The sequence below is a fragment of the Coloeus monedula genome (genome assembly GCF_965178545.1).
Source record: "Coloeus monedula genome assembly, chromosome: 1".
NCBI lineage: Eukaryota > Metazoa > Chordata > Aves > Passeriformes > Corvidae > Coloeus > Coloeus monedula.
This window is the reverse complement of record NC_138781.1, coordinates 112,930,936-113,050,074: the sequence shown is the minus strand read 5'-3', so window position 1 is coordinate 113,050,074 and position 119,139 is coordinate 112,930,936. Positions and strand designations below refer to the sequence as shown.

Genomic DNA, 119,139 nt, shown 5'->3' with positions numbered 1-119,139 from the left:
ACGCAAGAGTGAGCATCCTCTGTACCTTTTACAGGTCGGCCAAGTCTGACCAAATTACATCACTTCTTACTCATATGAAATTGTGGTACAGACACAAAGTAACAACCAGAGTACAGTGAGTTACCTCCTACATGCCAAAGGATGCACAGAGACCAGGAGACCGGGATGCTTCAGTTTCAGCGAAGACCAGCAGTGACTGATGGCAGAAGGAAAGACGATGCAAAGCAAGGCATCATGTCTATTGTTCTTGGACTTCAGGAAGAGTGGAGTTGGCTTCTTACTTAAAGCCAAGCTTTTATCTTCTTGCAGCCATTGAACTTTTGAGGGAATCTCTGAGACCCCCATGCAAATGTTCAGGAGTGAAAGCGGATCTGAAAGAGGCAAAAAGAAACAGCTGAAGACAACAGAAATGTATGCACTAAAGCTGCAAAGCACAGCAGTGTGTGAAAATAGGAAGTAAAAAATACAGCATAGTGAGAGAAAGAAATACATGAATCAAGGAGCAAAGGAAGCCATATGAAATGCACCACAAGAAAAGGCATAGCACAATGTCCCGGTTTTGAAAGACAGGTGTCTGCTAAGGAAGGCAGAAGCCCCCTTGAAGTGGCAGATATAACCCCTTTTCCCTCCAAGTTATTATATTTTGAAATCAAGGACCTTTAGGCAAAGATGTGGGAAGTAGGAATAACAGTTCTTTACTATATATATATATATATATATATATGTATATGTATATAACCAGTCAAACCAAACAACAACAACTATGACAGTAACAGCACACACAAACCCAGTGCCAGCCTTCTCGGCTGTCGGGCCCTTTCCCCTCGGGTGCAGTTCCGCTCGCAGCCGGCAGGGGCGCTGGCGGCTCCCGGTGAGCAGGGCAGGTGCGATGGTTCCCCCGCGGCTGCAGGGGGCGCTCCGGAGCGAGCTCGGGAAACACGCGGGCAATGGCGCCCTGGGATCCCGGGAAGGGATGGGACAAAGGCTTCACAAACCCCTGGGCAGCCGATCCCGGACTCTCAGGAACAGCAGGCTGGAAAACGGCAGGCAGGAGCGGCAGGCTAGAGCGGCAGGCTAGAGCGGCAGGGACGAACGCAAATCCCGGGTGGCAGGCGAGATGTATCCAGATGGGAGAACCCCCACGGATGCCCAGGCAGGCAGGGCGAGCAGGGCTACAGCGTAGCGAAAGCTCGAAGCAGCAGCGGGGCAGGGCAGCCACAGCTCGGCCTCCAGCAGGGCAGGGAAAGCGGCTTTTGGGGTCCCGGCGTTGTTTCCAGCAGGAAGAGAAGAACGGCCAAAAAGAAAGAAACAGCAGCTCCTTTCTCTGCAGCTTCTCTCTCCGGACGCTCAGAGCGAACTGCCCCCACACCCAGGTGTAGACAAGAAAGTAGCCAGGCCCGCCCCACTCCCTTTTTGTCTTTCTTAAGTACAGCTATTTGTCCCCTAGCAACATGCATATGGGAGAAAATTCCTTTAACAGAAAAAAAAAAAACCTAAGACTAAACTAAAACCCCAACATTATCCACCCCGAATTTTTTCCCATACTAACATGTTACATGAAACTTAACTTTTTTCTTAACCATATAAATCTATGCATTACCCAAATTATATACAAATATACATGCTGATAGTGATACAAGTACAGAGCCATGGGTAGTTCACCCTAAAACAAGGTCCCCTTGAGGTAAGCATCGGGTCTCTCCATCCTTTTGCATCACCCACCAGGTGCAACCTGGTCCCTGAGCAAAAACGACCCCACGGATGGGTTTGTCTTTGCTCAAGGCAGACTTTACCCAAACAGTTTTTCCAAGCATACCTCTCATGTGCACCACTGGAACCTTATCCCCGTCTGTTGTTTGTAGGGGTTCGGATTGGGCAGGGCCTGCTCGGCTGGTGGAGCCTCGGGTGTTAACTAACCAGGTGGCTCTTGCTAAATGCATCTCCCAGTTTTTGAAAGTCCCCCCACCCAGTGCCTTCAAGGTGGTTTTAAGCAGTCCATTACACCGCTCAACCTTCCCAGCTGCTGGTGCATGGTAGGGGATGTGGTACACCCACTCAATGCCATGTTCTCTAGCCCAGGTGTTTATAAGGCTGTTCTTGAAATGAGTCTCATTGTCAGACTCGATTCTCTCAGGGGTGCCATGCCTCCAAAGGACTTGCTTTTCAAGGCCCAGGATGGTGTTCTGGGCAGTAGCATGAGGCACAGGGTAGGTCTCCAGCCATCCTGTGGTGGCTTCTACCATTGTGAGCACATAGCGCTTGCCTTGGCGGGTTTGAGGCAGTGTGATGTAATCAATCTGCCAGGCCTCCCCATACTTGTATTTGGACCATCGCCCACCGTACCACAGAGGCTTCACCCGCTTGGCCTGCTTGATCGCAGCGCATGTCTCACAATCATGGATAACCTGGGAGATACTGTCCATGGTTAGATCCACCCCTCGGTCTCGTGCCCACTTATAGGTGGCATCTCTGCCCTGATGACCTGAGGCATCATGGGCCCATCGAGCTAGGAACAGCTCTCCTTTATGTTGCCAATCTAAGTCTATCTGGGACACCTCTATTTTCGCAGCCTGATCTACCTGTTTGTTGTTACGATGTTCTTCATTAGCCCGGCTCTTGGGAATGTGAGCATCTACATGACGGACCTTCACGGATAGCTTCTCTACCCAAGTGGCAATGTCTTTCCACTCTTCAGCAGCCCAGATTGGTTTTCCTCTGCGCTGCCAGTTTGCCTTATTCCACCTTTCCAGCCAACCCCACAGAGCATTGGCTACCATCCATGAATCAGTGTAGAGGTAGAGCTTTGGCCACTTCTCTCTTTCAGCTATGTCCAGAGCTAATTGGACAGCTTTGAGCTCAGCAAATTGGCTCGATCCACCTTCTCCTTCAGTAGCCTGTGCAACTTGTCGTGTGGGGCTCCATACAGCGGCTTTCCATTTCCGGCTAGCGCCTACAATTCGGCAGGAACCATCAGTGAAGAGGGCGTATTGTCTTTCACTCTCTGGTAGCTCGTTATATGGTGGGGCTTCTTCAGCACGTGTCACCTGCTCCTCTTCTTCTTCAGAAGATAACCCAAAAGTCTCACCTTCCGGCCAGTTCATAATTATTTCCAAGATCCCAGGGTGACTTGGGTTTCCAATTCGGGCGCGCTGCGTGATGAGGGCAATCCATTTGCTCCAAGTAGCGTCGGTGGCGTGATGCGTGGAGGGAACCTTTCCTTTGAACATCCACCCCAGCACCGGTAGTCGGGGTGCCAGGAGGAGTTGTGCCTCTGTGCTGATTACTTCTGAGGCAGCCTGGACTCCTTCATAAGCTGCCAGGATTTCCTTCTCTGTGGGAGTGTAGTTGGCTTCAGACCCTCTGTAGCTTCGGCTCCAGAATCCCAGTGGTCGGCCCCGAGTCTCACCAGGCACCTTCTGCCAGAGGCTCCAGGACAGACCATTGTTCCCGGCTGCAGAGTAGAGCACGTTCTTCACCTCCGGTCCTGTCCTGACTGGGCCAAGGGCTACGGCGTGAGCAATTTCCTGTTTGATCTGGGCGAAGGCTTGCTGCTGTTCAGGGCCCCAGTGGAAATCATTCTTCTTGTGGGTAACCAGGTAGAGAGGACTCACGATCTGGCTGTACTCGGGAATGTGCATCCTCCAGAAACCTATAGCGCCTAGGAAAGCTTGTGTTTCCTTCTTGTTGGTCGGTGGAGACATTGCTGTGATCTTATTGATGACCTCAGTGGGAATCTGACGCCGTCCATCTTGCCACTTTACTCCCAGGAACTGGATCTCTCGGGCAGGTCCCTTGACCTTGCTCTTCTTGATGGCAAAACCAGCTCGCAGGAGAATTTGAATTATTCTCTCTCCTTTCTCAAACACTTCGGTCGCGGTGTTCCCCCACACAATGATGTCATCAATGTACTGCAGATGTTCTGGAGCCTCACCCTTTTCTAGTGCAGTCTGGATTAGTCCATGACAGATGGTGGGACTGTGCTTCCACCCCTGGGGCAGTCGGTTCCAGGTGTACTGCACGCCCCTCCATGTGAAGGCAAACTGAGGCCTGCACTCTGCTGCCAAAGGAATGGAGAAGAAGGCATTGGCAATGTCAATAGTGGCGTACCACTTCGCTGCTTTGGACTCCAGCTCGTACTGGAGCTCCAACATGTCCGGCACGGCAGCGCTCAGCGGTGGAGTCACTTCATTCAGGGCACGATAGTCCACAGTCAGTCTCCATTCCCCATCAGACTTGCACACAGGCCAGATGGGGCTGTTGAAGGGTGAGTGGGTCTTGCTGACCACCCCTTGGCTCTCCAGCTCGCGGATCATCTTGTGGATGGGGATCACAGCATCTCGATTTGTCCGATACTGCCGGCGGTGCACTGTCGAGGTGGCAATTGGCACTCGTTGCTCTTCCACTTTCAGGAGCCCAACTGCAGAAGGATTCTCAGATAGACCAGACAGGGTGTTCAATTGCCTAATGCCCTCTGCCTCCACAGCAGCAATACCAAATGCCCACCTGAGTCCTTTTGGGTCTTTGTAATAGCCATTCCGGAGGAAGTCTATGCCCAGAATACACGGGGCCTCTGGGCCGGTCACAATCGGATGCTTTTGCCACTCCTTCCCAGTCAGGCTCACCTCAGCTTCCAAAAGGGTCAACTGCTGTGATCCCCTGGTCACCCCAGCGATGGATACAGGTTCTGCCCCCACATGTCCCGATGGCATTAAAGTACACTGTGCCCCAGTATCAACCAATGCATCATATTTTTGTGGCTCTGATGTGCCAGGCCATCGGATCCACACCATCCAGAAAACTCGGTTCTCCCGTGCCTCTTCCTGGCTAGAGGCAGGGCCCCTCTAGCCCTGGTTATCATTCTTTCCCTGGGTGTACATGCTCGAGGTACCTTCAAGGGGATCCGACATATCATCCTCCCTTCTGTAATATCTGGCAGCTCGGTCACGGGAGGCTGAGGCTACCTTCACCTTAGCGGAACCCCCTCGGTTAGTGCCTCCCTCCTTGAGTTCACGCACCCGCGCTGCCAGGACAGAGGTGGGTTTCCCATCCCACCTTCTCATGTCTTCCCCATGCTCACACAGGAAAAACCACAGCTCAGCTCGTGGGGTGTACCCTCTCTCTCTAGCAGGGGGACGACGGGCTCTGACTTGGGGGCCTGTGACTCGCACTGGTGCCACACTGACCCTCCTCATCTCCTCCCTCATCTCCTCCCTCATTTCCTTCCTCATCTCCTTCATCTCCTCTTTGAGGTCCTGGACCACAGCAGAGACATGAGCTTTCAGCGGACCATTGATCATGCTGTCATAATGCCTGAGCTTGCTGGCAACAGAGCCCACGGTTTCTCGGGTATTGTCAGCATCAATCGTTGCAATGAAGGTGGTGTATTGCGATGGCCCTAGCCTTGCCAGGTTCCACATCATCTGTCCTGTGCACCTGACCTTATCGGGGTCATTATCATGCTGTCCATCCCTCCCAAAGAGTACCTCTAATATTGCCACCTCTCTTAGCTGTTGGATCCCTTGCTCGAGTGTCTTCCACTGCATTCTATGATGATACTCCTGCATTCTTTCTTTGTGAATGAACCTTTCTCTCACACTCATTAAGAGCCGCTCCCAGAGAGAAAGGGGCCCTGGCTCCCTCACAAATACCTGGTCCACACCTGGGTCCTGGGTCAATGATCCCAGATACCTTGCCTCACCACTATCCAGTTGCACACTTGTGCCCATAAGGTCCCAAACCCAAAGCAGCCAGGTGGTATAAGGCTCACGTCCCCTTCGCACAATGTCGTTTCGCATAGCACGGAGACTGTCGTGCGACAGGGACTCAGTGATGATTTCTGGCTCTGGCTCTCCTGCTGGTTGTGAGGGCCCTGGTTGCCCATCATCATTAACTGGTCGTACTGATTTGGTCTTACACTTCCTCCTTTGCACAGGGGCGACTGCTGCTGGCTGTGGTTGTCCTTGTGGTTCAGCTGAAGCCTGGACGGTTGTAACATCCGTGGGTTCTACTGCTGCACCATCGGACTCACCCTCTTTGGGGCAGGGAGAGGGCTTTTCACTAGCTGAGGAGGTGTATTCCCTTAGCAATTGGCATATTTCCTGGCGCATCTGGCCCATCTCCTGGCACATCTCCTTGCGCACCTGGCCCATCTCTTGGCACATCTCCTGGCGCACCTGGCCCATCTCCTGGCACATCTCCTGGTGCACCTGGCCCATCTCCTGGCACATCTCCTGGTGCACCTGGCCCATCTCCTGGCATATCCCCTGGCGCACCTGACCCATCTCTTGGCACATCTCTTGCATCCCTTTTGCCAGTACCCCCACCCAGTTTGGGTAGTCCATTTCTGAGGTGGACTGTTGGACGGTATCAGTCTGTGGGGCGGGGTCTCTAGTGTCTGGGGCTGCGTCAGGCTCTGGGGTAGGATCTCTTGTGTCTGGGGCCATGTCAGGTTCTGGGGCAGGATCAGGCTCCGGAGTAGGAACTCTACTCTCTGGGGCCATGTCAGGTTCTGGGGCAGGATCTCTAGTCTCTGGGGCTGGTGTCCGGGTAGATATCCAAGCCAATCTCAACTTATCCTTGAGTGCTAAATAGAGTAGGCCTATCAGCAGCAGATGGTTAATATTCAGAGGGAATTTAAACCCTTTGAAAATTGATGGGGTGGGCCCGAAGAACTGGTTGAGGGGTTGGGGGAAAACTTCCCCTGGTGTCATTTCCTCACAGAAGGTACCATTGTTAACATAACCCCAAAAACATGTGCTCAGTGTGTGATAGCCGTTTATCCATGTGCCCACATTCCGGAGGAAGCTAAAAACCCATGAATTCCTCACCTTCTCGACCCATAACGCAAGCTGGATAACAGCAGTGGTAGCCTTAGTCAGAGGACCCATATTCAAGTAAGGAGCTGCAAAGGGGAAGAATATAGCTACGGCCACATGCCACCCGAACCAGGGTAAACTAGACCACATAGTGCAGCCTAACAAGGTTCCTATATCTGGCACACAAAATAAAGTTATCCAAGAACTGTTATTCCTTTTTTTTCACCTCTCTCTCTTAATGCCCTCATGCCCCACGTTGGGCGCCAAGATCTGTCCCGGTTTTGAAAGACAGGTGTCTGCTAAGGAAGGCAGAAGCCCCCTTGAAGTGGCAGATATAACCCCTTTTCCCTCCAAGTTATTATATTTTGAAATCAAGGGCCTTTAGGCAAAGATGTGGGAAGTAGGAATAACAGTTCTTTACTATATATATATATATATATATGTATATGTATATAACCAGTCAAACCAAACAACAACAACTATGGCAGTACCAGCAAACAATCCCAAACCCAGTGCCAGCCTTCTCGGCTGTCAGGCCCTTTCCCCTCGGGTGCAGTTCCGCTCGCAGCCGGCAGGGGCGCTGGCGGCTCCCGGTGAGCAGGGCAGGTGCGATGGTTCCCCCGCGGCTGCAGGGGGCGCTCCGGAGCGAGCTCGGGGAGCACGCGGCACCCGTGCCCTGGGATCCCGGGAAGGGAAGGAACAAAGGCTTCACAAACCCCTGGGCAGCCGATCCCGGACTCTCAGGAACAGCAGGCTGGAAACGGCAGGCGGGAACAGCAGGCTAAAGCGGCAGGCTAGAGCGGCAGGGACGAACGCAAATCCCGGGTGGCAGGCGAGATGTATCCAGATGGGAGAACCCCACGGATGCCCAGGCAGGCAGGGCGAGCAGGGCTACAGCGTAGCGAAAACTCGAAGCAGCAGCAGCGGGGCAGGGCAGCCACAGCTCGGCCTCCAGCAGGGCAGGGAAAGCGGCTTTTGGGGTCCCGGCGTTGTTTCCAGCAGGAAGAGAAGAACGGCCCAAAAAGAAAGAAACAGCAGCTCCTTTCTCTGCAGCTTCTCTCTCCGGACGCTCAGAGCGAACTGACTCCACACCCAGGTGTAGACAAAAGGAGTAGCCAGGCCCGCCCCACTCCCTTTTTTTTGTCTTTCTTAAGTACAGCTATTTGTCCCCTAGCAACATGCATATGGGAGAAAATTCCTTTAACAGAAAAAAAAAACCCTAAGACTAAACTAAAACCCCAACACACAATTATAATAAAGAGGAAAAAAAATCTATAGCCCAGTGAACAAAGCCCAGAAGATTTAGAAACATGCATATCTTTAAAAAAAAAAAAAGCTAAAGTGTCCTCTCCAAACAAAGCAGAGGCACCCATCATTCTAGGAAACTGCACAGGAAATAACAGGAGTCCTGGAAGAGTCCTTTTTCCACACTGGAAAATGTGTTATCATAGCAACCCAGTATGCAGTCTTTATTAACAAAGTTAAGAAAAATGCAAAAAGTCATTCAGAATAAAAAGGAAAAAATAATCTGGAACTTGAAAGCTATTTTTCATAACTGAACAGGTTTCAGCATGTAAGGAAAATTACTTTTGTCATTACCTGGAGTTTTGGGCTTTTTAAAAACCTCTATTCTCTTGGGTAAATACGAACATCAAAAAAAACCCCATGCACTGAAAGACTCTGAATTAAGTCATCATTCTTGTCTACACGCTTTTTTACCCCAAGACCTTGTCCAGGGAACAGTGCTAAGTGTGGTAACTACTTTTCAAAGCCAGCTGAAGATACATCTAACTGTTCCTTCCATGACCACCGGGCCTTGGCAAACTGACCTGTTCCACTACTTCAAATAACCCATGAATGGGCTCATCTGACGTTCGTATAGAAGTACCTTCTTTACCTTCCAGGCATAGGAAAGCATTACAGCAAACAGCAGCTCAGATTTCCTTCCCAGGAGCTATTAGGTTATATAGGTACTGCTTGCTCTGCATAACCTGTGTCCAACAGCTGAGACCTGCACAGTGTGCACTGAATCAGTCTGTGCTGTTCTAAGCTTTCTGGAGGCTTTCAAATAGCATATTTAAAACACAAACCACCCTCCATAAAGCTACCCACCCTCCAAAATTTTTGTCCACACAGCAGGCCTTAACTCTTCTGGAGACAGATCTTTTTAAGTCCATACATCTTAAGTCAGTTTCACACACAACAATGGTTTCAGCTTCCTATAACTCTATAAAATCTATCTAATATGCTTTAAGTGTTTTTAATGTGTCCATGATCCTTTGTTTCCTCTTAGTTGGAAATGCAGGAATACAATACATGACCAAAAAGACTAAGTAAGTGAATAAGAGTTGTAACTGTGTATTTATTTACTAATGAAAACAACCAAGTGAAATTACAGATAACTATTTAATATCAGCAGTAACCACACCTGCATTTTGGTTGCAATTTGAGTAGAGTTTTTAGTTTGTTTGTTTATAGTCAGAGTTACAGTCTGCCCTGTTTTTTCTGTCTTGATTGATGATTTTTTTAGGGAGGTGCCTCTTTCTTTCAGATATTCAGATCACAATGTATATACAGATTTTCTTAAGTCAAAGTCTTTGTTCCATGAGGTACAGTACCCTGCAGCTTTAAAACCTTATAAAACATTCAAAGTACAACAGGAAGGTATAATAAAAGAATTGGGCATATATGTTTATCCTGTTATAAGACATAAGGCTTTGTTGACTATACTGAGCTACTAATAGCAAGAGAGCTAACACTGAGACATGTGAAAGTCCCAGCAGAGGAATTCCTGTCTGGCTGTATACCTGCAGTGCCAGCTGATTTGAGGAACCCCAACCTACATCACAGAATCATAGAAACATTTATGTTGGAAAAGACCACCAAGATCATCAGGTCCAACCATTAACCCTGCACTGACTGCCAAGTCAATCACTAAACTGTATCCCTCATACCACACATACAGGTTGTTTCAGTACCTCCAGAGATTGTGACTTAACCACTTCCCTGGGCAGCCTGTTCCAATGCTCAACAGCCCTTTCAGTGAAGAAATTTTTCCTTATCTCCAATCTAAACCTCCCCTGGCACAATCTGAGGCCATTTCCTCTTGTCCTATCGCTTGTTACTTGGGAGAAGAGATCAACTTTCACTTGGCTACACCCTCCTTTCAGGTAGTTGTAGAGAGAGATAATGGCATCCCTCACCCTCCTCTTCTCTAAACTAAACACTCCCAACTCCCATAGCCGTTCCCCAAACAACTTGTGCTCCAGATCCTTCCCCAGCTCCGTTGCCCTTCTCTGGACATGCTCCAGCACCTCAATGTCCTTCTTGTTGTGAGGGGTCCAGAACTGGACACAGGATACGAGGTGTGGCCTCACCAGTGCTGAGTACAGAGGGATAATCCCTGCCCTGGTCCTGCTGGCCGCGGTATTGCTGATACAGGCCAGGGTGCCACTGGCCTTCTTGGCCACCTGGGCACGGCTGGCTCATGTTCAGCTGGAAGTGATCTGATGAGGTGAGAAGGTCTGGAAAGCACACACACCACACAAGCTTGGCTCTAAATGAGAAAGGTAGATCAGAAAAACTAAGTGAACAAAGGAAAAAAGAAGGGAGGAATGGGCATGAGCAATAGACATTAATAGAAAGTATACAGTAACAGCAAACAGGTACAGTAAAAATGCCTCTACAAAAGAGAGCCACAGTTTTAAAGCTTAGCCATTGGGCACAAATATATTCTCAACAGAACACAAGAGAGTAAAACCAATTGATCTCAGACTCAACATTTTAAGAATTACAGAACTATACTATGAAGTTATACTGGATACCACTTGCTATCCAGTAAAACTCGCTAAAAGAAAGGAGTTTTATCACTGAAGCTGCAGTGGCCTATAATAATACAGCATTATGTAAAGTGACGTTGCTATTTTATTTATTTATTAATATTGTTCATGAATAATGTACAGCGTTGCAACACTTAGTAAATGAAACAGAACACAAATAAGATCTTTACTGGACTCATAGTACCACTGAGCAGTAATTATCCTATTTGCAAAAATTACAATAAAAAAAGGAGAAAAAACAATTCTGACAGATTTTACATATCCTGTACCACTAACCCAGACCAATCATCAGCTTCTGGAAAACGTCAGTAATTTTTTTGTGGCAAATATATGTGCAAGGAAAAAAATAGATAAATACATGCCTCTTTACATAGCACAAACATTGGGAGTAGCACAACTCCAGCTCCATCATGTTTCAGGAAAACTACAAAACTCAGCTTAGAGAGAAACAAGTTCATTCAGCAACTCTGTGCACTCTGGACCATTACTGCGTCTTAGAGCTTCAAAAACATTATGCTGTCATAATTTTTCTGTGACTTTAAATCTTTTTCCCTTATCTGCTTCTGTAACTTATATTTCAATATCTTTTGCATTAAAAAACAAAATGCTTAGTGCCACGGATTTCCAGTTGTGACACTCCAATCTATTTAGTTACATTCCACAGCAAAAACAGTGCAGCTAAATATTGTAAAGCATTTCAAAACAATGCAAACAGGCATAATCAGATTTATAAATCAGACAAAGGCCTATTAAAAGACCCCTGGCAACCAAGAGTGGAGTTACTAAAGGGGCTAAATGGAGCTGCACCCCCTTCCCATCACTTAACACCGGCCACAGTAAGGCTGAGCAAAAGCTGTAACACAGGCTACACCAGTAAAATCTAAAATGCAACTGCAGACAAATTAAAACTGGTGTTGGTGGTCCCCGACCTCCTTAAAACAGAGACTGGAATTTTGTTGAGGCATATAGGATATCTTCCTGTTCTTTCACACTGTGCCCTCATATAAAACAAACTCAGGTGTCAGCCAGAACTATATTCCATCAGGGACTTTTCAAAATGTAAGAATATGTACTGTATTTAATTGTATTTTTCAGCATTTAATAAACTCATGCAGCTATTAGAAATTTTTCTTTCTAGAAGAAAACAGAACACTCAAGAATTAACACTCTGGTGATTATTCCAAATTTGTTGAGAAAATAAACCTACAACGCAGTTACTTTTTTTCTGGGGGGAAAAAAAGAAAAGAAAGAAAAGAAACATAAACCCAAACCAAAACCCCAGTGCTGACTAGAAAAAGGACATAGCAAATCAGTTTCACCAGGGCAAATGATGTACTTCCCTTCCAATGGCAAGGTTGTGTCCTTGTTTTCCTTTATCCTCACAAGTATCAGACTGTAGAAAACTATTGTTGGAGTGGTGTGTTTAATTTCCACCTCCCTATGCTCGCATATCATCTTGGATTAAGCAGGTGCATGTTTTTTAGCTGAACTGCTGGTCTTCCATGGGGAATTCATAATTTGATTCACCCTTCATACACAAAGAGCATAAAAGCATAGAAAGATAATGATTTTTGAGCCTGAAACTGCAATGTTGTTTCCTTTTTTTGCTTGCATGGATATTTCAAAGAAAGTGGTTTACTTGATCAAAGATTTAAAAATGTCTGCAAAGAATACCTGGGTTTATTTTTTTTCTTTTGGTCATTAATAAAAATATTAAGATTTTTTTCTGTTCTTGTTCCCTCCCTCACACTGTTCTCATATTTGAAGGGGGAAAGAGGGGTATTTTAAACTTTGAACAAATGTTAAAACTGAAAAGTAGTCTAATTTCAAAAGCATTAATGTAACCCAAATGAATTATTTGCCCTCTTGAAACATTTGGGAAAATGCATTTATATGTTGTTCCCTTCCCTACTTTTTCTGTACTGTTTCCAAAACATGCAGCTCACAGTCACTTGCTGGACTACTGTAGTGGGAGAGAGAAAATGCACACTGAATTTCAAAGTACACACTTGTTAAAATTTGTTACTCAAGCGGAAGACCTAGAGACAGGCAATATCCTCTGGTGCTCCATCACCCTCAGAGTAAAAAAAAAAAAAAAAAAAAAAAAAACAAGAAAAATCCTGATGTTCAACATAACTTCCAGCATTTCAGTTTGAGCCCCTTACCTCCAGTCTTGTCACTGAGCACCACTGGCCCTGTCCTCTTTGCACCCCCCCATCAGGTTATTTATAGATATTGACTTTATCTCCCTGAGCCTTCTCTTCTCCAGGCTGAGCAGTCCCAACCCTATCAACCTTTCCTCATAGGTGAGATGCTCCAGTCCTTTCACCATCCTTGGGGCCCTTTGCTGGACTCTCCGGTACATCTGTGTCTCTCTTGTACAGGGGAGCCTAGAACTGAACACAGCACTCCAGGTGTGGCCTCAGCAGTGCCGAGCAGAGAGGAAAGAGTGCCCTCCTTTAACCTGCTGGCAAGACTTTGTAGAGGTAGTACTACAGTAACTGTTACAAAAATGAGAATACTGCATTCTGATATTTTAAATGCAAATTTTTGTATATACTGTAAAGCCTGTATCTTCCACTTATGATAGAAGCTATTAAGCTACAAAGGGACCACAACATGTCAGAAACACTGTGATAAGGATCACTACAGGATAAAACACTGCTATAATTTTCATCATTTTCAAAGACAATGATAATGCCTTATACAACCCACACAAGTAGCATGTTGCCATACACCTTCCTACACTGCTTCCTGCATGAAATGTTCCCAACAGTGTCTTACACTATTATAATCAGCAGCAACCATTATAGCTCCCAGCACTATCAATCTACAGAGACACTACAGAAGTCACCGAACATTGTACCACCAGATGTTAGGGGAGATCTCATACATCACGTTGAATGCACAGGTGTCACCTGGAATAATTTTTGTGAGAAGATTTTGCATACCATTTATATAATTGTTTCCTATAAAGTCATTAATACATACCTGGGATGGCTATTTTTTCCTTACTATAGCAAGTTCAGTGTTTATTCCACTAGATTTCACAGTGTAGCATACAATGAAATCATTAAAATGAGTATATTTACAAAGTATTTTGCATTTTCATGAAGGAAAGAGGCCCTGTTGGCCAGGTCAACAATTTCCCCTCACAGCTCCTAGTTAGACTCTGCTGATGTTTTAGGACTTCATCTTAGGGTATCTAGGAACATAAATGCATGAGAACAGAAGTTCTCAATGATTTTCATGCCATACAGGTCTTTTTCTTCACATAAATTATTCTGGCAACTCTTGTTTGCCAAAACCTCTTCTGATTGACAACTATGGAAAGGACAAAAATTTCAATACTTTTAACACACTCCTGTGAGCAATAGTTGAAGGAACTTAAATTCTGTCCATGGTAGAAGCATTCTGAGTAAGCTGGGATGTAGACTATTTCACTAACCCACGTAGGTCTATATTCAGCACTTTAGGAATGCCATGGCTGAGTTTGGCGGGGTTTTGTGCAAAAACAGCCAAGAAGCTCTGTTTGAAAGAACTGCCAAAGTTTGGTGCATATTTCTTTACATCAGAGAAGAAAAAAAAGGCATGCACAGGGTTTCTCTCAAATGGAATTCCAAACTTTTTCCAGTTTTTAGCATCTAAATCGCTGTCAGCTTCCCAGTGAATTGATGAGTATCCCCATGGTCTGGTGTGCAAGGCTAGCTTCTAGTGCTGTGTTTTCTCTTCTTGCATTATCTAGAGAATAAATATTTTTAGTGGTTCAATGATTATCTTTCCCTCTCCAAAGTTTAATACTAAAAAAATATTCTAATACAGTAACATTAAAGAAACCCGATCAGTAGCATTTATTCATTTAGAAGAAACACAGAAGGTAGGCAGAAGCTTCACCAGGGTTTACTGAGGAGCTGATGGTGACCATTTTCACCTGAGCCATGACTTTGTTAACTGACGGTATCCCTGGTGGTCCAACTGCCAACACACCTCCACCAATCCTGCAGACAAGGTTCCATCAGCATTTTCTCGAAATTAAAATGAGAATGGCAAGAAAGGCGTCCTGCACTGTTTACAGTGGAAAAAAAAAAATATTCAGAGGATGGGAAAAGCAGATGGGAGCTAGGGCTTCCCTGCTTTCTGTCTTCTGGGAATCAAGCAGAGAACATGAACAGTAATCCAATTAACTACACTCTTGAGGCGAAAACTAGGGAATAAGAGGCAAGTACAGGCAGGTCCCAGCAGGACAGGAAACCAAGAAGGTGTGATGGGGACATCACAGTATAGAAGAGTAGAAGACTGCAAAGTTAAACACCACCACTTGTGTTGGTAAGTAACTCTGCCACCACCCAGTAGCACACACTAATGTGAGAGTTTAGACTGATCTAAGTCGGTGCTGTGGCTTTGCTCTTTGAATTGCTTCCCCTTCTTCTGAGTCTCTGCTGGCTTTCACCTGGCCTGGGTGAGATACTGCAAGAAACCTTCTCTGGTTTTCCTGGCTTATGTCTCTGCCCTGCAGGGCTTCCAGCCTGGCTTACCACACCCCAGCCAGGCAGTAAGGCCAGCACAAAAGTGTCAGTGGGAGAGCACAGCCTGGGGTAAGACCTTTGCTTTGTGGTGGGCAGATAGCAATGACCAGTTGGCTTAGTGGTCATATGGAACTGTACAGTGAGATGACATGTATGCTCTAGGCATTTTTGCTAACAATGTGGTGAGCTTTCATGCAGTTTTGCTTTCATTCAGTCCTCATCTGAAGGAAAGTATTCCTTGTAGAGGCAAGTGTTCAAAAGAGTTGGCTTATACATGTTTGGAAGAGGGGTGTCTTTTATAAGATTGACATGTCAAGAGGTAGCATCTAGGGCAGGGAAGGAGGATGGCAGCAGAGATTTAAGCCCAAAGTTGTCTTCCAAGTCTCCAGAAATATTTCCAATATCATCCTTATTTGTTTTGATGAATTTGATCTGTAGGTAAGTCTTTCTTGTCCCTTTCAGTCTGCCTATTGCCATTGGAGTTAGTAAAGAGCAGCTTGTGCTATCCAAGTGGCTTGTTCCTAATGACAAGATGCAAACAGACACCTAAAAGATGATTTAAAAAAAAAAAAAAAGGACCACTAATTTTGAAAAATCAAAATGATTCCCACTGTCCCCATAAGAATTCCTTAGCTATATTCAAAACAGTTGTGTAGAAGCCTTCATGTCCTAGTACTGATCTCCCAAACTATAGTGCTATCTTCACAATATTCTTCATAAATTTATAGTTATTCAGTCATCTTCATAAATTAAATTTTAAAGGTGTCCTATGTACCATATACTTGCAAAGCAACGTATAGTGCTGCAATAACTGGTAACACTAGCTGCAAAAGCCAAACAGATGTGATCAACCAGTGCATACACTCTCCTCAGAGTTCTTTCCTCTTGAAGCTTGGCGGCATTTTTGTTTCTGTGTACCCAGCACAGCTGTGTCCAGCCCTCAAATTCCATCCGGTTAAATTAAGGATAAATTTTTCTTATCTCCAGTATTTATTTATGTTATGCAGAGGAGATGTTGTAATAATAAGTCTTTTCACAAGGACATTGGCAAACAGTTATGTGGAGGCTGTATCATCCTCCTCAAATTAGAAATAATAATGTCTGACACCTGTTAAGAAGGAAAAATTCTAAGATACGGTAAACATCACAGCAAAAAGTTTTGAAGTTGCAAAAGTTATGGTTAACAAATACAGTACAGATAGGAAGTCCCTGGACAAAAGGCTTACAACCAAGTAGAAAAGAAAGGAAATGAGGTGGTTACAGACATGAGAGCCCAGGCAGATAGCAAGTCAGCACAGATCAATGTGGCAAGGAGTATTCTCGGTATATTCACCGTTTATAGGTGCAGTCATGGCTAAGATGATCTAAAAGTTAACTGCTGACAAAGAAGGGTAAAGCTGCTCCACTCTTCTGTCCCGTGAATCATCTTCCCTTGCTGTGACATTGAAACTCATTTGTTCCCAATCTGTGAAACTGAACAGGCAAAAAAGCGCTTTTAAAGAAAGGCAATTGTTTTTCTGCCAATTTAGCTTCCTTAAACATCTTAAACTACATGATCAGACAAGTAAAAGTGATGGCACAGGAGACAGAGTGGGAAGTGAGTGTAGAGAGGACTGAAGGAAAAACATGGATTTTGGTAACAGCTAGTTGTGAGGTTTACTCAGCTGTAAGATAATGCCAGACTGCAACTTAAACACTGTCACTGGTTTTGTAGGTATTTTGGTGGGGATGAGTTTTGAAGGCAGATGTACTACAGACATTTATGAGAAGCTCCTTTTATAGTCACAGGTAGAAAAAAGAAAGGTCAAGATGGCTGCTTTGACAACTTCTAAGAGACTAATTGAACAAATAGCAGAGTCAACGTCTCAAGAGCAGATAATAATTTTGTTGCTTTCTCAGTTGTTTGAAACTCGGCACTTCCCCTCATAAAACCTTTTTCTTAGAAGACACAAATAAATGAAAAAAGAAAAGAAAGAAAACTGACTAGCACTGTGTCAGATCTGACAATGGACTGAAGAAATTAATAATAGGGTCAGTGATAAATAAACAAGGATTTTGAGCTGAACACCTCAGGCATGACTGAAGTACAACATAAGTAACCCCTCCTTCCCTGCTTAGTCAGTCTTCCTCAAAGATGCTCTCCTACCAACGCTAATAAATTGATGTAAAAGAGGGCTTACAGAAACACATGTAGTTCTTTCCTGGCAGAAATGTATCTTCTTATCCAGCACTCAAGAAAAAAAAGCTCTTTTAGTACACTAGTACAAAACTCATACCTTTTTTACACAACCTTCTTATGATAATAATTCTCCTTATCATTAACCTGTAACCAGAGTTTTGGCACATCACAATCAACATCAAACTACAGTTTTTGTGACTATTTTATGTAAACTACACACAGGGTAAATTATTACATGTGTAAATACAGAAAACTATGTATTATTTTAGAAGACAAAACCTGGTATCTTTGGTCATTTAGGAAGAATAACAGACTATGATCTCATATTTGTAATGTAAAATGTTTGCACTTCTCAAAAGTCCAAACTAATAGGTACATACAATCTAGCCATCAATTCTACATTTCAGAGCTCATAAAACTTCCATTTTAAATTACGCAAACTAAAGTTTTCATAGACAATTTCATGTTACATTGTCAATCCATTAAAATTTTGTCCTCTGTTCTAGCCTTAAAATTCATTCTTTTGCTAACAAAAATTAGGTCTGAACCAATAAATATCAATAAACATAGGAGGTTTAATCTGCTTCTCTTCATCAGATTCCACTTTGCTCTCCTTGTCATAATTTCGGATGATTTTTTTGTTTGTTTCCATTCTCCAGAGAGCAAAGTTACCTCAATTCTTCATTCATGGGTTATAATTTCTTTTCCTTGCCAATATCTAATCAACTTTCCAAGCTGACGCTGACCAAATAGTATGAGGAATTCTGAGAAAGACAAACATAAAGAAAAATAAAGTCTATGCTTAGTATTTTCCATAAATACATAAACAATGAATTCTACAAAAGATAATTATTCCAAACTGAGTTTCTCTCAATAGTTAAATCAGCAGGGTAAAATGATGCATCATGTATGGCAGAATCAAAGGCCCACTTGGAATGACTAAGAAAGAATACAACATTTAGAAAATGGCATAATAAATTTATTTGAGCAATAGTACCTCATTCCTGCAAAAATATATACACACACTAATAGCTAGACTGTGAATGTATTTGGAAAATTACACAAAACCACATTTTGTCATTACTAGAAGACTAGTAGTATTTAATAATGAAGGTTATAGTCTAGAAAAAAACCCTCCATTTTTATTCCTATAGAATCAATATAAAAGAGGCACGAGTATTATTATGGCCCACATTCTCAGCAGCAAGGCTTCTAATTAGTCTTTTAACTTAGAATTTTTCTTACTGATACCAAGAGCAAACTCAACTTAATTTTCAGACTGACTTAATAGTAAGATATATTGCTATTTTACTTGCAAAACAATATATTGCAATTATGGGATAACACTTTTTAAAAGTTTTTTTTTTTTTTTTGTATGAGAGGCATGCTTTAAAATTTCATGCTGAATAAAAGGAAAAGAGAGTGATAAAAAACATTGCTACATCCTTAAAATAAATACTAGAAATCAACACAGTTACTATTTTTTCTATGTTGCTTATAGAAAATTGCAGTCAATTCTTATTTGTAGGGTAGTCCAGAGGCAGTTTACTTATTTCTAGGATACATCCCTTGTTGCCCTCATTTTAAGATACAGACCTACAGTTCCTGCCTTGCAAATACCAACTCTGGACACTGTAATTAAAGTAAATTTGTGCCTGCTCCCTGCTTCTCCTGAACCTTGACCTTCCCACCTTTGGTATGCCCACTCCTGTGAGTACAGAGGGAAGATCTTTCTGGGCAGGCAGGAGGACACCTCACATGCCAGGGGAATACTCCAATACTTTATCATCATTTTGCCTGCCTGGAACAGTGGCACATCTGCTTTCCTCAGTGGCACATCCAGCAGCCATGATCCCTACAGGCCAGATTTCTCCCCATGGATGTGGTCTCCTGTTTTTCACAGCAGACCTCCTCTGCCCTGGGGACACTCTTCTCACAGACTACTCACACAAAGCATTGTCCTTCTCCTCCTTTTTGCTCCTTCTTGAAAAGAAACACACATGCATAGATGCAAGGAGTCTGTATGGATGAGCATGAGCAAGGAGCTCCTGACAAAACCCAAACATAAAAATGCAGGGTACCAGAGGTGGAAGCAAGGACAGGCAATCTGGAGGAATAGAGACACTGCCTGAGCATGCAGAGAGGGAATATTTTACTTATCTCACTAATATTTACTAACTAACTAACTAACTAACTAACTAACTAACTAACTAACCTTAGTTAAGTCTTTAGACATTATCTCCTGTACAGTCTAACAGGCAAACTGATCCAGGTACAGACTACATGAGCGAGGTGTATGAATATTAGCTGAACCATCAGTCATACAGAGTTGTGATCAGCAGCATGGAGTCCAGCTGGGGGCCAGTCAACAGAGGTACATCCCAGGAGTCACTACTGGGGCCAAGGCTGTTCAACTTCTTCATTACTGACCTGGATGACAGCAGGGAACTGGACCCTCAGCAAGGTCACAGATGTTCCAAGAGTGGGAATTATTGATACACCATCACTCTTGGATGACCTAAGTGGGTGGAAAAAATAGTCAGACAGGAACCTTATGAAGTTCAACAAAGGGAAGAGCAAAGTCCTTTACTTGGGGAGGACCAACACCATGCATCAACTCATGCTGAGGGATGACTTTGCAAAAAAAGCACCTGGGAGTCCTGGTGGACAAGGTGGGTGTAAGCCAGCAACATGCCCTTGTCACAAAGGCCAAGAGCATCTTGGACAGCACTGGAAAGAGCACTGCCAGCAGAATGAGGGGGGGGTCTTCTTTACCTCACGGGATCAGACTCTCGGAAAGGATATTGCACTCCACATAATTTGTACTTTCTATAATCCATCAGGATGTTGACTGGGCTTGTGACAAGGTGGAAGTACTGCCCTCTAGTTGTTCAGCCATCTCCTCTGTCCTTCACGGTTATGAGTCTTCAGAAGGCAGATGCAGGAGAGAAGGCAGATGACGCAGAAGTGAGTCCCCAAAAGAACAGTATGACTTTCCACTGCAAATGTGTTGCCTTTTAACAGATATGAAAGTTCAGTGATCATCAAGATCATTGCTGCCTTTTCTTCAGCATGGCTTGGCAGTGCATTCTCATGTTTGTCTTTTCTGCTTTGCTTTCAACATTCAAAAAATGAAGAAGTTAGTGAACTGTAGCACTTTGCTCCTGTGCCTTAAAATAAAATATTAACCTCTAAGACTACTTGAGGAATTTTCAGCTCTAAGTAGGCTTAGATTAGATGTTCTGCTATTTTTTATTTATAGCATATGTTCCTAGTAGCTGGAGATTCCCTTTTGAAGAATAAAATCAGGACATGGAAAGATTTTCTCACCGCAGATATTGCACTTACTCCCATTAGTGCCAACTGCTGAACCTGCTGTGAGCTTATTTATTCTAAATATTTATATCTGCAGACTAAAATGACAGGTAGTAGAATAAAAGTTTAGCATCCCAATGATTTTTTTTTCTGCGTTTGTTATTGCCTCTCTGGAATATGGCAGAGCCACCAATATCCTTGTAGCATGCAGTGCTGTTTGAGTACTTTGTTTTATACAGGAACCTATAGGGTTGCATTTCAGGTGCTACTTTTTATTATTATTCCATACAATAGTCACTGCAGAATAGAAGTGACAAAATTGGGGAATAAAAACCCAGGCAAGAAGCTGGCAGAATAAATTCAAGACAAATGTATCCTGTTAGCGTTATCTCTTTCAGGTAGCAAAATGCACCATTTACGCTAAAAACCACTCTGATATTGTTGTGTATTTTGATAACAAATTACTGGGTTTTAAATAAACAGAATTTGAACATCAACCATTTACATAGGCAGACCTTCAGGTGCAAGCTTCATTTTGGCACAAGATGAATTGACACAGAGACTGGGCATGTACAAAATCCCAGAGAAGTTACGAGATCACCAAGTTCAGTTGGTAAAGGAATACTACACCAAAAATGGCATTTTTTCATTTTGCCATCTTCCTTTTTCATTTACCGAAAGACCCTTCTTCCTTGGGACCTGCTCTGTTACCTGATGGTATTGTTGATGTTACAAAACACCAGCATAAACACCCCCCATTTTTTTATTCCTTTGAAGATGAAAAAGTAGTCTGCCCTGAAAAAGAGGCTCAAATTCACCACTGTCCTATCTATCAGGAGTAGATCTTGAGCTATCATCCTTACTATAGCAAAGAAAGTGGGTGGGTTTCTGTCAGTTGAAGTGAGTGCACAAAATTAGGTGTTCTCACCAAAAAAGATGTTAAAAGCTTTGTCTAAGAAACACCTGGCTAATAGGAATAATTCTTATCTTTCATACCAAGACCTTTAGTCATGAACATTTTTAAGCAAGTGGTACTACCGTGAAATTCTTTGCTGTCCTCTTTCCTGTATATATAGCTTTTAAAATATTAGGTTTAATTTTTTTAAATTTTAAATGTACATTTGAAAATGTTGCTGAATCAGCATTCTGTACCTGCCTCCTTGTGGATGGAAATATCCATGACTCTATGGAAATTCAGATAATAAAAGTGGCAGAAAACAACTTGGTACTAAGAAATACAGGTTGGAAACACAGGAAATATTCTTTCAGAAAAGGACTGATCCTCCTCTGTCTGCATTCTTCTCTCTCCAAAAAATATGACATACTCAAAAGCACATCAACAAAAAAACAAAGACTACACTGACAGAAGTTGGAATAGAGGTGGAAGCAGATCTCATTGAAACATATTTGCATTTGAAACTCATGATGATGACTGAGATTTATGCATCTAAATTACAATTAAATAATGTTAAGGTTGTGAGTAACTCACAAGAGCAAAGAAATGTGCAATTAAAGGGAAAATATACCATATGTCCTTTGATATGTAGGCATATTGCAGTGCATTAAGGAAGTCATAAAAGACACCCTGTTGTGGTTATCTGTTCTGAGACATGTGGCACATTTCTATTGTAGCTATCTATTTCCCTGCTTGTATGCATCTGTGCCATTACTTAAATGTTGATTTTGAATGTGAATTTCCTTTTGCATGCTAAAAAAATAGAGCTGTAAGACTCGTTTTTTTTCAGTATTTCTTTAGATCTGTTGCTATTTATGAATCTGGAAGTCCAAAATGTTAAACATATGAATGAAAAAACATTGCAAATGGCAAAAAAAAATGGATTTAATTTAATCCTCAGACAAAATGAGGAAAAGAAATAGTTTTAGTGACTCTGAATGAATGATCTTATATCTTCCCTCTAAAAACTGACAGAGTTGAATTCCAAACACTGTTCTCCTGTATTTTGCATGGAAATAGGAATGTACTAAAAAAAATCATATATTTCATTTGGACCATTTGGGGAAATACAATGGGAAATTACTCCTTTCCTTTTAAGGTTCATCACCTGTGGCATCCCACAAACCTATTTTTTTTCTCAACTCAAAGCCAACCTGAAAGTGTGGAAGAACAAAATGGAACATTCAGATCCTAAGAGCAGTGTTTATGTGGCTGGCATCTAACCCACATCATCTCAAACACTGCTATCACCAAGACACTCCAGTGCTTTATACACGGTGGTCAGGTGACCAGAGCATGACATCTACATGTCATACTTGTGGAGAAAGAAAAACATTTTGTGGCATTCCCAGTGTATCTCATGGGAACACATTTGCTATGCCTGCAGCCTTGGGACACTTCCAGAGACCTCACCGGTTCTCCAGGGACAAGTATATGCTAAAAAAATAAGTCTTCGTAATTCTGTTACTATCTGGGTAGGAGATGGTTGTTCTGCACACTGATTTGGCCATGGCCATCATGCATTCTTCATTCGTAGGGTTCTTTGTTGCTGTCTGTAGTAACAAAAAAAGTACCAATTTGAACACACAGGTACTACAACAGTTACTCTCTGAGGTCACTCCAAGACCATGTAACAATAACCATGAATCACCATGAAGCCTATCAAATCTAGAAAAATACGGCTTCTTCAGATCTTCCTTTTTTATTTTTGGTTTCCTACAAGTATTATAGTGATGATGATGATGATGATGATGATAAAGTGCGTAGGAGACAGAAAAAAACGGACCAAAATAGACCAAAAAATGGACCACAGTGATGACTGAAATGGTTAGAAACACAAAGTAATGGACATGCTGGCATGGCTCCATCTTAGCATAACCTACAGAGCAAGGCGTTGAGCCACAGATATATCCCAGAGAAAAGCAAGCCAGATTAGCATCAACTCAGGGTCCTGTATAATCTGAAGAGACAAGGCAGAAGAAGTGCCATTGTGGTAACAGAGAGCATCAGGCCCAGGTGGTGAGCCCTTGGGGAGCGGGATGCTGTAGGAATGCAACAACAGCTTGGAGCCAGCAGCCTGGGAACTGGTTGTCAAGGGAAAAAAGCAGGGGGTGATGGGCAGTCGCAGCATGCCCTCGGACAGCAGAGCCAGCAAGAGCAGTCGTCATGGGGCTGGGGACAGGAGCCAGCCTAGACACGGTCCGAGGAGAGAGCATGCCAGTTGGGAAGCAGCTGCACAGCCACGGGGTGGCCATGGATGCCACTGACAATGTGCGCTGTAACCAAAAGGGCCGGCTAGGGCTGGAGGGTATAGCCAGGGCCTTCCGCCAGCAACAGCTGAGCAACAGAGCAAGCAGTGCAAGAGTAAGGACCAAGATTCACGTCTTGTGGCGTGGGCTGTGGTATCCTCCCCCGGGTAGTGAGTGTCCTGCCAGCCACGGCAGCGCACGCCTCTGCCAGCTGCAAGGGCAGGCATCAGCTGGCAAAGGGCAAGGAGTTCTGTACCCACAGTCTGCAGCGTGGCACTGGAATGCACACAGGCTGAGCAATGCATGTGCCCAGGAAAAAGCAGGTTTAAAATGCTTTGGATGGGGACTTTCAATGTCCCTGTACCAATTACCCGTTACAACTCTTCATTCTTCCAAAAATTGTCTTAGACTTTGCAAACTCGTTCACGAGACTCTTTGGTGACACCGAGATTCCCCCCATTGGCTGCACTGAAACAAATCAAGGCTGGTTTCAGCACTTCCAGCGTCTGTAATTTATATTTAATGTGGCAGCCTAATGTGGAGCTTTTTCTTGCTCTGTTTCACAGCAGGGAAGCTACAGCCGGCCAGCTCATCGGGGAAAACCGCCCCACGCCCCCAGGCAGCCTGTTCCAGTGCTTTGCCACCCCCCATGTAAAGAAGTCCTTCCTCATGTTGAAGTGGAAACTTCTTGTGTTTTAGTTTATGGCCATTGCTCCTTGTCCTGTCGCTGGGCACCACTCTTTTGGCACCCGCCCGCGAGATATTTGTATGCATTAGTGAATCGTCTCTTTCTACACTAACACGGCCAGCTCCTGCACTCTCCCCTCACGACAGATGCTCCAGACCCCAAACCAGTTCCCCCGCCCCTTCCCAGCGCTTCCCTTCAGCGTCTCCAGTCCCGTCCCGCCCCGCCGCGCGCCGCCGCCAGAGCGGACTGCCCGGGTGCAACCAACTGCGGCGCTGGGCAGAGGGGGGAGCAGAGACTGCCGCCCTGCACAGCCCGAGCGTCTCCCCTACAACGTGCGCACCACAGCACTATCACCACACCATCCCCCCTCCCCCCCCCCCCCCAGCCGGCCGTACCATTTCTCTGCTATGAGGCGCTTTGGGCAGGAATGTACCAAGGCTGCGGAGGGAAAGGGGGTAGCCAAGACAGGCGCGTGACAAGACTGCGTGTGGGGGTCACGTTCGAAGGGACTCAGCGTCGGCTCTCGGCCCCGTTGTTCTGCAGGGCCGTGCGGAGCGGCCACGGTCTCATCGAGGCGCCCCCTCGCCAGGGGGAAAAGCAGGCAGGAGGCGCCGGTCCTCCTTAAGCCCTTCCTCCGGCGGGATGGTTATGGGCCGTCCCACCGGGCGCGCGCCCCCGCCCCCCCGCGCGCCGCGTTCTTCCCGGATCGCCGCCACTGCTGGGTCCGCGGGGCGCGCGCGCGAACGGGCGGGAGCGGGGGCGGACGCGGAGCCTCCCGGCACCCGCCAGACATGTCGGTGGCGTTCGCGGCCCCGAGGCAGCGGGGCAAGGGGGAGATCACGCCGGCCGCCATCCAGAAGGTGAGGAGGGCGCGAGGAGGAGGGCCCGGCCCGGGCGGCCCCGGCCCGGGCGGCCCCGGGGGCTGCAGCTGCCGCTTCCTGCCGCGCGGGGAACGGGGGCGGCTGCGGCCCGGAGCGCCGAGGCCCCGGCGGGGAAGGGAGGCGGCCGGCGCTAGGGAGCACTGGCTGTGCCCGGGGCTCGGCCCCGGCGGGGCGCTGCCCCTCTTTCTGCGCTTGGACACTTGTTGGAGGGTCCCGGGGCCGGCGGGAGGCGCGGGGCGGGGGCGGGCGATGTCCCTGGGCTGCTCCAGCCCTCATCTTACTTCCTCCACTTGGGCTGCCCCGATTGCCCCCGCGGGCCTGAATTAACCCGAGAGGATTCGGCCTGGAAGCGGAGGAGTCGAGTAAGTCCTTCTTGCGGGGGGGCCTGGGAGTGGGACCGCAGCCGGCTTGTTCCAGACCCTGTGCCTGACTCCGAGCGCTGCGGGGTAGGCGGCGGCTCCAGTTCCCCAAAGTTGGTCGGCCTGGTAGTTAAGGCTGCCTCCCACTGAACCTTAGGTGTGATTGAAGAAGAATATTGCGGTCGGAGCCAATGACAGCGGCTCCGGACGACTCCATTTCAGCTTTTGTGGGAGGGAGCAAGTTAACTCGCTAAAGTGATGAAAGAAAAAGGACATACAGGATTTATAATAATCCACAGTGTTTTGTGTCAGCAGCAACAAAGGAGCATGTTCAAGTTGACTGCTAGCTGTGTGGTATTTGGAAACTTTACTGAAGACTCGCACCATCATTGGTGTGGATGGCCGTGGATCAAACAGATTTCAGATTGCTGCCAGCTCCTTGCGTAGGGGAGTCTTTTGGGTAGATAGAGCTAATGTCTGATTTAGTAAAGAATTAGAGCCTCAACAAAGTAGGTGTTGCAGCGATATGGACGTCAGAGAAGACCCCAGTTATAATGGGGACCTCCAGGCTACTGTTGAAGTTGGTGCTTGGGAATTGTAAATGAAAAATGCATATCCACTGGGTGGAAATCTGCACAAAGGTAGTCAGTAGAGACTTCAGGTCACATGGGGAATACAGACGATTTAAGTTTTTTATGTGCTGTAGTCAAACCATTAGTTCAGTGGTGGTGTGCCGGCAAAATCCTAGTGTTAAAGCTGAAAAATTTTTGTAATGTACCTGATCTGTCAGAAGCCCTGAAGGTATCTTCATGCAGCTGGAAACGAAATTGTATTTTGATGGTAGATGTTTATATCTGAATCTTCTATCAGCAAGCACTCAGTTAAACTTGTATAAAACAGTTGTTTGCAGTCCCATCTAGGATACAGTTATGTTCCTTCTTGTTCCCTTTCCTCTTAGTCCTAGCATTCCTGCCCTCCCATCCATCCCTTCCTCCCCGAGAGGTCCGGCTTACATGGCTGTAGTGAAGAGTGCAACCATCTAATGGGCAATCTCAAGGTCTACTTGTCTGATAAGCCTTAAGAATCTGCCGCTTTCCTCAGGATTGTGGGAGACATTCTGAGGCGAGCCTTGATTCACAGCTTCCTTTGCAAGTGCTCCATTAGACTTTGGTATCAAAGGTATTGTCTCCTTTTTCTCCTTTTTTTTTTTTTTTGTGAAAATGGCCATTGTGTTTCTTACAAAACTTAAAGTTAGTACATGTGTCATGTGCCAGTGTAGCAGTGGTCTGTGATCTTCCTCAGAGAGTGCAGTTGTAGCTTTGCTTGTTTTCTGAGGCTCACACAGTAGCTGAAAGTACTGCAGTTATGTCTGTGTTTAGTGCTTAACAAATGCATTTCCAGATCTAGCAGTTTCAGGCAAAATACTTGCACTGGGATAATTCTAGTCCATTCTGGTGAATTACTGGTTAGAGTTTAAGAAAACTTGTCTGGCTGGCTCATTCTTACATGGATAGAAGTCCTGAGTAGACTGCATAAGGTTTCTCGCTCCATACTCTTTTCACAGTAGAACTGGATTAGGTAGGAGAAAAAGTGTCAGTACTTCTTTTTTTTTTTTTCCCCTCTCAGAATTTGTTTGGGAAATAAAGGTTGTGTAATGATGTTGTGCTTTCCTTTTGGAAGGATGAGCCTAGTCATGGTTAGTTTCAACCATGTTTAGAAGGAGATGATCTTTGGGACGTTTAAGATTCTGTTAGTTTTGTGAAATTAAGCAGCTGGAAAGGATCTAAACTAGCTTTCCAGTGAGAGAAAGCAAAGGAGTAAATTGATAGAAGATTTTGTGTTTGGCAGTAAATTTTCTGTTGCACTCAGTTGACTTGGATGACTTGGCTGGTGGCTCAGATTAGCCATGATTCTGCTGAATCTTGCTTGATCAGAGTGCAGAGCATGAGCTAGAAAGATGAGTGTGGGCACATGCACTGTAGGAGACCAGGCTGTGCTTTTTTTTCCTGTTTACAGAGCTTGAAACACTCTTGACTTCATGAACTTCTTGTAGAAAGTTGTGAAATCAGCCATTTCCCATGATTTTTAGCACTACTCTTTTTTGGTCAGAAAATTAATTAACAGGTGTTCATTTTCATGGACAATTCTGAAGTATAATAGATTTATTGTGCCCATTTGTCCTGTTTCTGGCCACCACAGGATTAATTCTTGCAGTAGCCCGGAGGGATCACAGTATGGACCTGGAGATTATTCTGTAGGACCTCACTTCATTTGATGGGGGATGGGGGAAGGGGTCACGTAGTGTGTTGTTTTCAGATATTGTCAGGGGTTCCATGTGGTGAGCACCTGTATGGGAATCATTTGCCTCTCTTGTACCCTCCATTATTAGTATTTTTGCTATTCCCGTTTGCTTCTTATCTCACTGCTGTTTCCAGTAATTTTTTCCTATCTCGACTGGTGATCTTAACCTTTTGTATCTACATTTCTCCCCTCCACCCCACTAGAGGGGAGAAGGGTGCATGGTTTGGAGTGTTTCAGTGGGAACACTAAACTGGGGAATACCATTCCTAAACTGTAACACCATTATACCAAATATTTCTAAAATGCAGCTAGTTAGACATTCTCCATGTAAATATGACCTAGCTTTCCAGCACGTTGCTTTGAACAAATCTGGTCAGCTCAGTTTTCATCAATAACAATTTCAGTGCCTTTTTAAATTAAATTTATAAGCAGTTGCAGGCTTTAGAAGGAGAAGGGAAACTTGGGGCATAGACTTTTAAGTGAATTTATTGTTAGCAATCAAATGAAGGAATGCAGAAAACTTCTAAAACTTTTCTAAAGAATTTGGTGCAGAATCAGCATTGTTATTTGACCAGGATGCTTCACAAATGTAGCTGCTGATAGTAGTGCTATGAAACCCTTCAGCCAAAACCCCTGAAACTCATCAGACGGGGGGAATATGGGAGCAAAACAGTGTTCTATAAATAATTGGTGAAGCAGAATTTTCTGGATAACAACTTTTTTTTGTTGCTTTTAAAAACTAAGACAAGGAGCAAGACTCAAGACTCAAACTTACCTTCAGTTTCTTTCCAAAAAGAACGTGAAATTTACTCCAAACTTCTTCTTTATTGTTTCAGATGTTGGATGAAAACAACCATCTCATTCAGTGTATAATGGACTATCAGAACAAAGGAAAGACTTCTGAATGCTCTCAGTAAGACCTTAATCCATATCTACTGTGTACTGGGTGAATTTCCATCTAGATGACCATTCTTAATTTGTTTAGCTTACGTTTCAGGACACCTGTGCTGTGAAGAAAAGTATTGCTACACATACTATACTTAAAGTTTATGTGTGCGGGGGGGGTTTATTTGCTGTATGAGTATCACTTCTGTCACTGAAATGTTGCAGCTTGCCTACTGCAAGTCGATGTCACGATGATGGTGCTCATACAAACTAGGACAGTGTAACAGATCTTTTCCCTTTCTATTGTAATTACATTGTTGGAGAGAGGTAGTTTTGTTTGAGCTATTCTCAAAATCATGTAGGAAAGTGGGCCTTTCTGCTTCCTCATGGCATGTTTGAAAACTACCTGCTTTTCACTTGCCCAAGAACAAACTGGCTTGTTTTAAAAGTTTGACTTGCCAAAATATCCGATATGGACTTGCTTCTAGTGGGGCCTTCGGAGAGTGATCTGAGAGAACTATAGAAGGAGTGAATTGTTAAAGAGTGTTATTTTCCTATTACTCTTTTCTGGCATCAGGTGATCATGGCACCCATGTAATCAGAAAAATATGGACAGATAGGACATCTTAGTCCCTTGCCAAAAGAACTGGTAGTCTGGGAATAGGAGTGGGATCATAAATAATAGATGCTTTTGGTTTAAGGGACTACTTTTGTTCACAATCCTGTAGTTATGTACTTGTAATCTGCTCCAGCTTTCAAGGTTATTTTTGTGACTGTGGGCTAGATATTAAGAATCGGGACTGTGGTTCTCTAGCAGAAAAATTATTCCTTAGCAAACTTTGAAAGCTTGGCGTCCTGATAAAATGTGGTCACAATTGACATAAATCTATGATATCTTGAATATGAGGACATAATAAAAAGCTCTCTTTCTCTAGTGTTTGTGATGGAAATTACACCAGACACAAGCACACTCCCTATATGTCTTCTGGTGATTTAGTTTAAGGCAGGAAGTGAAACAGGTGAAACTAGTGTCACCCAGCTTTAGATTATTTTTATAGCAAGACAGTAGTAGAGATAGGCATAGATTTGATGGAGACATTGGGAAAGATTGGATAATAGGTAAGTGTGAGGGAGAGGCTTAAGATTCGTAGTAATGGTACTCTTGTAAGTATCTTAAGTCTTGTTTAGCATAGGTAGCTTTCTGTACATATGTGGAATTAGAGTAAATTCTGATGTTACTGTATTAGTGAATTAAGATTTGTTTTGCTTTATTTTGATAGATACCAGCAGATGCTGCATACAAACTTGGTTTACCTAGCCACTATAGCTGACTCCAACCAGAACATGCAGTCTCTACTACCAGCAGTAAGTACAAAACAGTGTAAAAGTAGGGAATACATTTCATCTGGATTCCTGAAGGGAAGAAAACGGCAAAACCAAACCAAAAACCAACCAACCAAATGTTTGAGATAATGACCAAACACTTGGCCTCTGATTTACTGTACAGTGCATACATGATGCTATCCCTTCATGCTATATTTGGAGTAATCTCACTGCTTAGGTCTTGCTTAAAATCTGACTTACTTAACTGAAGACTGTTAGTGTGAATAAGATATGCAATGCAGAGTTATTTGGCCTGCCTCAAAGATAGAATTTTTTTTCCTTGGTTTTTTTTCCCCCTCAGCTGAGAACTGTAGTGGTATGGCTCGTAGTCAACTCCTACAGCAGTGCTCTTTTTCCTCTTAGATTAGGGAAGGATGGGGAAGTGGGATTTTTTTACTATCTTTTTATTTTTCACTGGAATATCATCCATTCTCTTGCCTCAGTGGAATGAGGCTGGGTAAATTTTTTTCTGCTTTTCTCACTTCTAGGTGAGTCTCAAATTCTTTGCCTTTCTTCTGTATTGGAAAACAACCTTTTTTTTAAGGTGCATTATGATAATATGAAAGATAGAAGGGCTCCCAGGCTTAACTTGAAACACTACATCACTTTACATGTCTTGGATATTACTTGCTGTCTTTTCTAAGTCTGAATTTTTTCTGAGTCTGTATTTCTGAACTCTATTTCATACGATGCCTCAAATTTTTCCCCTTTTCCATTGTTTATGGAGCAGTAAGAAAAGAAACAGCAGCATTAAAATGGCTTGCTATCTGTTTGCTTTTTGTGCTAATCAGAAAGCTTGGGGAGCTCATTGTGAGTAACACAAGTAAGTTCTTTGTTCTTTGGTAATAAGACTTTTCTTGAATTAATATAGTCTTGATTCATTTCTGTAATATGAAGCTAAAAAGAATGTCTATAAAACAGCCATTCCTAGATACTAGTTTTCACCAACTGAAATTGAATTACTTTTTCTTTGGTCTCTGGAGAAGTGTTCTCCAATCATTGGTACTAGCGAAGCATCCTTTCAAGTTGGTACCTAGAGGACTATAGAAACAGTGCTTCATTATGTCCAACCTGTTGTGCCTGTAGAGGTTTCTCTTTTTATAAATCCATGCTTGTAGCTGAGGGGGAGGGAGAGAAACCTTTAAGAGGGCTGTATGTGTTCCTCAACTAATACGTTTCTGGAGGCTTAATTCATATCCTGGTTCTGATGACAACTGGAAATGAATTTGACCTTATCCTAGTCCCTGGTGGACAGCCCTGTTGTTAAAGTTGAGTGTGATAGCATTCTCTTCTTAAAAGAAAATGAAGATAGGAATGGGAAAGGCTTTTGCAGATCTGGACTGAAGTGTGTTTCTGATTTTCAGTGTCAGGAATATGCCATGGTACTGCGAAAAATAACATAGTGTGTGTTTGAGGGGGTAGAGAGAGTCTTTTTTGGACAGGTGAGGAAGGGAATAAAGGTAGCTTCTTGGGTTTTCTTTCAAAAATACTAAAAGAAATTTAGATCTTCAGTCTTGCCTAAATGTAGATGCTCTGACATACTAAGTAAAATTTTTGAAGATTGTCCTGAAATGTAGCATAATCAGACAAGATGATTTTTGTTGGAGTTTATAGAAAAGTATTCTTTAAATTCTTTCTGTCTTCCTAGTAGATTTTAGCTAATAGAATTTGGGAACATGTGAGTTATCATATTACCTTTCTTTTTTCAATGCAAGATAAAGTACTTCAGAGTTTTTTCTTCCACTGGCTTTCCACGTAGGAACTGATGAGGCTCATGTTGGTTTGGAAAGTAGTATGATTCTCATCACCATGCTTGTGTATCAGCAGTTGATCAGTCTTACTAAATTCAAGGTGTGGATGGTAACAGTTAAATATGGAGCAAGATAGTGTGTGTGTGTAGACATGTACTATTACTAATACTAAAATACATGAATTTTATTATACTACTATTGTAGTTTCTTCCCACAGAAGTTAGGAGACCTTGAGCCTGGATAGATTCAGAAGTTGAGTCGTGTCTCATCTATTCATTTCTGGAAGATTGTTCCCCCTAGTAAACTATATTTTGTTTTTCATTTAAATCTTATCTTGTTACTATCTTAATCAGATAAATAAACTCAAGAAATTTCACAACTTTTAAAGTGTTTCATAAAAAGTAATAGTTACGTGTTAAAGTGAGGTTGGAAAAAGAATGCTTCTGTTCAGATATCATTCACATTGATAAAAGCCATAAATGACCAGGTTCATTGAAATTTTTAATATGAGCAAAATTCCTCTAACCTTATGAGAACTTCATTGTGTCCTCTAGCAATATTCCTTAGACTTAATGCTTTATATTGTTAGGAAAAATGCATGTAGTTGGCTGCTGTGCCTCTTTCCTTGTCTTTCAGAATTCACTGTTCTAATGAAATGCCTGACTTTGTTTCTGAAACTCTGGTATTGCCGCAGAGAGCAGAAAGTGTAGTGACCTTTTGGTGCTGTGAGGAGAAATGTTTATATAACAGGGACCTGGAAGGGTGGAAAAGGTGAACCAGGTGAAGCAAGTACTGCAGGGTCTGGGTGAAGGGAGCTAGCCAAGCTTTGAAAATCCAGTGTCATAACAAAGCTCCTGTGGTCTTTGTATGCCTGCTAGACTATTAAATTATTACTTTTGGGGTAAGACACCTTCTTTCACATTAAAAGACCTAGTTATTGACTCAACCAGTCTTTTCTCAGCTGTGTGAACAGCAGCATTATTAAGGGCAGGGCTGTTATGGAGTGTCTTCCCTGCTGGATAAGAACAGTGACTAAGTTCACATATGAAGTTGATACAACTTTTTGCTGCCTCTTTTTGAGTTGTGGCAGATATTCTCTTTCTTGGATAACAGTCAAGAGTCTTTACCATCACCTTGTGAGATAAGCTGGCTTCCCAAAAAGGGCTTGCACCATGGGGAGCACAACACTTGCATTCTTGTGATTTTTCACTGGTGCTGCTTTTGAGGGAGGCTACAGCAACATATTGATGTCCTTGAACTGTAGAGAGCAAAGATGCAATTAAAGTGGTGGTGAGGTGTTGTGTGTGCATGTTTCTAAACACATGAAATTTCAAACTGCAGAACAAGAATCTTATCCTCCTTGACTTTTACTTTTTTTGTTTTCTGGAGTGTTTTAGTGGCCTTAAAAAGTCATTGCAGACTACTGAATAAAAAATTCCTAGCTTTTCTACTTGGACATTTTCCCCTCTCTTATATGTCTTCATTTTGCCAAATATTTTTAAGGAAACAAGCCATGACCATCACTTTATTTAGTATGTAGTGGGAAACTTCTCATTTTATAATGGGCAGATATTGAGGTCGGCAGGAATTATTTGGGCACATTTGTGTGGGGTTTTTGTGGTTTGTTTGGTTTTTTGGGGGGAGAGGTGTTTTCATTTTTGTTTGGTTTTTAATACAGGAAGTGATTTTTTTTCAGGTTTTTTTTACTTGCATTCTGTCAGCATGCAGAGCACGAGATTTTGGTGTGTATTTCAAGAAGGTGTTGAAAATGTGCTTCTGATTATGACTCACTTGTGTAACATAGAGCTTTCTTTTATGTTGAAAGTGCCAGTTTCTTCCAGTACTGAGTTACAGTCTGTATGTGTAATGACTTACAAGAAAAGTTACTGTGTCCAAGTTCAAGAAGAATCTGGATATTGCATTAAATACTTTTTCTAATTTTCATAATATTGGAAAGGTTATTAATAAACTTCATAATTACAAAAAAAAAATTTTCCTTGAGCTATTTCTCTCAAAAATCAAGCTTTTTGTAGGACTTGTGAAATCCCTTATTGTGTGCTGTTCCTGAACTTGTCACACAGGTTAGGGAGCAGTCCATGCCACTTTAGTTACAAAATACTTTTCTATAAAATAATGATTGCTTTTTATAAACACCTAATATCAATGAGCACTGCAATGCTGGTTATTTCCAAAAAAACTGCTTCAAGAGATAGGGAAAAAAACAAACCACAACAAACCAAACTAACACAAAAATAACCCCAAAACCAAAGACAACCACTGCCCATACACAAAATAGTAAAATGCTTCCAAAAATTAACTTGAAGACAAGCTTTCATGAAGTGCTAGTAATGATGTTTAATGGTTCTAAGTTGTGGAGCTCTGCAGGCTAGATAGGAATCTTCAGTATAAGCATGGCTTCACTCAAACAAGGAAAACTCTCATTTAATTTTAAACACTTAATTTTTAAAGGGGTAATGTTCAATCTATGGATTTTATGTACTAAATGTGTTTGTAGAAAAAAATTGGAGTCTTAAGAAATGAGCTGTGCACTCTGGTTTTTTAGTAGCCTTTATTTTGAACATAAAAGCTGTCTAAAATACATGTTGATTGAAGTACCTTGATGTGTTTTTTCCTGAAAAAAAGGAAGATGGCATTCTGAGAATAAAAATATGACTCAGTTTTAACACTTTAAAATAAAATTTTGAAATAAAATTTCTGTTACTGATGATGAGAGGAATCCTAAATTAATGAGATTCTTCTCCAGTTATGTACCAAATGCCTGGGAAAGTTTGTCACCTGTGGTAGTGTTGTGGTTTAACCCCAGCTGGCAGCTAAGTACCATTGCTCACCCCACACACCTTCCTTCCCCTTGCAGTGGGCTGGGCAGGAGAATCAGAAAAAAAGGTTGAGATAAGAACAGTTTAATAATTGAAATAAAATACTATAGTAAGATTATAATTAAAAACGAGACAGTAAAACCACAGACCAGTGCTCAGCCTGAGTCTGATGCTCTGTGGTGTGGATTTTCCCTTTCGCCAGTTTGGGTCCTCTGTCCTGGCCATGCTCTCTCCTGGCTTCTTGCAGGCCTTGCTGGCGGAGCCTGGGAAACCGAAAAATCTTTGACTTAGAGTAAACGCTGCTTAGCAGCAGCTAAAACATCAGTGTGTTATCAACATTATTCTACTGAATCCAAAGCACAGCACTGTACCAGCTACCGGGAAGAAAATCAACCCTATCCCAGCAGAAATCAGGACAGGTGGCATAGCAGAAGATCTGTTTGTGGTATGTGCAGCATGGTGCATAATTCTGCATTAGCCTTTCAGAACACAAGTCCATGCCCAATTCAAGTTCAGCTATTTGTAAACTCAGTAACAGAGAACAGAGCAAAAGGAAGGTTGAATATTTCCTGTCAAGAGGCAAGGGAGCTATTAGTCATTACTGGAGCTTGGATTTTGAAGAATAATTGCTCTGATTAAATGTTAAATAGTTTTTAAAAAATGATAATAATTTCTCAAGATGCTATAGAAGAGAAAAAAGTGGCTGTGTTGGCACAACTGAAAGGGTGCTGTTGGAATTGAAGAGTCACTCGAGGGAGCTTCTTAACCCAGAAACTACTGATGCCTTGAAGTGGCTCTGAAAACAGAAGGTAGACAAGATTAAGAGAGTAAAAGCAGGTATTTCTTTGAAGGGCCTTCAAAAGTCCAAAGGGGTTCCACCCAAGATGGACCCTGGGTCATGGGTTTTTTACACTTTTATAAGTTTGGTCCACTTGCATATCAGGGTTAATTCTCCAATTATAATTTCAGGTAGTAATGTAATTACCTCAAGTTTGCTACCCCCATCAGAGGCTTTAGTTTACATATTCTGGGGCCTTGGACAGCAAGGTGTCCTTGAGTTCAGACCCAGAGAGGGTTGGTTTGTTCTAGCAGGCATGAGAGGACACTAGCTAACAGGCTATCTGAAGTTTCAGAGTTACGTACTAAGCAGTACAGGATTTGAAAAATAAAAAAGTTAAAACCTAAGGCATCACTACCACAAGAAAAAAATAAACGAAATATGGGAATTAAGTTGTTAGGCTGTTAGGAGTGAATTCAGAGACCACTAGCTGCCACTTTAAACCAGAGGATTGCTCAAAGTTCTGTAAGCTACTTTGCATGTATTGTTAATCAGGTGTGTCCACATGGGGAGCTAGTGCACTGTACACAAAAAACTACTTCTATTGCCTGTGAATTTCTGTGGCTGATTTAGAAATCAGTAAAAATAGCTGGCAGCTTGAATGAGGAATATGCTCTAAAGTGTAATTCTTTCATACTTGAAGATGTGATTTGCCTCTCTGTAGTGCAGTATCTGCACAATAAATACCTATTTCAACTGTAGGCAGTTTCCTGAGAGCTGTACCAGCCAGTCTGGTAACGTAGGTACCGAGTCCTTCAGCCTCCATGGTTTTGCTGTTTCCCAAATGCCATGCTCTGAGGGTTCTGCAGGGTTCTTTCTGCTTTCGTTGAGTTTCCATAAGGTCTTTTGGCTAGAACAGAGGTGGATTTTTTTCCTCTTAGGTTACTAAAGGCAAGCAAAACTTACAAATATCAGACCAAACTTTAAACCGTCTTAAAAGCAAAAGATGCAAAGGCTGTGGAACACAAAGATTCTGAGAACAGATAGAAACTGCATTTTATGGGGGAGTTAGAGAGCATCTCTGAAGTTGTCTAGTTTCTATAATTCAGTGATCCCCGAGTTAACATTCACAGTTGACTTACTCATGGTCAATTATAATAAGGCCATATGAATTCATACAGTTTTAAAAATCTCTGATTTAAATGATTTTTAGTTTTTTTAAGAGTTAAGAACTTTTGGGAGTTATTTTTTTAATTATCAGAGTAGCTATTGCTAGATATTTTAGGGTTAAATTTTGTTTGTTAAAAAGTTAAAGAATATTGGGACAGTGAAATATTTTTATGCAGTGACATATGCAAATTGAAGCAATTAAAGATTCCAATTTCATCTTTAAACAGAGTGTTTAAGTATTACATTATGCACTGCCTTAACATTTGTGCAAATATTAAGTCAGAATTTCTGATTTTTGAAGATACTGATGTAAATCAAGATGTGTAAACTGGTTGTCATTCTAAATTTAGAATTCCATACTCTCAGCATTACAACTGGTAATCCAACAGTGAGAGCACAAATTACATTTATAATTCACTATTTAAACATGATTGTAAATGCTTTTCCTTCAGAAATCTTCCCTACCCTCAAATATTACACTAGCTGGGAATTGATACAGGCTCTTCATTTTTTCATTTTAGACAGTCAGTACTAGAATATCCTGTACCTTGAAGAAGAAGAGTCATAACCCAATTACATCCCTGCTTTTTCAAATCTCAAAACTGTATTCCTTTACAATCGTATTTCCCAGTCTGACACCTCAGTAAGTATTCCACAGGTGCCATCATCACCTATCAACAGAGTACTGCTCTCTGAGACTGGGACGGGTTCTGTGTATTAGCAATGTGATATGAGCAGGGCAGAGTACCCCCTGGGATGGGGTGTTTTGCTTTACAGAAAATGGTATTTGAGAATTGAAAACGTTGATTGATTAAATCCTGAGTTAGGGTTTCTCTTGGAAAGAAAAGAAGGCTATGTTTGCATTCCCTGTAGCTTTTAATAGTTATTCTGGCAGAATTTCAAGAAAATTGTATTTTTGATAGTGTCGTGTAAATATTTGTCACTAGTTGTATTGATTAGCAAAATCGTGTTTCAATGTGCTTAACAGTATTTCCTGTTTTTTGCTTTTTTTTGGTGACTGAGTTGGTATTCCACCTCAGTTTTTATAACAATAGATGCTCCATAAACAAATCTTGAGTCTGCTGTTGATGTTAAGAAAAATCTTACCATCTTCAGGTGTCCATTTCCACCCTGGCAGATTTTATTGTTGCTGTTTTGCATTTGATCTAATTTATTTAAAAGAAAATCCTCTAAAAAAAATGCAGTGTAACTATTGTCTTTAATGCATGCTTTCAAATAACTTTTGGATTTAATAGGGTTTTGTTTGCTGTAAAGTTGTCAGTTAAAGTCTAATTTTTTTTTCTTGTCTCTTTTTTTTGTTACAACTATTGGGTCAGTTTCAGTCTTTTTCCAGTTCAGATTTCCAGAGTTGCACTAAATAGCTTATAATTATTTTTTTTCATGCTCTGATAAATTTTAAATGCTCATAGCGGCTATAAGTGTAATCTGTGTGTTTGGGGAAATGAGCCAAAAATTAGTGTTTAGCAAGTGAAGCTATGTATAACATCTTCTAAGTCTTTAATTTACTTTTTTAGATAGTAAAATATTTGACATTTTCTAATTCATAATTGGAATAACATCAGCAGTGATTTTAATTTTCATTCCTTTTTGTCACACATCCAGCAAAAGAGGGGAAGTAGCCTTTCCTTTGGTTCTGTTCACTATGTTTGGATGTCATTTCACCCTTCATATCTAGACTTTATGGCTGGGGTTCATTTTGGGTAGCTTTCCCTTCACAAAGGGTGGGTTGTTTCTTTTGAATACTGTGTGATCATTTTGTATTTTAAAAAGTCTTTGCCATATGCAGTGCATGTTCCTGGGGATGGTCAATTTACTTAACTTCTGTAAAGAACAAAAAAGATTAAATAACCTAGTGTATGTGACTGGGTGCGGGGGTTTTTTTGTTGTTATTGTTTTAGGGTTTTTAAACTGAAGTTAATTTAAAGAAGTTGATTATCTGTAAAAGTCTGGATCAACTCCAGTAGAAATCGGGAAGCTGCCATTTAAAAACAATTTTTTCTTGTTTTGTTCTGTCTGCATCCACTAGAAAAATACTCTGGAGTAATTTCACTGGGGAATAATTATATCTGCAGGAGACATTTCATTTTAATTACTATCAGGTAGTGATTGGTTTATGATCTGGCACAAAGGCTTGTAATGCACTTTTAAAATATCCTATATAATATCCTGTATAACTGTTTCTATTGCATATATGTATGTGTAATTATCTCTTAATCTTATTTAAACTTTGTTCCAGTGTCTTGTGTTGATGAATATCTCAGGTTTATGTGATTTATGTGGTGTCCTGTATGTTTAATGTTATTTCTCAATTTACTGACTATTCTCCTGAGGTTTTCTTTCTCTTTAAACCATAAATTGGATGATCTACTTTTTGTATGTATCATACATTAGATTGTATTTCTGTCATATCCTCTTATGTTAAATTCCTTTGTATGAAAAAAAATCAACAAAAAAAACCTGTCCTTTTTGCTGTTTCAGGTGTAAACATTCACAATTTTTAATCACTGGTTGCCTGTCTTTAGAATCCTTCTGTTTCTACAGTATCTTTTTCAGATTACTTTGTTCAAACTGAATGTGTATTACCGTCTCAAATACATTGGCATTTTTTTCTTTAATATTCTACCTCACTTTGGATTTTACTGAAGATAATCAGAAAGTGACCACAAGTATTATGAATAGATTTTATGGGGTTTTGAGTTTTCTGTTTGTTTTGTTGGGTTTTTTGCTTTGTTGGTTATTTTTTTCCACAAAACTGTCTGGATTGGGGTCAGTGCTTTTTTGTTTGTTATTTTTTTCTGGATTAATGGCAATAGAAAGTTCCTCTTCCTGAAGAAAGTAGTTCACAGTTCAGTGTAATTGTCATATATTTATCCACGTTGAATTTCACTTGGCACGTTCTGCTTATTCTTCCTTCCACATTTTCAGTAACGTTGCAGTATCTTCACATGTTGACATTTACCAAGAGAGATTTTCAGGGGACCTCTGTATGTTCCTTTACACGTTGAACTTCATGAACTTCCCTTTGGGTAGTTTCTGATCAGTGCCGCTGGACAATGTATTGCTCCAAAAGGCTTCGTCAAAAATCTCGTGTTAAGAAGTTTTTGTTAATTATGCAGCTAGGTGATTTAATTAATATTTGAAAAAATGAATTAATTAGAAAGGTTTGACTTAACTATATTGACACTTTACTAACTCAGCTTTATCATCCTTGGAATTTTATGATTTTAATTATTTTCATAATTTTACCTGTAGCTCAGAGAACAAGGCTCACAGGTCCATAATTCCTAGAATTGGTCCTACTATTTTTTTTATAAATAGAGGTACAGTGTTCATCTACCTTCTAGTCATCTGATAGGGTAGTTTATTTTAATGGAAGATTGAATTTTTTTAGCCGCTTGGACCTTTTTCTTGCATTATTTTCAAGAATCTGATACAGATTCACACAGGTCTTTGGGCTGTTTCCATATCCAGAAGCTCTTCTTGATGAATTATTTTCTGGTAGTACCTTTTTGAGTGTTTTTACTTGCTCCCTCAATTGTCTTAATTCCTGTGGTTTGTGAAGGTTTTTGTATCTAAAGTTGTTAATATTTTTTCTTCCCTGTCCTTGCATGTGTGTACTCTCTCATGCTGTTTTCTTGATAACTGCAGTGTTTTTCTTGAAGGATAGTTGTTTTGAAAACTTCCAGACTAAATAGAGTTGGAATTTTGTCTAAATAACCCTTGGAACTTTTTTGGTCCATCTTTCCACAGATAAGGGTATGCCCATGTTTGTGCAATATCATATATAGGATAGCTAAAACGTAGGTAAGATCTAATCTTCTTTAGTACTTCATTGGACTTACTAATGTTTTATACTTGGAATTGAAGAAGTTCATTTAAATTCTAAAAACATTTCAGCTTGAATGATTTTCAACTTTGCTCTCAGTTTGCTGGCATGGGACTGCTCTGAGCTCTGACTGCTGATGTAGAGGTACCAAGTGTGTTGGTTTTGCTAGTATTCCTAAACATATTTTCCAAATAAAAATGAAAATATTCTGTTTGTTTTCTTTTTTGTTTATTTCTTTGTATATCGGTTTTAGATAATCTCTGTTAGATGCAAAATTAAGATGATAGTGAATTTGGAAGGTGAAGGGACAGAAGGAGCAGCCTTGCCTTGGTTGCTCAGTAGTGGAGGAGGAACAAGCAAAATGGAGCAGCATTTCAGTCACAGTGTTCAGAGAGTAGAACTGCCTTTCACTCTTAGCTTCTCCACCTTCTGCCACTTCTGCTATAGGCTGTGGAAGGAACTTTGCTTATTCTCTTCATCATGGAGGAATGAAAGGAGTTTAGTAAGAGAAGTTGCCTACTTGCTTGTATTTTTCTTCATCTCCTTCCTTCTTCTTGCGGAAAACAAAGCCTTCACTAATTTCCTGCGGAATTTTTTTAAAGAACTGCAGGGAAAATAATACCTGAGGTATTTGAAAAAACGTTGAGACAACAAATTATTACTGTTCACCCCCCTCCCCTGCAAGTAGTGTGTGTGTGTCTGTGTTACCCTGCTGTTACCATCTCCAGCACTCATGGGGAAAGTGTTACTCTTTACTACTGTATTGTGTTTTGTCTTTATGAACCTGATGAGTAGTGTAGGCAAAAGTGGGGACTGAGCTAGACAGGAACTTAGGGTTCACCCCCTTGGTTCTGGCTGTGAGGAGAAACGTTGAAAAATGCATGCATGTTGTCTCATGGGGGGAGGGTTTTTCATGAATAGTTATAACCTGTAGACAGAGTCCTCAAAAGCCAGGGAGCCAGGCATTTGCTCTCACTGAGATGATTTTTATTCCCCTGAAAGTGCTTGGCTAAGGTATGTGAGGAGGATTGTAGAGTCTCGCAGGTGTTTTTAGTAGGAAAACAAAGCTGGCTACTAGCACTTTCTGTGTCTCCTTACATAACCATGAGTAGAACCTACCAGTAAATTCCCCCTTGTATTTATTGTTTTTCTTGCGCTCCCTCTTTGAACTCTCAAGGTTATTCAGTTATTTTCCTCACAATTTCATTAGGAAATTTGCCAAAAACATCCTTTCTAGGCAGCTGTCTCTGGACCTTTGGAGGCCAGCACTAATGTGCTTCCAGTCTGTAGGGGGTGTTTGGCACAGAATTATGAACTAGGCCTTCATTGCTTTGGGGGAGAGCGGGGAAGAGATCACTAGCATTTTACCACACCCAGGTGCAAATTTTTTGCTGGTCTATGAGCATTCAGAGGCTTTCATCTCATGTTGTACCTGCTTTGTCCCAGTGCAAGGTCTGTTAACAGCAACAAATTGTTGATGTGAGAGAATTACAGTGAAGACTTACTCCTCTGCTGAAGGAAAGCTTTTGTGTGCGTTTGTGTGTGAGGGAGTGACTCCAGCAATCTTAAACTGTTCAGCTGTAATTTTTTAATGAGACATTGATTTGTGTTTTTTTTATTTTAAAGTGGTGCTCAAAGGTGCTGTGGTGTTGTCTGCATGTAATACTTCATGTAAAATTGATCAAAATGTTAAACGTTTTGCCAGAATTAATACTGGGAGGAGTTAAACATATCAGAAAGAGAAAGACGTGCGTTTCAGCGCTTTCTTTCATACGCCGCTGAACAATATAGGCAAGTGCTGTACCGTATGTACATATAACATATTTGTCAGACTAACTGCTTCTCGTGTTTGACTAAACTGTCTCCTTTCAGCCACCCACACAGAATATGCCTATGGGTCCGGGCGGGATGAGTCAGAGCGGCCCTCCCCCACCCCCGCGCTCGCACAACATGTCTTCAGATGGTATGGTAGGTGGGGGCCCTCCTGCACCACACATGCAGAACCAGATGAACGGCCAGATGCCTGGTAAGTTTTTCTCCTCTAAGACATTAACACCAGCGTTGCCTGGCAACTGAAACGACATGGGGGCTCAAGGGATACTAGATTGTTGATGACAAAACTGCTTTGAATGCCCCCGAGTACAAGCTCTCTTAGAGTTTGTTAGCTACAGAGCTACGTGACCTGTATTCAGTGTTTATCAGGCTGCCCTTGGGCTTTGATGTAGCTGACACACAGCATTCCTCTGATGAACAGAACTGGCTAAATTTAGTCTGTTTGAAACCATGCAGTACAGCTGGCTTTAGAGGGCTTACTGGGGAAAGGTATTGGCCTGTGGCTGAGTGAACACAAATCCTTCCATAAAAAGATAATGTGAAATCATTGTAGCTAAATAATTAGATAATATAAAATAGATACGTCTGAAAGAGGGTGTTTCTGATTTGGGTAAATGTTAAAAAAAAAAGATTGCTTTTACACAGCTTCCACTAATCCCCGGTGTTCTTTATTATTGAAGATGTGTTGAATCGTAAGGGATTTGTAAAGAAATGGCCTCCAGATTATTGTTCTAGGTGTAAATTTTAAGTCAGTTTCTATGCCATTCTGTTTTGTAATAAAAAGAAAAGTACTTGGGAAGACAGAAACAAAGCACAGAAGGAGGATGATAACGTGCCACATTGTACCTACCAATACTGACTTTGGGGTAACTGTTCCCTTTAGCAGTCAGATCAGAGTGGAGTAGGCAATGGAAGAGCATGCTTCTTTATATAGAGGCTATTTTCCTGAATTTCCACTTGTAAAATCATACTGCCTGTTTCATGTGAAATGGCTTTCAGCTTAAAATTGCATTCCCAGGGTTGCTTTTGTTCAGGATCCCTTCTTTTTTTTTTTTTTTTTTGGTTATGGAGGAACTTTTCATACAAAAGCTCCTCAAGGTATTGATACTTTCAAGAAAGGAAACTACTGTCAAAGGGTCTTTGAAAATTCGTCTTTCACTGGTGACGAGGATAACCTTCATGACAGCAAACACAGTAAATAACTATGCAAAACTTAATACAAAGTAAAAAATATAACGATTGCTGTGGCCTCTAATTTCTGTCCAAATCTTGATAAAATGGACTTGATAATGGCAGCTTTTCTGGAAGAGTGGCTTGAACAGCCTCCAGAGGCCATCTGTAAGAAGTGCAATAAAAGATCTAGAGAAGTTAGTTTCATCATACATGTTGGTCATGGTCTGCATTTGGAAGTGTAAAGAGCAATATATGCTGCTCCCTAAGTAGGGCAGAGATACTCTGATTATGGTGTCCTTTATCCATCTAAGATCCATCAGTTCCCATGGAGAATAGCATTGCCTCTCAAAAATCAGTCTCTTTGACCCTCAAGTGTAATCATATTATTGTTATTATAGTGATCTTTTCCAAGGAGAAGGATTACTAAGTCACAATGTGAGCATAATGACTTCACTGCAGAGCCACGGGGGAGGAAAGTCACTCCTTAAACATACATATTTTGTAATTAGATAGAATAAGAAAAGAGCTCTTACAAAAATATGTAAAAGGTAAATAGCTTTGTTTTGGTATTCACCTAGACAGATACTTAAATACAGTTTCCAACTAAGCTTTAATTTAGCCTTTCTTCCAACATATTTCCTTTTATGAATATCTGTTCTTTCCTTCTCAGTTTGAAGTTTTCTCTGAGGATGTGAAGATAAAGAGCTTAGGATGAGGGCATCTCTAATATCAGAAAGGCATGCTAAAATCATTTCATAGGTAGGCGTTGGAAAAAGGGAAACAGAATGATCTTGTTAAGTGTATAGCTCAGTTACACATATCTTTTCAAGTATGTGTTAGTTCACCTGTTTGTGAGCCTTTCTGTATTTCACAGAGATGTATATCTAATAATGTCTGCAGTGTATGCATTTGCTTTCTGGTTTTAGAGCACTTAACTCTGAAGTTTCATAGACATTTGTAATAAAAACCAGATACAGAATCTTAAATCTGTAGAGATGATCTGTATAAAAGGAGTAAAGTCACTAATCTTAAACAGAGAATCCAGGACTGTCATCAGTTGACCAGCCTGGGAAAAATAAAATGCAGGCGCTTAAAAATGCCAGCCAAGGATATCAGGTATTACCTGAGCAGGGGCTTCCACAGACCTGAGTATGGGCAGAAGGGTTGATGAGAGGATTAGAAGAACTGCCTAGTGATGATCAGGGCATGAGTCATTTTAAAGTTCTGCTATAGACCTGTCCTGTTGCCTGAAGGGCAAAGGATGATTTTTCTTGTGCTTGTGTCCTGGTTAGTACAGAACCTGAAATGCTGCTGAGGCCCTTAATTGCATCCCCTGACGAATGCGTGCCTGTATCCTCTTGCCAGGGAAGACAGTCATGACAAACCTTTTTCAGCTGGTGATACACTTGAGTGTTATCTGTACCTGTGACAGATTGTGGGTTTTAGCTGAAAAAATTGCTGTCTGAAGAGTTACTTTGACTGAGTTTATGTGATGCAAAGTAAGGGTGATCTCAATTTGGAAGGAGATGATGAACTAAGATGTGCTAGGGGCAGGTTGTCTTCCTGATTTCTTGAGGTTATTTTATCATATGTCAAAAGTTGAAAGATAAGCCTCGCTGTAGGGGTCTCTGACCTTTGTTGTGGCACTGGTAGGTGACCTTCCTAAATAACAGGTTGTCCTGGTTCCGGCCAGAACAGGGTTAATTTTTACAGTAGCCAGGAGGAGGCATGGCCAGGACCTGGAGGTTTTTCTAACCTGGTGGAGGTTCTGTGTGGTGAGCAGTTGGCCTGTGAATCCTTTGCATCTTGTACACTGTTACTAATATTGTTGCTGTTACTCTTCTTATTTCATTGCTGTTTCCAGTAAATTGTTCATATCTCAACTTGTAATCTTTACTTTTTGTGCCTCCAGTTCTCCTCTCCAGCCCAACACAGGAGAGTGAAATGGGGGGACAGGAGAGTGAGCAAGTGGTGTGTGATTTGGAGCATTTTAGTGGAAAGAGTAAATTCGGGAATAGCATTTCTAAACCAAAACACATGCACTTGTGTGTTCCCAGCAAGTTCTCTCAAAGTCTTCTTTCCTTCCTGCAAATTTAGTCTCAAATGTACTTAGTCTGGATTACAGCTTCTTGGAGGTAAGGTGCTGTGCATAGGTGGTTAAGAGGAAAAAAGACTTCTGTTTATACTCAGGGTAGATACTTACTCTGCTAACTGTATTATAACACAAATCTGATTAGTATGGCATTTAAAGCAGTTACTTTAAAGTGGAGATACATACTTCATGCCTCATTAATTCACTCACAGTTCATTCATATTCTCTTCTTCCTATTTCATTTATCCATATTAAAAAAAAAATCAATTGCTTTGTCCTTATACACGAGGGAACCCCATGAAGTGTTTTGACAAGCTATAAAAAAATTATATGTAAAAGTGTGTTTTTATTATTTTTCATTTGCAAGATTTTTGATACTATGGTCTTAGCTTTTTGTCTCTTTGTTTTCTAGCTTTTTGCTAACAAAACCCCTGATTTTGACCACAGAAAATACACGTACCTCACATTTCATATGACAGCTTTTTCTTATGAGTGCTTTCTCCTGTTTCGGTGCTACCTGAGACATGAAGTGTAAACCAGCCTTTTAGAGAAGATGTTCTGTCTTTTCAAGTTAACCTCTTGCGATGATTTTTGCCTTCCTCATTTTGCTTCTTACATTATCAGTTTTTAAAAACTTACTCCCATGTGCTGGCCTAACTCTCTGAAATCTGTCAGTGACAATGTCTTCCTTTAATCAGAAACAAACAAAGCCACTCCCTGGCCCTAACCTTCTGGCACTAACCCTGTGTATTCCTTCCTTTAATTAGGAAAGGAATTAGGAGAGTAGTCTTCTAGCAGCTCTGCAATGGTTGCTTGGTGCTACAGTAGGAAGCTTTTCTTCACCATAGCTTTACCTAAGAGCACATTCACGATTGAACTCATGGTTAGAGACAATCTCACTTTTTCATAATTAAACTGTCTCCATGTTCTCACTGAATTAGGCACTGAATTCTCACTGAATTAGGTAGTGTTGAATTGAAGAGGGACAGTATAGGCATCTGTAGTATTTTTGTGGGCATAATCCTATTCACTGAACTACTTTTTCTGTATTTGTGGTGGATCTGCCTTTGTACATTTCAGCAATCTCTGCTCACCTTGTTTTGCAGGAACAGTGAACTGCATGTATGATACCTTTTTCAGCTTTTACAATTTCCTTGACAAAATAGGTTTGTGTTTATTTCAGTAAGGTGTCTTTAAAAGGGCAAGAGGATAAACGTATTTTTAAACTTACTCTCTATTTCTTCGGTTTGGCTTTAGTAGCTGTGTTTATTTATCGTTGTTATCTTTTTCTTCTGCATCTTTTTGTTTCAGTCAGTTAGTATGGTCTCTGTGACCATGTGTGCAGCTCTCTATGTCCTTATTTCTTCCTTCATTCTACCCTAGGTCAGTGCAGTTTTTTCATTAGCCAAGGACTTAAGAGCTGTTTACATCTGAAGGTGGGGGGGGGAGTGGTTCTTTTTTTTTTTTAATTTTCTCCGGGAAATACGTAAACAAATCAGTACCTTCCTACAGCTCTACTAGCATAGTTTCTTTGAGATTCCTCTTCTTAGAGTTTTCTAGCTTAACAGAAAACCTGTGGCATGTTCAGCAACAGCAGCATCTTCATGGTGAAATCTGTACATATCAGCATTTGCCTTGTTTACAGTTGACCTGGTCTGTCATGTCCACTGGTTGTACATATTTTCACAAGGTCTTTGTGTGGTGCTTGTCATGGGCATAATCCATGCATTTCATCTACTTTTTTTACTTGTCATAGGTAATATCCAGTCACACCTCTTACTAATTTTAGTCCTAGTAGCTGTTCACCTGTTCCACCTAAAGTAATGAGAAGCCTGACCAGATGGTACTGTAATGTTGTACTTGTTAAAATACCCATTGAGAGTAGATGTAATTCAGAGAATAATCCATATTCAACCTGCGTTGTCAAGAAGAAGGGAAATAAAAGGTGAAAAGATGTTGTTGGCTCAACAACAAGATGGGTGTATTAACAAGTTGCTTTTCCTTTGCCTCTTGACAAGTTGAACTGATAATTTCGTGTCTGTCCTTCCAGTCATCATCCCCCACTCTAGTAATCTGCAAATATAGTTGCAGAATATTGGCTATACAGTATATGGTCAAAAATGTTAAATAGCCCTTCAGCCGTTTTTATTCTGCATTGTCTCATATGATCTGAATCACTGCAATGCTAGGTCCACTAGAAATCAAAAGCATTGATTTTCTCTTGTGTTGAAATTTTCAACCTTATTTACAAGTGAAAAAGATGCAGCTCATTGTCTGCAACATTTTTACTTTGTCCTTTTTTCACACCTTTCTCTGATTTCCAAGGTTGTTCTGCGTTTGCACGGCACAGGTGACGTGTTTACTGACATAGGTCACTAAATGCTTTCCATTTACATGTCATTCTTATAAAAAAGTCATGACTGACGTATCAAAAAAAAAGTCTTAATGTCTTACCATGAAGATTTGTTCTCATTCCCATCTCAGGAGATAAACTCAGGAGTTGTCTTCTTGTCAGGAACAACTTTTGATTAGATTTTTATCTACAGGGGCACTAAAACAGCTCTGTAGAATGAGTTTGGCTCACAGATTTTCTACAAAAGCCTTTGCTGTTGCATCAGTGATCCATGGAGTGCTTGTCACCTTCTTCATTCTTTTATGGGTAACTGTAATCATTTGAATGAAAGTTAGCCTAAGTTAACATTTAGTGGTGGATTTGGCACTGTTAAATGTGTTGTTGGACTTGACAATCTTAGTGGTCTTTTCCAACCAAAGTGTTTCTATGATTCTGTGTAATTATGTCAATGTTAATAGTGCCTGTGTTTAAAAAAATTGTCTAGTATGGGTTGTTTGAATATACAGAAATATTACAGCCTATGTAACAATTACAGCTGATAAGAGTTATCAAGCTGTCTGTTATCCTGGTCTTGTGCAATTCAGGTTGAAATTCAGGCTGTATTATGAAAGTACTAAAAAGACTAGTTTTGTGTATGATACGGATAGAAGATGAGCTATGTGATAATTCACCTTTGTTTTAGTAGCTTTAGCTGCTCAACAAATGAAAATGTATTTCATAGTAGATATGAACTTTGTTATTCACTTGCTTATTTTTAAAGTAGGGAAATCACATGCAAACTGTATTTTAAATTTATTTTAATGTAATTGTATTTAATGACTTCTCTTTAGTTTTGTGATTCTGTATGACTGTTTTCACCTGCTTTTATGATGCTTAATGTACTTTTTTCCTTGTTTTTCTTTCTGAAGGACCCAACCATATGCCTATGCAAGGACCTGGACCTAACCAGCTCAATATGACAAACAGTTCCATGAATATGCCTTCAAGTAGCCATGGGTCCATGGGTGGCTATAATCACTCAGTGCCATCGTCACAGAGCATGCCAGTGCAGAATCAGATGACAATGAGCCAGGGACAGCCAATGGGCAACTATGGGCCCAGACCAAACATGAATATGCAACCAAACCAAGGTAAGTGAGGTGCTTGTTAGCTTCTGTAAAAGGAAAACATCTTGGGTGCAGATTTTTTTAAAAGGTCTTATGTTGTAGGTATCTTTCTCTAAATGCATTTGTACCCTGAGATGGGCTTAGTTGGTTAGAGCATGGTGCTAAGAACACAAAGTTTGTGACTTCAGTCACCATATGGGCCATTTACTTAAGACATGGGCTCAGTGATCCTTGTGGAAGGATCATCTCAGAATAGGATGTGAATATTCTGTACCTATGTTTGGAGGATTCTACATCTCTTTTCTCCCATGTGTCTGTGACTTTTTTTTATTTGCAGATGTTGAACTATTTTCAGGTGTTATGTGAGAATCTGGAAATGGATCTAGTTTTGTCAGTTATAAGCTGGAACTACTGTTTGTCTATCAGACTTTACACTTTTAGCTAAGTGTTATTATCATTCAGGTTGATAAAAGACATCTCTACTTTTAAGTCTCTCGATTAAATTGAAAAATGAAAAGTCAGATAGCCCTCAGATTGTTATACCTATTTAGTCTTTGTTTTCTGCTGCATGCTGTTTTTAGCATGGAATGTCTGTTAGTCTTAGAGAAGAAAAATTCAGTACCAGGAACAACTCCGGTACTCCCTACTGCTTTCATGAGATGTCTTTGTGTATATAGTAAAAATCAAAACTAATTTAGTATCTAAGATATTTCCATTGCATAAACCAGTGATGTTTTGGTGTCCTTGTTGAAGTGCAAGGACATTGTGGAATTAAAATATTGCGTTAGAGTCACAGCACAGCAAATTATTAAGTTGTATATGTACTGCATATTCTTATAGATGTGCTTTACAAGTCAGCAAGCAGTATTTTCAGCTTACCTGTTAAGTCTGTTTACTGCACTGGATCTGTACATAGCACCTGCTAGAAGACATATGACAAACCGAAGCTCCACTTTTTTATATGTAGAGACCATCTGTTCCTGAGGTGTACAGACAGACCAGGTCATACTGATCGGTTTGATTATTAGGCTACAGAAAGGTGCAAAACAGACAAAAGACTAACTTAATGAGAGGCTAAAAATAAGTCATGATGAAACAGCTGTTTCTGCACTTTTCTTACCAGTAGGAAAAGTGGGAAGTCTGAGTCCTTCAACATCCATATTGTTAGTAGCATTTTTCTTAAAATACAACAGCAGAAGAAACAAAAGGTAGGCACATAGCAGAGGAAACCATCACAAGCGGGAATATTTATGCATCTCTCTGAACTGGCAAGTTATCTCTGTGTTCTGTACAATACACAATGTAGTAATTTTGTAAACGTTGTAAGATGCTTTGAAAAAGCCCTGTGCCAGTTCAGTTCAGGTTTTTTAGTTGCAGAGTTAGCAATAATTATGTAGCAGTATGTGTGAGGGAGCCATCTAGTAAGTCACTCTACAGAAAACAATTTTGTGTGACTGGCCTAAAATTTAGGAGATGATTCCATCTCAAAGTAGCATTCTTTGCTCTTCCTCGTAATATTCCCCTGTTGTGTTTTCTGTACTCTGTCAAACTTGAAAATTGGTCATTAGAAGTTAAGCAGAAATAAACTTAAAAGATTTCTGTTCTGAACAAGTAATGGTACTGAAGTGACTTTGGGGATTAAAGAATAAAACAGTATTAACCAAATTATAGGTTCAAGAACAAGAGCAAAATCTTTAGTTAGAACAATGGTACCATTGCCATTAGGGCCACGCAAACTTTTGCATTGTGTAATTCTAATTCTGCCAAGTTTTGACCCTTTAGGCTGAGACTTTTTCCTTTCTAAGTGTCTGCTTCAAGGCTGGTTCTGTTTTTTTGCAGAGGTTTCACAGAAGTAGAGGGCTGTAGGATGAAAAATTACATTCTTTAAAATGTTTCAGTGTCTCACAAAAACAGTAGTAAACAGAGCACTTAATATATTAAATGTAGGAATGCAGGTGCCCCTTTAGAGCAAGGCTTTGAAACTTGTGTGTTATGCAAGCCAAGTGCTATTTGCTGTTAAGTGAAAATACTGTTCCAAGTATCTGTGAGAGAGGAAGTCTTAAGTCTGAAAATGTGCATGTTTGTTATTTTGATCTAAGATGATTCCCAGTCAGGTCTGCTTAATACATTTCCTCCATTTTCTACTGTTAGTTGTTTCATGTGTATTGAAATTTGATGACAAATTAGGGAATTATTTTTGTATCTTCACTCTCTTGTGACTCCAAGCCAGGCAGAGAACGACAGAGGAATCTGTGAGACCATGAGAGGTTTAGATAGGTAGCCAAGCCCCAGTCTGGCTGGGCAGAGGTCTCAGCCAAGCATGACGACTTCAGGCTTCTGACCTAAGTGAAGAAGCAAGAATGAGCTGCTAGGAAATGCACTCAGTGCAGTTTAACAAAAGGGGAATGAACAGATTGTGGCTCAAAGATTTCTTAGTTGTGCAAGAATTCAGAAACAGAAATGAACCAAAATTTCTGAACCTCAGTGTTGTTGTCAGGAGACATTTGTGAGCCCCTAAGCATGTTTTGTTTCTTTGTCTTATAGGAGTGATTCATACTGAAAATAAGAGATCCTACTACATCTGTCAGTTAATAACAGCACTAGCTAAATATAATGCTAAATATTCTGCAAGATGAGATCTTAGCATCTCAAGTTGGCTGTTAAAAATCAGTAGATGTTTTTGACCTTAATCTTTCTTTATGTGGGTTCCTCAGCTGTAGAGGAATGATGTGATGGTAAGATTACGATACCATCTGATTTCACAGGAGAGTTATGAAAGTATATTCATTATGAAGATTTGGACAGATTACTTATGGGTGCCATAAGAAAACCATGAATAAATTAATAATTCTGTCTTCAGTGTTGGACTAGGCATCACATCTCACATGGACTATTAGGAAGAAACAAAATACTGAAGTAGTTTTTCAGTGAGTAATACCTACTGTACTGAATGAAGCCAGTACTTCCAGGGGAAAAAAACCCATACTATTATATAATATATAAAGCCATCATAACACTCAGAAAGGCTTGATCAACACCTGTGTGGCTTTAGCATAACCTTTTTATGTGCACTTGCTACCAAAACATCTTGCTGTATATACACTTTGTGAGGCAGATGGTGTTAGCAAGAAAAAAATGAAAAAGTGCTAATTGAGAAATAAAATGCATAGTAACAGAACTCTTTGCTGGATTTACTTCCTGTATCCACTTTGTATTCATTATTGATTTGCACTAGTTATAAAATGCTAGCCAGAGGAATACCTTAAATGAGAAGCAAAGTTTTCATGGTATTGATTTTATAGTCAGTCTAGTTTAAAAGAGGAATTCAAGTAATTTTGGACTTAGAAAGCAGAATGTTTTAAGTGGAAGATTCTGTAGATGACTCTTCGTTGAAAAGTTATTACATCAGCCTGGGACATCTGCAAGGAATATTGGTTACATTTTTGGAAAAGATAGGTAGCAGAAGGAACTGATTGAATGTGGAAGAAACTATGTTCTTATGGGTACATTTCTTGTGTATGGTAAACTACTTAGGTTGAAAAAAATTACAAGTGTGGCCAATTTTTGACTTTTGGGAGGGGAGATGTAAGCATGACTTTTCTGAAACCTGAAACTTGCATGGAAATTCCTCTTTTTTTATGTTGAACAAATCTTTCACACCCGGGGAATAATATTTAATAGTAGAATGAATACATTTTACAAGAACCAAGACATTGTAGCTTGGCCATCTCAGAAACTCTGTTTCTCAGATACTTTTGCTACACGTGGCCATCCCAGAGACTGTGTTTCTCGGATCCTTTTGCTGGGATTCCATCCCCTTGCCAGAAGAGTTTGGCGGAAAGTTGCCAAGCTCCCAGTCTCTATTTAATGAGCATTATATTATATGTTGCCTGTGGTAAGGGAAGGGAACTAATTTACAGGTGAACTCTACGGGACAATATCGTGTTGACTCAGTCATTTGCAGGAGACCACTTGTCAAATCTGGTGCTGAGATTTTTTTAATGACAGTTTCATTTATATGAACTTAGAAAAAAATCCATTAAAATTTCAGACCTCTTTCACTTACAGGCAAATATGAAGCAAATACAAAGCTATGGAAAGAGTAGAGATGAGGCACATGCAGATTCTTGTTCTTTTGTTGCTACATAAAGGAACATAAAGATAGGAACATCCAATGTTAGCTAAAATATAAATGTATTCAGGGTGTCGCAGACCAGGATAAAGTGATTTCTGAGTTTGAGTACCTTTTGCAAATGTCTTGCCATCTGTTCACTCCCATGTAAGCTGAGACTGTTAGGTTTCAGTACCTTGACTGCTTACAGTAGTCAAGCTGTTACAGAGAAGGCAGGGCAATCTCAGGTTTTTTTGACATCTAACCTATTAAAGGGAAATAAAATTGCCTCCACATTCTGAAACAACATCATGCTATAGCTGGATTTGTAGGATGTCTAGCTGTAGAAGACACTGTAGTTTTGTCATGAAAAAACGAAAGATACAAACTGCTGCCACAGAGCTTGTGCTTTCATCTTCTTTCCCTAGGGTAAAACATGAAAGGCAGTGTTGGTAACTAAGGAATTTTTTGTATCACATTTTATGGACTAGTTTTTTTTTAAAATGATACCTGAAATTATGGTTTGGTTTGAGATTAAAAGTTTGTGGAGTAAGGTAGTGTGGAGGAGTGTCTACTGTCTTTAATTTGCAGCCTAAGTTATACATTAGGAGTAGCAAAAAGTTTTGTATCCTCAAGGTCTTTTGAGATAATGTTTAAACTGCATCTGGTGTTAAAACACCTTTAGGATGGTGGTTCATTTGACTAAGCACATCTGAATTGTAGTGTTTGTCATGTTAAATTGACCCTATGGTATAGTTTCTAAGATAGCTCTCACAAGACTTAAAACCATCACTTAAAAAAACAAGCATTTTTTTTAAACATGTAGAAAAACATCGAAAAGTTTTTGCTGAGGGTTGCTGCAGTGGTACATATTTTGTTAGTTTTGTAACAGTAGACACAGTGATGAGATTGCTGATGGTAGGTGTAGCATGGTGGGCTTTGCTGATACTCTAGATACAGATATCCAGTTGCTTCATCGATGCCGAGTGCACATTTTAAAATGCTTAAAGAACCGACCTCTGAGCAACACAACCATCATAATTTGGAAGACTGAAGAAGCAATAGCTTATACTGCTGCTTTTTGGTCTTACCCACCTGTTCCCATTGCTCTTCAGTCAGAACCGCAGAGTCACCAGTTCATTTATGAGTGTGGTTCCTCACTTCTCTGCTTCTTCAGAAGGTTCAACCACATCAGCACTTACTCTTGTCCTCTCATAGCATTTCCCACCAGTATCTGAGATTCAGCGTAAGGGACAATGCCAAGGAGATATTTTTAAACCACTAAACTTTTCTGCAGCTCTTTCATCCTCTGCACTTCTGGTCTCAGATTTGTTAGCTTTATCTGGGACCTACTTTCAGTTTGTATTTCTGTTTCTTTCTATTTATCTTACCTGTGTGAAGACTAGGTTGTCAGTTTCTAAAAGTCCTTTCCTGTCAGGAGACTCCCACTGTGTCACTGTACTTACAAGAAGGTCAGGTAGTAGTCCATTTTTGCTTTAATCTACCTACCTTTTCTTCCCTGTACATGAGGCCTCCGTAGGAGATACTGGCTGGAGCAGAAGTTACTTTTTTCCTTAACTGCTCATTTCAAAGTTGTCTACACCTACTAAACAAAAATGTGTATTCTTGATAATGTAGGCTAGTTAAATTCTGTACTTCCACATTTTACAGAGATAATTGTAACACAGTATTTCTTTGGATGCATTTTGAACTCTGTACAAATCAGATACTTTGTCCTCTCTGGATAAATAATTTTAGAAATTCACAAAAAAAAGAGTTTCTGTAGAGAGTTTTTGAAAGCAGTGAGCATTCTCTTGCAGCTCACAGTTTTGAGGGCTTTGTATATAAGAGTCTTATCTCCAGGTCTGGAAGAGATCATGACTTCCACCAAATGTAGTTTGTTGTGACCTGATCAGCGATTCAGGAGCTGTGTTTCAGGGTGCTTGTAAAAATATGTGCGACAAATATTAGAAAGCATTATAGAATCATTGAATGGTTTGGGTTGGGGTTGGAAGGGACCTGAAACATTATGTAGTTCCAGTCTCCCTGCCTGTGCTACAGCTAGCTCAGGTTGCTCAGAGCCCCATCCATCCTGGTCTTGAATGTGTCCAGGGATGGGACATCCACAACTTCTGTGGGCAGCCTGTTCCAGTGCCTCACCACCCTCAAAGTAAAGAATTTCTTCCTAATATCTGATCTGTACATGTCGCAGCGGGGATTACTGCAACAAGTATATTTCAGACCAGGAGTCCTGTGGAAACCGAAGTATATATGGACAGATTCATGGTAGATGTTTCAGAGATGTTTATTTCTCCAGCCGCATGGCCGGGGCTCCGCTCAGGAACTCCCCGGTCACGGGACCCCAGGGTCCTTGGCCACCCCGGGGAACACAAACCAACCAATGGGAACAAGGCTGAGCAGGGGCAGGGAGACCCCGTGCCTCCCCCCCAGGGCCTCTCTCCCAGGGCTACATGGCGGGGGGAAGGGACCCCAACATCTCACCCGTTTTATTTTAATAAAAGGAGAATGAAAACAATTGGATAAACATAACAAGAACAGTTTCAAGACAAAAGAAGACACTCTCCTGAGTCTTTAAATGTCCAATCAGATTCTGTGGAACATCTTAGGGCTGACAGAAGGGAGACAGAACTCTCCGGGCATGCTCTGTGGGGAAACTGAGGCAGGAGAGGGTTTAATTTCTTCCCTCCCCCTTTTCATCCCCCCCTCGGTACCGGAGAGGAATTGTAGGGAAATGGAATTGTATAGGGAAGCCATGGGGTGAAAAACGGATTAGGAATAAACTGGGGATAGGGCAAACTTAGGAAGGGGTTCATATTGGGTATAGGGTAAAAGGGGGAAGTAGGCTGTGGGTAGGGAAATTGCTGGGATGGATATTGTTTATAATTTTGTGCATAACGGCTGCCTTTGACTGGAATACCTCCAGGCCCAGTAACATTCGCTGCTTGTAAACCCTTCTTTCCTTGCACTATATCAAACTGTACAACTTCTCCATCTCCTACACTTTGCAGGTAATTTTTAGGGTTATTTCTTTTAATGGCACTTCTATGGATGAATAAATCTTCCCCTGTATCATCTCGTGTTATAAATCCGTAGTTGTTTTTTACATTGTACCATTTCACAGTTCCTGTGACTTTCGTGGCTCCTCCTATCACGTGCTTGCGTGTTCGTCGTGGCTGCTGGTCCCATGTGGCCGCCGCCTCGCCGACTCCGACGTCTCGGCTGGGCCCCCGCGTTGCGGCTGCTCTGTGCTCTCCGAGCGGCGCTGCTCCGGCGTGTCTGGGCTCTGCGCGGCCCCGCGTTGCCATCGCCGCTGGCTCCGCGCCCTGTGAGTGGTTCCGCTCCGCAAACTCCACGCTGCTTTGAGAGCAGCCCCGTTCCGGCTCAGTGCTGTGCTGCGCGGCTTCTCGTGTCGCTGTGGAAACCGCCGCTTCTCCCTCCGCAGGGCTCTCCGAGCCGTGTGCTCAGAGCGGGCTGCCACGCCGATGCCCGGTTCCTGGCTGCTCGTGGCCCACGGCACCCGCGGCGCCTGTGGCATCGCTCCCTCACTCGCGGCCGCGTGGCCGGGGACCCCGAGACAGGGATGGGGTCCGCCATAAGGCGCGCGCTCCCGAGGGGGCCGGGAGCATCCAGCGCAGGCACCTCCGCCAGCACGGCTGCAGTCATGTGCCACAGGGATGGCGGCCGCGCGGCCTCGGCCACGGGATAAGTATGATCTTCTGCTTTAGGGGTAATGGGACTGTTCAAATGCTCCTCAAGGGCTTCCCTGATTATAAGGTATGCATAGCAAGCTTCTCTTTGATCCCATACTTTATCCCAGATCTCGTCCCAGAAACACCCCTCACAAGATACAGGAGGTTCGATATTAAAAAGTAAGTCTCGAGAAATACAGGGGAACCTTTTGAAAAGCCAGATGAAAAAGTGTTCTAGATCTCCCGGTTGCATTACTTTTTTGTTTTGTTGTTCAAGGATTTCTTTTACTTCTAGATACATTTTTCTCTGTGGCTCAGAGAGCCCCATTTCCCATGATTCTTCCATAGTCCAGAGAGAATATCCAAACCAAGATGAGAAGAGAGGTCTAGAGTGGTTATTTTACTCACGAATCTTCCTCAGGGATTGATGTCTTGCCCGCATTCCTCCACCAGTTTGTCGCAGCGGGGATTACTGCAACAAGTATATTTCAAACCAGGAGTCCCGTGGAAACCGAAGTATATATGGACAGATTCGTGCTGAATGTTTCAGAGATGTTTATTTCTCCAGCCGCATGGCCAGGGCTCCGCTCAGGAACTCCCCGGTAACGGGACCCAAGGGTCCTTGGCGTTATCAGGGAACACCAAACCAACCAATGGGAACAAGGCTGAGCACCAAACCAACCAAGGGGAACAAGGCAGGGAGACCCCGTGTCTCCTCCCCAGGGCCCCTCTCCCAGGGCTACATGGCGGGGGGAAGGGACCCCAACATGTACACACCTGCTTTCAATTTAAATCCATTGCCCCTTGTTCTGTCACTATCTGCCTGTATAGAAAGTCCATCTCCCTTGCTTTTATAAGGCCCCTTAAAATACTGGAAAGCCACAGTGAGGTCTTCCTGGACCCTTCTCTTACCCATGCTCTCTCAGCGTTTCCTTATAGCTCTATCCCTCTGATCATCCTTGTGGCCTTGCTCTAGACTCGCTCCGACAGGTCTGTGTCTTTCCTGTGCTGGGCACCCCAGAGCTGGATACAGCACTCTGGGTGGGCTCTCACCAGAGCAGAGTAGAGGGGCAGAATCACCTCCCCTTAACCTCCTGGCCATGTTTTTCATGCAGCCCAGGATACAGTTGGTTTTTTGGGCTGCAGGCCTACATTGCCAGATCATACCCAGCTTTTCCTCAATGCAAACCCCCAAGATCTTGTCAGGGCTGCTGTCTGTGAGTTTCCCACTCTGTACTCACGTCTGGGTTTGCCCCGACCCAGGTGCTGCATCTTACCCTTGGACTTGTTGAAATTCAGGAAGTTCTCTTGGGCCCACTTCTCAAGTTTTTCCATATCCAAGTAGATAATGAATTAATAGTTGTTAAGTTTTTTATTGAGTTTTGGGATTTTATGTCATATTAAGTATTACATGATGAATAAATGTAGCTTTCTCCTAGGCGAGATTTTTCAAATGGAGGAATAAATTCGAAGTCCTCTCATCCCTCAAAACTACTGCATAAAATGGTTATGTTCCATGAGGCAGTAGAGACCATGGTGGTTCTTTTAGGTATCTTCTTAATAGGAAGAACCAAACTGGAAGGAAGCCAGGCTGTCTGTTATGAACACAACACACAGCCTGGTACAGGGTAGTGAATTCTCATTGTGGCTCTACAAAGCGTTAATGAAGTTCTAATTTAAAAAGCAAACAGAAAATCTCTACATTGCACCATGGGGACCCAACACATTTTATCACATTGTATTGTGACTAATATTAATATTGTTAATTAACAAGCTTTCTTGAGATCTAGGAATATTATGGCAACAAGTTTCTATTTTTTTTTCAAGGCTGCCTAATGTTTCTCAGTACCTCCAAACAGGAGCAGTGAAATGAAATAATCTAAATTATCTACTCGTTTAGAAGATCAAAAAAGGAAATGTATTTTGCCAATAATTAAAATAAGTGCATCTCAATTTAACCCTTTTTTTTTTTTTTTTTTTACTTTAAAATTGGGACACAGAAGCTTGCCATACTGAAGGATAGAAGCATAACTGGATCTTCTTAAGAATGGCCAATATTTATTTTTAGAGGAGAATGAAGCTTAGGCCACTTTACTTCTCAGTGAGAGATCCCACGCAGGGGTTTAATGGGATTTAACTAATGCACTTTGAATTCATACCATTAATTAATTTTTCCTCACTTTCCCTCATAACTCCGCATAGACAGGATCTAAGTGACTACATACTCCTTTGCCTGTGTAGATCCAGTCACTTGATGGTATCTAGGTATTTTTCCAGTGCTGTAGTTTCACACAGGACTTTCTGCTTGTGCTCCAGCACCTAGTTACTTAAAAATACTAAATGGAGTGGCAAAATCTAAGCATACAGAAAGTAGGTGCTATCTTCCTTTTTCTCCTTGGATGGCACCTAGGAGTGGCTCTGCTAGTTTGATGTTTGATACCATGATTTGTCTTAGTTTTTAGTGAGGCTGCTAGTTTCTTGTTGTCTTTGTAGTTTATAAAATAAATTATTTTTTAAAAAGGCAAAAAAAGCTTGGGGTTTCACCGTTATAGTATGCGTTAAGTGGTTTGAGTTAATACATTACAAAAATCCGTTGTTTAGAAAAGTTTAGCTCCTTGCCACAACTCTTTCCTCCTCGTGTTTTTGATACTGGAATAACTCTTTTCTGAAGTGGTACTACAGAGGAGGCACAGAGGCTGTTCTTTGTTAAATGTTATATCAATCTAACCTGCAATCTCATATAATGAAATGGTGTAATCATCGTTTTCATTGCTGTGTGGTGTCAGTAGGGTGCTCTTTAACTGTCTGTTTTCATTACTGAAATTTGCGTTTCTCTAAGTACAGCCTTAATCAGATTTTCTCAGTTGATGAAACATGGACAGTACTTTATCTCTTCTGATCCCTTCCTGTGGTTCATGGAAACTTGGTGCAACTTGGTATGAAAGAAGATTTTTTTGTTAAGGCTGTTTAGGACTGTTCAGTGTCAGGCAGAGCCTGTGTTCTGTGGGCCTTCTGCGTATGCCTTCTGTGTGTGCCTATCTGGTTCACATGGTTTGTCTTTACAGGCTAAATAAAATTGTTGATTTTGTGATAACAGCTTAGTGGTTTGTTGATGGAATATAACAGCAACTATGTGTGTATTCAAACTATGCTCTGAGGAGATCATAAATGTTAAATAATCTTTTTATGACTTACCAAGGTTTCACCATCAGGTTTTCATCTACACCTTTTTTGAAGATATTTTTTAGAGCAAAAATTGGTGAAACTGTTCCAGTTATCTTTGTGTATGTGTAAACTAGTATCTGTGGTTTTGAAGAAAAATCATCTAAAAAGCAACCTTGTTTAGGCTGACTTCTCTTTTGTAGTTTGGTTACTGAATTGTTCACCTATATTTGCATAAGTCCAGAAACAACAAACTCTTATCAGAGCACTGGATATACAGAGCCTTTTTTGGTCCGTTTTTAAAGGTTGGGTTTTCCATGTTCTTTCGGCAAGGTTTAATCACAAATAATTTTTGCATATTTGACATTTTTGCTGCTTCTCCTTTTGCAGGTCCAATGATGCACCAGCAGCCTCCCTCCCAGCAATACAACATGCCACAGGCAGGTAGCCAGCATTACCAGGGGCAGCAGCCACCGATGGGAATGATGGGCCAAGTTAACCAAGGAAATCACATGATGGGGCAGAGACAGATTCCTCCATACAGGCCACCACAGCAAGGTAGGAATTCACTTCAGTATTTTTACACTGATTTTAAATAACCATGTTTAAAACCATTTTACATCACTTTCTTGCTTACACCAAATTTCTGTCAAGTAATTTGGTGTGACAGGCTTTGTTTGTACACTCTTTTTGTTATCCTTTTTAAGGGTGGTTCTTGCAGCAAGAGATTACTGCTGTCACCATGAAATGTGAAGACAAGTTTGTTTTCTTTTTCCTTTGGTTCTTTCTGAGATTATGCATTCTGAAATTATGCATCTCAGATATGCTGATGCAGAATTCTGTTTTGATATTTAAATGATAGGTACAGAAAAGGAAGAGTACCTACTTGGTTCTGAATTCATTCAATTACAAACAAAGGAACAAAGTTCCACAATATTGAGTCTCTTTTTTCTTTTTAGTCCTTTTCAACAAGGAATGATTTCATTTTTAACACCTTTAACACCTTGGTCTGTTATACACATATTCCTAAAATAAGCTCAAAACTTAAGTTTGATGTATATAGTCTCAGTCTAGTGCAGCCAAACAACTGTGTATTTGTATACGTAGATAGATACATTTACTTTTTTTTTTAACTAAACCAGATTACATATGTTGTCTGTAATGCAACAGTATGGGTGGGGAATACATTTGAGAAATATTTCTCATACTAAATTCAGAAATTAGCAGGCTTTATAATAGAGAAAACAAGTTATTTACGTATTGACTGGTTGTGGTTTTTCAGGCCCACCACAGCAGTACTCAGGCCAGGAAGACTATTATGGGGACCAATACAGTCATGGTGGACAAGGTCCTCCAGAAGGCATGAACCAGCAATATTACCCTGATGGTAATCTCTCATAAATGTTAACTTTCCCATTTTCTATACCTGCCCAATACTAATGTAGTCATATGCCCAAAATTAGGGGATGAGGCAAGAATAGTAATTGGATATCATACCTCACATTTACAAAACCTTCCAAATTCAGAATTGTTACTACAGTTTAAGTTACTATGACAAATTTACAACTTAAAGCATGTAATTTGTATTATTCCCATTTGAAACTCTTAACAGTTTTAGTATTTCAAAATGAATGGAAATAATTGGTTTCTCTAAAAGAATGGAGAGTTCCTTAGCATATCTAGTATAATTGAGATGAATTTAAACAGTCATAACTTTATTATCAATAAGAGAGGGGGCGATATCCTTTTATTAAAAATTTTACTGAACTGAAAAAACTTGCTAAAAGGATGTGGGTTTTTTCTGTAAAGACTCTATTTTTTTAAACTTAGTGTTTAGTTTTCATGTACGTCGCACAAATGTGTTATTGCTGACATGGTATGGGCTTTCAGTTTAACATTTATATAGGAATAAAATGGTCCCTGCCCTGAGGATATTGGAAATGTGAATCCTCTTTAGATGTCCCCTCAGTGCTTTCAAGACAAGACTGAAACTTTGAATTTCATAAATTTGTCCTCCTGCCTCTTGGAATATGGAGTGCTGAAGGCTATTGAATTGTCTTATAAGTTAGAGAAGTTGAAATTAACTTGTTTTCAGGCTGAGCAGAGACTGGGAGACCAAAGATGCTGACTCCTGACTACTGTGATAACCATGTGTGCAACTTAATGGTATCTTACGAAGTTCAAGAAATGGGGTAGATGTTAATGTTTGAAAAAATGTATACCAAGCAAAGCTGTGTAATTGCCAAAGCAACTACTCATTGCAAATAAAGGGATACCAGTCAGTTGTTTGAATTTAATTTCTATTAAATTGATTTTAAGATACATCAAGCCACATCTGTATAAGCTTACATGTGTTAGTTTCTGGAGATGTATGTGCAGAGTTATTTTACAAGTTGCATTAACTGGTAATTATTCAGCTTTCATTTTGGAACATTTATGTACACACATGAACACTAAACTGTTACAGGCAATTTACTCTAGTAAGGGCAGTTTGATGTTACCATCAACAGCTCTTTGGCAGCACAGATTACTTCTAAGATCTATTCCTTGTAAAGAGTCATCTTTATCATTACCTCATTATTACTCTTATGTAGAATACAAAGAGCATATGTTTTAAGGCTTGTTTTAATGGTTATGTATGTATGTAAGGTTCAGTCAATGATGTATTGTACAGTTGCAGACCTGATAACAAAATCACTGAGTTTTAGAACTGTTTCCTCCTTTCCTTACTTTTATTTAAAAATTTTATTCCAAATTTCTATGATTTAATTTTGAACGTAAACAAAATTTTGGCACGTATTCTTAACCAAGTTAGCAACCAGATATATTTTGATCATCTGTAAGACAAAATATATGTGTGCTAAAACCAACAACAGGTGGGGTGCTTACTGCATATATTGGTTTCTTAATCCGAGATGCCTGTAGTCTCTGAATAGAAAGGTTTGTTTATAATGAATCTGCTCAGGACTGGAATGTAAGAGGAAAAGTTTTCTTAAGACCTTACATAGGAATTCTGTTTGTAGGGAAAACCTTGAGAGTGTTATATTTCTGTCATTTAAAAACAGAATTTAATGTAGATGATGGTTCATAACTTCATTGAACTTTATTTGTTATATTTCACACTGCTTTTAGCATATGCTTTTGAATTGGAGATCAGCAGAACAGGTGTTAGACAAAGTATGATAATTGCTTTCTTTGTTCATTCTAATTTAATTCAGGTTATTTACATGTGAAAGGCCTAAATGCTTTCATTTTTTTTTGAGTGAAAGATGAAGTACTTCCCCCCCCACTCCCCCAACAAGGATTATCAGAAGGTTAAGACCATCCCTTGCTGTGATGTTTCTAGAACTACTGCATTAAGCCTTTTTTTTCCCCTGTCACATGTTAATTCAATATGAAAGGAAATCATATTAATAAGTCTTTGGCTAATACAATTGAAAATTCTTTTTCATGTATATCCAGTTGAAATTTTTTTTTCATTTTTCTGAGAAATGAAATATTTTTAGGGTTTTCACTCAGAGGCCATTAACGTTTCTTCCTGTCTCTTGTCGAATTGATGTAGGTCATAATGATTACGGTTATCAGCAACCGTCGTATCCTGAACAAGGCTACGATAGGCCTTATGAGGATTCCTCACAACATTACTACGAAGGAGGTATCTATATACCTTCACACACATACGCACAGACATTCCCTTTCCTCCCCCACCCTCAACGGGAACAGAAATTCTTGCACAACACAACTTATACCCATGCAAAGCTCTTGTAGAATACTAGTTGCTGGCTGTCTTGGAAATGGCAGGGAACTTGAAGCCTTCAGAATAATTTCTTGCAAACACCTAAAATATATAACCACAACTTGCCATTCTAACAACAGTAAAATGACTAAAACACTCTAGAGATACTTTTTTTTTTACGTCAATGGAAATTTTTATTTAAACGTAAATTTGTTGGTTCAGTTGTATATCTTTTTGTGTGTGTATATATATTTTGTATAATTATAGTGCCGTTAGGAAACAGCTTGCTGATCTTGTGTAGCTAGTCTGTGCTCTTGTAGCTGTCCTTAATTTTGTCTTTTTTTTTTTTATTTTATTTAGCATAGTCATGATCTTATGACTGTGATGTTCCAGTAAATGTAATGCTCGTTTGGCAGAGATGCTGAAAATGCTGCAGTTCAACTTTGCAAAATTGGCTTTAACTGCAGTTTGTTTGGCCGAGTTCCTTCTGTTTGGTTTGAGTTTTCTTTGTTTTGTTCAGTTTTTGAAATCAAGATTGCATTTTCATTTTGTTCTTGTGTTGTTGGCTGTGCATCTTAGAAGGAAAAGAAAATAAAATAGGTGTCTTTATGAGTTTCTGCTTTCTTGCAATGATCTTACAGGAAACTCGCAATACGGTCAGCAGCAAGATGCATATCAAGGACCACCCCAACAGCAGGGTTATCCACCACAACAGCAGCAATATCCCGGCCAACAAGGCTATCCAGGACAACAGCAGGGTTATGGTAAGAGCCTGAGGACACAGACAGCTGTCGCAGAAAGGACTAAGAGAGACAGACCCTTGTTGTTTGTTATTCCATCCCTGTTTGACTGTGTCCAGAGGCCAGGCCTGCACAGAACAGCTCTGTGCCTGCAATTTCACTGGGCCAAAACAAGAAAATGTGGAGGGTGGCATCTTTTGGGCATTAGATCTGTTGGCAGTCTAGGAGAGTGTGGTAGCACAGAAAACCAAGGGTGACTAAACAGCCTTATAATGGGTGTCTGTAATTTAGAAGGACCCAGAAAGATTCTGCTCTTTTCTGTTTTCTGTAGGTGAACGCACTCACAAAAATGACAACCCCGTTCATCTCTTGATTTGCCAATTAAGACAGTCTTTTAAAAACTAGTTTAAAACTTCATTCAACATATATGAATCATTCTTTTCAAATTCTTGTGCTGATCAGTAGAGAAATGACTGTAAGCATTGACAATGCAGCTTTAAAGAGACTGTGCCTTATAAATTCGCACTAGTAGTCCAAACCTTCTGACACACAGCAGGAATGAGAAATGAGAATGAGAAATCCTCTGCCACAAGTCCCTGGATTCAAGGAAAACCTCCCAAAAAGGAAACTTAAAGTAGTAGTATGTAATTTTTGTGCATTAATTCTAAAAAACTTTGTGTCAGAAGAGCATACTGAAATGACTGCTCTTTAAGTTCTACCTGCTTGCATACTGTAAAGCCATACATATTTATCACAGAAGAAGGAAGCTCTGAAATTCCATGTATTTTAGCTTTTAGCTTTTTTGCAGGCTTAAATGCTAAAGCTTTCAGCATTGTGTGTATGTGAGGAAATGCATGGGTAATTTGCCTTGTAGATAAATGCCAGATTCACATGAAATCCAGTTATGTTGAGACAAGAGTTAAGTTTTAAGAGGATCCACTGACATTTACCAAGTGTTCTACCTCTGGAGGTTATGGATGAATTGATAGTTCTAAGGTAATACTTGTACCTACATTCTACTAAACATAATATAGGAACAAACTGAAGATCAGAGTGGAGGTCCATGTTGATCACTTCTCTGAACTTTGTAAGTAAAGAAATAAAATCTGATTTATTCTGAAAGTTTAGGTTAAGAAATACAAGAAGAAAAGGGATTAGGAAATCTTTTGGAGCCACTTACCCAACATAATTCGTAAAACAGAATAACATACTTTTCAATTTCTGATTTCTAACAGAAATTGTTACTGAAGTTCCATTTTTTTCTTTGAAATGTCAGTGAATATATAGAATTCAGCAATAAAGAATTGCCATGAATAAATAAACCCATGTTCATTTGTCAGATGAACACAGCACTTCTAAGATGTCGTATTCTTGCTCAATTTAATACTTAATTGCTTTCTAATCTGCAAAAATAAATCAATCTTTCAGTCATTACTATCAATCTTTAAGGTTTTGTTTTCACTGTGGAAGACTGAAACTGCATAGTTCAAGGGAATTTGAGGCCTGAGGAGAATGGTAATAGCTTATAGAGCTTTTCTTCTCCAGGTCATCTTTTTCACTGTCTTACAGATCAAGCATTACTGAAGGAGTTACCAGCTGATGTCATCTTAATGTCCAATGCCTGTAGCTAAAACTAGCTCTCTGTAGCACTGAATCACAGTTGCTAAAACACATCTATTTCTTCTGAGGGGAGGGAAAAAAAGGGTTGGTTTGTTTTAAAGAAAGCACTTCTAAAGAGCTGCAAATCTTCAGCTCTGAAAAACAGAGACCCCGTTTTTAAACGGTGGTCCACTGCAAAGGATTCCTAGGGAGTGCCACTGCAATACAGAGTACTCCATCTCTCCCAATGCTGGGGGGGATGAGGATCATTTTGTTTGGAACATGGCTGCACTGCCTGATGGTTGTAACATGCAGCTTCCAGTGGTAGACAAGTCCCTGTGAATAGTAACAGAGAGTTGTACTTGAAAAAGAACAACTTCTTTAATAGACAAAAAAAGGCTGGAGTCAAAGTTCTGGGGTTTTTCCTAGCAGTTTTCTGGAAAGTTAATATTACCAGAGGAGAATGGAATAGAGGGTGCTTTTTTCCATCTCACAATAGTTTTTAGTGCTTCTCACATCTCAGATTTTTTACATGTATAACTTGCTTGCCTGACACCCCATCCATGATGGCCTGCTGTGGTGTGAGACTTCACTTTCTGGCAGCACAGTACTTCTGGTCTCTTCAAAAGGTCCAAATGTTAAACATAGCTGATCATCTGCTGCTCCTGGCATTAGAAAATTCTGGAACTGAAGGAGCATACATCAGGAGACTGCCTTCCTAAATCCTGGAAAGGGCTCATGTTTATAGTTTCTTGCCTTGTTCTTCTCTGTCCTGTGACCTTGTATGTGGAACTACATGCATTGATATAAAATAATGAATGTATAAATAAAAGTAAATGTTTCTGTGGTTGGAGCACAGGCCCTGCTTTCCAGGGGGAGAGGGGGGCTGCTCAAAAGACCTAATTGCACAGTAGTAATATTTAACCCTGGTTAGCTGTTAAAATCAGTGCTTTTACTTTTCTCTTCTTTCCAACATCTTAAGCAGTCTTCTTTTTTCTTTTTTTTTTTCATTTAACGATCCCCAGGCCCCTCTCAGAGTGGTCCAGGGCCTCAGTATCCCAATTATCCACAAGGACAAGGACAGCAATATGGAGGATACAGACCCACACAGCCTGGGCCACCACAGCCACCACAGCAGAGGCCTTATGGATATGACCAGGTATTCTTTTGTTTGATGAGAAAGTTGTGATTCTTACACACTCAGTTGATAACCTTAGACTCTGGACATTTAAACTAAGGGATTTGAGGACATGGTCTTTCAGGTTTGTACATACAATTCTCATGGAGTTCATTTCTTGGTGAGTTACCAAGAATCATTTGTAAGGAATTGTGGTAAGTCACTCTCCGAGTTTGCTGAGTTTTAATGCAATTTGGCAAAGTGAGGGCTTCCCAGCAGTATTTTTGGACCTTAAAAATTAAGGTGATGTGTTTCATAGCCTGATGGTGAATGACTAATATGAAAGATGAGGCCTCTAAATCTCGTGGTGAATCATTTTTCATTACTGCTTTGCAATAGAAATGGTTGAATTTATTTTCCACAGACACAAATCCTAATCCTAATCTTTCTCTTCAGTTGCAAAAGCACCTCAGGCGTGCAGCTGAAGTCCTTCAGCTGCAGAGTTTATGGGGAGACATGAAACCAGGTTTTGCAGTATAAGGGGGCAGTGAACGTAAGAAAGAAGTGACCTGAAGATCAACTGCTTCATTCTTATCAGTGCTAAGACGAGTTTAAAACAAAAATTACCACCAAAACTTGAGGCTGGAGTTGTAGAGAAGCGCTGTTGTAAAAACAGCTTAGAATTAAAGGATGAAACAGGTTTTTTTCCTGCAAAAGATACTAACATATAAAAATCCAAACTTTCCATTATGAATCATTCAGAAATGTCATTAAAATGTACACAGTTACTTTCCTTGGTATAAACAACATAAAGATTAACTAAATGATGAAGTTCTGATGTCTAAAAAAATGCTGATATGTCAGTAGAAGGTAGGTAGAACTTTCAATAAAAACTTTTCTGAAGAGGTGAGAATTGCCCACGATTTTAAAGAACAGTTGGCTTTCTTTCTTCAGAAATCAGAAAAGACAAGGAAGAAGGAACAAACTCTTTCAGTATGGTAGTTCAGAGATGCAGTTTCTTTTAATTATTTAACAGATAAACAAAATGTTTATGCACTGTTTATCTTCCTCTGAAAACAATAACCTACAGGAAAATTTTTTGCTTGTGGCTAGTATAGGGTCAAGGAAACTTAGTCACAGTTTGCCGGGTTTTTTCCAGCTTTCCTTGCAGTAGAAGTGGATAGCCCGCTCTGTTGATAGGCTGTGCTCCTCCAGTTTGTGCAGTCTTAAGTTCCACTGGGAAACTCGATTATAGAAGAACTCTCATATTGGCCATTCCCGTAGGTATTGCGCTGCTTAAATTCTCATCTGGCAGCTGTTGTGAAACTCTTCTTCATGACTGATTCTTGTATTATAATGGTACATAACTGACATTGCAGCATCAAACTCAAATATAAAATACTGCCTTGTTGTGGTGGTACTTAACATGGAATGGTGGCAGGATCACAGTTTGGAGCATGTTCACTTCCTAGCACAGTCCTTCTTTCTGCAAGCTTTGAACCCCATGGTGAAGGATCATGGCAAGCTTGTAGCATTGATGCTTTCACCTCTGCCCACCTCTGCAGTGCATGACATTCTGTCAAAAGAAATAGAGAATATCAATAAGGGTGGTAATTCTGTGTATCAGATCTATGGAATAATTGCTTCCCGTAGGATATGCGGACTAGTTCTTCGTGTTCACCGGGATGTGCCTTGGTTTTGAAATACATGTGCCATTATTCTGTAATGCTTGGTAGATTAATAATTTTAGGTATCTCTGTGTCATGGTTAGTTTCCTAAATTACTTTGAATTTAGGTGACCTTGACTTTTTGAAATAATTTTCAAAGTTTAAGTGGGAAGTAATCCCCATCTTTTATTTTTTGATGATGTTCTGCTAATTTCACAGCAGTCTATTGAATTTAAAGGTATACTCTTTTGATCAAATTAGGTTCCTGGCCCTAAATTCATGTCATTGGTCTTACTTCTACATTAAAGCGTAAAGTATTTTTAGTGAGATGAAACTACACCAGTTACTCATACCAGTGTATCATTTACTTTTATTTGTTTCCACCTTTTAACATACAGTTTTATTTGGATGGTCTTCCAATTACAGCTTTTAATACTGGAAAATATGTCTTGTGGTCTGATTATGTATTTTGAATTTTTTTTTTAGGGTCAATATGGAAATTATCAACAGTGAAAAAATACTCACATTCCGGTAGGCAAAATCTGTTAGCAGCCATATTGTCTCCTCAGCACTGTGGACATCTTCCCGAGATGAGAACCTCCCATACCATCTAGATTTTGGAAAAATCTTGAGGCTGTTTTACGGTATACAGTCTTTATGGGTTAATTGTTAAAGACTGTAGATTCTCAGAAACTAGTTTCACATCTCTACTCTAGATGGCAATATTGGACAGAAAATCTGTGACATAACAATTTGCAGTGAGTTGAGAATTGTATGTCAAATAGACTGTTACAGACTGAGAGGTGCAAACAGCTTTGTATGTTTATGAAGGTTATGGGAATTTAATATTTTTTCCACAGATTTTTTTTGTAGGGGAAAAGGGGAAATGCACACTTTTTACAGCAGCAATATTTTGTATATTATGTTTTTCATGTGGTGAATATGCAAGACAGTACACTACTCGCTGGGCAGGATAACAAATCTACTGTTAAAAATGGGTAGAGGCATGGTTAAGTGCTTGATTGTATTAGTCTCGAAATGGTGTACAATAAAGATAACAGTGAAAAAGATGGGAGAGCATTCTATGTCACTGATGGGTTCACGTACAAAGATTTGAGAATCCCAGTTATCTAAATGGGAACATAATCAAGGACAGTGTAATATAGTCTTGTGCAAAGATGAATTTTTTAAGCTTTCCAATTTTTCTGAGTGAAGCGGTTTTGTAAAAATTGTTTCTAACATAGTTTGACAATTTTCTGCAACATTTTTTGGGTAACAAGATAAACCTTTGGGTTTTATTTCTCAAGTGTTTTTGTCAGAGCTTTGCAAAAGCAAGCTGTAATCCTTCTTAATAATTGCAATAACAAAGAAAATGACAAGTGTTAATTTTACTTGGCTTGAATATGCAAAGAACTTGAAAAAGAATATGGAGAACAGGACTGTATTGTATAAGTGTATTTTAACCTTTAGTTGAATAATTTGTATGTATCAAAATAGCCTAGAGGACTTTGTAAAACCTATCTAAACTTTTGTCGTGGTTTAGGAATGGTATTCCCCAATTTTAGTCTTCCCACTGACACGCTCTGAACCACGCGCTGCTCGCTTGCTCCCCACTCTCCTTCCCCTTCCCTTGTGGCAGGCTGGAGAGGAGAATTGGAGGCACAAAAGGTAGAGATCATGGCTTGGGAGAACAATTTACTGGAAGCAGCAATGAAATTGGAAAATGAAAGTAACAGCAGCAATGCCAGTGCCAGAGGGTGCAAGAAAGAGGCGAAGGATTCACATGCAGTTGATTGCTCACCATGCAGAGCCAGTTTCCACCCTACAATACACAGCTTGGAAGGGTCCCTGGAAAAGAAGGTGTCCCCTCCTACTGCAGAAATTAACCCCATCCTGGCCCGAACCAGGAGAGCTTTCCTGACTGGGAGTTAGTAACTTTAGAAAGGGGGCATTTTTGTTTGTGTCCATCTTTGTTACTGTTTTACATGAGACCAAGGGGATGCTTTGTAACATCAAGTATAAAACCTGTTGGTGAGGCAAATGCCAAATTTTGTTTTGAACTGCATTAATGCATACAGTGTTGCATGTGGGAGAGTGAGAAGGCAGCACATTGATCAATAACAATAGTACACAAAAAAAATTGGTTTTGAAACTGAAGCCCTGCAGCTGTGTATCAGATAAAGAAATGGATATTGTTTCTGCAGAAATATATGCATTCAAGAATCCCTGGCAATTTTTATGAATGGTAAAACTTAAAATTAACCAAGGAGTAAATAATATTTTGGTTCTTTCAGTTGGCAATCAGTGTTCAGGGGGAAGAAGAAAAGCTGATGTCCATAGCATGTATGACATTATACATGGAAGACAAGATTTTCAATCTGTGCATTCTTTTTAAAGGGAAAACAGTTTTCTTAAAGTCAATAGAAACTACACATCAAGGTTTGAACAGATAAGGCATAAGGAACATTATTATGAATTAAAAGCTTGTAGGTTCTGTGCCAATTTTCCACCACTGTGTACTTCATTGCTATTTAAAACTGTACTCCATCAATTCTAACGGAAGAATAAATTATTTGTGATTTTAATTTTCTCATTTGTTTCTTTAAATTAGATCCCTATCACTCTGATGTCTCATCTGGAGACTCTGCTGTGGGTTTTGATTTTAAAGATGTTTGGCCAGAATAACCAAACCGTATTTGCAGTCTAGGACTTTATCAAAATTCTCTTGCCATAGCCAAGTTAATTAGAATTAACTGTTCAGTAATCAGCATGTTGTGTAGGTTGTTTGTTAAGAAATTCTTCCTCTGGAAATGAAGGTCCATGAGGCTATAATCAAGATGACTGAATTAGATAAATGAGTTGACGAGGCAAAAATATGTTGAACCCAACCTGGTGTAGATATGTTATCTCATTTGAAATAAGCTCAACTGACATTAAGAAATAATTTGTCTTGCCAACCCATCTTCTGTTGTCTTATTCTCCTTTTTAATGGAAACTAAAATTGCAATTTTAATAAGCAGAATTTCCTCCAGGGTTTCCCTCCTAGAGACTACTGCATTTGCAAGGTTTAATTGTTTTATAACAGTCCTGTTTTGTAAAACTTTTTAATTGGTGGTGACAAAAATTACCTTATTCCTCTGATACTATGCCAAAAGAACAACTTGAGAGGAGCTAGCTCCATGCAAAAGTATTTCTACTAAAATTATGTATTAAAAAGGAACCTGTGTTCCCTAAACAAAAAAAGAAGCAGGAGTGCATGACAGGACCAGAAGGAAATGACAAGATACAAGATTCATTTTGGTAAGTCTTCCTTATTAAATGAAATTCAACTAATAGGAAACTAGTAAAAAAGGTGTTGCAGTTGGCATTTTACATTTAGAATATAGAAAATAAGAGGGGACTGACACAGCAAATCAAATACATGAGCAGAAATGATAAAAATGTTCAAAGAGTAAAGAGGAGGGTTTAATACATTCAGTGACTTTTAGTTATCATAGGGTTATGATTTTTGCCATTGTATTTTTCTCTCTTCAGACTGTTTTATTTCCTTTTCTGCTCTGTGAATGACTCACAGAAGGGAGAAGCTGGCTCCCTGTTTCAACTGAAATTGACTTCACAGTGTTGTAGCATAAGGAAGCAAACATGCTGCTTTATAGGCAGGGTAAATGTATCATTTTGCAAAAGACACTTCCGCTTTCATACCTGAATTAGTCCAAAATGTGTAAGATAATTGATTTTTTTTTTTTTTTGGAGAAAATGCACCTGATTGAAGAGGGGCAAGGACTTCAGTGCAGAAATACCATTGTATTTCTACAGTTCTCACCACAGAGGATGCTGAAAGACTACAGTGGGATTAAAAAAAAAACCAACCATATTTGAGATTCAAAAAAAAAAGAGAAAGTATTTAAAACTACAAAATTAAGAGAAACTCTTACTTCAGCAGTCTAGGTGGAATTCTGCCAGAAGCCCTGAAGAAGTTGAAAAAGAAAGTCGCAGGTTTTCCCTAGATGGACTGGAGGTGCTGTATCATAAAACAGAAGCATGAGGGTGAAATCCTGTGAAATGAACCCAGATAAACCTTTTGACATGAATAGATACCTGTATGAAGTAGTAAGTATTAAAAAAAAACAAGCTAAGCTAGGATGATATGTTCATTAAAAAAAAAGACAATAAAAGCTGACCCTCGGTCTGCTAGAATTACAGTAAAAACTCATAGCACAATCTGAGGGAACTGATCTTTATGTTCACAAAGCCTGAAGTTCTCTGAGAAGCTGCTACCATAAAAAAAAGGTGTGGAGCAAGGTGGACTGTGAAGCACTAGGAGTGGGATAAGATGGTGCGGGGAGAATAGGAATAGAAGTGATGGAGATTGGTAGTAAATTATGCTGGAGCTCTCCTGGCATCACTGATTAACACTTAAAAGTAAATTGGAGAAAAGAACACCCTTCTCGATAGCAAAATGAGGTGGAAATGGTGCTACTTAGATTATGCAGGACTTTAGAAATGCAATGGAACATACATGTCAGAACTTAGGAAATGACTGGTGTTTACCAATACAGTATTGGGTAGGATAATTCCTATTTACTCATGCACAGCTGTTCAGCTGTCAGGAGTAGTTCAGCAGCTAACACACTAAAACTGCTGTTCAGTGGGTGTCAGGAGTCACAGTGCCACCAGAATATTCAAAAAGCAGTGCTATGGAATGCGTAACGAAATACAATAGTACTGATTAGAGTTTTTTCCAGTTCAGAATTACTGTGTTCAACCTTGTTTCTCTCAGATCAAAAAGATAGCTCTGGTAAAAGGTAAGTGGGTAACAAATGGCCAAGAAGAAATACAGCATGTTTGGGATTATTTCGGATGTCAGTATGTGTAAACTAGCAGTAAGTGTGATTTTTGTAAGGATACAGACAATGTCATGAAAATTAAAAGCAACACCTTTGAAATTGATAACAGTGCTTCTTGTGGCATGCAGAACTGCAAACTCAATCCCATGGGTTTAGGATTAAAAACTGAATTGGATAGATGTACAATAATGTAAAACTGGTTAGGTTGAAAAGACCTTTAAGATCAGCGAGTGCAACCATTAGCCCAGCACTGCCAAGTCCACCACTAGCCCATGTCCCCAAGTGCCAGGTCTGTTTAATACCTCCAGGGATACCGACTCCACCACTTCACTGGGCAGCCTCTTCCAATGCTTGGCAACCCTTTTGGAAGAGAAACTTTTTCCAAATATTCAATCTAAACCTCCCCACGTGCAATTTGATAAATTGGTGAGGGGAGAGCAGGACTCTTGTCCTATCACCTGTTACGTGGGAAAAAAGCCTGACTCCCACCTTGCTGCAACCTCATTTCATGTAGACATTTAAATTAGGACAGATGAAAAGCTTATTTTGAAAGAATGTTAAATCCTCATGTCTCACAGCTTTATGCAACAAGCAGCATTCTAGGGTGTAGAATATATTTTTCTGTTGTTGCCTTGACAGTAAATGTTGGGGGTATATTTAGATTTTTTTTTTTTAATTGTCACATTTAGAGTGTCACTCTGCGAAACCTGGGAGACTCTTGGTGTACGTTCCAGAATCAAAGTGCAGAGCTGAACTGGGGTAACAGTGTTCTATTCAGAAAACTATTTTTTCACTATGGTGAGATATATCTCCAAAATAATATGAATAGTAAAATACTTAGATTTCAATCTTCAAAGATGCTGGGTACTTTTCCCTTGACTCTTAAGCTTCCCATGACATAATTTTCAGGAAAAATTCTGACTAATCCTGCAGAATGTCTGTTTTCCCCTGCTTGAGATCTGATGATTTTTCAGGAGATTTTTCTATTTTCTATAGATGAAGTTTTCTAATTTTCTCTTAACTATTCACATGTTGGTCTTAGGAAATGGAAGTAGTTCAGTATGTCATTGGCTTCACATAGGTACACCTTGGGTTTTCAGTGGGAAGAGCTGTGGGGCTGGAAAGGAAGCTGCTGGGATAGCCAGACCCAATAGTCTCTGAACTCTTCAGGGCACTGCATTACTTTCACTTGCCTTGGCACTTTTTAAACAAATGGTGTAGGTAAATTGCCATGTAAATGCTTTTGCATTTTGGTTCATAATTTTCATTTAATCTCAAAGTTAATTTTACACAGCATAAATTCTAATCACCTAGTGCAGTCGGTGTTGCCAGAAGTGCGCTGGCATCTTGACACAGGTTCATTACAGATACTTTTATAGAAAAATGCCATTTGTGAGGGTAGGCTTGGTAGAAATTCACATTTTGTTTTTATGAAATTAAGTTCCATCAGTTGTACTTCCTGATGTCTTCAGCAAATTTCAAGTGAAGAATTTTTGGTCTGCCGTATTAAGTTGCCGCATTGACATTTTTCCAGACGTAGCTTTCGTTAGCCTGCAGTCTTTAGAATTTCTTTTCACAGGGCTACAATGTAAACAAGTGCCACAGTTCTTAAGAGTCTCTTTCTCTTTCTAAATGCTAATTATGGCCTTACGTGTTAAGATAGTTTTTTGCCAAGTTCATACGGTGCCAATCTCAAAGGTTAATGATCAGAGTGATCTGAATCTCTTTTTTTTTTTAATTTTTTTTTTCTTCACCCCAGCAAGGATGCAAATTATTTCAGAGCTAGCTCCTCTTTTTGAGCACGTAGATAACTATATCTATCTATGAGCAGAGCTGCTTCCAGCTTGGGAAAAATGTTTGCCTTCTATCACAGAATGCCTCCTTTAGAAGCTTACTGGTACATGAAAAGGGGTCTGCCTATAAACATGAGAGTTTCTGATGCCATAAGCACAGAGACCCTGCCCATCTGAGTATGATGAAGTATTTGCTAGTGTGACACTGGCTTTGGATTTATCACCTGCTTCAGTGTCCACATAGGCTCGGGAAAGGTATGCACGTGGCAAACCTGAGGCAGCATGAAGGTTTCTGTTGTATCCCCCGGAGTTTTTGGTTGATGGCAAGAGGTTGATTTTAGGACCGCAAATAGATGCTTGGTGAGTACTAGGGTATCTGTCACAGCTACAAGCACCTTGTGTGCATGCTAACATGTCTAATGGAGCCTGTGCTCAGTGGTGCTTGTTACAGCTGTTGCTATGGTCTTGCTGTAAAGACAGCACTGATCCTCTGTTGCCTCAGAAGCTTAGTTCTAAGTTGCCTGTATTATTTGCCCATCAATTTCACATTGCTTCATGTTTTCTGGCTCTCTGGCAGCAAAAAAGGCAGGCAGAAAAGCAGGAGTCTTAGACTAGACCCACTCTGCTGACAAGGAACATGAGACTAATTGATTTGATTGCTTCAGTAGTTCTTTTGACTGTTTAGAATTCTGGAGTTTAAAATGTGGCAGACGTGAGATTGCGGGCTAAGCACAATAGAGGTGACTGGCTATCCAGGATTTCTTGATACTATGCTGCGTTATCACTGTTTAAGTGACCACTGACAGCAGCTGGTCACTTGGCACTTGGCTGCATGACCAGCTTGTATCAGCTTTTTGGTATGAGTGAGCTGGTGGGTCAAAGCACTTTTTGGGCTGCCTGCTTTTCACTGAGAATTGTTGCAGGAGGATGCTGCAGCCTGCTGTAGTGCTGGTGGGTGTGTGGTTGTGTCTTTGCAACAGGTTGATCCAATCACTCAGGAACTTGTGGGCTACCCCATGTTATGGCATCAGTAGTACAGTTTGTGTATTTAGATGAATATTAAACTCTCTCCTTTGCTGCTGTTTCTCATACTGGGACCATGTTGGTCATCTGTTTGTTGTTGTAAGCCACAACAGCTTACCTTTTGACCGTACCCATCTTCTAGAAGGGTAACAGGCAAGACTGTCCTTGAAGCCTGACAAAGATGCAAAGGCAGAAGTGCTGCTGGAGACACAGGGAGATGCCTGGGACACGTGTGGAGTTTTGAGAACACTTTCTCTATTGCTGTGAGGAGGCTCTGAGCACCAGAGATAGCTGTGAATTAGTGGATTTACATTGTATTTGGAAGCAGGGCCTTTGGGTGAAGATCTCTATAGTGAACTGCTCCCTGAGTTTCTAAGAGATCACAGCATCTTCCAAGCACCAGTACATGTGAGGAAGAGGGTGCTCAAGAGCTTTGATTCTGTTGCTCACTGGCCAATGACTTAGGAGTGGGAAAGCCTGCTGCAAGGAAGATGGACAACAAAATCTGCCTTGGCAAATTTTGCCTGGCAAAATCCATAAGGTTGTGTGGAACCTCTCCCAGCACTGAGTCCTCAATTTCTAGCGCTGCAGGCACCTGTGACTCCATCAACAGGAAGAGTTTGCTACTCTTTTTATATGAGGATTCCTAGACTTTCACAGATGAACTGACTGACCTCACTGGCCCAAACTGGGACATCCCTCTTCCACCATCTTCTGCACAAGTAGATCTTGAGAGCAGGAGGAACCGGTGCTCCTTTTTCTCCTGATAAATAAATATCCAAGGAGAGTAGTAGATCCCTAAGCAGACTCTGGGAACTTGTGCCAACAGTTGTGGTGTAGGAAAAGATTTCATTTATGCACCATACTGCACACTGGTGAATCTGAGAGCTATGTAGCCTCTCAAAGCAAAAAAAATCATGATGGAGTAAAAGGAGGTATAGAAAGCTTAGGAGGAGGAATAGATGGTGAAACTTAGGAACATCAATAAGCATAAAGGCTTCCTTAATGTAACCCAGGAGACTTGCAAGGACACGTGAGGGTCTGTAGCACCAGTGCCAACACGGGTGAGGAGAGAGGAGAATTTGTTGGTTTTCAACAACTTTGATGACTGATGGCATTCTCAGAAGGCCACAAGTCAGATAATAAATACACATTGGAAGGGACCTAAGGAGGTCTCTAGTCCACCCTTCTGCTCAAAGCTGGTTCAGATCAGGTGCTGACCATCCTCAAGGACAGAGACTGCACAACCTCTCTGGAACCATGACTGACTTTCCTCCATGTGAAGAAGTTTCTTCTTTTAGCCAGTCTGAACCTCTTGCGTTTCAGCTCATGCCTGTTGTCTCTTGCTCTCCAGCCATTCACTGCCATGAAGTTCCTGGCTTGGTCTTCTTGCTAACCTACCTTTATACACTTAGAGGTACACTGCTCTTAGGCCCCATCCCAAGCCATCCCGTCTCAGCTGGACAAGCCCTGTGCCCACAGCCTCCCCTCAAAGGGCTCCAGCCTGGGGACCCTCCGTTGAATTTGCTCCACTTCATCAGTTCCTTTGCTGAGGGTGGGACAAGCCTGGACGCAACACTGCAGGTCCTCATGCACAGTCAGTACCCAACAGCCAGAGTTGTCAGCACCCAGAAACAAAGTGTCAGGAACAAAAGATTATGTAGAATGAGGTGGTTTATGTTACAAGATCAGAGGAGGAACAAGAATGAGGATATCAAATTGATAAGCGTAAAACTTCAGATGTTTGTGTATAAATGCAATAAAGGCAGGAATATAAAGGAAGATCCGTAAGTGTATGATTGAAGCTATAACTCCATTGGCATAACAGAAACACAGTTCTATTTATTTATTTACTGGTCTTGAACATTAATATACCACATCTTTTTTCAAGTTGAAGAGAGGAGATGCTTTGTCAGTGAATATAGCACTTTGTGAAAAAGGTGGTACATTTTCTCTGAGGCATGGAAGATAGAGCAATTGAGAATGCATGGCAACAAGTTGGAAGAGACCACGTACAGTCATTGTGGTGAGATTTTACTACAAGAAACCTTAACAGGGAAAAAAAATTCTGAAAAAGGAGTTCAGAAGAGCTGGCAAGTCCTTAAAGAAATTACACTATGGTGGATGTACAAATTATCCCGATGTGGAAGATCAAGAGCTCATCAGTGCCTTCAAACCAAGGAGAAGGTGCACTGAAAGCTCTCATTGTTAGGAATAAGCTTAAAATAATAGGAGAACACAGTGAAATAAAATCAAGGCAAGCCACAAAATGAACTGTAATTATTGAGAGATACTGGTAAAAAGAAGAAGAGGTGGTCCATTACTTCTCAGAGAACAAAAGCTGTAGACCGTGTTGCTGAAGAGTATTCAAGCTTAGGACATTGTACCTAGACTTAGGTAAGAATAATCCATTACACAAATACCTGATGAGGAGAAATTCATTAGGTACATAGAATTTTTCTACAGTTGCCATGAATTATTAGATTGCTAGCCCTATTCTAGGATCAAGGAACTAGTAAAATAACAGCAATAATAGCAGTATAGTTCAGATTTGTTATTTTATCAGACCAATTTATGACAGAAGGAAAGACAGTGGGCACATTAGAGGTAGGATCTTGGTGGGAATAATTATCCCCAAATGACTACTGGCAAGAGGTGAGTATGGAAAGATGATGGTGGGGGCATCTCAGAGGGGAATAAGATCTATTGATCATATTTATCAAACACAGCAAGCTTACCACAAGATCCATAATAGTATATTGGCTCATTATAGTACAAAACATATATTAGCTCTCACATAGATTACACCTTTACTTTTAATCCCCACCAGCGCTGAGGGAGTCATGAACTTCCACAAAGGGTCTGATGGGGAGGGAGTAAATAAATGGTCTTACAGAGAACGTGCCAGCTGCCACATCCCATGGAAATGGATGCTGGGAAGCCAGCAGATGAAACTCTCTTTTGAACATCAGTTGCTGCTGTTACTCAGTTGCACTCTTCCTCTTTCCAGCTTCAGAAAACATCCTTTAATTTTAAACCTTGCCTGCACCAATTCGTAATGTTATGATTCAGTGGGTCCTGTATTCCTGAGTGATTTTCAAACTTACTAAGTTTTATTCCAAATTTCTTAATTGGTGCTAAGAAACTGCAACTTCTGGGGGAGGTGAGAACCCAAGGTCTTTTACCAAATAGGCTGTTCTTGGGCACCATTTGTGAATCAAAGAATAGCTTGGATTGGAATGGACCTTAAAGGTCATCTAGTTCAACCTTCCTGCCATGGGGAGGGCCATCTTTCACTAGATGGTTAGGGTTAGGGTTAGGGTTAAGCTTGTTCAAACCATCTCCTATAGTTTTTTTTCTTTTTTTGATACTAAGAATGTAATGCTGCTCAGGATATCCTTCCATCATCCTCTTCAGCTGAGCTGGAGATGTCCCAGCTGGAGCTGCAGACAGTGCCTGTGCTAGGGAAGGAGGCTGTATCACCATCATGAGTAGAGTTCCCATTCCCTAAACATCCTGGCTTTGAGTTGGGAGGAGGAGGAGGTAAAGAAGATCTTGTATACTTCCTCCTTCTCTGGAGGAAGAAGCAAGTCTGCAGAGCAGCTGGGTGCCAGCTGCAGGGGGAACTGCACTTCCTAGAGTGGGGAGCATTGGAGTGGCACTGCAGAGCCCATGCAAGACACAGAGCTCAGGAGAAACTGGGTTTTAGAGTTACTGAACTGACCCACAGCTATTTTGGACAATGCTGGCTGGTGTGTGCACAAAAGCAAGTACCGCTTCTGAGGTGTGCTGATAAAATGCATCTGTACCACCTATGGATATTCCTTACCTGGTAAGCACAGGGATTTGGGAACAATGGAGGTGGGATATACTGGGAAACAACCACCATGTGATACATATTTTGGCACTTCCTGGGACATCTGAGACCATAGGAGCAAAACAACTACTTGCATGTTACCTCCAATCTCCTCATACTCTTAAGACTCTTCAGATTCCCCTTAAAGGTTTCTGAAGAGAATCCTAAAGGCTGCAGCTCTCGTCAGCAGCCGTAGCCCTACCAAGTTACCAAGACCTAGTCCTTTAATTTCAACATCCCATCCTGACAAGTTATGGAAGCTTCATAGCAAAAGTTGAGTACTTCAAACCCTGCCAGTTAGAGCTCAGTCCTCATTCCCACATAAACACAACCATTTTGCAAACATGATCTGATATTAATTACCCCCCTGGCACCAAAAATCAGGATTTCCTGATGCAGCCCGCTAATGTAAAATGCATTAGTGAAAATGCTGGCTCCAAGGGGTTAGGTTCTCTAAATAAACATAGAAAAGTTCTTTTTTATTTGCAACTCCCAGGCTATTCTGAAAGACTGATTTCTCCAACAAGAAAAAAAAAGACTAAAATCATCCTTGGGTTTTTAATAGGTTATAAATGCCTTTTTTCTATTCAGTTGCAGGAACTGAATGTCAAGTTATAGATCAATGAAATCCGAGTCTTTGCCTTAGAATGAAGTTTGCCCAAGCTTCTTTCTGCAATCGTGTTCTTTGTGTTGTGTCTTTTCAGCAGATGGCTGAGGATCAACAGGGCAGGAACTGCAATGCTGACTTTTGGGCTAAGGTGGCAACACTAACATTTGTAGGAAAAAAGGAAAAGTTTGTAAGAACTAGGGAAGATTATTATGTAAAAGAACCCCAAAACTTAATTTCTAAGGCAGTGGCTTAGAATTATTTTTCTTCCACTGAAAATCAGAAGTAGGATTCAAACAAAGCCAGCTTGCAATGAATGAGAAACGTTCAGCTCTGTTAACAAAATATGGCTGTGAGGCCACAGATTTCCATCTGAGAAATTGCCCGTGTCCTCATTGGCAGTACCAGCTTAAGGCACTGCTGGCTTCTGCCAGTACCGCAGTGCTTTGCCTTCACATTTGTGCCAGCACTTGGACACGATCCGGAATTTCATCTGGCTTGAGCAGCAAAATAAGAAAACATTAAAAGAACCCAAACCAAAACAACAAGATAAATCCCTCTAACTATTGCCAGAAGTACTGTCCTGGGACACCTGTCGGGCACGGAATGGCAAGAATAAGAGCGAGCAGATGCAGGGGATAACCAGGACAGGACTGCCCGAAGCTGCCCATTGCTGAGCTGCTGCTGCTCCCCGAGTGCCACCTTGGGGCTGGAGCTGGGGCTGGAGCCTTGTGGTTTGTAAGGCTGGAGCTGCCTGTCCTACCTGCACAGGGCCTGGCATGCTGGAGTCGACTGGGGAAGATCCCAATGTGGCCAGGAGTGGAAAGGATCAGGGAGGGCTGAGCTGTGTGTCCAGAGATGTTCTCCCAGCTCTTGCTGGCCAAAGCTCCTCCAAAGTCCCATACTGTAAAATTTCCACACTGGCTAATAAAAGCATCCCTTAAATGACTGTGGGAGATGCTACAGAAGTCATAAACCAGCAGTCTGGACACCTCTGCTTCACTGGGGGCTCCCCATCCTAATTTGTGTCCCAGGTTTTAGAAGGGTCTTTGGAAATTAGATCCAAGGTGTCCATCCTTGTTCTGCTTCTGTTTGTACATCCTGTTCTCAGGGATGAGGGAAAGGGAGTGTGTTGAAGCCCTAGTCTACCTTCTCGTGGTAAAATGAGGCTGAAACAGTGGTGAGGATTTCAATCCATAAGTGTATAGCAAGTAACACATAACTAAATTGTCAAAAAAAGTCTACTCGGCCCTCTTCCCATTTCAGAGCAACTAAAAATACATGCACTGGTATGCTAAGATCAGGTACCAATACAGGCATCTCATCCTCACCTGGTTCAAAACACAAATGCCTGTTTTACATTTCTCCACTGCAAATAAATTTGTATCTGAAATGCTGTTCAGCATGTATTATAGAGTCTATTCAGCTAAGGGTGCCTTCATATTCATAAGAAAGGCTGAAACCTTCTTATATGTTAAAAGAAAATTCAATTACAATTTCAAAAGAATACTTGTCCAGGTCAATTTTATTTGAATCATCTAATGAGGCACACTTAACCACTGGGAAACTGCAGCATTTTTTAGACCAATTTTCAAATGCTAATTCTGAGAGTAAATTCATCTTTTTATTCAACAGTTTATCTTTGCCATGTTTGGTTATAAATTTAACTTTCTTGATTTCAGCTAAAACAAGATCCCTTTCTGTTTTGGTAGTCCAACCTTGAATATTCTGTTCTTTCCTTGAATCACATCCTGGAAAATGTTTTACTTTTGTCTTCCAGGCTTGTGGAGGGATGAGTAAAATGCCAGCTTCAGTCTACACCAAAAATTTTTTTTAATACAAAAAAAAGTTTGCTGTACAAGTTTTCTACTGGGGTCAGAATCTACGGGCAGGGGTAGAGGATTCTAAAATTTCAAAATGAAATACCTCTTTTCTACCCAGAGTTTTCAGAATTCATTCTTTGTCTTGCAGGTCCAAAAGGTTAAAAATAACTGTACATCCTGAGACTTCTCCCTGGGCTGTGTTCTTCCCTGGGATTCTGTGAGCTTTTTCCACCCAAACTGGGTCAGCTTCGTGCCTAATTTTAAAATCTCTGGGATCCAACACTTTATAAAAATCAATGAGAACTTTCCCATTATATAATCCCAGCAGTCACATATGGTATTCTCTTGCCTGATTCTGCTTAAGCTTGATTTTGTATCTTGAAATGATGATTATTAGTTTTAAAGAGCTGCGAGCTTCTCTTGAAAAATTATGGGGAAATTTCTTCATGTGTGGAGTCTTGTCTCTATCTCTTTTTGCAAATTCTTCCCTTTTCAGGCAGAAAGACTACAGTTAAAATGAGAATGTTTCCTGATTGAACTTAGGAAATTGCCTTTTAAACTAAAGGTTGAGAAAGTACATTTTCTTATATTTGCTCTGATTGTGTTTGTGATCTCTTTTACTCTCTGAAAATGTAATTACAAGAAATATTGAGGGAGATTACAAATAGCTCTACAAGTACTGTTTCTCTAGACATTTTGATATCAGTTACTCCTGCAGCTAGCCTGCAAGGTCTGGGAAGAACTCAAGCAGCATTAAATAATATAGGGGACCATAACTATCAGATCAAAGAATAAACCAAAATAATTTCAGTGTTTATGTAATATACCTCATTTTTTTTCAATCTCTGCTTAGACAGACTCTTCTTTGCTATAATACCAACAAAATACATGACAACTGTTTGACTGCTTTCATGCTGCACCAGTGTCCATCACACCCACCTGTTGCTGTACTCTGGCTTTGCTGGTAATATCCAGCTGTTTCTAGACTTAGACTGGGTATTGGAATAAGAATTTTTTTGATCTTTTATGCAGCACCTAGCAGTGTCATCCTGCTGCATGGCAGGAACTAGAAGATGCTCCTGCAAAGCAAATTAACAGTGTCTTTGGGATTTGGAAATGACATGAAGAATTATTCAAGATTCGGCTCCAGAAAGTAAATCACTAAGTCAAATTGTTAATGATAGCTGTGACAGCAGTGCATGGTTTGGAATTTTATTGGGAAGAATTTGACAAATGCTTTAGATAATGAACAAAGCAATAAAAAATCAATGTCTATTCCCAGATAATTTGTGAAAAGGAAAAGGAGTTTATTTATCAAATATATTGTTTCTGCAAATAGTTCACCTCATGATTTCAGAGGGGAAATAGGTAGGAAGAGAAAATGAGCTTAACAAAACAAACATTGGTTTATATGTCAATATTCTTGTAAATGACAACGACAAAAGGGAAATACAGCTAATATGATATGGGAACAAAATAACTTCTAAACTGAAATTTTTTTGTGGTTCTTCTAAACCTCACCAGCTCCATAACAATGACAAATCCAAGAACCACCTCATGTACTCTGATATTGGACATGGGGCCGCAGGAGAGCCCTGGCTATGCTGCTCCAGTAGTGCTTCCCAGCTCTCCCACTCTTTCAATCACTCTTTGGTGCCATATATTTCCTTTTACTCTGTTTGTCTGCAGCAAATGACTGTTTGGGAAACAAACAGGCACGTTTCTGTATTCCAGGGGAACAGCAGGCTGGCTCACAGCAGATTTCCTTATGACTTTTTAAGGAGAACATTAATATCATTTATAGTCAACCTAATCATTCCCTTTGACAGAAACAACTACAGAAGAGGGAAACTTCTTCGGAAAGATTGACTCTGCCTTGCTTGTGACTTTTCCCTTAATTAGGAAGCCAGAGGTATATGTCTGACACCTATCTTGGATGGAGCTGGGCAGGTTTAAAAACCCCAGGGCATCCATCAATTCAACACCCAGCTACCCCCAGCCCTAGCCAAGGTGCAGGTATGTCTGTGTGACCTTCTGCCACATCCCTTTGGCACAGCTTCATGGCAGCTCCCCTCCCCACCTTCCAAGGTTTTCACTTCAGTCTGATGAATTCCTGTGATGGTTTTGGATGGGGTAGAGTTAATTTTCTTCACAGTAGCTGGTAAGGGGCTATGGCTTGGATTTGTGCTGTAAACAGGTTGATAGTTCAGGGGTGTTTTAGCCATTGCTGAGTAATGCTTACACAAAATTAAGGTTTTTTCTGCTCCTCATGTCACCCCACCAGTGAGGAGGCTGAGTGTGCAGAAGGAGCTGGGAGGGGACACAGCCAGGACAGCTGGCCCCAGCTGACCAGAAGGGTATCCCAGCCCATATGGGATCATGCTGAGCAGTAAGAGCCAGGGGATGAGGCAGGAAGGGGGGGAAGTTCAGGGTGATGGTGTTTGTCTTCCCAAGTCACTGTTAGGTGTGATGGATCCCAGCTTTCTTGGGGATGGCTGAACACCTGCCTGCCCCTGGGAAGTGGTGAATGAATTCCTTGTTTTGCTTTGCTTGTGTGTGGCTTTTGCTTTGCCTACTGAACTGCTTTTATCACAACTGATGAGTTTTCTCACTTTTACTCTCCCAATTGTCTTCCCCCACCCCACAAGGAGGAATGAGCGAGGGGCTGCGTGGGGCTCAGTTGCCAGCTGGGGTTTGCAGGCAGAGGGGAACAGCTGCTCCAGAGAGGTACAATAACTTATTCTGTTTCCATCATGATTTTTTATGGCTTATTTTTAGTCTGATCAGATGTGGGAGAGGAAACGGGTAACACCATAGCAGAGATCATGACGAAAAGCAAAGCCAGGGGAGTACAGAAAGCACAGCTGAGCTCAGTCCCCCACTTGCCTGCAAAAACACAAGTTTATGACCTGAGAAAGCAGAGCAGTCAAGTGTGAGTGTGCGCATGTGGGTGGTTTGTGGGGTCCTGCCAGTGCCCATTTGCTCTCCCCCCAGTGCAGATGCTCCTCCTCACTTCTGTGGGAAAAAGAACAGCGTGAAGTTTGAGGTTTGCACTTTCAGGTCCTGTGGCCTCCCCCAAAGGGGGGCTGCTGGTGTTGCTCTCAGGGGGATTACAGCCCCCAAGCAAAGCTTGGCTCTGCACCCGGAGAAATCCCACCACACAACCCACTGCTGAAGAGCAGTGTGGGGCAAATGTCTTCTGCTAGTGGAATGGCACATGGAAAGTGGAGCCCTCCAGGTGCTCCTGGGTCCTGGAGACCTGGCAGGTGAAAGGAGGCCGTGGTCAGGGCTGGCAGCTGCTCGCTGTGTTGTCCTCACACCCTGGGCTTCAGCAGTGCTTGCTGCTTCCCTGGGCATCTCAGGAGCAATCCAAGAGCTGGCCTCTTGAGAGAACACCCCTTAGTTCTCTGTGTTTTATTCCCAAAACAGAATCTTATTAGATTCTAGTGGGGGAAACACTGTTTCTGGAAAAAGTATTTTCTCTGCCAAGTACCAGGACCCTAATTAAGAATGTGACTGCAACTGGAGAATAAGCTGAGTATAATGAAACCCTCAGAAGGTCTTTTCTTTCCCATTTAAGCCCTAAAACCAGGCAACATGTATCTGGGAGTTTGATCTTCTTCCTTTCCATAGCATTATCTACCATTAGTAGTAATAATCTTTTAGCAATATGTTTTCCTTTCATGAGAACCCTACCACACAGAAAGACAGGTAAGCATTGTCTGTCTCCTTGAGAGACCCTGTTTGCAAGGAGGGAAAATGACATCTAAAGAAGACAGGTGACACTGAGCTCTCCAGCCTCAGCTCTACATTTGCTCACACCTCAGAAAATAATATTTCCTGGGATCTTAGAGAGCAGGGAGAGGGAGGGAGCAGTTTCACAGCTTAGTAAGAAATGTCCACAATATTCAACTCATTTTGGGGTGTCAGATGGATTTCTGCCACTACGCCCGTGCAAAGATATTCTAAATCAGGGAGTTGAGCAGCAGTGCTTGGGAGCAGACAACAGGCACTGAATGCTGCTGTAATCAATGAAGGTTTATGCAATGAGTGGCTTTTAGTAGTAGTTAAATCTCAGATGTCTGTGGAAAACATCAGCTCGAAGAACTTTCTGTCCTCAGTAATTTAGATTGTGTTCATTGAAACTGAACACAGAGCATCGAGTATTCTCAAGTTCATTTAAAGCCCATGCTAAGTTATGGCCTCAAATTCACATTTAAAGCACCAGGGAAAAGGAAACCTGACTTTCAAATAGTGATTGTAAGCTCTAGTTTTAAAGGTAGTAATGAAATACCCATGGAGGGGAACTGTGCATTATTGGTTTCAGACGTACTCCTCGGCTTGGAGAAAAACAAAAGCAAAAGTTGGGAAAGCCATTACAGGAGGGATTGGTTCCAGTTTGTCAAGGTTACACAAGTCTCACCCGGACTGCTTTCGTTCTCCAGCAGGCTAAGTGCTTATCTTAAACATGAGGGAGGATCTTCATGTGCAGCAGCCACTCAGGAAATAGCAAAGATCCAGTAAGGGTCTTAAAACACAAAAAAACAAAACCCAAAGAAACACAGTCCTAAGTCTACACAGAAATACGACTTTTTTCTTTTATCTGACTTGATTTGTGGAAATAATGTTTGCAATACTATAATTTTTCCTTCAGAGAAGAATGAAGCAGCCTACAGGAAAGATGGAGAGAAGCTGTTTACAAGGGCCTGGAGTGACAGGACAAGGGGGAATGGCTTCACAATGAGAGAAAGTAGGTTTAGATTAGGTGTTAGGAAGAAATTGTTTACTGTGAGGGTGGTGAGCCACAGGAACAAGTTGCCCAGAGAAGCTGTGGATGCCCCATCCCTGGAAGTGTTCAAGGCCAGGATGAACAGTGCTTGGAGCACCCTAGTCTAGTGGAAGGTGTCCCTGCCCCATGGGAGGGGGGGTTGGAACAAGATGGTCTCTAAGGTCCCTTCCAACTCAGGCCATCCTATGATTCTATGAATTTCCTTCTACAGACTCCAGCTCGCCATCTGTGTTTTCCTTTCCCTTGCACAGTCTGAATTTACTTTTCCTGAGGATTGATGAGCACAAAGACCAAATAGCACAGTGCAGGGGGATCTGGCAAGCCTCATCCTCCTGCTGGGTGAAGTACAACATCTCACTGTACCTGATGGCAAACTCCATGTTTTGATAGATTTAGGTGTTAAGTGCCAGTTTAAATGGTGGCACAGAGTTTCAAGCATCTACAACCTACTGGAAATCACTGAGTGCCCAAGTCTCTTTGTGCTAAATCTCAGGCTCCTAGTCAGAGAAGTCTGGCCTTTCCATACAATACTAAAACTTGTAATTCTTTGTGCATTTTTAAAATTGGGTTTTTTTAATGTTTGTTATGCCAACAGCCGATGTGGAAGCCCAGCGTGCAGCTGTTTGTACCTGCAGCAGTACCTTCAGCTGAGCTTCACAGCCTTCTGGAAGGTCCACAGTGTCTGGTGCCGCGTAGGATGGTTTGATACAGTCTGTCAGTCAGTTTGGATGTCTTTCTGCTCTGTGTCTGAGTGCCTGGACCACTCCTTAGGCTGATGCCCTGGGTATGAGTGGCCCACAACACCCACACTTCATGGCTCCCTGCAGCACATCCTGGTATTGGCTCTTCAAAGGGATTTTGCAGTTAAACTGCTGTAGATCCCTTGGGACTGATGTTAGCTCCCTGCAGCATGAGCTGGCCCTTCCCAGAGCCCCACCTCCTCCATATCCCTGTGTTTCAGCTTTCCACTTTGGTTACGCTGGGGTTTGAATGCACAGGTAAAGCTGACAGAAGATAGGAAACCCAAACATTCCTTACAGTGGCAGGCACAGAAACAAAACTCACCTCTTTGCAGGAAGCCTTTTGCCATCTTGCTTCAACCTGCCATTAAACTGGACCTCCTCTTGCTAGAGGATGCCTCCCTGCCCCTAGGGCTGTAAACCTTGAGGGATCAAAAATCATGAGCTAGATTCCCTCAAGAGGATCAAAGTGAAAAGGCTGCAGTCTTAGATTATTCGAAAAAACCAGCAAAGTGTGCCTTGGTTTTCTTCAGCTGATCTCACCTTGTTTTGCATTGTTTGTGGATCAACTTTATTTAAACCCCAGCATTTAACCCCTCCAGAAATTAACACCTCACCTTGCCTGCTCAAGTAGGGAATCTGCACATGCTGAAGACAAGGGAAATCCATACCATGCAGCAGTTTGGACTTTCTTCTCTGCCACAGCCTTGTCTCTCCCCTGTACTTGCTCATGTGTAAGTGTTTTTGTATATGAAGATGGAGGTATATTCTTTATGCACCAACTGAGAAATTATTTTTCAATACATATTTATGTGAACCACAAACATATTTAAATGTAAAGTTGTCATTACAGTGTCAGCCATCTCTCTAACTGCTGGAAAACCCCTAACCTAAGCAGTGCTTTTTATAACTCAACACATTAATTATATTTAGCATCCTTAATTATCTCTTTTCCATAGTCGACTCTAATAAATTCCAAACATTTAAAAATAATTTTCAATAATGCTGCTTTCTTTGCATATTTTCAATCAACTGCACAAATATCTAAATTAGCTGGTGATTATACGACATTTGGTTTACTTTAAAAACTGGTAATTAATTGCCCAATGTGACATTTTCTTTTTTAGTCTCCATTGTCCCTCTCCCTCACAGCCCTGGGACTGGGATGGGGTCCCAGCTTTCCTTTGCCCACTGTCTCCCCACTCTGGCTGCCTGGGATCTACAAGTGGAAATAGAAATAATGAGCAGCAATATGTTTAAGACTGAGACATACACATATATACAAGCCTTTTTCACTTACACACACTGTCAACAGTCATTCTAATTGACAAATTGACCAAAAGGTTGTCTTTTTAATTGAGAATTTTCACTAAAAATGTCTTTGAATTTTTTGCATACTTCTGTTGTAAAATTGTCTTTAAATAAACTGTAATTTACCATAGTTTCTTTTTTTTTTAATATTAAAAATGAATATATTAGTTTGGTTTATGTTTGTTTTGCTATTTTTCTTTTAAGATTGACCCTCTCAGACGTATTTTAACTTGAAAACCTTAGCAGATCTATATATGTTTTATTAACAGTTCTTGTGATGCTCAAAAATTTTCAGTGAAATAAAATTCCACCCAGTAGAAAACTATTGGGAAGAAGAATAGCATCCCACTTACATTAAAAGAATAAGTGATTTTATGTATGTGACCATTTTTTTTAGGTAATAAGCTGGTTTTTGTTGTGGATTTTTTGGTGGGAGGGAGACAGAGGATTGAAGGAGTCAGAAGAATAAGAGGACTAGGAATGTGCAGGGGGAACTTTTCAAAGAAAAGGGGAGAGAACATCAGAAGGAAATGATACTACTCAGCTGATTTTCATTGATAAGTTAATTTCTCCTTCTGCTTTAGTGGTGCACATAGCACAGCACAGCTGCATAAAGCATCCACAAATAAAGACTCCCCATAGAGAAAACAGGTGATGCTACTGAGAGTCCTCAGAGAAATAAAACAATGGCATGAAGAAGGGAAAAAAATCTGTGTAATTTCTTTCTAAAAGTAAGAATGAACAACTCATTTTGGACAGTTTCACATTTGTTAGAGAGAACATCTCTTCCTGAATAACCACTGGGGCTTTTTTCTAGAGGACTTTCTGCAGCAATTTGCCCAGTCAGGTTCCACCTTACTACCTAGATATCCTTTTTGTGCTTGCTTAATGTATGGATTTAGTAGCATTTCCTGATGGGACAGGGATGAGGAATTACAAGTTGAGTGTGAGCTCTGATACATCCTGTTGTGTGCTGGGCAGATGGGACCCTTATCGCCCATTCACCTTTGTAAAACACTTTGACAACTTTGGATGAAAAACCAGTGCTTTTATTTGGAGATTGCTCTATGCTGGCTCTGTGGCAGAAAAAAAAAAAAGGTGATAATAAAACAGGGACTGAGTTTGCCCTTGGGGTAGTCAAAAGAAGATGAACATTTGAAGATAGTTGAAGAAATGTTTTCTGGCAGATCATCTCATGTGAAAGAAGGGAAATGGAAGCAAAGAGGAAATATGCCTAACAGGAACAGAATAGAGATTTGTGTCTTGGGACTTTCTTTTCTGTGCCAGGACTTCTGTGATGCAGGTCTCTCCCTTCTTACTATCCTTTAAATTGCTCCGTACTGGGGATTGCTTACTGTTATTGAAGACTCTCACAAGGGTATGCCTGAGCAAACTCTCTCAAAAACTGACAGGCCAGAAAGCCTCTCTGGGTCCTGTGAGTGGTGAACTTGGAGCAATGCTGAAGAGAGCCAGGAGCCAGAGAACAGTGGAAATTGAGCCACACATGGAGGCAGATGAGGGGAAAACAAAGCCTCTCAAATATTGTCTCAGCATCTGTCTCCTGTGGCAGCAAAGAGGCAAGTAACAGATAGGAAAAATCATGACATACTGGAAAATTCAGTATAGATACTTTTGTGGAAGAGGATTAGGCAAGCTGGTGATCAGAAAGAGAACACCAATCCTGACATAACTGTGCACAGTCATATTTCTACTGAAAGGACTTGAAAGTAAAAGTAAAGGACAGAGCATTTACTCTTGAAATAAAAGTTATTTAATCTCTGTAAGCAGAAAGAAAATACAGTGTCAAGAAATCCTTAAGCTTGTTCATTACTATGAGAAAAACAATAGTCCCATTTTACAGAGATGTAAGCTATTTGCCAATGGAATTGAGTTTCTTGCTGTCATCACACAGTAGATCTAACTCATACCGGCATGGATCACATCAGGTCATTCACCTGTCAATTTGTGTGTCAGCTACTAGGAAAATACTTTGATTACAAAGAAGGACTGTAGAATTTACTCAGCAGAAGATGATTGCCACTACTCATGACATCCTTCTCTAGCCAGTCCATGGCAACATTAATATGTGCAGGCAAGGTGTTCCCAGAGCTGGCATGTGAAATCTTTATTCACAGTCTGCAAAAGAGATTCTAAAAACTCAGACTGTATCCCAGAGTTACCTTGTTTTGTATCCCCCCTCATGAAGGAACCTGTGGGTACACCATCTGTGCTCTTCATATTGTGTGGCTACTGATGTCTGCACAAAGTGGGCAATGGTGGGAATATTATTTTCTGGGTCTTTCACTGTTTTCCTTGTGTTTTGAACTCATTCTACACTGTGTTAATGGCAAGATACAAGGCAGCAGAGACCTAGACCAGCTGACTACCTGTTCATGTAAGTGCATCTCCACATGCTGCTTTTTCTGCCTCTGATTCCTATAAAGTGTTTTTTCCCTGAGAGATTATATTTTAAGTTGTGTTATAAAGCCAGTGCACATTTCCCCAGTACCCATGTTATTTGCACTGGATTGCAGCTATAGAGAAAACTCAAAAGGTAGATGTGCAACTAAACAATTCAGACGAGACACAGACCACCACAAAATATATTATTAAGTAAAATGATGTTTGATTTGTAGCTGTGAGACCAACCCCTTTTGACATTCAAGGGAGCACAGCTATGGGCTGTCTTGAAAGCCTCCACACATCGATAGTTTTTCTGTTGCTAGGAGGAAGGGTTTTGAAGTGGGAGGAGAAGCAGAGACCCTCTAGTCAACAGAAGGATCCTCATGTAAGGGTCAAGAGGGAGCAGAACTCAGAGAGAGAAGAATATTCAGCTGACCATACTGTACTATTCTCTATTCACTTTAATACCTACACTTAATGATGTGCTTTAAAGCTAAACCTCAGGAAAGTCAGGAGTTTTTTTCTCATGGTGACATCCCATGTAGGCAGAATCTCTCGAGTTCTCCCTTTAAAATAGAAATATGAATAAAGACTTGCCTTGGAGAAATTTCCTCTGGATTTGAGCTTGTTGGTGTGTTGTTTACTCAAATGATTTATGGACTGGAGATTAGTGAAGTCATAGCAACACAGAAATTGCCAAGTGAAAATAAAAACAGCCCTGTGTATCCTTATTGAACATAATCAAGGAAGCAGCTGACAAACAGGGCCTTTTTTTCCTGTTACGCAGAGACTTAGTATGAGACAAAGCTGATTTTCACCTTTCAAAACTCTTTGAGCAGTGTCTGGCATTCTAATAACTGTCATGATAAATTTGACTTCACTAAATAAAGGGGTAATTTTTATCTTGCCATACCTTATATATAACCCTCACAGACTTATTTCCTTCTGGAGAAATTACCACGTCCTTCTAGGAGGCAAGGGCTGGGAAAAGACTCATTCGCAGAACTGCAAGACTTGCTCTTAAGTCACACATGATGAGATTTTTCTTTCAGTAAATCTACTGTAGAGCCAGAGGTCTGAGCTGAGCTCATTCCCTGGCACCTCTGAAGACCACAGAGAGGACTTGTGCACCTCTGAGCAGGGGCAGCATCAGCATCTTTTGATATGTTCATGAGTGGCCTTGTGAGCGAGCAGCAAGGCTTTGGGATCACTTAGACTATGGTGGAATTATTTATTCGTTTGTATACAAAGAGAGACTCCCTTTACTTAAATCCTGTTCAGACAAGGTAGGTAAGTAGAGAGGAATGAAGAGTGTCTATGGGCCTGGAAACCAGAGGAAGAATAGATAATGGCACCTATGAAAGCTGCCAAACTCTAGCCTAGTGCAAGATCAGGGGAGACGTATGTCAGGACCAGTGAGAAGAGCAATTTGTTGAAGTGGCAATTTAGGGGCAGAAAGATCAGTCCTAAGAACTAAATTGAAAATGTACATCAATATCTTGCTGGTCCTTCTATATGTAGCTGAGTAAAAGCACATCACCTGAAAAGGGGAGAGGAAGGACATTACTTTCGACAGGTTCAGGGTCTACAAAGATTTCTTCAAGACAGACAAGTGCAGTGGTACTTTGGGGGGACTGTCAGAGCTTCAAAGTCAAGAATCCAGTTGAAAGTTGCCTGTAGGCTGTCAAAGACAAAACAACAGTCCTTGTGGGGATGCACATAGCAGATCACCAAGAAGATGGCAATCTGGCAGATGTGCTGGTAGGAAGCAGAGGCGAGTGCCCAGACCGAGCTGTATTCAGATGGGTCGCCTTGCATGTCTTAAAATCACCATTGTAGAAAGCAATCAGAAGAGCTTTCCCCTGCTTTGTAAGCCTCCATATGAGCTAACAGGTCCTCTGATGTGAGGCTCTTGTGGCAGTGGATTATCCCTGCTCTGATCCTTCAGAGCTGCCTGGCAGACAGTTGTCTCCTCCATTAAACGCAGCACTCCTGACCCCATTAGGCCGTGTGCAGCAGAAGCTGATGTGGATAAGCGCTGTCCCAGACAGGTTACTGGGTGTTCACTTCCCACCACCCAGCATTTCCCTGTCTCACACTGTGGTTGTTTTGGTCTCACTGCCTCGCCGTAGGTGGAGCTCTGCCAGGACGGCTCAGAGAAGTGACACTGCCTTTACCCAGTTCTTACTGTAACAAGAAAGAATAACATCTTCTTTACTCAGCGCTGATGCAGTGGAATACTGCCAAACCCCTGGAAAGCCTCCAAATCAGCACATTTCTCCTTCCCATTAAAAACTAATGCAGTACTACCAAAACAGAAAGCACTGGCGACAAAAACATATTTTTCCCACAATCTGAGATCCCAATTTACATGTAAAATAAACATTGAATACAGATCTAATTCACTTTTTACATCTTCTGACGGTGTATAATAGGAAAAATACCTCTTTTAAAGTAAACTAGAAAAAAAGGCAGACTTTCATGCTCTGAATTAAGATCTCAGCTCACAATTTTGGCTTTCTCGGCACACAGCACTAGTTTAGTTCCTAATTTCCTCTCAAGTGACTTAATGGTACTATATTGCTTAATTATAGCAGTTGCAAACTCCATCCTCTAAGAAGTATCACTGGGACCCAAACATCTGCAAGATTTTGAAGGAGGAAGATACCACATAAAATACCCATTTTTGTATTATTTTGTGGTTTTTAGGCCATCACAGATAGCATAGCTACTAAGCAGATGGAACAAGGCATCATCTAAATAAGAATTAATGGTAAGGAAATATAGAACATGAAGTTACAGAAACTCTCTCTTCTCTGAAGACTCAGGCTACAGAAGATATGCATAGAACATATGCATATGTTATATGCATATAACATAAGGTTTTAAACAGTAAAATACAGCTGGACCAGAGATCCTAAAGGTGGCCTATGTCTACCAGATCATCCTAGCCCACTCCTCCCCTGGACAGTAAGCATTGTTCTCAGCTGCTTATTTACTGCTGTTTTGCCACGTCTTCTTTTATATGTCCCAAGCAGAATTCCCCTCAACACAAAACTGGTTTTGATGAGAACAAATCAGAGATCACTACGAGGAAACAGCATTTGCCTGATCAGAGTCTCCACGATGTTTGAAACCTTAAAGCCTGATGAGTAGGAAGAAATTTCAAAATGCTTTAATGTAGTTGTTACAGCTGTTGCTATAGAAACAATTTCCTGGGCACCCATACACCCTGTGCCTCTGTCTCACTTGGTCCCTGGTCATCCAGGGAAAGAGGGCCTGTGGGGCTGGAAACAGAGAATGTGGGGGAACTCATCAGAGGTACTACAAGACCCTATTGTTTCATATTGCCTTCTCTGGAAAAGGTGTTTAAAAACAGACAACTGTGGAGGGCTGGTCAATTACCAATGGAAGAGAGGAAAAGAAACATCAAGATCCAGAGAACTAAATTAATCCTGAATCAGCTCCAGTGAACAAAGGAGATGCAAAGGAATTCGTGTTTTGCTGTCTGAAGAGCTTGGTGTGTGACACATCTGCCCAGATGTTTCCTAAAGATATCAGTTTTTTCGAACTTCATTTTGAAAAATGTTAACACTGATCTTAAGAGTTTTGTCTGCACTTCCTGAAAGTGATAAACAGCAGCTAAAGAAGTCTTCAATTTTCTTGAGTTTGTTCTGACTTTTGGAATAGTTGGATGACAAATTCATGGAAGAACAAGAGAAAGGATGTTGGTAATGGCGAAAAAACTTAGCCCAAGGCATTTCTAGAACTTTGTCTCTCCTTGCTGTGTGTTTCATCAAATTATTAAAATGTTAAAGCTGAGCAGGTAGTGCTTCCTTTTCCCATCATCTTCCCCAAGCACAGTGTTTAAGTGGCCTATTTTGAAGCTTTTTTTGTCTAAGCTGTGGGTATGCAATTGCAGCAAGGTCAATGAGAGGTCAGGCAATGCCAGTCAGCCAGGAGGTCAGGCGATTTCTTTTCTGTTCCCTGGAAAGAAAATACTTACCTCTCAGCAATCACATTTCTTGTGGGAAGGGAGAGGAATCTGAATGGGGAATTAGAATTTATGCATGCAGCTCCTATTAATTGTTAGGTTGGGTTGTGGGTATTAAAATTTTCCAAGACTGTTTAAAAAGTGCACATTGCCGTCAATACAGCAGCAGCACGATTCTCCCCTTTCAAAATGCAAAAATGTCATAAATAAACACAAAAATCCCCAAAAATAGCTGATGACATCTAACCCCAGTTGGTCTTCTGCTTTGCCAAAATTGTCAGCTAGACATACGGAGCCTGTTGCTGCTGGTGCCTCTGTGTTGGTCTTTTTGCCTCCCCTCTTCTCTCCAAAGACTTTCCCTGGAACAGCAAACTGTTAGCATAAGACATATTGAATAACTGTCTTCTGAAAAACAGTTTCAATTCTCTTTCACTCCTTAAGAAAACTCACTATAGTGAGGAACTTACATGCTGCCTGTTGCATTTTTTAATGAAGACACTTAAATGTTCTCAGCATTCTTCAGAACTGGGCTTCTCCTGGAAGGAATTTAAGATTAATCTGCCTTCACAAGAAAATATTCTTACATATCATTAATGAGCTCTTTAATAGAAGTTTGCTACCTTCTTTTTGCATGTGTCCTTCAGGCATCGTGGCTGTTTTTCCTGGTGGCTTTGAAAGGACAAAGGGAAAGCTTTGGTTTATAGACTTCCATTTGAATATTGAGAACCACCAGAAGAGCTAAGAAAGATTTTAGGTTGAATCTACTTTATTCACTAAACTATGCTATTTCTGTTTGATCTCAAAGCTGAGATTGAATGAACGAAGCAAGCTGAACATGTCTGAACTTTTTAAAGACCTGTAAGTCAAATGTCTACCAACTTCCAGCAGAGTTCTTTCAAGAATCTTGGAAGTGAGCATGGCATCTTCTCTTTCTTAGATTGTGTGCTTTTTCTGGAGATTGTTCAAAATCATAGTAATTACTTATTATTGTCACTTTTAATCCTATTAAAGTGAGAGGAAGAGTGTGTTACTTGCCTCTAGGCTTTTTGGAAAAGTAGTCTGGCATTTTTATGTGGTCTCTCTTGAAAGTCAAGCAAGTGGCATCCTGCAATGTGCCTTAGTATAAAAAGGGTTGTATAAAGCATAGGCATAATGAAATATTAAATGTGAATTTCTAGGTTTTCACACTTTCATTCCACTTGATACATAAGGACAAGAATAAATGTCTTCCTCATTTTTTTCTAGAGATCACCTTGGTGGGCTAAAGGAGAACACTTCAAAACAATCAGATTTATCAGCCTTTAATTTAGACACTGAATAACAGAGATCCTTTCCCCTAGACAATTTCGAATATGGTAAAGAGATTCTATAAAAAAAAGTAATAGCTTTAAATCCTCTAAGTAGAAGTATGCTACCCTCATTTTTTCAGGTTTAGTTTCTGTCAAGTTTCTGACAGAAATACCAGCTCTGCAGTCAGCTGCACACAATCCTGAAAAATCAAGACAGGCATGGTTTACCCTTTAGAACAAAAATTTAAGAACCTTTAGCACAACCCACCTTACTAATGGTTTATAGGGATAATAGATTTCACATCATAAAAATAAGTAAATGGATTTAACCCCCTCCCTCCATTGTTTCATGTTTTCAGGCCAGTTTTTACTCTATTTCTAGCTCCCACAATAAATACATATTGAGTGCTCAGTGCACACATTTAGCATTTTTTCCCTTCTCCCATTCAGTCTCTTGCCACTGACTTTTCTTGGTTTCCAGGTTGCATTAAGGCTTTTGGCTTCATGGCTGTAGGGAGAAATCTCAGCGCAGACATGGAGCTTAGCAAGGGAGGGCTGTGAATAGAGTCAGCCAGCAACACTGACAGCAAGGCAGAGGTGGGCAGCAGGGGACAGAAGAAGCAATTGACTACTGGCAAAGCCAAGGATTAAAAACATATCATTGGGAAACAAAACCAGCAGAATATGAGATTCTCTGAAATGCTCTCTGACGTAAAATCAGAGCCCCAATAAAGACTGAAATAAAAAAGTTCTGACTTGCTCTGTTTTATGTAAAATTCCCTCTTTACCTTTCAGATGCAGATCAGGTACGGGGTGTTTCCTCTCCTTCTGTTCTTTAAAAGCCAAATTAAATCCATGGTTGTTTTATAGAGAAAATTGTAAGCTAGGGGGGTTTATAAAAAGATCCATAGAATGAAAGTTTTAGTCTTTCGACAGGGAGCTACCAGGAGTGCTGCATAGGCTCAGCTATTGCAACCTTTCTCCTGCAAAAATTTTTACTGACCTCAGCTCCAATTTTATGCTCATTACTCAGGCAAACGGCTCATTGTTTTCACTGGCAGCTATGCCCAAGTATGAAATTCAAGAGGAAGCTTTGAAACTGCAAAGGCATTGTAGAAATTCATAACTACTGGACTGATTTAAAGCAAAAGGTGGAGCAGTGATATTGCAAGGTGTCTGAGAGCTCAGGACAGCAAAGACCTCCATGGCCAGACACCTGTCCAAATGTCCCTAGGGCTGACCTGGATGTCCTGCCTAAAATGCCAGAAGATGCCTGTGACATTAACAGCTATGTGTTAAATGACTTTGCAACATGAATACAGACTGTGCACGAGTAAAATCTGCACTAAATGAGTGCCGTGGTGTTCCTGAATGTAAAACAGTGCATTGGGGCATAAGTGATTTGCATCTGAGAAGATGCGTCTGGCATAGAAAAGAATATAGTAAAGGATTGTTCAGCAGCTCCACTCGAGTTCAAGAACCCATCAGAGAGGAAAGGGCTGGGGCCAGAGTGTTCTCTGAAGCTGTAACCCCTGGATGAACAATCTTCCCAGCACTCACTGATTTTGCAAGTTTTTAAGGAGCAGCTGTTAGCAGAGATACATCTCGCTTCCTTAGCTGGCACTTGTCTTAGCCCTTCTGAAGGGAAAAAGGAGCTGCAGAGAGCAAGCTGGAGCTGCAGTGAGGCCAGAAGAGACCACTGAGCATCCTCTGGATGCCACAGGCTGCAGGGAAAGGGCTGTGCCAGGGGGAAGGTTCAAGTGAAGAATGGGGAACTGGAAAAGCTTTTAAGAGAGCACTGAAGTACGAAAGGGAAGCAGCAACAGCAGAATAGGCACCACTATTTTCATGGCTTTTTGGTTTTTATTTCGAATCAAAAATTCCGTCACTGATCAGGCTCGTTGTCCACCCAGGGACCACCTCAGTTCATCCACACACTGAACTAGGGGTCATGGAAAACAAGGACATGACTGGTAGAAGGGCATAAGCTGGTCCTGAAGCTCAGTTAGGTTAATTTGTGGGGTGGGACTCAGTGCCTCGTGGCTGTCCAAAAAGTAGGAACAGCAGAAGTAAAACCAGGACTGGAGCTTGTGGTTGTACATCTTCTCCAGCAATGCCACTGTTAGGTGGCAGGATCAGGCTCCTTCTCATCTGTTTTTAGCTCTTTGCATTTGGCAACACAGATTCCCTCTCCTGTCTGAGGCTCCCAACAACTTCAGGGTGGTGCAGGGGAGTACTGGTGGGAAATTGGGGTGACAGAAAACCCAGTGCTTTTGAGAAAATTGTCCAGTTTTAGCAGGGAAATGTGATAAAACAGTTGTTTTTTGCAGGAATGTGTCAAGGCTGCAGCATGGCATTTTCCCATGGAGGGAGAGCAGTTCCATAGTTCTGAATAGTTGTACCCAGGAGCAAGGAGCAATACCTGCCTCAAGTATCCTGGCCCATCTCTTCAACTGAAACAGCTTCTTCCTTTATCTCCAGCAGCTTTCTAAAAGCTGCATTTCACCTACAGATGTTGCTTTAAAGAACTATTGTTTTACAAAAACCTTTAGAAGAGGGGGATCCTTTCCTCTGCACCACAGATCAAAGAATCATAGAATAGTTTGGGAAGGGACCTTTAAAGACCATCTAGTTCAATTTCCCTGCAATGAGCAGGACATCTTCAACTAGATCAGGGTGCTCAAAGCCCCATGCAACCTGACTTGGAATGTTTCCAGGGATAGAGCATCCACCACCTCTCTGCAACCCGTTCCAGTGTTTTACCATCCTCATTGTAAAAATCTTCCTCCTCATATCTAATCTAAGTTGATCCTCATTTAGTTCCAAACCATTACCCCTTGTTCTACCACAACAGGCCTTGCTAAATACAGACCAGATGGCTTCCCTTGGGTTCACGTGTTCACCTGCAGTGTGTTGGGTGAGGCACCTGCCTTCTCCACTGTCCAGTGCCAGCTGCACATCCTTTGGGGTAATGCAGAGAAGGGTATGAGTGGGCTGAGGGATCCAGCCAGCTACCACCAACCAGTGGGGCAGGATTGGGAATGGGGCACAGGGTAATGCACCTCCTCCATGAGCTGGGCAAGGGGAGACCATTATCACTTCTGTGTGCAGAAGGTGGGAAAAAAAGCAGATGTATACAGAGACACCAGCTGCAGGAAGGTACTCCACTTCTGCAATTGTTGTGGATATCCTACTTTTCCCATTTTTTCCATTGATTTTAGAAAAAAATCAAAAGATAGGAGTTAAAGGAAAAATATTGTAAATAAATATTGTGTCTTTTGTTGAGTGAACTCAGACTTGCTTTTACTCTTATTCCTCTATTCTGAGCTTACCATCAAGCCTAACAAGACTACAAGTGCTGCCCACTGCAGTAGCAGATTAAGTGATTTGGGGTTTATCACTGCAAAAACCTATCAGTTACCAGGCCACATTGCCCTTGGTGGGACAGTGATTTCCTATTTCATCATAAGCCAATTGGTTTTTTTTACTGGTGACTGCTGCTATTTACTCCCTAATAATCTGTTTATGGGCTGCTGGACAACTGGGAAGAATGTAGAAACTAGCAAAATGTGTAAATGTTTAAGATGACCAACAACACTGTTTTTACAAAACTCCTACTTAAAAGTTTGCAGTGTTTGTTTGTTCTTTCTGTCCTTCCTAGACATCAATTTTCTCCCACAAGCTCTTGATTTTATTTTCTGTAAGCTTTGATGTACTTTTGTGAGCACCTACCACTGCTTCTTAGACCTTAGCTTCTTAACTAAAGCCATTTATTGATATAGTACATCTCTCAGTGAAGTAGTACATCAATAAATTAAAGATTAGTTCAGTGTGTCAGCTCTCCCAGAGCATCCTGGGAAGCATTTGCCACTCCAGAAGACTGTGGAGGCCACACAACATCCTCACACAGGCAAGATAATAACTCTGGGAGATTTAAGCTTTCGCTCCACGACATCTCCTCCTGCTAAATATTTTTGAAAGTCACCTTTTAAACTAACCAATGGATTCTGCTTGCTACTGAACAAACAGGTGGCATTAAGTTTGTATACTATATAGAGAGGTGTCCAAACCAATTTTCAGCTGTCTCTTACCACATTTTGTTTTTCCTGCTCTCTGATCTGATTTTATGCAGGCTACTCGTAGCGATAAACAGTTTTGTCCTGTATTTATATGCATCATGTTCCCTGTGTGACTCAAGCTCCTACTGCACTCCTGACAAATGTGCCTGCAAAGTTTCATTGCACCTAATTGTTTGCAAAGACATGGACTGAGGTGCATTGCTGCTGAAGAAGATGTCATCAGGCTTATATTAACCATTTATGTGAGATACTTAAATGTTCTTTGTTGCTATTTTTGCACTGGCACTCCTGCTTTCCTTGGCATTTATTTCAGGATTTTGCACTATTTACTTGTTAAATTTTATGCCTTGACCTTGCAGTCAATTTATAAGATTATACTTCAGACAAGATTTCAAAATGGGAGGCCAAAAAGTAGAGATCAGAGCTAATATCTGCATTCCTAGACATATGCTTTAGGTACAAATGTTCTGATAGCAGAGCAATTCCCATTAATTTGATTTTGGAGATGCAGGGCAGTTTTAATTTCTGCAGATGAAAAAATCTCACATTTTGGTGCCCCACCGAAGCCTTGGCTTCAGTCCTTCCAGCATGAAAATGTCACCTCGTTGTTTGAACACATACCCACTTTTTTGTGCATCCCTTGATGAAAATGGACATGGGATGGCAAACTAGAAGTGTTTTGGGCACACAAAAACCTCGGTTAGAAGAAAAATGGTGCCCATTGGTTCTCCCTGGTATTTTGAACCAGTTGCTTGAGGAACATGACTTTTTCTCTGTTTTCTGCCTGCTGGAGAGACAATACAGATTTCTTCTGAGGCAGCACTAGGATAGTGGCAAGTATTATGAGAGACCAGGGCTTAGCTGTGTTAGGTGTTATTATAAGAGGGTGTTTGTGGTTTGGGGGAGGTTTTCACAAGTTGTTCCCTTCTGCTATGCATTACTGGTGGTGATCTAGTAAGCAGTCACCAAAGTCTCTTGGCTGGGTACAGGAAACATTTGAAACAGAGGAATGAATGACTTGCAGTAGATAGGCCTTGTTAATGAACATTTTGTTGTGCACAGACACCCACGTTAACATATGAATGTGGCCATTTGTATGAAAAGTAGTCCTTCTCCAAACCTTCACAGGAAACAAAATCCTGTTTGCGCAAGGGTTTGTGCATAACGAAAATAAACAGGGACATGAAGAGGGCACTTAGACACCATGGTGATGGTATAGGATAAGGGTACATACATGGCCAGGTAGCTTTACACAGCAAATTGGAAATGAATGAATGAATGATTCTTGATAAACCCTTCCCAAAAACCTTTCCCGAATGCCTAGCTCAGAGCATACAAGAGAAAACCTCTAAGGTCATCTTAGAAAAAGCTCTGGAGCTATTTAAATATTTTGTTGCAAAATAATTAGCAGAAATACATAATTCAGGGTTGGAGCCCTTGGGAGCTATATGTTCTGGTGAAACTTTGGACTCTAAGGACTGTTATTATCCGTACTGCTTGTCAAAAGCAACCTGATGATGACCAGAGTGCCTCAGAGGATGGAAGCCCTACATGCCCAAGCACATGGTACCACAAAGTTTTTGAGTCAGTCATAGTGACTGAGGTTGTTGTACTAATCCTCAGCTGCTGTGGACTGCTGGAGTCTTAGGGACCAGCAACAAAGAAGAAGTGGTTGTATTAATTGCCTAGCTGGCATTCAGCAATTTCCAGGTTTTCTCCCATTGCTAATGGACAAACTAGCAAAAAAATACTTAAAATGGATGAGGCTTTTGCAAATTATGTTTCTGTTACCCCTGCACACAGAAGAGAAATACCTGATGCCATCCTACTTGTCCCAGGAGGTAGGTAGTTGTGCACTCAGCTCTGGTGGGATGAAACAAATTCATCTCAGGTCCGGGGGGAGTTTGCCTTGTGAAATTACCTAAATTTGTAGATAATCTTCATCTGGTTGAGACTTCTCTGAGCTAAATTTCTCAGCTGAAAATGAGTATACTCACACTGAGAGTGTAGTAGATACTTTGGTCTAAGTCTCCAGGCATATGTTCTTGGTGTGTCCCTGGTGTCATCCCAAGGAATGAATGAAAACCCCTATGTGTGACCCCAGCAACATGTGCTGTACATTCCCTTTGTAGATAAGAAAGGAATCAGGGAACTGTTAATATCTGCCTCTCAGAGAATTACCTGTATTAGCCCTTAACTAGAGATGTTTAACTCTGCAATGTTTCCCAAAGAATATGACGAAGAACAGTACTCGGACCTCTGTTTCAGCAAAGCTGGAGTGCAGGAAAAATGGGTAGCAATAGTTACATGCAGTGCTGACTCCTCTGCCACTGTGCAACTGTTTGCTAAAGACATCTTGTATGTATTCACACCCCTAATTACAGAATTAGGATGTAGACATTTATATGTGAGGCTTTGGAGATTTATCCAAGTAGATACTTCTGCTGTGTAGTTAAACATGTAGTAGTTACCAGTTACTAGGAACTTTACCCTAAATAGGCCATTGGTGAGCTTTTGTTAAAGCAAAAAGTAAAATGTAAAATGTCAAGAAACCACCTCTGACTGACACTTGGGAAGCTGAGTTGCTGCTGATTAGTATCCCATTTACAATTAAAATCTGAACTCCTTTCCTAATTTTTGTTGACGTGCTGTTGGTCTGTGAACTCCTAGTAGACAACCTGGATTTTTAAATAGTCCTTGCTTTGACTTCCAATTACCATACAATTAACAATTCCAACAATGCTGCCTTTTAATTTCACTGCTTGTATTCATTTTCCTGTGTGCTCTTAATTGCCATGCTGGCATGTCACTTGTAGACTCTGGTTTAGTACATCAGATGTCTGTATTTCTATTTAAGACCCAGAAGTAGCTAGTTTATGTATCTATGGATCTATTCTTGCTTCTGAACAAAGGAAAACTCTACATAGCTTCACAAGCTACTTTTCCCTTTCCTTAGTCAGCTGCGTTTACTTGGAAATACCATTCTGTGATTTAATCACGGTGGTTTTGGGGCAGAAACACCCTCCTGTGGGAGTCTGTGCCAAAGGTCCCAGGATGCTGAGCTGGGCCCCATAGGCAGAGCTGTGCCCTCGTGGGTGAAACTGCTCAGGTGTCTCAGTCTGTGGTGTGCAGCTCTTGACTGACCCCTTCTGCATCTCTGGGAACAAAAGGTTTAAAAATCTCACAAACCCCATTGTCTGTTCCTCCAAGAAATGCAACAAGAAGGAAAATGGCCAATTGCAATAGAAGCCAGTAAATTTTTCAGGACTTTCAGGCTCTTAGAAGAGTCTGGCCCTTCATGTTTGATACTGTTCTAAGAGCCTCAAGACTTTGAAAACCGATGGGGTCCTAGGAAAGCCATGGGGACATGGAGATGAGTCGGAAGGAACAATGCCTCATGGAGACCTGCACTACCTCTGATGCTGCCCAGCAGCACCCTGTCTCTGCAAGGGAGATAACCCATATGAGGCAAACAGCCTGCTGGTTGCCTCATGTGAGATATGGTTTGGGAACAGATGTCTGGTAGAAAAATAATGGGACAGGACCCTGGAAAATGTTACAATGTTGCTTCTTCATTTTATGAAAAGAATGATGTTAAATTGTTGTCTATCACCACCCAGCTTTGCACTAAATGATCCAAGGGATCCCTTCAGCCCAGTGTTTCCATGAGCTGCAAGAACAGTCAAAATCCACTGTGGAGAGTGTTCCATTTATGATTCATTTGGGTTTGTTTATTGCTGCATTTTCCCAGGTTGATGCTATGTTACTTTTTTCCCTAATGCTGTTCTTGCTTCATACAAATACTCAGAGCTTTAAAGAAGAGAAGTATTACCTATTAGTGTGCTCAAAAAAGGTATTTAGCAATCCTAGGTGCTTAAAATGGTAATTTGACTGGTATTTAATGGGTGGATGCTTAGACTGGTAATGTTTGTTTATTTTACAAGACTTCCCCAGTAAACCTACCCTTCTTGCTGCAGCTAATCCCTAGCAGAAGGGATACGGGAAGATTACAAAAACTGCCAATAATTTTCAGGACCAAAATTCAGTCTCCTGGTACCTCCCTGATCTCTTCATTGCTTTGTTCCAGCAAAAGGCCCTTGGTAGCCAGAAGGACAGTGGTTCCTGAAAGGAATTTCAAAAAGTGCATAAAGTTGATATCTGCTTAGAAGTAATACAAAACAGGAGCATCTGCCAGAGACAGGAGCATGTTGCAGGCTTAGTAAAACAGCAGGGGAACCTGCTGTTGACCAGATTTGTCCATATCAGTGCAGGTGTCTCTGCAGTTAATAAGAATTACTATTTACACTTGTTTTCAGAGATTTGGAGACATGGGGATAATATAGATAGCCTGTAAGTCATAAAGAGCAAGTAGATACGACACATGTTCCCATTAATGTATAGTGTTACTCCTTGGAGTTTGTGATATTGAGACATTACGAAGTATGGTATGAAATACAGATGGCTCTGAATCTTGACTGTATTTGTTTAATTACAGCAGAATATATTCTGAGATCGATTTTTATCCTGGCTTCAAGATGAGAAAAAGGATGAACAAAGTTATATGTAAACTGAATGTGTTCAGAATTACCGGGACGTGGCAGCTGGATGTAAATGGGATTTACTGTTTATCTTTAGAAAAAAACCCAAAGTGAATGTTTATGCACAAGCAATAATTTTTATTTGACAAACTGTGTTCTGATTAGTCAATAGATGCACAGCCATTTTTTTGTTGGTGCAAATGAGTCTCCCTCTGTGCGTGTTGGCACCACAGAGGCAGATGCAAGGCTCCCAGATGTGTCTTCCTGGCTGCTCTGGCCCTGAAGGGAGAAACCAGAGCAAGGTTTTGGGATGTAATAAGGGGAAACCCCTCAAAAGAGGATCTTACTGATCTTGCTGCTACTTGGAACCCAGAGAAGTCAGGCAACAGCTACAGGGTTTAGGATTGGATATTTTGCTTTTTTTTCTTTTACCTCTTGCCAGCAGTAGCTTCGCCCTGTATGTCCTCACCATCCTGGCTTTGCTGGCCTCTGATACAGGCAAAGTTGCAGTGATGGCTGGACAGTACAGAAGTGGATATATTAGAGCATCTGCACACATCTGCCTCCTACTGTGCTGGGGTAAAAAAACGCCAAAAAACCAACAAAAAGACATGATCAGATGTGTCCAGTTTCTGTGAAGAAATAAGCCATAGTGACTATTTTCCTTTTGGCTCCCAAGTATAAAATAGGATCACTTCTACTAAATAGCACCCTTTGTGGCAGGCTGGCTGCATTCTTGTTCTCCAACATAAATTGTTATTGTTCTTCACAATATCAGGTGGGAGCAAGATAAAAACCTTCCTTCTGGAAAACTGTATAATCTGTAATTCTTTCATGGGTTAAATCCCATCCTACCAGTGAACACACACAGAAGAAAACCACTGAGTAGGCTACACAGCTGGCTTTGCCCTGGCTGTACAGAGGTTATATTAACATTTGTGGTACAAGTGGCAAGAAACAGCCTTTGGTTTGGGGCTCTCACTGGTTGGACCCCACATGATGTCACCTAATGGGAGGCCTTGATCCCCTGGTGCCCCCTCCATTCCTCCAAGCTCAGGGAAGTTGGAAAGGGGAAAAAGGGAAAAAAGGACAGTCCAACCTTAACAGTTTGTTTTCCAAGATCAGGGTGGCAAGAGGGAGGGTGAAAGACAAAAAGTAGGATAAGGAAAGGTGAGTCTTGCAAGAATGGAGCAAAGCAGAAATGAGTTGGGATGGGTTTATGAACATGAAGATTTTTACACTTAACTCACCTTCTGACTTGGGAAATGGCTTTAAAAAATAAATATGTAGAGCACATGAGCATGTGTCTGTGTGGAGGAAGGCAAAGGGTCAAGAGGGAAGCCTGAAGTACTTTGTTCCATTTGGATATTTACTGCTTCAGAATGCTGGAAAGGGACGATATCTTTCATACTTGATTTTTTCTGAAGTACAAAGCAAATCCTCTCTGTATTAAACAGTGAAGAGCATTCTTGAGAGTAAGGACCCTTAAAGACTCTTGTGTTTTGTTTTGTTTTTTTTCCTTCTGGGCAATGAATGACTAGTCCCTTGACACCACTAACTGTTTATGTAGAAAAGCTAATTTCACTTCTGCCAATAAAGTTCTCTTGCCAGTCTGAGTCTCTCATTAAAATTAATATTCTTATTGTATGTCCCTGTCCTTTCCCTTGCTGAGAAAGAAGCTATTAATCTTTCATTCAGGGCCAAATTCCCACTTCTTCCCCATCCCAAAGCAGAGCAGGGGGAGAAGGTAATTGCACATGGAAAGGCACATTGGCAGGAACACAGTTCATCGGAGATGTGCCTCATTTCATGGTTAGGAGAAGTATTTCAGTGGCTGTAGGAGACGTTAGTTCACTTCTCTTCTGGAAAAAGCTTCAAGCTTGTATCTCATGGGGGAATACCATAACTAACAGGCCAGGGACTGCAGGGGATTGTTCCCAATTTGTTGCCAGTGAAGCAGCTCAATTTTGTAAGAGAGAATTAAGTAGCCAGGGAGAGCAAGTATGGAGGCAAGGCAGGGGGATTAGGGCACTCAATTGGGATGTTTCAGTTCCTGCTCTACTTAATGTAAAAACTTCATGGAGTCTTTAGATGAGAAGAGGTGTTATTTCCCCCACTTCGCTCTGCCTGGTGTGATGCTGGAGCTGTTAAGGGAATACTTCCTGGAGCATTCATCAGAGGTGGAGAGGATAAGGTGTTTTGAGGAGCCTGTTGGCACTTGTTGTGAAATAGGTGGGAGTGTTTCAGCATCCCAACTGTGTGATGATCACCCATGCATGGGGACATGTCAAGCAGAAAGGGGAAAGCTAGGAACCAGACAGATTTTGGCTTAGCAGGCCTGAAGGAGAAATTAGAACCCTTTACAGCTCTAGCCTAGGAGGACTGTGTGTCTAAGCAACCATGCATACCTGAGGCTTAAGCCTACCTGCATAGGTAAGCCTGAAATCCTCCTTCAGCCACAGTGGGAGATTGTTCTGCCCTTACACACACAAATAACATGACAGTGGTGCTGTCCTCATGCCTGAGGGAAAATTCCCCTTTCCTAAGCAGACTAGTTCACACTGGGGTTTTCTCTCTGTACTGCTCAAGCTAAAAGGCCTGCTCAGGGACAACAGGATGGATAGAAGCACAGCTAGAACAAATCATCCCATCAGGTGTAACTATCATAAATATGGGCTTCAGCTTCCTTTCCTCTTTTACACCTTTCTGCTGCTCTTTGGGCTTGATTTTTGAGAAGGAGGGGAACAAAAGGGTGGTTTAGTCAGTTTAGTGAGTATCTTAGAAGCATGCTTGGAAGTAAGACCCAGTCTTCCAAAAATTGTCTAGGAAAGCAATTCTTCATAACACTGAGAACATCACTAATGCTAAATGTTCCTTTAATTCTAATTTTGAGACACTTGCCAATCTTGTAAATTAAAGATTTATTGCCTGAGAGTACTCAGATCACAACCTAACACACGTTTAGCTGCTTTGTTCCATCCTGTTTGGAGTCATTCCAGAGGCTAAGCCCCTGTATTAGAAACATCACCAATGGAAAGATTGAACGATCGATCAAAGCAATGCAGATTATGAATTATCCTATGTAGTCTTCCATAAAAGGGAGCTAGAGAAGCAGCTATGGGGGGTTTTTTGTTTATTTTTGGCAAACAGATTTATGTCAAAGATTCCCTGAGACTGTTTTGTAACAACCTGTGTCCTTTATTTAAGGAGGTAAATTTTACTGGGGTAAATATTTTACAAGTGAATGGGAAAATGACATAACTAAGACAAGACACAGAAATGAAATGTTCTGCACAATTCATCAGGATAGATCAAAGATAGCAAAGGGAAAAGGTATTTCTAACTTCAGAAACTCCAGAATAAATAGACTGTTACCGATGCAAACTCCCTCAAGAAAACAAATAGGATGCACTTTTGCTCTGTTTTGAAATTAATTCTAAGTCCAAGGAATGGAATACATAATGTGTGTAATAATTTCAATGTGAATCCCAGGGATATTAAGCATTAAATCTGGGCTGAGATCTCGCATTATAAAAATTATTGAGAGCATGTCATTAACATACATCATTCAGCTACTTACTGTATTTGAAGAGCCTAGGTTTATACAAATACATCAGAGTAATACTTTGCATTCCAGGGCATGACCAAATAATCAAATTACGAAGACTGAAGCGGTTAGGCCTTGAGATAGCATGGTAAACACTACAACTCAAAGGATCCTCTGTTGTGGATCAAACCTTGCTCTCCATAGACTATCTGCAAAATAAAGGAATAAATAGGTGAGACTTCAGGGATATCTTTTTCAGACTCTGTAGATATCATCCAGGACTTTTACAGAAAGATCAAACCCAGCAGTCCATCAGGAAAGCAAACAAGCCACATCAGGTGCTGCTCCACTTGTTCAATTTGCCTCTCAGCCACTCAGTTTGAACTGTGGCTGATTATCGATCATAATGTTTTCCTCCTCACAAACTTGTCTCTCCTTATCAGTAAAGAACATCCACCCTGTTGCCCTACATCACTTTATACGTTCCTGGGAATTTTTCCCACTCAAATGTATGTTGTTATCTAGATACTGAAACTAGGAAAAAAAAAAGTGTGTTTAAATCTGGATCAACCTTCTGAGAACCAAACTCTTCATTAATTCGTGGAAGAATTTTGTAAGGAACATGGTAGAAGATTTTTTTTGAGCCTGGATCTTTGTATTTAAGTCCTCTGCTAGAAAACATGGATCTGTTATCACTGATCCTCGTTCCTGTATTGCATCTCATCATGAAGGAGGGAAGCCTTGTGATTCCTTTAGATGTGAGCAGGAAGCCAAATTTCTATATAATTCCATCTAGGAGGGGAAATTGGCAATGGAGAATGGTGTATTTGATAAAATCCTGCTTTTTCAAATACATGTAGTATATTCAAATAAATGTACCATATCCTGATTTCTTGACATGAGAAGGATCCAGAGACAGGCAATTTCCTTGCTTGAAGCTTCTTTGCAACTCCCTGTGAAAAATAAAAGTATAAAATAAAGTAAAAGTCTACTTGTTTTTACCCCTGCCCCCATGTTTCTCAAAAAAAACCCAAGAAAAGCCTCTTTTCTGTGTCACCTTTTTTCTGTTGTAGGTGAAAGCATATGTTTATATCTTAAAGTTATCTTAAAGGCTGATAGCTAGACACAGTGGTCTGAAAGTGATAACCTGACCTACATCCTTTCCCTCAACTCAGATCACTGGAATGGTGCTACCTAATTTTAGTCAAAGTCATTATAATATTTCCCCAAATTTTAACAAAACAAAATTACAGAAAGGTTAAGCTTTCCCACATTTATAAATTTGTTTCAGCTAGCCTGCATCTTCAAAAGGAACTTCAAAAGGAAGATCATATTTGGAATACACCTTTCCTATTGTTACTAGGTATGATTAACTCACGTGTTAGTCCATCTATCACCTCAGTTACTCAAACTTCTTGTTCAAATTGCAGAGGTCCCAGTTTCAGAATCTGTTTTTCCAGTTTTGGATGCCTTCACATTCCCCAGATATTCTCTCTATTTGAAATCAATTAGGAGGTTCTGTTTTGAATCTCCCAAATCCCTAGTCTTTTTGGCTTGTCTGGTCTAATAAATGTAAGGTTTGAGGCAATGTCTACAATTCCTTCACATTTCATCAATTCTATTACACTTTCAAACCCCGAAATTCCCATTATTGTTGTTAGCTGTCCAGCTTGAAATGAAAATGGTGTGCTGCTCCTTTTACACAAGCATGAATTTTGCTTGTTCAGTTTGATGTCCATCCAGTCCCTGAGCTGAAAGAGAAGTTCTCGATGAAGCAATGGTGGTCTGCCCAGGTGCTGTTGCCCAGGAATGGTGTTCCCCAATTTAGTGTTCCCACTGACACATTCCAAACTTTGTGCTGTTTGCTCACTCCCCCCATCCCTGTCCCTTCCCTGCATCTGGCTGGAGAGGGGAACTGGAAGCACAAATGGTAAAGATCATGAGTTGAGATAAGAACGATTTACTGGAAACAGTGATGAGATAAGGAAATGAACAGTAACAGCAACAATATTATAACAGGGTGTACAAAAGACAAACAATTCACATGGATTGCTCACCAAGGTCCTACGAGGAAAACCCTGACAATACCCCACCATGCCACCATTGACTGGAAGATCCTCCCTTCTCCTTCTCCTGGCAATTACGTGAGGTGGCATAGAACAACCTCCAGGTCCTGGCCATACTTCATTCACAGGCCCAATTTTCAAATTAACTTCATATTATTCTCAGTTTCATTTTACCAGGTGTTGGGGTTTTAGGAGCTCTCCTGGTTTTTTTGGTTTTTCTCTGTTAAAGGAATTTTCCCCCATACATGTTGCTAGGGGAACAAATGACTTGATACTTCAGAAAAACAAAAGAGCTGGCTGCTCTTTTTGTTTCACCTGAGGGTGTGGGGTCAGTGGGTCTCTGCATTCGGGAGAGAGGGAGTCTGCTTTCTTTGGCTGCTTTTCCTTTCTACCGGAGAAGCCCCGGGATCCCAAGCCTGCCTTCCCTGCCCCGCTGGAGGCCGGGCTGTGGCCGCCCTGCCCCGCTGCCGCTTCAAGCCTTCACTAAGTTGTAGCCCTGCTCGCCCTGCCTGCCCAGACCTCTGGGGGGTTCCCCGTTTGGATACATCTCATCTGCCATCCGGGATTTGTGCTTGTCCCTGCTGTTCCATCCTGCTGTTCCCAAGGGCCCGGCCGGACACCGGGATCGGCTGCCCAGGGGTTTGTGAAGCCTTTGTTCCATCCCTTCCCGGGATCCCAGGCCGCCATTGCCCGCGTGTTTCCCGAGCTCGCTCCGGAGCGCCCCCTGCAGCCGCGGGGGAACCATCGCACCTGCCCTGCTCACCGGGAGCCGCCAGCGCCCCTGCCGGCTGCGAGCGGAACTGCACCCGAGGGGAAAGGGCCCGACAGCCGAGAAGGCTGGCACTGGGTTTGTGATTGTTTGCTGTTACTGCCATGGTTATTGTTGGTTGTTTGACTGGTTATATATATATATAGTAAAGAACTGTTATTCCTATTTCCGACATCTTTGCCTGAAAGCCCCTTGATTTCAAAATTATAATAACTCGGAGGGAAGGGGGGTCATATCTGCCATTCCAAGGGAGGCTTCTGCCTTCCTTAGCAGACACCTGTCTTTCAAACCAAGACACCAGGCCAAATTTTTCATTTTATTATTTTTCAATAACATCATGAGGCACATTTGTATTCTCTTTCCCTGTTACAGAACTGCACTTAGAAAATTTGTAGTGAGTGTCTTTCATCCCTGTCACCAGAAACTGCTTCTTCCTCTGGTCTACAAGTACAAGAGGAGAATCACAATTTACATGGTAAACTTCAGAAATCCCTTGGAGTGTCTTTGGCTGCCATTCCCTGACCTTAGTGTAAAGGCCTAAGTCCAGTTGAGCTTCTTTGAATTGATCCCTCTCCCGTTTATCCTTGAAAACCTCCATTGTCATCTGCACATGCCAGGAAGTTGAGTTTCTGCAGATTCTCTTGGAGTTCCTGTAGGATTTTCTCTTTCCTTTTTCTTTTTCTTCTGACTTTTAGTTGGACCTGGATCAGTTCAGATCTGTGGATGGTTTTAATCAAGAAGCAAAGGTTTGCCTGAAGCCTGTTTTTGAGAAATCAGAGCCATGCCACTCTCTGGGCATGGGAATTTAGGCTTGCTGCTAGAACTCCATCTTCCTCTCTGTATTCATCAGCTTTCACTCGGTCCATAATGTTATACTTAGCAAAGTAAATCTCAAACAGAGTTTTTCCTAAAAGATACTAGGTATTTGCATTATTTGACCTCAGAAAGTCCAGCCTCTCCTATGGGACCCTTTGACTTTGGCAAGCAAGTAGATGAACTGCAGCAAATGTTTTTGCCCAAGGTCTCTGACTGGCCCAACTGAACTTCCAGATGTCTGGCCATGATGGGTGTGTGACCAGACATTTCTTCCTGGAGCTGAAATTTAGCCAGTCAAGCCTTGTTCCTCTTCATCACTGCTAGTGGGTTCCCAGCAGGTGACTCCCTGCCTAGAAGCACCTATGAAAGTGTCATTGCCTTTTACCTTTTTGTCCTTACCAGTTTAGACTGGAAGTTTTATAGCTGGCCTTCTCAATTTGTTAGGACATTCTGTAGTCATTACCCCAACAGAAAGTTCACCTTTGCCTGCAAATCACTTCAGCCATTTCTGGGAAACCTCCAGATACTGCTGTAATTCCTTTTGTAAAGTTTCCAACTCTTGTTTTAGCACCTTCTGGTCTTGCTTTAATTCTTTTTGGCTAGTTTTGTTTTCTGAGAGCAGATTTGTTACTGGTTCAAGAAGAATATGAGCTCATAATTTCTCTGTTTGAATGGCACCCGAGTGTTGACACCAGGCTTTTATCTTGTGGCTCACCAGGTTATTCCAATTAGAATGAGAAATTGATGAGGGAGATACTTCATTCTGATAATTTATAAGAATTTACAAAGTTCTGCTTTTCTAGGAGAAGTGTTAATCATGCACAGATTTCTTGCCCCCAGCCCTTTCTGCTAGAAACCTGTCCAAAAAAAAAAAAAAAAAAAAAAATCCCACTATTATCCTTCCTTTGGGGCCTGTGGGAAGTTCGCAGATCTGCATACCAAAGGTAGAAACACCTTAAGGAGACACTTGCTCCAGTCACAGACAGAGGTAAGTATGCCTAGCCAAAGAGTCACAGACAGGATAAAAGTGTAATGTTCTGAAACCAGGGACAAACAGAAAAAGGTCTAAATAGAGTAGAGTAGAGAACTGTGTGATGGGGTTAGAGGTGAAATGCATTCTGCTTTTCATGACTGTTATAAGATCAACCCCAAATGTGAGCCTATTTTGGGCCCCCTCATACAAGAGCAGCCAGGAGAGAGGCTCATCCCCTAGGACAGGCACCAGCAACATTGAGAAACTGGGCATTAGATCTGTTCAGATGCCTGCATCTTCTTTCTCCTTGTATACCATCTCTTCTGCATAGCTCCATCTCAGGAAATCCGCTCTATCTCTAACACTCCTAAGTTTTACATGTCCTATATTCAGATGGAGACATGCACTAACCTCCTTTTACAGATATCTTAAATGAAGGACAACACTGAAATTTAAGCTTAGTACTTATCACCACATAGACAGAGCGTTTCATCAGCTAGCTGGCAAAATATCTGACAACTGTTGAAAGAATCGAGGAGTCAAGATTGTTGGCCAAAAGGGCTTATGAGTTAACAGATCAAAACAAATTACAATCAATGCTGAGAAGAAAAAGGGCTTGGGAACACAAGTGGTGAGAATCTCAGGATAGCACTCCCATGGGTTTTAAGGCAAGACCTGGAGGAAGGAGATGGGAAAAGCTAGCTCAAATGGCATGAAAGAAGGCAGAGAGAAGAGTGAAAGCAGGGGTCACAGGGAGCACTGTGAGCAGCAGAGTCAGAGAAATATGGGATCAATGAGGGAAACAGGATGAAAGGAGTGCAAAGATGAGATTGTGAATGTTCCCCTACCAAACAATGAAGACAGATGAAGTTGATAAAACCCTTTTTCTGATTCCTAAATACAGTTAAGGATTAATGCCTATTCTGTACCAGGACAACTGCTGATAAAGAGCACTGCTTATTGTAAGTGTTGTTAACTTTCTCACTCTTGGGAGAGGACAATCAAAAGAGCAATATGGGTAAGGCATGCAGAGGACTTTACAGGACTGGTGGTGAGAAGTGAATTCTTAGAGCAGAATTTCCCTGCAGGAGATGATCACTGTCCCAGCCACTGACATAATTCCAGTTTGAATGCATCTGCTATAGCAGTTTGCTATAAGGAGAGAAAACATCTTAATTTAACAGATCTGCAATGATGCAGAGGGGTTTTTTTTTGTTTTGCTCAAAACACACATCTTGAGTTCCAACTAAGAAAAGACTAAAAAACTGTGAAAGATTCTTCCAGGTGAAGATCAGGTGGTTTATATGATTAAATACAAGTGAGAAAAAAGTGGCATCTGGAGCAGTAGATAGACTCCCAGCAAAAAGAAGAAAAGGTGAGGAAAATAGAAAAGGTCATTGGGTTAACAAAATCCAAGGTCAGAACAAACAGTTATGATACACTCTGGTGACCATCCTCTTGACCAAAACCACAGGATTGCACACACAGACCCCTGGACAGCATGTTCCGGAGGCTGTGCCAAGTATCTGGAAAGATGACTTCCCCTCTTAACCCTTCTGATGTATTCATGGCACTGCCAGGGACATATGCAGCCCCAATAGCCCCAGTGAGACATCAGACAGGCATCCCTGACACCCAAGCTGATCTTTCTTCTATTGCCTCACTTCTTTTCCTGTCCTGCGCACTGCACAGTCCTCTCCACTTACCACAAGGCTCAGATATAGCTTTTGTTCCTTGCCCTCATCACACTGTGACTTTTAAAAGTTCCAGCATTTCTTTGCAGTCTCACACAAGCCCCTTCTTTTCCTTGCCTGTCCCAGTTTCTGAATCCCTTCCCAAGGGCAGAATTTGTGGCACATGACTGTGGATCATCCAACAATACCAGTGCCTGTGACTTGTGTTTCTCCCAGATGTACCTACTTGGTAATCAGTAGACCATTTCCATGGGGTTTTTTGTGACTAACCAGGTCTGGCCGCTAGCAAAGTGTCTGGATACAACTCTGTCCTCGTGGAGTTCCTCGTATCACTATGAGATTAACATAGTATTTTAGTTTTCTTTTGTCTGCTAAACTTTTTACAGTTTCAAAGGAGGCTGGATTGCTGTACAACAGGCTGTGAAAACCATCTTCCTTTCCTGTTGCAGGGGCCATACCACTCCCCACTGTGAATGACTTCCCAAGCTTTCTGTCATCTTTCATTACGGATATAAGGGAAGGCACTGTCCACACTTGAGAATGTTATGGTTTTGATTAAACACAAACACTGGATGAAGAGTGATGATGAAAGGTCTTGGAAGACCATCAGTAAAAGGTGCTGGGGAAGATATGATATAAAAAAGGATATAAATAAGGAATAAGATGAAAGACAATTTTTTTGGTAATACAAGTTGATGGGGTAGAAAGGGTACATGTATGTCCAAGAATAGAGAGATGACATATATGAACTTTATACATCATAAGACAAGTAGGTGAATGGTCTGAAAGGTTTAGTGATGTGGGCAACAAAGTAGTTGCAGGATTGGCTGCCTCTTTGGAAATGAATTAGCAGTGAGGAAGAAAACAGAGGTAAGGCTCATAATAGTGCATGAAAGGATGAAAAGGAAAAGAAAGGGAAACCAGAAAAAAAGAGCAATGTGTGTGTATGCAGAGGGGATTTAGCAAATTTCTTTTGTTAGGTAGTTTATTAGCAGGGTATCAGAAAATTATGCAGATATAAAGTTACTTACATAAGAACATTTACAATATAAATGCAATTTTCAGCTCTGGTTTTCATTATCTAGTGGGTAATAGCTCAAGTATTCTGAGATGGATTTTAATTCTGTCTAGCATGTACAAGTAAATGACAATTTCCAGTGTTTGGTGCAGTGGAATATATGCTATTCAGATAGATGCCTGTATAAATTCAAGTTTTATTGGCAGCCATAGCATAAACAAGGTGCCCTACCTGTTATCTCTTCATAGAGGATTCCTCTTGTGTTCAATCCGAGTGCTGCAAAAAATATAAAGTCATTACAGCTTCTGGATATTTTTCTTCACTTTGGGGTTTTCATCAAGATTCAGAACCATTTTCAGAGAGTGCATGCCCTAAGACCCTCTCTGTCACTTACAGAATGCTGCAAATTGACTCTATCACTTTACCCGCTGCTGTAAATTGGCTCTGAGCACACATAATATGTCAGGTTTGCCTACTCACTTTCAGTTTTCACCCGCCTCTACTGGGCATATCTAGGAGTAATGGGATGAAATTGAGCAAAGGAAAATTTAGACTGAATATAGGGAAAATTTTCCTAACAGTGAGATCTATTAGAATGTGGAATAGTCCCCCAGGAAAAGTGATGGAAACCCCGTTGCTAGAATCATTAAAAATAGACTGGAAAAAAAACCACAGTAAAAATACAGTAGAAAATAATCTGCATTGTCAGGGGATGGACAAGATGATTCCCTAGGTTCTCTGAGGCTCTAATTTCTAGGATTTTAGGAGCTGAGTTCCATCAGTATTAAATTCCCTGAACGCCCAAGATCATCTAATTGAAACAATAGAAAGTTTGCTCATAGGCATGCCAGGGAGAGTGCTCAGTAATGATCAGGCTGCATTACTGCTGAGAGTGTATCACTTGATCTGCACTGTACAAAGAAACAAGGAAGGAGACAATTTTTATCACAATTTACCCTTTGCTAAAACTGTTCTTGTAAGTCAAATATGCTGCCTTGATTCAGCATTGCTGATGTTATAGAAAGTGATCCTAGAAGCAGGTAATAATGAGTCCAGATCACAGCTCGTCACGTGGAGTTTTGTATCAAAAGCTAACCACACGTGTTCAGAATCAAAATTTCCCTCTGCAACACATGTGCTTTCTACCATAGCTCTGTGCTCCTTCCATAGTGCACACATGCCATGCACTGCCATTTCATTTGTCCATGGAAGACTTGCCTGTATTTTGAAGGATAACGGATTACCTCCACAGGGAAAAGACACTGATTCTGAGTTTCTCCTCTCTAAAGTGAGCTCACTATTAAGATTTTCCCATTCTCATTGCTAATATTTCACAATCAATCAGGTAACGAAAAAATGAAAAACAAATTGCCAAAGCAATACCAGGTAGCCATACCTGAAGTCAGCGCTACTTTCTTACATCCAGCAACATCAGTCACATCCCTCCTTGCTGTGAGAAGGACACCAAAATAGAGGGAGGGAAAAATGACTTGTCAAGCTAACCATACAGGAGAACAGCTATCCTACAGCTGGCTGAAGAAGCCACAAGTTCAGAAGATCCTTTTTTTTTTTGTGCAGATTGCTATGATGATTTTCTTCTCACTTCTTGCAATATTCTCACATCCCTGATGACATGCCTGTTAGATGTGGGTGCTTTTCTGGGGCCAACACGAAGACCCCAAAGGTGAGTGAGGTGGAGCACCATTCATGTTCTTTTAGCACAGGATTCTCTTCTGTTCCTGTGCTCATCCTGGAAAAGCATGCTGGAAAGACCCTTTGCCTTATCACACAGCAGAGGTTCTGCTGGGAAGTTATGTACCATAATAGATTTGTAACTTTTACTTCCAGGGCTCGCCAAGAAAAGTACATTGGGGAAACTGAAAATAACTAAAGCAACTGCCTTAGTTCATGGCAACCGATTCCCAGAGTTCTCTTCTCAGCTTTTAAAAGCAGCAAAACTTTACGGCTCAGACTTTCAGCCCTGCTCTGGATGCTATGTTTCTGCAG

General features: G+C 41.2%; 1 protein-coding gene across 3 annotated transcripts; it reads left to right on the top strand.

Annotated features, from left to right (window-relative positions):
• Window positions 1–25,296: 25,296 nt before the first annotated feature.
• On the top strand, window positions 25,297–71,708 carry SS18 (SS18 subunit of BAF chromatin remodeling complex). Of its 3 annotated transcripts, XM_082297912.1 has the most exons (11): window positions 25,297–25,426; window positions 28,944–29,020; window positions 30,273–30,357; window positions 42,631–42,784; window positions 49,118–49,339; window positions 60,689–60,856; window positions 61,581–61,685; window positions 63,861–63,953; window positions 64,676–64,798; window positions 67,399–67,532; window positions 69,644–71,708. In XM_082297912.1, exons 1-11 carry the CDS (start codon window positions 25,358–25,360, stop codon window positions 69,668–69,670), a joined length of 1,257 nt encoding a protein of 418 aa, XP_082154038.1. In that variant the 5' UTR covers window positions 25,297–25,357; the 3' UTR covers window positions 69,671–71,708. The 3 variants fall into 3 exon arrangements, with proteins under 3 accessions (XP_082154038.1, XP_082154039.1, XP_082154040.1); XM_082297913.1 differs by lacking the exon at window positions 63,861–63,953; XM_082297914.1 differs by lacking the exons at window positions 61,581–61,685; window positions 63,861–63,953.
• The last annotated feature ends 47,431 nt before the right edge of the window (window positions 71,709–119,139 follow it).

Bases quoted from the DNA above. Each gene is read 5' to 3' on its own strand.
- SS18 (XM_082297912.1), top strand. From the start codon at position 25,358: ATGTCGGTGGCGTTCGCGGCCCCGAGGCAGCGGGGCAAGGGGGAGATC. The intron at 30,358-42,630 runs GTAAGTACAAAA...GTCTCCTTTCAG, and splicing joins TGCAGTCTCTACTACCAGCA to CCACCCACACAGAATATGCC. The intron at 49,340-60,688 runs GTAAGTGAGGTG...CTCCTTTTGCAG, and splicing joins GAATATGCAACCAAACCAAG to GTCCAATGATGCACCAGCAG.